General features: G+C 38.0%; 2 protein-coding genes across 4 annotated transcripts in view; one reads left to right on the top strand and one right to left on the bottom strand.

The window, feature by feature from the left end:
• Positions 1-23296: 23296 nt before the first annotated feature.
• On the top strand, positions 23297-133203 carry PDE7A (phosphodiesterase 7A). 3 transcript variants are annotated; one of them, XM_040626006.1, is made up of 13 exons: positions 23297-23487; positions 77040-77100; positions 80434-80517; positions 107452-107603; positions 109318-109381; positions 117436-117531; positions 119333-119433; positions 124830-124961; positions 125151-125242; positions 127229-127292; positions 128034-128130; positions 128809-128889; positions 131399-133203. In XM_040626006.1, exons 1-13 carry the CDS (start codon positions 23350-23352, stop codon positions 131605-131607), a joined length of 1371 nt encoding a protein of 456 aa, XP_040481940.1. In that variant the 5' UTR covers positions 23297-23349; the 3' UTR covers positions 131608-133203. The 3 variants fall into 3 exon arrangements, with proteins under 3 accessions (XP_040481940.1, XP_040481939.1, XP_040481941.1); XM_040626005.1 differs by having other exon boundaries at positions 127148-127292; XM_040626007.1 differs by lacking the exon at positions 23297-23487 and adding an exon at positions 69667-70528 and having other exon boundaries at positions 127148-127292.
• Positions 133204-141874: 8671 nt separating this feature from the next.
• Positions 141875-144179, bottom strand: part of MTFR1 (mitochondrial fission regulator 1) — a 41152-nt gene continuing 38847 nt past the window's right edge. Inside the window, 1 exon segment of the mRNA XM_008706735.2 lies at positions 141875-143356. Within this exon segment, the coding sequence (XP_008704957.2) occupies positions 143288-143356 (69 nt within the window). The 3' untranslated portion in view covers positions 141875-143287.

Raw genomic sequence — 144179 nt, 5'->3', positions numbered from 1 at the left:
TCTGTTTTTGTGCCAGTACCATGCTGTCTTTGTGATCACAGCTTTGTAGTACAGCTCGAAATCCGGCATTGTGATGCCCCCAGCTTTGTTTTTCCTTTTCAACAGTTCCTTGGAGATTCGGGGCCTTTTCTGGTTCCATACAAATTTAAGGACTATTTGTTCCAGTTCTTTGAAAAATGTCATTGGTATTTTGATCGGGATAGCATTGAAAGTGTAGATTGCTCTGGGTAGCATGGACATTTTAACTATGTTAATTCTTCCGATCCATGAGCATGGAATATTTTTCCATCTTTTTGTGTCTTCCTCAATGTCTTTCAAGAGTGATTTATAGTTTCTAGAATATAGGTCCTTTACGTCTCTGGTTAAGTTAATTCCAAGGTAACGTATGGTTTTTGGTGCTATTGTAAATGGGATGGATTCCCTAATTTCTCTTTCTTCAGTCTCATTATTCGTGTATAGAAATGCAACTGATTTCTGAGCATTGATTTTGTATCCCGCCACATTACTGAATTGCTCTATAACTTCTAATAGTTTGGGAGTGGATTCTTTTGGGTTTTCCATATAGAGTATCATGTCATCTGCGAAGAGAGACAGTTTGACTTCTTCTTTGCCGATTTGGATACCTTTTATCCCTTTTTGTTGTCTGATTGCTGTTGCAAGGACTTCTAGTACTATGTTGAATAATAGTGGCGAGAGTGGGCATCCTTGTCGTGTTCCTGATCTTAAGGGAAAGGCTTCCAGCTTTTCCCCATTGAGAATGATATTTGCTGTAGGCTTTTCATAGATGGTTTTTATGAGATTGAGGAATGTACCCTCTATCCCTACACTCTGAAGGGTTTTAATCAGGAAAGGATGCTGTATTTTGTCAAATGCTTTTTCTGCATCTATTGAGAGAATCATATGATTTTTGAATTTTTCCTTCTGGATAAAATCTAAGACACTGATCGATTTGCGAATGTTGAACCACCCTTGCATCCCAGGGATGAATCCCACTTGGTCATGATGGATAATCCTTTTAATGTACTGTTGGATTCTATTAGAGACCCTGGTTCATTTCTTTGGCTTTTCTCCTATATTAATGGAAAGGAAAGAACGAAGCAAAAATATTTCCAAAGAGGCCTCACAGTTATAAGAGACTTACAGGAGAATATGTACACTTGGTGTATATGATGAACTTGCAGGGATAACTTTTTAATAATCTCAGTGTGAATGATGTGCATAAATTTATGTAACTTTCAGAAGGAATTCTATACACAAAACAATTTAGGGTCATTATCAGAAACACCCCCAAAAATACTAAGTAAGGGATTTGGTATAATTTAAAAATCATGAATGTAAGCAATTTTATAGAAAATTCTCCTATTATTTCAAATTAACTTCCAATATTTGTCAACTTACAAAGTGCATTTGTTAGGTTATGTGTTTGCATGCTATTTAATATTATTTAGTACTTTTCATACCCTGTTACATTAAAACCCACTGGACTATCTTGAATTCTGAATAAATCATTTTACCATTTTATAAATCATGCACTAGTCATTTAGAAAATATTGGTTCATCTCGTATGCAGATTTTCCAAAGTTTGGCACATTTCATTACATAATATAAGAAAGGACATCCATTAATAGCACCACTGATATCATTAGAAACATCTTGAAGGATTAGCTTGTGGCGATGGATGAATTGTAATATTCACTTGAACATTTGAAATATGTCATTGACAGCAAGTACTGTCAGTTGTTTTCCTTAAAGTGATGGGGGGGGGCTCATTTACTTCATTTAAAGAAAATATCAAATACCCGAGTCACGATCAGCGTAGCTTGTCTATCAGTCACACTTTCAAGTAAAATGGTGTTTCACGAAAACCCCAGCTACTTTGGTTCGCAGTACAAACAGCGGCAGACCAGCAGCGTTCCGCAGCGTGTAGCACAGGATGGAGTACTCTGTGCACACGTCCCACTTCATCGCACAGACGATGAAGAAGAGGAGATCTCAGCGGTAGAGATAGCATCAAAATAATTTTTACATCGATGACATGCACAAGCTAAAATTGGCATTTTTTAAAGCGAGTGCATAGCAGTGAACAATGCAGTGACTAGTAGTGCAGTTTGCTCTGGGCTGAGGCACCGGCAGTTTTACTGACCATTTCTTTCACATCGTCATGGCAATTGTCAACCCAGCGAAAAAGGCTAATGTCATCGTTGTATTTGTACCAAAATAGTTTTGAGCTTTTAGATCTCCCCCAGGAGGGTCTCCGGGACACCCTGTGGCCTGCGGACCGCACTCTGAGGACCCCTGCACTACACTGTATTAATGATGACAGCATGGGTCTCATTGCTCCGATGTATGTGTTTGACATATGTGTCAGAAATCCTTCTCGTTCTTAAAGATGTACTTCTTGTTTCTTATTAATCAGTTTGCTCAACAAATATTTTGTGTGTGCTGGTTACAGGGTGAACCCAGGAAATGGCCTCTGCTCATAGATAACATAGAATCTTCTAGAAAGACAATATTTTAAAGAGGACATCAGAAATTTGATAAATCTGAAAATTGTAAAGGTGTTGTGGAGTGGTTTAAACTTAACTTGAAAATGAAGTAGGTATAAAAAGATAATTAGAAATGCTTTCAATAAGGAAAGGTGGGAAATGAAGTGAAGCACAGTATAGCTGAAGAAAAAGACTGATGGTTTTATTGCTAGCTATCTAGTGCATTCAATGGAAATGTGATGTGAGAAAAATTTACAAAGTAGAGTTGTTTAGACTCAGGAAATGATAACAAATAATAAAGATTTATGGTTAAGTGAGGAACTGTAGGTATATCTTTCAAGAACAGAATTTGAGTATTGTATTAGCTTTAAGTGCCTCCATAATTGTATTAAGAGCTACAGTGGAAAACAGCTGTAAGAAAGTAGTGAAAAGCAGGTGAAATAATGTGTGTAAGACGCTGTGGCTTCTTCACTTTAGAAAGGACACCATTCAAAGGGCACCTGGTTGGCTCAGTCAGTTAAGTGTCTGTCTTCCGCTCAGGCCATGATCCTGGAGTCCCAGGATGGAGTCCCACATTGGGCTCCCTGCTCAGCGGGAAGTCTGCTTCTCCTTCTGTCCCTCACCCCACTCTCATGCTCTCTGTCTCTCTCACTCTCTCTCTCTCTCAAATAAATAATTAAAGGGGCAACTAGGTGCAAGCAGGGAGAAATAAGGGACTGAACTTTGAGAGTGCCACAGGACTAAAGATTGGAATAGAGATTTTGGAGTCATGTTCACAGACTTACTCAAGTAAGAGATTGTGAAGCAGGGGGAAATGGTTCCAATGGAGGTGTGCGTGTGTCTCTGTGTGGATGTGGATGCAATGAGGACTGACAAGAGAAGAGCATCCAGCAGAGATCTTTGGAGAACCCCCTGTGTTTAGGAGTCCAGAGAGACAGTAAATATAGTACCTTGCAGAGAGGGGAGTGCCTTCGGAGAAGTGCAGATGGTCTTACAGGACTTTGTAAGAGAGGCGTTGCTTCAGCTGAGGAGTTCGGAAAAGGTTTCATTGAGGCTGGACATTTAAACTGGGTCATATGGTATGTGGGATTTCAACGTGGGGGGCCTGGGGACTGGGAGAGAAGAAGTGGGTGTTCAATTCAGAGGGAAAAGCATGAGCACATACATGGAGATGAAAGGACAAGACACTTGTGGGAATCGAAGTTTAAGACGCTAGAGTAAAAGCTTTGCTGATACGAGCAACTCCAGACTCCAGTGTTAACCCAAGTTGTGCAGAAGCCGGGGCTGTCCTCCTCTCTGCCATTTCTGGTCACTATTTCAACAATGGTTGGTATGTTTTTTCATTGATAACTTTTTTTTATATTTATTTATTTGAAGGGTGGAGGGGCAGAGGGAGAAGAAGAGAGAATCTCAAGCTGACTCCCAGCTGAGCAGAGAGCTGGACACGGGGCTCGGGGCTCGATCTCAGGACCCTGAGATCATGAGATCAAGAGTTGGACACTTAACCAACTGAGCCACCAAGGCACCTCTCTTCATTGTTAGCTTTTATTCATGCATGTGTAAACATTTTTATTTCTACTTCATTGTGAATTTCCATCATTGCTGCATTTGTTATAAATCTAATCGTCTTTGAGATCTCACTTAAACATGAAGCAGTAAGGGAGGAAGGTCGTCTAAGGATTATTTGGCAAATGAAACTCTCCACAGATTAAGAAAAACATTTCTCCCAGTTACCTCTTTCATGTGACTAAACGTTGACTACAGTAAAAGGAAATTGTTCCTTGTGGCTTTGTCCCAGAATTTTTTTAGACATTTGATTGACTTATTGGTTTGGGGGGCGTTTTGTTTTGTTTTGTTTTGTTTTGTTTTGTTTTGTTTTGTTTTGTAAAGCACTTCTTTGGTTTAAATGATGTATTAATATTTGTGTTTGCTTTACAACTTTTCTGTTTCCTTGTCTTCCCTGTGTGTACTGCGGTGTTACTTGTGGTGCTGACTGGCAGGCTGTGTGGCTTATCACAATTGCCGGCAGGTACATTGCACTTACAGTTATTTTGCCTGCTGTGCTTGGATAGATTGCAGCAACCAGGAAACAGATACAAGAGCTGAGCTGTCAAGGCATGTCGTTGCCACCAGAGTCTTGAGGCACTATTGACAACATGTGTGTCACCTATGGTAGGACCGAGCTGAATTTAAAAACTGACATATGGAAAGTATTAAGGAAAATCATGGTAAGTGTGCAAACTTCAACTCAGAGAAGGACTCAGTCTTTCTTGGTCAACTGTGAGAAGATTTGAAGTGAAAAGAGAAAGCAGGTGTCATAGAATACCTAACAAGTTTTTTCAACGCTTTCCAGAAAAACAGTGGGGGAATAGAAATACATAATAGGAACTCTAATGAGATATATCCCAGGCTCTAGCACGTGTAGTGAAAGGAGAGCACAGCCATGCTCTATCAAACCCCATTTCTGAGACTAGAACCACTCTGAACATGTCAGGGGTTCAGCCTTTGGAACAAGAGTGGTGTCTTGCCCACATAAGGAATTCGTTCTAGAGCTTAGAAACTGGTCGGCTAAGGCAATGAACCATCATAGCACAAGCTTTGTTCCTTTCTGTTGTGGTAAAATATGCCTAACATAAAACTTACCATTGTAACCATTTTTAAGTGTACCATTCAGTGGCATTAAGTGTAATCACAATGTTGGGCAACCACCACCACTATTTCTAGAACATTTTTATCATATCAGACAGGAACTCTGTACTCATCAAATAATAACTCCCCATTCCTCCCTTTCCCTAGACCCTAGTAGCCACTACCCTATTTTCTGTCTCTATGAATTTTACTATGGAAGATACTTCATGTAAGTGGAATCGTAAGAGTGTTTGTCCTTTTATGTCTGGTTTATTTCCCTTGACACAGTGTCTTCAAGGTTCATCCACATTACAGTGTGTATCAGAATTTCATTCCTTTTTAAAGCGGAATAATGTTCCATTGTGTATGCTTGCCACAGTTTGCCTATTCATTCATCCATCGGTGGACATTTAGGTTGTTTCCATTTTTCAGCTGTTGTGAAAAGTGCTGCTACAAAGATTGGTGTACAAACATCTGGCTGAGTTCATGCTCTGAGTTATTTTGAGTATATATCTTGGAGTGAAACTGCTGGGTCCCATAGTAATTCTATGTTTCATTTTTTGAGGAACCACCCAACCGTGTTCCAAAGTGGCTGCACCATTTACATTTCCGCTGACAGTGCACAATGGCTCCAACGGCTCCACATTCTCACCAACACTTGTTTTCCATGTGTTTGATACTAGCCGTCCTAATGGGTGTGCGGTGGTATATTGCTGTAGTTGTGATTTGCGTTACCTCCATCACTAATGATGTTGAGCGTCTTTTGATGTGCTTATTGGCCATGTATATCTTATTTGGAGAAATGTCTAGTCAAGTCTTTTGCCCATTTTTGAACTAAGCTGTTTGTCCTGGGAAAATTTTTTCAAGCTTTGACTTTTGATATCTAATCATTACATTTTCTAAAGTTAATGACCGCTATTACTATTGTATTCACTTGTTACCAAATGAACAAACTTCACTTTATTTTTTTTTTAGATTTTGTTTATGTATTTGACAGAGAGAGAGAGAGAGAACATTAGTAGACAGGACAGCAGGCTCTCCGCTGAGCAAGGAGCCCAACACAGGGCTTGATCCTAGGACCCCAGGATCATGACCTGAGCCAAAAGCAGATGCTTAACTGACTGAGCCACCTAGGTGCCCCCAAATTTCAATTTAAATTTCACTAAATTTTGGGCACTGACTCCTTCCACTCTAAGAATTGTGAACTTTTACTAATTCTTAGACAATTTTGAGATTCCTATATACTATAAGTAGAATTATTGTTTTAGTTGCATTTAAATAATTGATTTGATACTGCTAATATGTGTAACTTATTTTGCTATACCTTGTAAAATTCAATTATATTATATAAGTTGTTTATCTAAAAAAATTAATCCTGAGATCCTTCAAAAGTAATTTCATTTTTATCCCTTAACTTTAGAGTTATTTTAAGTTTTTGAGCTGTGAATAAGATGGTCAAACGGAAATTAACTGGTTTATTCAGAAACCCATTACTAGTTTCTAATTTAAAGTGGTTCAGGAGAGGGGTGCCTGGGTGGCTCAGTAGGTGAAGTGTCTGCCTTCGGCTCAGGTCATGATCTCCTGGGATGGAGCCCCTCGTCAGGCTCCCTGCTCAGTGGGGAGCCTGCTTCTCCCTCTCCTTCCCACTCATGCTCTCTGTCACTATTTCTGTCTCTCTCTCTCTCTTTCTCTCTCAAATAAATAAATGAATGAATAAAATCTTTAAAAAATAATAAAAGAAGGTGGTTCAGGAGATGTGGAAGAATCCCGTGAACCCATGATTTTGAACCTGAAAAGGAAATGACATTTATAGGCTTAGATGGCTATCTGCAAGTTTGTTCTGTAACAATTTGCATAATGCCACCTCCAAAGGCGCTCTAAGGCACCCCCATCTCCTGTCCAGGCTATTTGAAAGCTTTTAACTGATTTCTTTGCCTCCATTCTTCACCTAGAAAGCATTGTCCACAGAGAAACTGGAGAGATCTTTAAAACATTTAAATCAGATAATATCATTTCTCTGATTAAACAAAAGAAGCAACCAAACAAAAGAAAAACATTCCAGTGGCTTCCCCATCACACTTAGAATAAAATCCAAATCCTTAACGAGGCCCACAGGGGCCCACGTTGATCTGGTCTCGTCTCCTTTCCCTGTTTCCCAATCCATTACTTCCCTCTATGTTGACCGTACTCACACACTGAGCATTTGTACTGGTTCCCTGGATCAAGAAAGTTCTTCCCTACCCCTAATCCTTGCCTAGCTTCTTCCTTCCTTCCCTCACTCAGGTCTCTGCTCACATGTCATTCTTCTCAAAGAGGCCTTACTTGACCTCGGTATCCCACTTTCTAATACATGTCCCCATTTTATTTTTCTTCATAGCACCGAACACTAGCTTGTGTTGTATTGTGTTACAATATGTTACGTTACCTTACGTTACATTATGAATCTGTTTTTTGCTATTCTCCTCCATTAGAATTTTCACTTCCTTAAGTCAGGGACCTTTCTCTGCCTTACTTTATTTCCAGGGCCTACAAGAGTGCCGAATAGGTAGTAGTCACTCAACAAATATTTAGTGAATAAACAAATGAATGAAAAGATGGGAGTTGAAAAATCTTTAAAGGTATCATAATTTTGATAAAATCCCTGCATATTCATTTCCTAGGGATGCTGGACAAATTCCACAAACTGCGTGGTGAATGGTAAATTTCACATTGTGCTGTGTAAAGTGGGTGGTTTAAAACAAGAGAAACGTATTCTCTCACCGTTCTGGAGTCCAGAGTCTAATATTAAGGTGTCTGCAGCGGTGCTCTGGGGAGACAATCTGTTCAACGTCTCTTAGCTTCTGCTGACAGCCGACAATCCTTGGAGTTCCTTGGCTTGTAGATGCATCAATCCAATCTCTGCCTCCAGCTTCACAAGGCATTCTCCCTCCGCCTCTGCCTTCACATGGCTGTCTTCTTATAAGGACACCAGTCACGATGGATTAGGTGCTCATCCTAGTTCAGTATGACCTCATCTTAATTTAACTAATTATACCTGCAATGACTCTATTGCCAAATAAATTCACATTCCGAAAGTTACGATGTCAACATTATCTTTTTTTTGGTAGCGGGGGAACAGACACAATTCAACAACCTGTAACAAACTGCTTTAAGATCTTAATAGCTCATTACTTGAACTATTTTTTAAAGATCTTATTTATTTATTTATTTATTTATTTATTTATTTATTTATTTATTTATTTATCTGAGAGAGAGAGCACGCATGAGCAGAGGGGAGGGACAGAGGGAGAAGCAGACTCCCCGCTGAGCAGGACCCCAGGATCATGACCTTAGCAGAAGGCAGATGCTTAACCGACTGAGCCACCCATGTGCCCCCTCATTACCTGAACTATTTGAAAGAAGGTATTGGACCCCAAGGCAAGGCACTGGAATCAAAAGTATAGGAAATGTAAATAATGCAGTTTCTTTCTTTGTATCTGTTATTACTTCATATAACAATGCTAATTAACAAGTTCAGAGTACTTGTTAGTTGGAAAAAATGTTTAGTAATCAATTTTTAGGTACGTTGTAAAAGATTTTGCTTTTCGGAGTGATATTCATTCTGTTCAACATTTTATACTGTTACTATGTGAAGTATAAAGGAAAGGGGCCCTTGTTCTTGTAACTATTCTTCTTCAGAGATAGCAGGAAAGAACAGTATTTTTAAAAACAGAAAGTAAACCTCAGACAGGCATACACTTAAATATTTATAACCAGAGACCAAACTTGGTGTTTCACATTTGCCAATCCTCCCACACCCCTTAATTGAACAGATGGGTTTTATACTGTGCCCCAAAAAAACCCAGCTAACTTGATTAGTTTTTGTTGGTTTTTTTTTTTTTCAAACCTCAAGTGTGGAAATGAATTTAGAAGAATTGACCCTCTGTGAAACATCTCCTCCTCCAATTCAGATACAGAGAAATTGAGTAAAATGATCGTATTCGCTTCTTCGGGCTGCCATAACAAATTACTATAAACTGGGTGGCTTGAAAGAACAGAAGCTTATTCTTTCACAGTTCTGGAGGCTAGACGCTTAAAATCAAGTTGTTGGCAATGCTATGCTCCCTCTGAAGGCTCTGGGAGAGAATTTGTTTCATGCCTCTCTTCTAGCTTCTAGTGGTTGCTGGCAGTCCTTGGTGTTTTGGGCTTGTAGAATATCACTCCACTCTTGGTCTCTGCCTTCACATGGCTTTCTTCCCTGTGTGTATGGGTGCCTCCAAATCTCCCTCTTCTTATAAGGACACCAGTTGTAAGGGATAGGACCCACTGTAATCTCATATGACTATCTTAACTTGATTACACCTGCAAAGACCCTATTTTCAAATAAGGTCATAGGTACCAGGCATTAGGACTTAACCTATCTTTTGGATTCAATTCAATCCACTACAATGATTTTAAATTTTTTTTAAAGATTTTATTTATTTATTTATTTGACGGAGGGAGACACAGCCAGCGAGAGAGGGAACACAAGCAGGGGGAGTGGGAGAGGAAGAAGCAGGCTCCCAGCAGAGCAGGGAGCCCGATGGGGGGGGCTTGATCCCAGGACCCTGGGACCACATCCTGGGCCGAAGGCAGACGCTTAGCGACTGAGCCACCCAGGTGCCCCTGATTTTAATTTTTTAAATGAGAAACGTAATACATAGATATCATTTTTAGAGTTCAGTAGTCCTGCCATTGTTATAATAAATCTAGCAGCCTCTCATTCATCTCAATGCTTTACCAATTCCTGCTCTGCTGACACAAGAATGTTGGCTGTTTTTAGCTGTTTCTTATAATATTTCACTCTATATTATTAACTCACATCTCATTGTTTGCTATTACGTATTACTGTTTTACTGTGGAAGATGAAAAGTTAGCTTTCTAATACCACCCAAAGAAACACACGATTTTCTTCTTCTTCCACTTCTCAGATGGTCAGCCTTAGCACTATATTTTTGTCAAATCAATATTCAGTGCTTTTATTATTGTTACTATGTAACTATTATTTATAGAAGGGCCATATAGTGTATAATGATTAAATTTATTTCTTTTATAACTCTTTTATTCTTGGTGTTAGTAATTGAATCTCTTTTTTCCCCCTTAATGTTCTATGAAGTGGTAATAAATTTATTCCCAAACTCTGCCAGAATTTCTCACTCTATGTTCAGCCTCTTCAGGTCATCTGTTGGTTTCATTTCCATCACAGAGCCCCCATAATCCTGCTCCGTATGGCCAGGTTTCTAAGTATTCTCTGTGGCTGAGACCTGAGGACTATCATTCTGGAGATTTCTTTCCCTCTCTCCTGTGTTGAAGCTCCTGTCGGCTGGATCCCAATATTTCCCTTTCTGGGTTTCCTCCCTCTTCTTGCTAGAGCATATCCTGTAATAATCACTTCCTGAGAAAAGGTACAATAGGAGTGAAACACTTGAGTTCCTCAAGTCTGAAAAATATCTCTATTTTACTATTATACTAAATTGATAGTATGGCCAGGTATACAGATTCCTAGATGGGAAATCAAATTTCTTCACAATTCTGAAGGTCTTATATCATTGTGTCCTAGCTCCTAATTTATTGCTGAGATGGCCTTTACCATTCTGATCCACAGTCCTTTGTATGTGAGCTGTTTTTATTTTTACTCCCTGGAAGATTTTAAGTTCTTATTTTGTCCTTATTACACTGAAATTTCACAAAATGTCTTGGTGTAGGTCTTTTCTCTTTTCATTATTCTAGGTAGACTTTACTGTTTCCATCTGGAAATGTGTGCCCTTCAGTTCTGCTGAATTTTCTTGAACTATTTCTTCACTACAATTTTCTCAATTCTTTCTTTCTGAAACCATCCTTATTTGGATGTTAGACCCCCCCCTGGGCTGGGACTCCAATTTTAAAATCTTTTCTCACATTATCTATATCTTTAATTTTTCATTTTGCTTTTGGGAAGATATCTTCAACTATATTTTCTAACCCATCCAATAAATATTAATTTTTGATATCACAGTTTTTAATTTTAAAGAACTATCTCATTTTTCTTTTTATATCATCCTGTTCTTATATAATATAACTTTTCATCTCTCTAGGGATATTATTGCTCTTTGGAGGGGGGGTTCTCTGTATTTTTCTGTTTCCCCTTGTTTGTTCGTTTGCTTTTCTATTTGTTTCTATTGTCCCACATGCAGTGGGATTTATTCAAATTCTGGTAATGCTTGATTGTTCTGTCATATTTAAGAATGAGATATTGATAATGCTATTTTTAAACTCCATGTACATCAGTAAGACTTACCTTAGAATTATATGTGGACCCATTTCTTCAGTTGGAGGACTCTAAGCCAATAGCACATATAAAATTTTTCTAAAAGAAGAATCTTCTAGGCTCTTGCCTCCAGGATAAAAACTTGGCTGTCAACAAGTAGACGGATTCTCATTTATCCTGCCACCTTTCATATGATACTCTAACCCCATCCTCACCTCTGAGGGGTTAACCTGGTTTGATTGAATCCATCCAATCATTTGCTGAGGTAGAGGAAAGCAAGTTAGCTGTCTGGGGTTCTAATCACTGTTTTAAAGAACTTCAATTAATCCTTCTCTTTTTCAGCCCACTTGCATCCATGCCTTCCAAAACAGCTGGGGCCTCAAATTTCTGAGATCGTTCTGGGTCTTTGCAGCAGGAATTGTCCAGAGGTAGTCCTTCCCATTTGTAAGCTTTGGTTTTTAGCTTTCTGTTCTGCTAAGACATGTACAACTTGCCCATCTACCTTCAGTTTCTAAAAGATGGACTTGCCAGTTTTCATTTCCCCTCCTTTTCTCTTTGTCCTTTTGGGTTTAGGCCTTATTTCTTCTTTCAGTACCATTCAGTAGGGTTTGGGGAGGAAACATTTATGAATGCATATATGTAATCTGCTGTGTTTGGCCAGAAGTTCTCTGATTGATTATTCATTAGTGTATCATCATGAAAGGTGCTTGTCAATTAACATCAAGTTCCTAAATAGTCTAGAGCAACCAACCCTCAGGTGAACTTTTCCTTCACTGCCCTTTATTTTATCAAACATTCATCATTGCATTATAAAGATTTTATTTTTACTCAAAGTTTATATAATTAACAAATAATTTTATTATAAAACAACATATTTATCTTTGAAAATTTGGCCAATAGAATTGATCAATAAAACATTTTAAAAGAAAATGAAAAACCACAATCCCACCACTTCAAACATTTTGGGGATGTACCATGGGAACTATTTTGGGGGAATATATCAAGCTTATTTTATGAGCTTTATCAAGTAAAGAAATTGAAATAACAATTTATAATCTTCCACAAAGGAAAGAACAGGTCCAGGGATACCTGGGTGGCTCAGTTGGTTAAGCGTCTGCCTTTGGCTCAGGTCATGATCCTTGGGTCTTGGGATCAAGCAAAGCCCCGCATTGGGCTCCCTGCTCAGTGGGGAGCCTGCTTCTTCCTCAGACTGCCCTTCCTGATCTGCCTGCCGCTCCTCCTGCTTGTGTTCTCTCTCTGACAAATAAATAAAATCTGAAAGAAAGAAAGAAAGAAAGAAAGAAAGAAAGAAAGAAAAAAAAAAAAGTCCAGGTCCAGAGAATTTCACTGGTAAATCCTATCAGACATTCATGGAAGAAATAATACCACTTTTATGCAAACTCTTTCAGAAAATAGAAGAGTAAGGATTGTTTCCCAACTTATTTTATGAGACCAATATTGGCCTAACACCAAAGCCAAACAAAGAAAGTTAAAAAAAAAAAAAAAAGCTATAAGTCAGAAGGAGCAAAGCAGATTTTATTTTCAGCATTTTAACCTACCAACCTCAGGAGCTGCCTGAAGGACTGGTCTCTGTTTTGTCTAACTTGGATCTTAAACAGGAAGAACAAGTGGGCACTGCTCAGGAAAATTGTAAGGAGACTGGCCTGCAGAAACCTGGGGTAAGAGATAATAGGTGGAGGCCCTGAGGAGAGACACTCTAGGATATTAAGACATTTGAAAACAGCATGTACACAGAAAATTGAAAAACATATACATACAGGCCCAGGCAAGATGTGTGCTCAAACAATACCTAAGAAGACCTTAAGATTTCCCCTTGGGCTGATCACAAAGCTTAGAACCAAGACTCAGCTAATAAGTGAGAAAGTTCCCTAGCATAGAACCAATCCATAAAGACTGGGAAAGGTGGCTGTCTTTTCAAATGCCCAATGTTCAACAACAACAACAAAAAGCTCACAAGACATATAAAGAAACAGGAAAACATGATACATTCAAAGGAAGAAAATAAAGTGGCAAAAGCCAGCCCTGAAGAAACATAGACCTCACATATGCTAGACAAAGACTTTTTTTTTTTTTTAAGATTTTATTTATTTATTTGACGGAGATAGAGACAGCCAGCGAGAGAGGGAACACAAGCAGGGGGAGTGGGAGAGGAAGAAGCAGGCTCATAGCAGAAGAGCCTGATGTGGGGCTTGATCCCACAACGCCGGGATCACGCCCTGAGCCGAAGGCAGACGCTTAACTGCTGTGCCACCCAGGCGCCCCTAGACAAAGACTTTAAAACAACTGTCTTAAATATGCTCAAAGAGCTAAGGGACAACACTAATAAAGAACTAAAAGAAATCAGGAAAAACAATATATGAGCAAAATGAAAATATCAACAAAGAGGCAGAAATTATAAAAGGGAACCAAGTAGAAAGTCTAAAGCTGAAAAAGATAATGGAATTGAAAAAAAAAATCACTAAAGGGGTTTGATAGCAAAGTTGAGAAGGCAAAAGCAAGTCAGCAAACTTAGAGAAAGGATAGTTGAACTTATGGGATTCCATCAAGTGGACCAATGTATGCTTTATAGAAGTCCCAGAAGGAGAAGAAAGAGAGAGGCAGAGAAGTTACTCAAAGAAATAATGGCAGAAAAGTTTCCAGTTTTGTGGAAATTATGAATCTACAAATCCAAGATCAACAGACCCCAGTAGAATAAACCCAAAGAGACCAACACTGAGACACATTATAGTCAAACTGTTGAAAGACAAAGACAAAGAGAAAATTTTGAAAGCAACAAGAGAAAAATGACACCTCATATGTAAGAAATCCTCAATGAGACTATGGACTCTGAGAAACAAACTGAGGGCTTCAGAGGGGAGGGGGGTGGGGGAATGGGACAGACTGGTGATGGGTAGTAAGGAGGGCACGTATTGCATGGAGCACTGGGTGTTATACGCAACTAATGAATCATCGAACCTTGCATCAGAAAGCGGGGATGTACTGTATGGTGACTAACATAATATAATAAAAAAACATTAAAAAAAAAAAAAAGAAATCCTCAATGAGATAATCTGCCAGTTCCTCAGAAGAAACTTTGAAGTCCAGAAAGCCATGGGATGGAATATTTAAGGAACCAAAAGGAAAAAAAAAAAAAAAAAGGTCGATCAAGAATTCTGTATTTGCAAAATTGTCCTTCAAGAATGAAGGAGTAATGAAGACATTCCTAGATAAATGAAAGCTGAGGGAGTTCATTCTATTAGACTTGTCTTATAAGAAATGCTAAAAGCAGTCCTTCAAGTTGAAATGAAAGGATGTTAGACCATAACTCAAAGTCATATGAAGATATAAAGATTGCCAGTAAAGGTAAACACATGAATACGTATAAAAAATGGTATTAAGGGGCGCCTGGGTAGCGCAGTCGTTAGGCGTCTGCCTTCCGCTCAGGGCGTGATCCTGGCGTTCTGGGATCGAGTCCCACATCGGGCTCCTCGGCTGGGAGCCTGCTTCTTCCTCTCCCACTCCCCCTGCTTGTGTTCCCTCTCTCGCTGGCTGTCTCTCTGTCACATAAATAAATTAAAAAAAAATCTTTAAAAAAAATGGTATTATAACTTTTGTTTGTAACTCCACCTTTCATTTTCTACGAGATTTTAAAAGATAAATGCCTTAAAAAATAATTACTAATTTATGTTAATAGTTACAAAATACATAAAGATGTAATTTGTGACATCAATAGCACAAAGTGGAAGGAGAGCTATAAGAGAGTAGAATTTCTGTATGTGATTGTCATTAGCTTGGTATCAATTTAAGAAAGACTGTTACCATTTCAGGATATAATGTACTGAGCAACAATATGAAAGAACCAGACCTAACAGATATACATAGCATACAGAATACTCCAGCCAACAACAGTAGAATATACATTTTTCTCAAGGGCACATTAAACATTCTCAAGGATAGATCAAATGCTAGACCACTAAACAAATATTAATAAATGTAAAAAGATTGACATTATACAAAGAAATTTCTCCAACCTCCATGAAATGAAACTAGAAATTAACAGCAGAAGGAAAACTGGAAAATTTGCAAATATGTGGAAATAAACTGACACATTCTTAAATGATCAAAGGTCAAAGAACAAATCACAAAGGATATTAGAAAATATCTTGAGACAAATGAAAACAAAAACACAACATACCAAAATTTATGGGAAGCAGCAAAAACAGTGCTAAGAGGGAAATTTAAAGATATAACATATTTGACAAAAGAGATCTCAAATCAATGATGTAACTTTATACCTTAAGGAACTAAAGAAAGAACAATAAATTGAACTTGAAGTTACTAGAAAGAAGGAAATAATAAAGACAAGAGCAGAGATAAATCAAACAACCAACTAAACCAAAATCAACTAAACCAAAATTTGTTACTTTGAATACAAAATTACCAAAACATTAGCTAGAATGACAAAATAAAGAAGGCTTAGATTACTAAAATCAGAAATGAAAATGAACACATTAACACAGATTCTACAAAAATAAAGAGGATTATAAAAGCATATTGTGAACAACTGTACACCAAAAAATTGGATAATGTAGATGAAATGGAGAAATTTCTAGTGACAGAAAACCGACCAAGATTAAATCATAAAGAAATAGAAAATCTAAATAGACCTAAAACAAGTAAAGAGATTGAATCAATAATCAAAATCTCCTAACAAAGAAAAGTCCTAGAGCAGCTGGTTTCACTAGTGAATTATACCAAATATTTAAAACAGAAATAACATAAATTTTTCTCGCTTCCAAAAAAATTGAAGAGGAGGAAACACTTCCTAACTCATTCTATGAGGCCAGCATTACTCTGATACCAAAGCCAGATGAGAACATTTCAAGGACAGAAAACTGTAGAGCAATATTCCTTATGGATATCAATGCAATAATTCTCAATAAAATAATAGCAAACTGAATTCAGCAGCATATTAGGATTATATGCCATGACTAAATAGGATTATTCCTGGAATGCAAGGATGGTTGAACATCTAAAAATCAATCAATGTAATATACATTAACAGAATGAAGAAAAAAAACCCACACAATCATCTCAATTGATACAGAAAGAGGATTTGATAGAATTCAACATTCTTTCATGATAAAAACACCTAACAAACTAGGAATAGAAGGCAACTAGCTGAATATAATAAAGGCTATATATGAAAAACCAACAGCAAACATCATACTCAATGGTGAAAGACTAAGTGCTTTTCCTTTAAGACCAGGAACAAGACAAGGATATCCACTTTTGTCCCTTATATTTAAAATGGTATTAGAAGTTCTAGCCAGAGCAATTAAGCAAGAAAAAGAAATAGAAGGCATCCAAATTGGAAAGGAAGAAGTAAAATTATCTGTTTGCAGATGACATGATCTTATGTTTAGAAAACCATAAAGATTTCACACGCACACAAAAAAACCCTGATAGAATTAATAAATGAATTCAGCAAAGTTGCAGATACAAAATCAATTCATAAATATCAGTGGCTTTTCTGTGACTAATAATGAACAATTCAAAAAAGAAAATAAGAAAATTATCTTTTTGGGGCGCCTGGGTGGCGCAGTCGTTAGGCGTCTGCCTTCGGCTCAGGGAGTGATCCCGGCATTCTGGGATCGAGCCCCACATCAGGCTCCTCTGCTAAGAGCCTGCTTCTTCCTCTCCCACTCCCCCTGCTTGTGTTCCCTCTCTCGCTGGCTGTCTCTCTCTGTCAAATAAATAAATAAATAAAATCTTTTAAAAAAATTATTTTATTGATGATAGCACGAAAAAGAATAAAATACTTGGGAATTCACTTCATCAAGGAGATCAAAGACTTATACATTAAAAAGTATAAAACACTGGGGTGCCTAGGTGGCTCAGCGGGTTGAGTGTCCAACTCTTTGTAAAGTGTCAACTTTTGGCTTCCGCTCAGGTCATGATCTTGCAGTTGTGGAATCGAGCTCTGTGTTGGGATCTGCTCTCTGCACAGAGTCTGCTTCAGATTCTCTCTCCCTATCCCTTGGCCCCTCCCATCGCTCACATGTGTGTCAAATAAATAAATAAATAAATAAATAAATAAATAAATAAATAAGATATTTTTTTAAAAAGTATAGAACACTGCTGAAAAAAACTAAAAGAAAGTATAAATAAATGAAAAGACCTCAGATTCATTATTGAAAGATTTGGTATTGTTAAGATTTTAATACTACCCAAAGTGATCTACAGATTTACTACAATCCTTATCAGAATTCCAAAGACATTTCTTTCTTGCAAAACAGGAAAATCTATCCTAAAATTCTTGTGGAATCCCAAGAGACCCTGAATAGCCAAAACAATCTTGAAAAAGAAGAACAAGGTTGAAGGACTCACACTTCCTGATTCCAAAACTTATGCAAAGCTTAACATCACTAATCATTAGGGAAATGCAAATCAAGACCACAATAAGATACCATTTTACATCTATTAGGATGGCTATCATTGAAAAACAGAATACATGCGTTGGCTATGATGTGAAGAAGTTGAAACCTTTGTGCAGTCCTGACAGGAATATAAAATGGTGCAGCTGATGTGGTAAACAGTATGCCTGTTTCCCCAAAAATTAAATATAGAATTTCCATATGATTTAGCAATTGCACTTCTGGATATACATATAAAAGAATTGAAAGCAGGAACTCACACAGATATTTATACATCTATATAAAATTTATGGGCAGTGTCTGACTGGCTGCCTGGTCTGGACCTTGGAAGGAACATGACTGGAAAATTGATGACAACGATGTCTGGGGAAGATGTATATGTGGATACATTGAATGGGCAGAGTGTGAAGATATTTGTATCTCATGTCATCTGAAAGAGCAATCTCATTAGAGGATGATCATAATAATCAGGTGGATGAGTGATACATTCTGTGTGTGTCAGTCAGCCTTTCCTCTCATTTATCACTGGCCCTGCCTAACAGACTCATGAACAGGGGCGCCTGGGTGGCACAGCGGTTAAGCGTCTGCCTTCGGCTCAGGGCGTGATCCCGGTGTTGTGGGATCGAGCCCCACATCAGGCTCCTCCACTATGAGCCTGCTTCTTCCTCTCCCACTCCCCCTGCTGTGTTCCCTCTCTCTCTGGCTGTCTCTATCTCTGTCAAATAAATAAATAAAATCTTTAAAAACAAAAACAAAACAAAACAGACTCATGAACAAAGTGGCCATGATGCCGTGATGCAAGTTAGATGTGGGCTCAGCAGCATGGATTTCCACTTAACAAGGCCAATCTGAAGACAAGTATTGCTAAATGTCCAACTTGCTAACAGTGGAGTCTAAGACCCAGCTTCAGTTTCCTAGAGGTATCAGCCATCCACAAGGTGTATTGAATTGGGCTACTGTCATTATGAAAGGGGCAGACCTTTTTTCTCACTGAATAAATAGATACTGCTTTTGGAAATGAATTTCCTTCCCCACTTGCAATGCTTCTATCAAAACAACCATGTATGGACTTATGAAATATTTTAGTCACCATTGTGTTATTCTACACAGCACCACTTTTAACCAGGAAACTCATTTTATAACAAAAAAAGGCAGCAATGGATTCATGCTCGTATAATTCACCAGTCTTATTATGTTGCCTATTACCCTGAAGTTGTGGCTTAATAGAATGATTGGCCTTTTTCTTTTTTTCTTCTTGTGATAAAAATTTATTATTTTAACCATTCATAAGTGTACAATTCAATGGCATTAAGGACATTTACAATGTTGTGCACCCATCATCACTATCTAGTTCCAAAAGTTTTTCATCACCCCAAAAGGAAACCCATTCCCATTAAGCTGTCTCTCCTCATTCCTCCCTCTCCCCAGTCACTCGCGACTATTAATTGGCTTTCTGTCTCTATGGTTTGCCTTTTCTGGATAATTTATATAAACAAAATAATACAATATGTAGCGTTTTGCATCTGGCTTCTTCACTTAGAATATTTCCAAGGTTCATCCCTGTTGCAGCGTTGAAATAGCCTTTGGAAGACTCATTAATCCCTCCATCTGAGTTGCGATACCTTTTGTAGCTAGGATAATGTTCTCCAGGTTTTGGCATGTGTTCTAAATCTAAATACATATCCGCGGTTCAGGAATCAAGGGGTGGGAGTGGAAATGGATCCTCTCACTCTTATCCCTAGTGAATCCCACGCAAAATTTTGCTTCCAATTCCTGCAGCTCTGGATCCAGAGGGGATCCAGGGGTTCTAAATCTAAATACATATCCGCGGTTCAGGAATCAAGGGGTGGGAGTGGAAATGGATCCTCTCACTCTTATCCCTAGTGAATCCCACGCAAAATTTTGCTTCCAATTCCTGCACCTGTGGATTCAGAGGTCTTAGTTCCCAAAGAGTGCTTCCACCGGGGTACACAGCAAGAGCTCAATCTGTAAATTGAGATTGCCACTTGGTCATTTGGGGATCCTCATGATATTTAATCAACATGCAAAGAAGGGGGTTACTCTACTGCTTGGAGTGATTGATCCTAACTGTTAAGCTGATCTTTAGTTGCTATTACACGGGAATGTTCCTGGAATGCAGGAGATTCTTTGGAGGTGCTTCTTAGTATTCCCATACTCTGTAATATGAGTTAATGGAAAAGTACAACAACCCAATAGAAGTAGAACCTCTAATGGTCTAGATATTTCAGGAATAAAAATTTGAGTTGCCCCATCAGTGAAGGAACTATTATCAGCCGAGTCGCTTGCTAAAGGTAAAAGGGTATTAAAAAAGGTAATGGGAAAAAAAGAAAATAGTTATAAATAGTAATTATGATTATGTTGCCAGTTGCAGATACAAGGACTATAATAGTTGTGAGTTTCCCTCTCATTTTGATATGAATATATTTGTGTATATATTAATCAATTCTTTTCTTTTCTTTTTTTTTTTTTTTTGCCCTGTCTCATTCCCCTAGGATGTGTTAATAGTGGGTAACTTTATGTCTTAGTATTTAAGTTACAGGATATCAAAGGGGGTAATATGACTCATCAAGAAGAGGGATGAATACCATTCAAAGACTCTATCCTCTTTTGGGAAGGGAGGGAGCTGTTTTGGGTTGTATGAGAGATAGTTGCATCATATGGACATAAGCATGATTTTACTATGGTCTTTATTTGACAATTAAATATTAAAAGAAGTGCATATGGATGTCAAGTTGACAGGAGTTTGGACTGGATTAGTTTGCACTAGCTACTTGGCTAAGGTGGAACTACATTTCCCAGAATTCTCGTCTCTTTAGGGTTTTGGTTGGCCACAATAGAAATTTGCAAAAGATTTAAGAAGTGGAAGTGAAGCACCAGCCATTACACTTGGTAGGTCCATGCAGCGTCCCAAGTACCGCTGCAGTTTTGCACATGACCTGCTGACTCACCTTACTGACCAGGGGCAGCAGGGGGCCTGCAGCTCTTGGGCAAGGTACACGCATATATATATATATATATTGGTTCTGTTTCTGGAGAACCCTGACTGACACGCTCCCCAGTACACAAAGAACACTGAGAACAGTTGACATTCTGGTCTTGAGACGCTGCGTGGTGTGGTGGAAATGCATGGTTCTGAAATCACACAGAACAGAGTTCAGTGGTACAGATGACTTACGGTCTTGGAAACTGATTCCTCATCTGTAGAATTGGTATCAAATTTTACATTTGTGGCTATTGTGTGGGGTTAAGTTAAATGTTTTCATGGCTCACAGTGGGGGCATAGTAAATGCTAGCTCCCCTCTCTGAAGAGAGATGCGTTGTTTAGTTAGTGCCCTGCATTTTATCAAATGATTTAACAGAACTGAGTCTCTTAGATATTATTAAATGTGATAGTTATTTGAAGCATATACTATTTGATATAACACCAGTACCACCTTCTGGGTGCTTAAATACACAGAGAATTAAAACATTATTTGGTTAGTTCAGCCATTTATCTATGCAAGATCCAGGACAAGTTATGTTTCCCTAGGCCCAGTTTCAGTTTGGGTACTATTATCTCATGGGGTGTTTGTAAGAATAGGAGTGCTTAGCTCCATCCCAAGCGTAGAGCAGATGCTCAATACATCTACTAGATGTTGTGGGAGTAATTAGGGTTCCAAAGATAAGTGGGTCAGTTGTTGCATTAGAGAGCTTACCATCTAGTGAAGACAACATCCATGAAACCGCAGTGGAAGTTTTCTTTCTTTTAATAGTAGAGAGCGGACAAATAGACACATAACCATGGAAGAGGTAGAACTTTTAAGTGATGTAAAAGAAACAGATGCGGTGGAAAGATGATACAAGGTCTTGCAGACTTTGATTTATGGACTCATGAGTATTTCATACCTGATGTCATCAGTAATGGCTATGCAGTACTTTCAAAGATCTACCACCTTGCCAATGGCTAGTCATAGCAAAGAAGTGGAAGGGTGAGTGCTCTGAGAGCAGAGCCGAATCAACAATTTTGCCAGCAGGAAAGAGCTTGTTCAGGCTGAAGTCCTGGGGGCTGGAATGCATTTGAAACAATGGGTTGCAACTGAAGAGCTTTGATAGTTTGAGGAGAAATGTGACAAAATGAACCTGCAAATGACATATGCAGCTTACAAACCAGGTCAAGAGCTCTTTACTCCATCCGCTTTCTAAAAATCAAAGCCAACAAAGAAAAACACTTTTGGTAAAAGGTCATGCAGGCTCCTTTTTTCCTTTGTCTTCTCAGTATCATCCTTCCTTTCTCATTTTTTCCAGTGCATACTCTCACTTCTTCTTTCTCAGTCGCGGTGTTTCCCCTCCACCCTCTCACCCCCTCCTCACTCCCGCATTCTCGGCTCTCCTCTCCTCCTCTCTACCCGGGACAGCCCTGGGGCCCGCACCTGCCTGGGGAGAGCCCCAGCCGGGCCCCGCCAAGGGACTGGCAGTGACGTAGCGGGGGGACGGTGCCCGCGCGGCCCGCTGACGTCACTGCCGCAGCGGTCCCCAGCGAAGCCCAAGAATGGGAATTCAAGGAGGGAAGCACAGAGGTGACCCCGCGGTTAAGGCTGAGCGCTGCGAGTGCGCCGCGTGTTTTGGGTTTCTGGGGTCAGAAGGCCGGAATATCGCTTGTAGAGCAGGCTGAGCCCACTTCACACCCTCAACACGCTCGAAAGCAAGAGTTTAGCGATAAGGGGACTGTCCCCAAACGGCGGGGCCTCGTGCGCACGCGCCTAGGGTGGAGGGCAGACAGGGGAGAGCTAGGGGGAGCTGCGGGTTGATTTTGGTGGGGGAGGAGGGAGGGCGGCGTGTGGCGGGAGACGACAGTGACCGAGCTTAGTGTGCAGAACTGGAGGAAAGCGGTTTACCCCCTCCGCTGCTAGTCCGTCTCCCTGGGCGCTGCGGAGGCGCGGGGCCTGCGGCGCGGCGTCGTGACGTCACGGTGGCGGCGGCCGTGGTTGGCGCACGGTCCGCGGCTGCAAAGTGTGAATTACGCCGGGCTCGCGCCGGCGGCGGAGTGAAGTCAGGCTCCGGGGGAGGGGAGGGGCAGGACGGTGGCGGTGGCCCGAGCTGGTGGCTGGTCCCGAGACCCGCGCGCCCTGGGTCTCGCCGCTGGCTCCGGCAGTCTTTTCTTGCACCGCTTTCTTCTGTCCTTGCTCCGCTCCTGCTCTGCCCTCCCCAGACCCGCTCCTCCCGGCCGAGGAGCCCCGGGGCGGCAGGGTTCCCCCTCCGACTTTGCCTGTGCTGCCCCCGCTTGCACCTCGGAGCCGGGCGCGCGCTGGTCCTCGTAACTGTCTCTGCGGCCGCCGCAGCGTCTTCCCGCCGGCGGCCCGGGCGGAGTGTTGGGGTGGGGAAGGCGTGAGCGCGGCTTCCCGGCCCGGGGTCGGCGCCCGCCCACCCTGCCCCCGCCTCGGCCCGGCGCCCCCGAGCCGCGGCCCCTTCCCAGCGCAGGGGCCGGCTGCCGCGGCTGGGCGGGCGCCGCGCGGGGGCAGGGCGGGCGTATTCAATGGAAGTATGTTACCAGCTGCCGGTGCTGCCCCTGGACAGGCCGGTCCCCCAGCACGTCCTCAGCCGCCGAGGAGCCATCAGCTTCAGCTCCAGCTCCGCGCTCTTCGGCTGCCCCAATCCCCGGCAACTCTCACAGGTAATTACCGCCGCCGCCGCCGGGGACCCACACTTGGGGGCTTCTCTCTTTTGTTTCCCCCTTCCCACCCGGGTTCACCGGGTCACTCCGCGACACCCCCAGTCTCCTAGTCATTTACCTCATACCCTGCGTTGTCCATTGTTTGGGGATTTCTAGGCTGGCCCTCGATTCGAGAGCCTTTTCTTTTATCCTCGAGCTTTGCACACTCACTCAGTCCACCGGCCTTCTTTGATTCCCCCCTGCCCAACCTGGGTGGGCTTTGGGAGCCCTTCAGACCTTCTCCAGGCCCGCCCCCCTCGGTGCTCAGCGGTTTAAGCTTCGGGAATGACTGTTTTCCTCCCTTTCTCGACGTCTGGATCTTGAAGTCGGGCCTCTCTAACCTTAGTTGTGGCCTCGGGCACACCTGTCCCCTTCCCCCATACACACACCTGTGCCGCGTTTGCGCCTCGTCTCCCCCCTGCTCCCGCGCGCCCCGTGGCGTTCGGATGGTCCTGCGGTTCTTCGAACAATAGGCCAGTTCCTCGTCGCTGTTCCCCAGCCCCTTCTACTCTGTGGATGGACCTTAAGTGCTATCAAAGAAACAAGTGTCGGGAGTGCTTCCCCGTAGAGCTTCGGTTTCTGCAAAGTTGATAACCAGGAATCAGTTTTGTTTTTAATTTGATAAGGAGATTTTAGGAGAGGAACTACTAATGAGCACTCACAGGAAGACTTTGTTTTGAATGGTCCAATACCAGTTCCTCCTGAGAATTTCGGTGTTCTTCTGTGGTGATGCTGTTGGCCCAACTCCTTAGTTCTGGGTGATTTTGATTGTCAGGTTTAAAATAGGCTAAAACAATTTTGTTTACATTTGAACCAAGTGCCCTCCATTTCTGCTGCCAGAACGTTCATGATCCATTTTTAATTCAAATATTATTTTTCCCATTGGTTAGTATTAGTATCTTTTATGAAGCATATTTTCTGTCTTCAATTATATTGTAAATATCTTGAGCGGGTCTATGTGTATATATATTTTTAAACCAGTAGTGTGGATAGCACCTGGTAGAGATTTTGCTTATGATAGGTGTGTCCAGTAAATATTTGTCATTTGCTTCTTTGCCTAAATGGTGGCGAGAGCAAGAGACCATCTGGATTTCTCTGTGAATTGTTTTTATTTAAAATAAGACAGGACAAGATGGTATGCTAATGAGGTCAGAGCCAACTTTTATGGTTACTATAATAGTTTAAATAATACTACACTGTTGTTTTGAAAGTTAGATCCGTGCTCTGCCTTTATAGCACTTAAGCTTAAAGCATTTTCAGGTTGCAAAATTAATGTTGAAGAAATGTTAATGCATTGCTGGAAAGGTTTTTAATGGTAGTAATTAAAGGTTTTTAATGGTAGTAACTTTTTTCATTTCACAATATTATTTTACTTTCTCAGATCACGGGCACATAACTAATACCCATTTCCAGTTCAGTATTAATAATAAGGATGATCAGTAGTCTTTTATAAAATACAAATGAAGTTACTCCCTGAGGAGAAAATGAATGAGAAAGGAGATTCCAAGAGCATTTAAAAAAAGGCTGATAACCAGGGTTTTACCTGTTGTCTTAATTAATCCTCAGAGACCAATTTTAAGCCCTTCCCCTTCTTGACTCATTTCCTAGCCTTAGGTTTAAATGGGTAATGGAATTTTAAAAATATGATTGTGGCAAATAAAGCAAATATTGTAGAGTCACACCATATTTTGCTAACTCCCAAAGCTTAAAAAAAAATCCAAAGTGAAGTATATAGGAACTTACGAAAATTTGGACAGAAAGTTTCTTGAATTATAACTTTTTTCTAATCGTTGTTGCGCAATATGAAAATGATGATAAACTTACCATGGCTGAAAGGGTTTTTTTGTGTATTTATCATTACCAAGACTTAGACTATCATTTAATACTAAAACATAACGTTGCTAGTGATTTCTCTAGGGCTAGATGGGAATGTGTAATAGAAAAAAAGAGAGAATTTGGGAATCTTATTCAGAGCTCTATACAATAAATGTTTGGTTAAATTAAAACCCTTGAATTTTCAGTTCCTAAGTCTAAAGCTACAGAAATTTTAAAAGCTGAGGTGGTTTTGTAGTTTCATTTAATGCTTAAAAAAACCCCAAACCTGGTTTCCTTTTTTTAGGTGCTACGAAATTATTTTTCTGAATCTTTCTATTTTAGAATATGTTCACAACTAGCATTCTTTTCAGTTCTTCAGTTTCACCATAATATTGGAGACTGTCTCATAGTAGGTACTTAATACTTGTTGGACAAATGAATAAGTAATGAAGTTATCTCCGACTGGGCATCAGTTTTAAATATGAAAACAATGTAAAGACTTTTATCAAGGTATAGCAGTAACTCATTTATCCTGAACTTATTTTGGAACTTGTACCTGCAGACTTCAAAGAGATTCAGAAAATAAGCAGAAGCCCGAGCACCCAAAATATAGAGTTGACGATCCTCTCAAAGCCTGTGTGTTTTAGGCAAACTTCTGACAAACTTGTGTTGCCAGCAGCAGCAAATTTGCAGGAGTTGGCGGCTGCTAGACTCAGGTTCTCACCGATAGTCACAAAAGTTGACAGCGGACACACCAGAGCCAGAGATCGGAAGCAAAACTCTTCAAAGCCAGCAGCTTTTAAAAGGGAACTCTGGGGACATACTGTTTAGGAGTTTGAGTGTTGTACAACACGATCACTGTTAGTCAAAATACTTAATTGAATCTGTTTTTAAAAATTGAAAGATTCCCACTTAAAAAAAATCTCCATGGCAAACAATTTAAATGTTGGTGCTTAAATGGATAAGGGTGAGTTGTCTGAAAAATTCATTTCTGTGGAATACCAACTGTCCCAAGAATGCCAAGTAAATGAGGCATTAACTTTTTGTTTTAAACCAGGTCATGTACCACTTTCTCAAATGGTTAATATGAGTTCTTTGAAGTTTTTGAAAAATCAGAATAATAAGAGAAGCTTGTTCTTGCCATTTTAGGGTGTCTGCTGTTGATAGCTGAGATTAAAGATTTATCTTGCAGAATAAAGTTCTTATTTAGATAAAATATTGTGAGAGAAGAAATTGTCTTGTTTGGGGCGCCTGGGTGGCTCAGTCAGTTAAACATCTGCCTTCGACTCAGGTCATGATCTCAGGGTCCTGGGATCAAGTCCCACATTGGGCTCTCTGCTCACCAGGGAGTCTGCTTCTCCCTCCCACTCTCCCTCTCTCTCTCTCAAATAAATAAATAAAAACTAAAAAAAAAAAAAAAAAAAGAAAAGAAATTGTCTTGTTCACTACTGTGTCCATAGAGCTTTGCATGGGTGGGGTCTTAGTGTGGAAGTTGATTTAGTGTATTGATGACACGCTGAAGCACTGCACCTGCGATTATTTTAGATTTTTCTGCGTACTGGAGAGAAATATTTGGGTTAGAAATTTGTGATCTAACTTTTTAAATTTATCATAAGTCGATGGTATGTATTATTGAACAAACTATTGGGGTCTCTTTCTTGAAGACATTATCTTTTTAGAGCAGTTTGAAATTCACAGCACAATTGAGTGCAAGGTAAAGAGATCTCCCATATGCTTTCTGGCCTGGTACATGCATAGCCTCCCCCATTATCAGCATCCCTCACCGGAGTAGGACATTTGTTAAAATTGCTGAACCTACATTGCTTCATCATGACCACCGCGAGTCCATTGTTTACTTTAGGGTTCATTCTTGGTGTCTTTTCCTTTTTCTTTTTTTTTTTTAATACAGAAATTATTCCGCAAATATTTACTGAACACCTTCTGAGAATGAGACTCCTTGTGTTGGGTACTAAGAAAATGTAAAAAATTAGTAATTGAAAAAAAAACTCACCTGTGAGCCTGCCAACCTAACCAAATTTTTCTTTGATGCATTACGTTCCCTAAACATAAACATTTTTTTCTACTTGTAGTCATACTGTACATCTCTGTTGTCTTTAGCAGTGTTCTTAATATATGACAAATTTTCAAGGTCCTGTATGTTTCAGAACAATTCCAAGTCCCTTGGATAAAAGTTGGTTCTTAAAGAAGTTTACAGGATTATGTTGGGGACAATGGTATGAGTACACGTGACATAATTTTTGTATTGGAGTTATCATGGCATAATGAGACCACAGGAAGGTAAACCCAAATTTCCTGGATAAATCAGGGGAAGCCTCACATAGTAGTTGAGGCTTAGGCCAAAGCCTGAAGATTATGTAGATGTTTCTAGATAAATGGGTGCATGTAGGGGGAGGAAGATAGAGGATGGTCTAGAAAAGTATGTAGGTCAGCACTATCCAATAGAACTTTTTGTGATGATGGAAATTTTCTCTGCAGTACCCAGTGTGATAGTCACTATCCATATACATACCTAGGTAAGCACTTGAAATGTGACTAGTCTGACTGAGGAACTGAATTGTAAATTCAGTTTTATTTAAATAGCTGCATATGGCTAGTGGCTACTGTACTGTCGGAGAACAGTACAGTTTTATGTATAGATCATTAGTAGTGATGTCATGTTGATTTGTGAGTACCCCATTATCTGAATGTTGAATGTTAGAGCTATTTCAGGTCTTGATGTTGTACACAAAACCTTAACACCTTAATGCATGTTTGGTAAAGTCTTTAGAATGGTATCACTAGAACGGGTCAAGAGGTGAGAACATTTTTTGGCTTTCTAGAATGCTCTATCCTTTTACAATACTAAGATAAATGGTTATCACTCATCTCCAATCATATATTACTAGATTATAATATTATATAATAAACATTTTATAAATGTTCTACTATGTTAGTAGATGCGCTGTGGTACGCTGAGTTTGTTTCAACGTAGACTAAGCAAACATATACACTTTCTGAAGTGTTTCTGTGCATTTGCGTTTCCTCTTTTGTCAAATTTCATTTGCATATCTTGTGCTCATTTGTAAGGACTGTTATATATCTAATGTTAGTTTGTAATTGTGCATTATTCCAAATTACTGTTATCATAGTAGTTGCCTCTTCACAAATCTACATTCAGAAGCCAATACAGGGAATAATGTGAACAGTCGGTGGGATGTCCTGGGAGTGGTTCAGTTGCTGAGACCTTCCTCCCTATCTACTCCCAAAACACTTATTTTGTTGGGATCTGGGTTTCATTTTTCTATTTTCAGAAATCTTTCATACTTTGATTTAAATTTAGTAGTATGCTTTTGCTTTTACTTCTGAAGTAATATATATTTATGCCATAATTCAAATATATGTTCAAACATAATGTTAATGTAAATTTATAGTGTATTTGGAGTGTAGTTCTGATTGAGGAGTAGGGTGTTCAAATTGCTAGTTTATAAGTTGTCATCAGGAACACATTTATTAGTCTATGGGATGTGATTGGAAGAGGTTTAGACCTATGGCCGGATTTTGTTGCTTTGTTGCTATGCTTAGAGTTCCATCAGCTGTACATACTATCTATTTAAGAATGCTTTTTTAAACAAAAATGTCCTGCAAGAGGTAAAATATTAAGCATTTTCAGGGAGTTACGAAGAGTAGGGAACTCACTTTGGGTAGAAAGGAGAGGTACCATCCGTTCTCTTTGAGGCAATTTGATAAGACTTCTGCTCGTACTTTAGTGTAAGTTTCAACCATTCTCTCCTTCCTTCCTTTTTTTTTTTTCCTTGTTTTCCTTTTCTTTTCATGAAGGACCAGAGTAATTTTAGAGAATTAACTTTTTTCTAGTGATGGATATAAAAAGACAAGTTTGGGAAAAGAAGAGCTGAAGAAAGAGGAAGTTGATAAAGCTTAGCTTAATTCAGATTTTTGCCTAGGACTGTTAATACCCATTTAGTTGGACTAAAGACACTTAGGAAATTTAGGTGATAAAGAGCCCTCATTGCATGCAGATCTTACGGAATTTAATTTTCTGTACCAAAGACTGTGTGTTTGTGTTTATATAAAGTCTAATTTTGTTAGAAGTACCTTGGCTAAAGATCTTTAAGATCTGGGCATTCTTACATTCCCTTTGGCCATTCCAGAAAACTTCAACAATTAATTTTTAATCTTCTAATTTAGACGCAATTTAAAACTTTTTTATTCTACAGATTGCTCATATCTTATGATTAATTTGAATTGAGGGAAAATTGAGTGTTTATTCTCTCCCACATTTAAATAGCCTGTTCTTGCCTAAACACAACCATAGACTTTGTTGATTTTTTATATTGTTGTTAAATATGTCTTTCAAAGGTTACTCACAAACGATACTTCTCCATATTTGCGTTCAGGTATACTATATGAGGTAGTAGTATATGAGGAAAGGAACAAAAACTACGTTTGTAGATGAGCTTATGAAGCTTGCAGAGCTTCATTTTGGCTCTTGGCAGGTTCCCTTCCTAATGGACCTGTGCCAGTGATCTTGTGGTTGAAATCAGAAGTTTCTCCTGCTTGTTAATTTTGAGTAGGAATTTTGGATTACTGCTCCATGCCTCCACCTACTGGTAGGGAGGGCTCTTTGTTTTCTGAAGATGACAGCAAGAGGGAGAAGGAGAAGATGAAAGCCGGGCAGGGGGAGTTGGGGGAAGAAGATGAGTTGTTGGTTAACTAAGTTTCAGCAAAGCCTACTCTGTTATCTGTGTTTTGGGTAGACCACACTCGAGCTCAAGCCCATGTAAAGTACTTGATAAATGGTGCTTAATATTCAGTACTCTCGTTTCAGTGATAATTATTTGTTTCTATTTATTGAGTACTTCACATGCCAGATACTATAATTGATGTTTTTAATCTTTACAAAAACTCTATAAAGTGCTATTACTCCCATTTTTAGCTTTTTTCCCAAGGAGTAAACTGACCTTAGAGACAATGCATTACTTGCCCAAGGCATCCCAGGAACTTTGACAAAGGCCTGTCATGTTCTACACCCTTACTTTTAACCTAGCCTGCCCTCGGTGAAGGTGAGTAGAATATAGTTAGTCTTTTAGGTTTATGGATTATAGATTTTTGTTGGCTCATAGATGTGGGTAAGGAAAACACATTTGGTGATTTGAGGTGATTATGTGAGGTGATAACCTGTATTCTGGTCTTTTCAAATCATATCTGGATTTTGTTCTAGATGCCACTTTCTAGGAGGACATGACTAAGTTAAATCATACTCTGAAGATATTAGCAAGATGATGAAGTGATTTGAAAGCACATTTTTTGATATGTGAGTGAAGAAATTGGAGACATTTAGCTTGGAGAAGGGAAGCCTCAGGATTTGGGCCAACAAGATGGGGATGGAGGTAGAGAAGTGGTTGGTGAGAGGCGATAGAGCATTGCTGTCTTCCAGTAGGTGAAGGACTAGCATGTGAACGAGAAAAAGGAGGGGAGGATTAATTTAGATTTTGATTGGTTGTATGTTCTTGATTGCTCTACCCTGTTCCTACTTTGTGAGGGCAGTCGCTAATATGCAGGAGAAGATACAGGCCTAAAGTTGTCACTTGTCCAAGGTAACACAACTAGATAGTAGAAGTGGATTAAACTCTGGTTCATTCTGACCTGACCCTAAAGACTATGCATTCTCTTCTTCCTTTTATGACACTGGAAAAGGATATGACTGCAGAGAGTAGAATAGGACGAATGGGTAGAAACAATAGGGAAGTAGGGAGGTCTTGTGTTTAATCACACTAATAATTAAAGAAATGCAAACTAAAAGAATGATAAAATAAGTATATAACATGAAGATTACACAGTGCTAGTAGGATATAAATTGTAAATTTGCCGAAAAGTAATTTAGCAGTTGAATAAAAAAATTAATACTTTGCCTTACTTTACTTTTAGCACCTACTATCTACAGTTTGTCCCAATTTTGTTTAAAACTAAATCACAAAATATATACATATCTATACACCATGCATACTCACAAAAAGGAAAAATATACCCAGAAGTATCCCCAAATGCTAATTGAAGCCATCTCTGGATGTTAAATTATACCTAATTTTTAACTTTTTGTTTAGAATTTTGTGTAATTTTACCAATGTTGTTCTTTTAGCATAAATCTTCTTTTTAATCACAATAATCCTAGAAAAAGTGAAACAAGTTGTATTTGGGCCCAGATCTCTGACAGAGATGTCCAGAGAGAGATCAGGCTACTTCATGAGATTATAAATTGAGACAACAGCTTGAAAGTTACCTGGATAAGGATATGGTCAAAGGGATTGACTTTTCTGGTTCCTTCCAACTTCATGATTCTGTAATTTCTTTGGGTGGCTCTATTATATGCATTACGGTATTTTCGTATAGCTCTAACAATTATAAAGTAGTTTCACTCTCCATGGGAGATGTTGAGAAGTAAATTTAAGTATAATTATTGTTAGAAAAAAAAAAGCTGGAGGTATCACAATTCCAGATTTCAAGTTATGCTACAAAGCTGTAGTAATCAAAACAGTATGGTACTGGCACAAAAATAGACATAGGTCAATGGAACAGAAAAGAAATTCTAGAAATAAACTCTTGATTATATGGTCAATTAATCTATGACAAAAGAAGGCAAGAATATGGGGAAAAGACAGGCTCTTTGATAAATGGTGCTGGGAACACTGGACAGCTACATGTGAAAGAATAAAACTGGAGTACCTTTTAACACCATACATAAAAATAAACTCAAAATGGATTAAAGATCTAAACGTAGACCTGAAACCATAAAAATCCTAGAAGAGAGCACAGGCAGTAATCTCTTTGACATCAGTCATAGCAACGTTTTTCTAGCTATGTCTCCTTAAGGCAAGAGAAACAAAAACAAAAATAAACTGTTGGGACCACATTAAAATAAGCCTTTGCATAGTGAAGGAAATCATCAGTAAAGCAAAAAGGCATGGGAGAAGATATTTGCAAATAATATCTCTGATAAGTGATTAAAATCCAAGATATATAAAGAACTTATACAACTAAACACCCTCCCAAATCCAATTAAGAAATGGGCAGAAGACCTAAACAGACATTTTTCCAGAGAAGACCTATAGATGGCCAACAGACACATGGAAAGATGGTCAGCATCACTCATCGTCAGGGAAATGGAAATCAAAACCAATGAGAGATCACCATACACCTGTCAGAATGGCTAAAATCAAAATGACAAGTGTTGGCAAGGATGTGGAGAAAACGTAATTCTTGTGCGCTGTTGGTGGGAGTGTAAATTTATGCAGCCACTGTGGAAAAGTATGGAGGTTCCTCAAAAAATTAAAAACAGAAATACCATGCAATCCAGTAATTCCACTACTTGGTATTTACCCAAAGAAAACAAAAGCACTAATTTGAAAAGGTATATGTTTCTTGCAGCATTATTTACAATAACCAAGATATGGAAGCAGCCTAAGTGTCCATTGATCGACAAATGGATAAGGAAGATGTGTACACGCACACACACACGCACACGCACAATGAAATATTGCTAAGCCATAAAAAAGGATGAAATCATGCCATTTGAGACAACATGAATGAACCTAGAGGGTATAATGCTAAGTGAAATAAGTCAGAGAAAGACAATACCATATGATTTCACTCAGAAGTGGAATCTTTTTTTAAAAAAAGAATAAACAAAGTAGAATCAGACCTATAAATACAGAGAACAAATTGGTAGTTGCCAGAGGGGAGGGGAGTGAGGGGTTGGGCAAAATGGGAGTGGGAGTGGGATGAATAATTTACAGGGATAAAAAGCACAGCATAAAGAATGTAGTCACTGATATTGTAATAGGGATGTTTGGGAGCAGATGGTAGCTACACTTGTGGTGAGCCCAGCGTAATGTATAAACTTGTCAAATCACTATGTTGTGCACCTGAAACTAACATCATGTGTCAACTATACTAAAAGTATAGTTACGGTTTTGAAGAGCTATTTGATGACAGCTCATGAAGAGACCATAAACAATGACCATGGCACAAGGACTAGAGAGTTAGGAGTTAGGGCCTAGGGACTGATTTGATGTGGGAGTTAATAAAAAAAATTTCCTACTCTTTTAGTGTGGGAGACCAGGTAGATCATGAAACTAGTAACAAAAATACGGATAGGAAGAGGAGGCAGGTTTTGTTTTTCTCTGGGGGGGGGGCAGGGGGAAGAGATAATAAATATACTTTAAGTATGTGGAGTTCAAGTATCTGGGGAGCATCCAAGTGGGGATATCTAGTAGGCAATATTTTAGGAAGGTTAGGACAAATGATACGTTCTAACTTTCACTGTCAGGGTTTTTTGCTCATATACCCCTTCAAAGAACTGGAAAAACAAAAGACTCTATATATTTTCTCACACATTAAGAATTTTTTCTCTAGGGGTGCCTGGAGTGGCTTAGTTGAGCATCTGACTTGATCTCAGCTCGGTTCTTGATCTCAGGGTCATGGGTTCAAGCCCCACACTGGGTTCCATACTGGGTGTGGAGCCTACTTAAAAAAAAAAAAAACACGATTTTTCCTCTAAGTTTCAGTATTTGTAAATGTTATAATTTTTGGTGTATTACTTAAATCACAATTTAAAATACCTCCAGGGAATTTTTAACAACTTGATATTTTCCATCATCTGTTTAAAAAAATACGTGAACAATATCTTGATTTTAACAGTCAGAATTTTTATATTCCTTATTTTTCTCTTGAACTCACTTCTATTTTTCTGTCACTACATATTCTCTTTTATAATAATCACACTATCATCCTTCATACTTTTCTACAATGAAAGTAAGTAAATTCATGAATTTAGTGAATGGGAATAAAAAATGCTTTGTATTGTCACCCAGTTCTTCTGAGTTCTGTGCAAAAACAATTATAATTAAAAACATTTAAAATTTCCTATGTTTGGGGCACCTGGGTGGCTCAATCAGTTAAGCATCTGACTTTGACTAAAGTCGTGATCTTAGGATCCTGGTATTGAGTCCTGCATCGGGGACTCTGCTCCTTCCTCTCCCTTTGCCCCCCACCCCCCACCCCCGCTCATGCTCTCTCTCTCAAATAAATCTTTAAAAAATTTTTAAATTAAAAAAATTAAATGTTCTATGTTCATAAGGCTGTATCAAATTTATTTTGGTTTCAGTTAGCAGTACAGTTATAGCCAGTAGACAAAACAACATATGAATTGTAAAATTTAAAAAGTATTAAATAAGACAGTAAAATTTTATTGGAAATGGATTCTATTTTAAATTATTTCATAAATACTTATAGTTTATCCATTTATAAATACTATTAGAGAAGATGCTGTTTTGCATTGCCATTCTTCCTTTTACTTTAATAGTGAAAGTATTGAAAAATCTCATGAATAAAAAGTGCTTTATTTTAGCAGTATCACCCATTCTTCCAAGTTGACAATGAAGTGATTGATAATCAAAATAATTTTTAATACTTTGTCAGGTAGCAACTAGATTTGGTTTAACTTATACTCATGGAACTCAGAATTGGTGACCCCTTTACTTGGGGAAAAAAATTGGATACCCCAGTCTGTAGAGTCATTAACTTTCTCACCACGGGTATTTTGAACTCTCCTTCGGGCTCTTTGGATGTTGTGACACAACAGCTGTTAGACGACAGTAAGTATAGGGAAGTGTTGAGTGTTGCAGTTTCATTTGGAGGTGGTAGAAAGAGATGAAAGGGGAGAGGAAGTAAATGAAAACTGATACAGTGGATTAGCAGAATGGTTCTAGAAAATTGTACATATGGAAGTTGAGAGCTGAGAAATCAGTTTCTTTGAAACTCTCCATGTACTTCTAAGGCTCATACATGCATGCCCCAGTTTGTAGACCACTGGTTTACTATATTCCACCTTGTTATTATCCTGTTGCTGTATTTTACCATTTTCCATAGGTATATAAAATAATACTTCATACATCAACTTTTTTCCCTCTGGTATTTGATTCTCCTAATGCTAGGTCTTCATACTTAATCCTCTAGGACTTCTTTGGAAATGGAATCAGGATATTAATGCTTGAAAGGGGTCCTATAAGTCTTTTTAAAGATTTGATGGTTGAGATTCAGAAAGGTTAAGTGAGTTCTCCAAGATCCTACAGTTAGAAAGTGGAGAAGTTAGATTTTTAAAATTAGTTCTTCCCAACTTTGTTGCTTTTCTCACTATGTCCCCTACTTTCTTGTAAAAGGATTGATCTTTGAATTTCCTTAAATAGCAGTCTTTCTTTACTGAATATTATTCTTTGAGTAGCGAAGCATCTATGTATAGTCCAGTGATTATTTGAACAAGTTAGAGTACAAACCCATTCAGTTTAAAACATACCTGAGTTACTTCTTAAAACATAGTAAGAGATAAAGCAAAACCATTATTGAAAGTATAATGAGCCAGTTGGGAAGATACCATTTGATTTGTGAAATGAGATTTATATGCAAGAGGGATAACCTTTTATAAAGAAAGATGTATTTCACCTGTACTTTAAAAATTAAGAATAAAGCTTTTTTCACATTGAGGAATAAAATAATTAATATTCCTTATATACAAATTGCTCACTGTATAGACTTTTATGTATGAAATGGTAGGTGATGGAATTTTTTGGTAATTTTTTTTACTTCATTTTACTTTTTCCTTGAATTTTTTATAGTGAACATTTTAAGAAAATTTTAAGAAAAACAGTGAAGCTATTCCAAAAAGCAAACCTTTTTAAAAGACTTAATTTTTTTAGAGCAGTTTTAGGTTCATGGTAAATTTAAAAGGAATGTACAGAGATTTTTCCGTATGCCTCCAGCTCCAACACATGTATAGCCTCCCGCATTATCAACACCTTCCACCAGACAGGTACATCTCTTACAACTGATGAACCTACACTGATAAGACATAATTATGCAAAGTCCATACAATACATTAGAGTTCACTCTTGGTTGTACATTCTATGAGTTTGGACAAATATATACTATGTATCCATCATTAGTTGTATCATACAGAGTATTTTCATTGCCCTAAAATCCTCTGTGCTCTACCTAATTATCCCTCCTCCCCCAGCCCCTAGCAACTACTGATATTTTTATTGTCTCTAGTTTTGCCATCTTCAGAATGTCATATAGTTGGATTCATATAGTCCCCAGCCTTTTCAGATTGGCTTCTTTCTTTTACTTAATAATATGCATTGAAGGTTCTTCCCTGTTCTTTTATGGCCTGATAGCTCAGTTCTTTTTAGCACTGAGTAGTAGTTTGTTGTCTGGATGTACCACCATCTTTCCATTCACCTAGTGAAGGACATCTTGGTTGCTTCCAAGTTTTGGCACTTAGAAGTAAGACTGCTTCAGGGGCGCCTGGGTGGCACAGCGGTTGAGTGTCTGCCTTCGGCTCAGGGCGTGGTCCCGGCGTTATGGGATCGAGCCCCACATCAGGCTCCTCCGCTATGAGCCTGCTTCTTCCTCTCCCACTCCCCCTGCTTGTGTTCCCTCTCTCGCTGGCTGTCTCTGTCTCTGTCGAATAAATAAATAAAATCTTTAAAAAAAAAAAAAAAAAAAGAAGTAAGACTGCTTCAAACCTCTGTGTGCAGGGGCGCCTGGGTGGCTCAGTCGTTAAGCGTCTGCCTTCAGCTCAGGGCATGATCCCAGGGTCCTGGGATTGAGCCCCACATCAGGCTCCTTGCTCCGCTGGGAGCCTGCTTCTTCCTCTCCCACTCCCCCTGCTTGTGTTCCCTCTCTCATTGGCTGTCTCTCTCTCTGTCAAATAAATAAATAAAATCTTTAAAAAAAACCAAAAAACTTCCTTTTAAAAAACAAAAAAACAACAACAAAAAACCCCTCTGTGTGCAGATTTTTGTGTGGACCGAAGTTTACAACTCCTTTGGAAAGATACCAAAGGAATGTGATTGCAGGGTCATATGGGTAAAGTATGTTTAGTTTTTTAAGTAACCACCAAGGTGTCTTCCATAATGGCTGTACTGTTTTGCATTTCCGCCAATGAGTGACAGTTGTTATTACCCCACACTTTATCAGCATTTGGTGTTGTCAGTGTTTTAGACTAGCTATCCTCATAGGTGTATAGTGGTATCTCGTCGTTTTAATTCACATTTTCCTGATGATATATGATGTGGAGGGTTTTTTAATGTTTTTTTGCCATCTGTATATCTTTGGTGAGGTGTATGTTAAGGTCTTTGGCTCTTTTTTTGATTGAGTTGTTTTCATATTATTGAGTTTTAAGAGTTCTTCGTATATTTTATATAACAGTCCTTTATCAGATGTGTCTCTGGCAAATTTTTTCCCATTCCATGGCTTGTCTTCTCTTTCTCTTGACATTGATTTTGTAGAGCAGAAGTTTTAATTTTAACGAAGTCCGGCTTATCAATTTTTTTTTTTAATGCACTGTGCCTTTGGTATTGTATCTAAAAAAGTCATTGCCATACCCAAGGTCATCTAGGTTATTTTATGTTTTCTTCTAGGAGTTTTATAGTTTAGTATTTTACATTTAGGTCTGTAATCCATTTTGTTAATTTTTGTGAAGTGTGTAAGGTCTGTGTTTAGATTCATTTTTTCATGTGGATTTCGAGTTGTTCCAGGACCATTGGTTGAAGAGACTGTCTTTGCTTCAGACTACCTTTGTTGTGTGGTCAAAGATCAGTTAGGTATATTTCTGTGGGTTTGTTTCTTGGCTCTCTATTCTGTTTCATTGATCTATTTCTTCTTTCACCAGTACCACACTATCTTACTTACTGTAGCTTTATGGTAAGTTTGGAAGTCCAGTAGTGTTAGTCCTTCCAATTTTGCTTTTTCCTTTCAGTATTATTGGCTACTCTGGATCTTTTTGCCTTTTTCTTTAAACTTTAGAATTAGTTTGTTGATATCCGCAAGATAACGTACTGGAATTTTGATCGGAATTGCATTGAAACTAGATCAAGTTAGGAAGAACTGACATTTTGACAGTATTAAATCTTCCCGTCCATGAATATGTAATAACTCTCCATTTATTTAGTTGTTCTTTGATTTTATTCATCTGAATTTGGTCATTTTCTCGTATAGATCTTGTGCATATTTTATTAGCTTTATACCTAGGTATTTTATTTGAGGAATGATAATGTAAATGGTTATTGTGTTTTACATTTTATTTATTTTTTTAAAGATTTTATTTATTTATTTATTTGACAGAGAGATAGCACAAGTAGGCAGAGCAGCAGGCAGAGGGAGAGGGAGACTCAGGCTTCCCACTGAGCAGAGAGCCCGATGCAGGGTTCGATCCCAGGACCCTGGGATCATGACCTGAGCCGAAGGCAGATGCTTAACCGACTGAGCCACCCGAGTGCCCCGTGTTTAACGTTTTAAATTGCACTTGTTCGTTCTGGTATACAGGAAAGAGGTTGGTTTTGTATATTAACCTTGTATCCTTCAACCTTGCTATAAGCACTCATTAGTTCCAGGGTTTTTTGTTTTTTTTCCCTATTCTTTCGGATTTTCAATGTAGACAGTCATGTCACCTGTGAACAAAGATAGTTTTATGTCTTTTCCAGTCTAAACTGTGTTTCCCTTTTTTTTTGTTTTATTACATTAGCTAGGATTTCCAGTGTGACATTAAAAACGAATGGTGAGAAGAAACATCTTTGCCTTGTTCCTGAAGGATTCTTTTAACAAGGCAAGAGAAATAAGATCTATAGGGGAAAAGAAAAAGGAAGAGAAAAAAGACCTATAGGAAAAAATAAGACTACTTAGTAGAAAATTGGCAGAAGACTCAGCTCCAGGAAGAAATACAAATGTAGGAAAACATCTTTAGCTTAGCTAGTAATGAAGGAAATGGAAAAAAGAGAGAGCGAGAAGGAAAAAAAGTATTTTTGGTGGGGGGAATCTTATTTTCACACTGGCAAAGACTGATATGTGAGAAAATGGGTATTCGTACATCCAGAGCTGGGGGCATCATTTGACTCAGCATTTTGGGAGGGCAGTGGATCTTTGCAAACCCAAAGTATAAGTGTGGATACTACCCTTTTTGCAGTCATGGAATTTGTCTAAAGGGGCAGTTGCAAAAATTTGCTACAACAAATGTGCATAAATTATTTTGGTAACAATTTGCAACACTGGAACGATGGATATTTGGATTATTTCAGTGCTCATCAGTGTGGCGGTTGGTTAGAATATGTTGTTTTAATTCAGCATAAAACTCTGTCCTGTAAAATGATGCCATATATCCATATTCGTCTTGGAAAGGTATGCATAACAATTTGGGGAAAATACTAGTTGTAGAGTAGCATGCGTATTAGCCTGTTTATTTCTACATAACATCTGATTTTTGTAAATAAAAATACGAAGGATATTATATACACTAATGTATGCATACGTACAAGTCTGACGGGTTGGTCAGCAAAATGTTAACAGTGGCTGTCTTTGGGACTGGGACTTCTGGTGAATTTTTACTATCTTTGTACTCGTGAATTTTTTTAAAACAATAAAAATATATCACTTTTGTAATAAATCAGTAAAGCTATTACCATTAAGTGACATGTCTATTATGTAGAAATAATGAAGAAAGATCTAGTTAGCTAGTAATTTAATAAGTATAAATAGGTGGGTCAGAAGTGGGTTGTTCATTGGCACACAGTAGGTATTCAAAGTGGTTTCTTAAAATGGAAGTATAGTGCTTTGTTGTATGGAGGAATACACTGCATTTTTAATGGGAACAGAAAATTTTGCCCATTTCAGAACTGAGAAGGTAAGCTTTTTGCTATAATTTATTCACATATTTAAGGGTCTCTGTATTAGGATAACGTATTTATAAAATGTAAAAAGTCGTCAAGAAAATTTATGACCCAGAATCAAAATGTTAATGTTAAAAGAGACTATGAAAATCAGTTTCCTCAACATACAGATGAGTAAACAGAAACCACAGAGGTTTTAAAGGATACATATAGGCAATAGAGAAATCTCTTCTTTTGAACATCCATTTTGGCTACTCAGTTTTTGCTTGAACATTTTTGGAATGAGATTACCACTTTATAAGGCAATCCATTGTGGTGTTGAACGGCATAGTGGGTTGAATAGTGTCCACTAAAAATTCATGTCTACTCGGAACCTCAAAATGTGACCTTATTTGGAATAAGGATCTTTGCAGATATAATCAAGATGAGGTCATATGGGATTAGGACAGGCCCTAAATCCAATGACTGATGTCTTTCTAAGAGGAGAGGACACACAGACTCAGACACATGCACGGGAGGCCATGTGAAGACAGAACAGAGATTGGAGTGATGCGGTTTACAAGCCAGGGACGCAAAGGATTGCTGCGACACACCAGAAACTCCTAAGAGGCAAAGAGAGATTCTTCCCTGAAGCCTTCAGAGGGAACATGGCCCTGCCCTACCAACACTTGATTTTGGACTTCAAGCCTGCAGAACTGAGAGAAAATAAATTTCTGTTGTTTTAAGCCACAAAGATTGTGTTATTTCAGTAGCCCTTGGAAATGAATACAGATGGCTTTGATTATTTAAATGTATTTGTTCGTTCTTTCAATCAGCAGACATTTACTGAGCACATTTCTATGCCCGGTACTCTACTAGGTGTATCAAAGATAAATATATTTCCTGCCTTGGTTCATGGAGGTCAGTCTAGTAGGAAGGACAGCTATGTAAATATAAAATTGCAGTAACTTGATACATGTTCTCATTACGATAACATATGAAGTTTAGTAGTGGCGCAGTTGAGCTGGGAGAACCAGGAAGAGAAACCTTTGTGCTTGGTTTGAAAGATAGAGCTGAAATCAGCCTCCGTGGGAATTCTGCGCGATTCCGCCCCCACTAGTGCTATCAGTCCTGCCTAGTTCAAGGCATGTTTGGCCTGCTGTGATAGCATCCTGTCACTAGGATTCTCTCTGCACAGATCTGTCGAAGTAATTTTTTAAATGCAGTCAGCTCATGCCACTCGGCTGAAACATCAGTGGGTTCTTATCACAGTAAAAATAAAATCCAAACTCCTTTTCATGCTATGGCCCCATGTAATCTCACACCTGCTAACTTTTCAGTTCCCTCTTCCACAGTGGTCTTATTGCTGTGAACACACCAGGTTTGTTTCCATCTTTGACTTGGCTCTTATTCTCTTAGTCTCAAGATCTTGTCCTGGCTCCTTGTCCTTCTAGTCACAACCCACTCTGCAGAGTCTTCTCTGATCACCCTATTTAAAACAGCACCCACCCCCCAGCTGTTCTCTTACCTTGTTTTATTTGTGGCATATACCACTAACTCGATTCATCTGTCTGTCTCTGCCTTCCTCCCCCACCTTACTCCCCACCCCTGCTACCACAGAATGTGTGGTCAGGAAGCAGGGATCTTGTTTACCCTGTTCAGTGCTGTGTCCCTGGTGTGCAGCACACAGGAAGTGTTCAGTACAGAAGAATGAAGAAAAATTTACTCTTTTAGTCTCATGCTATCATGTCAGATCATATGTCACCATAACTCTGGGATGAATCCCAAATTATATTCCTGTAATTTCATTTTATAGTCCCACCTACTCCCTCCCCTTAAAATTCCACCTTCATCCTTATACCCTTTCTGAGCTGCCCACTGTGGTATGAAACTATCTTAATCTCTAAATTTATGTAATCTTATTTAAGAATTCTCTGAGGTTTAGAAAATTTGCCCAAAGTAACACAACTGTAAATGGTGCTTCTAGGATTTGAACTTAGATCTGTCTTTGACTAGAGCTCCTCTCTGCTGTACTATAGCGGGGGGCTGAATGCTTTTGGTGAGGGTGGGGGCCTGAAGGGTTAAAAAAATCAAGGGTTATAATAGGAGCCCTCTCTTAATTGGAATAGAAATAGCATATACTTATTTGTTTCTTTAAGAAGACCTGGATGATATTTGTTAAAAGGAATTCTAAAAAGAAACTTGAATTTTTGAGGATTAAAGTTAATAAGTACTTAGTATTTAAAAAACTGAATATATTAAAAAGAAAAAAAAGAGTAAACACCACCTGTAGCCCTACCACCCAGAGATAAACACTTAACATTTTAGAACATTTTCATCCAATCATATTCTGTGCAGAAATAAAATATTGTGATGTCATTTTCACGCACAAATCTTTCTCTAAATTTTGAAATCATTTCCTAATGTAATTACTAGATCAGAGCACACCGTCAGATTTCCTGAATCACCTGAAAGGTGATATCAGTTTATATTTCCATGAGCAGTATGTGAGTGCCTTTTCATACCTTTCTGATATTTTTAGTTTCCATTTCTTAGATTTTTATTGATATTAAACTTGAAATAGATGTTTTTTTTTTTTTTAAAGATTTTATTTATTTATGTGACAGAGAGACAGCCAGTGAGAGAGGGAACACAAGCAGGGGGAGTGGGAGAGGAAGAAGCAGGCTCACAGCGGAGGAGCCCGATGTGGGACTCGATCCCGGATCGCCAGGATCACGCCCTGAGCCGAAGGCAGACGCTTTAATGACTGTGCTACCCAGGCGCCCCTGAAATAGATGTTTATTATTAATTACCTTCTAGCTATTTTCTGTGACTTGTCTATATCCATTACCTATTTTTCTAGAAGTGAAATGTGAAATTGGAGGCAAAAAATTTTATGCTTGGAAAAGTACATTGAAAATGATTGACTTGAGATCTTCTGAATGTACTGTGGAAGCACTCTCACTGTTTAAACAATCAGCACACAATCTCTCCCTCAAGTGATATTTTAAATTTAGTGATACTACCTCAGATTTTTTTACTAGTAAGAAAAAATGGAACATAGAACTCATTTTACATAGCTTTTCAAAAATCTCAATTTTTAAAGATAATTTCTATCGTACATTTAAAAGGTCTTTTAGTGGCTTAAAATATTAACATAAAGGAGGACAAATTAAAGATAAAAGCAAAATATATATTACCTGACATGCGTAGAACCTACATTTTCATTTTTCCTTTGCTTCAGAGTGAAAATTCATTTTCAGAGAAAAAATTTTCTGTAAGTGACTTCAAGGATTTTTGTGGTTGGCCTTAGCTCATCTCCAGTTGAGGTGTAGTTCTAATAACTGTGGAGGTTTTCCACACGTACTTCCCCATCAGTGGTGTTTTAAAATTTCCTTTAGAGCAGGATTCATGTGGGCTATGCAAGGAAGTCACTGAAGATATAAAACTAAAATTTTAGAACTTTTTTTTTTTTAAAGATTTTATTTATTTATTCGACAGAGATAGAGACAACCAGCGAGAGAGGGAACACAAGCAGGGGGAGTGGGAGAGGAGGAAGCAGGCTCATAGTGGAGGAGCCTGATGTGGGGCTCGAGCCCGTAACGCCGGGATCACGCCCTGAGCCGAAGGCAGACGCTTAACCGCTGTGCCACCCAGGCGCCCCAAAATTTTAGAACTTTTATTTATATTTTTAGCCTTGTTTTAGATCCTAATTTTATTCATGTTGCATAGAGTACATAAAAGTAGACGTATACAGATCATAAATAAGTGCATTACAGGTTTGGAGACCATTACCTCAGAGCATCTGTTGATTGCTGTGAATTCTTTCTCTCTCTGTCTCTCTCTCTCTCTCTCTCTCACACACACACACACACACACACACACACACACACAGAGACACGCGTGCGCGCCCGCGTCCCATTTGTAACATTTCAAAGGGTTCTCAGAGTCCATCCATTGCGATACCTTACCGTAACCTTCCTTCCCTCCTGAATCCATTTAGCTTCAGCTTTTTGTCTACCGATTTGACTTTGTTAACCATCTCTGATTTCAGTCCTTAAGGTTGCAGCCAGGATTAACTGTCAAAACAGCCGGCCTTGTACACCGATCTGTCCTGACTTGAGTTTGATAAGATTATGAGCTCTTCAAGAGTGGACACTGTTTATTTAGCTGTGTTAAGCCCTGGGCTTCACACAGGGTAGATACTCAGCAAATGTAAAAAGTATGTCAGCCCCTTATGAGGTCCTATCTGTCACTCAGTCCCACGGAGTCCAGCTTTCTGCTTTACTCAGACTCCCTCCCATCCCCCTTCCCACAGTGCCGCCTCACACCCTGCTGTGCAAGCTAGTCATTTCTGTCTGAAATCCTCTTATGCCATCTCAAGGTGGGCACTTTTAACTCTTTGATGGCCGAAGGATTTCTGGAGAGTCTCTTGAAGTGGCATTGGTATTCACATTCCCTCCGAGAAAGCCGGTAAGTGACATGGTCAGAGTGAGGGATAGGTTTCTAGCCTGTAAAGACTTTATAAAAGGTCTCTGGATTTCTCTTGGGGCCTTGGTTGTGATAATAGGTTAGATCCCTGTTGTTGAGTAACCAGATGACTATAGGCAGCCCTTATCTTCAGTACCGTGTGGGACATAATCGTAGGTCAACATACCCTTTTTGTTTTTAGGATCAAAGTATGGAACTAGAGAGTACCAAACCAAAAGAAAATGGTTATAAAATTTCCTTGTTAGAAACTAGACTGGTTTCTCCAGGTAGAACACCAGAGATAGTAGAAATACAGCGTGGCCCCGTATGTAATTTGAAGTTTTCCTGGAGCCACACTTTAAACAATAAAATGAAACAGGTGAAATTAGTTTTAATATATTTTATTTAACCAGCTGTATCCAAAATATTAACATATAATTAGTATTAATAAGATATTAATGTTATATTTTTATCATTATATTTTTGGAGAGCATATCTCAATTCTGACAAGCACTATTTCAAGTACTCTGGAGCCACAAGTGGCTAGTGATTCATGTTTTGTGGTACATCTTGTGTAGTTATATTTTGTAGAGTTCTGTACATTTCCTTTGTTCAAGCCTTAAATTTAATTATTAGGGAGTTTGGAGCTATCGAAACTCTGTATAAATTAGCTGCAGTTTTAGACAGATTGTATAGTTTCAAATATGAGAGGACAACAAAGTTTTTAGAAGCTCTATTTTGCTTTCTTTGGGCTGGGCTGTTTCAGTTTCTTGGATTTTTGGGGGGGTAGCTTTAATCTTAAAAGCTGTGCTTTTCATAGTGGGGCCAGCTTTCATCCTTCTTCAGATATATTTTTAGGTTGATGGAAGCTGCTGGGTGAGAAAATGCATAAAGCTTTTTGTTGGGTCAGTTTCCAATATATCCCTTTGCATTGAAACTTTGTTTTCTCTTAAGAAATACAAATATAAAAGATGAAATGAAAAGCCTTTTTTTTTTTTTTTAAATAGAGAAAGTTTTCTAAGTTATACAGAGTCAGTCTTATTTGGCTAAGGTTTCTAGCTAGTAGTGCCCTTGAAGAACATGAGTAGATAATTTTTCATTTATTAAAGAAAGAACACAATGGCTGGATTGCAGACCAGGCATCTTGGATTTGAACATTGGCCAGGGGATCCATTTTTTATACAAATATGAACGTGTATAGTATAAAGATTCCTTAAATCTATTTTGAAATCATTTTTCTCTCAAAGTGAAAAATGATTTCAAAATATTTAATTAACCAATTAAACAATTTCAACTTTTGAAATTATCAAAATAATTTAAACAGCATTTTTGAAAGTTTGAAAAGGAATAATTAATAATCCCACTGTAACATTGTTATTTTTATGTATTTGCCATGTTTATATACATATTTTAAGATAGCTGTGATGAATTGGTACATTTAACTTTGTGGCTTTTGGAATGTATTTCTTTTAAAAGCATGAATTTGTAATGTCACTCAGTAACAGAACATTTTATTTTGTTGTGATATAATAGCCTGGCAATAGGTACAGGTTGATGAAGTGATTCCAGTCCATGAAGTAATACGGGGATCCATTTGTCGTGGTTGTCTGTGAGTTGCTACCAATCCAAACTTAGGCCTTCGGGAAGGGGAGAGACAAGAAGTTCAGGGCAGTTTACTGTGGAGGAGGTGAGGGAGGAAGTTGTGGTATCTCTTCCATTCTCATGGCCTTGGTGAGAGCTTAGTCACAGGGCTCCACCTAGCTGTAAGGGAGGCACCGAAGGAGAAATAATATTGTAGGAACATGCTTTACACAGCTTTCTCCATGATTTTGGGTTATTTCTTTAGGATGGTTTTATATAACTGGGATTACTGGTCCAAACAATATGAATATGTGAACAGGATTTTTATTTCTATCTAACTTTTCTGTGGCAGCCATTTTAATACTTTGAAGATTGACCAGAGGCCAATTGTATAAAACCTTCAAGTATTATGTTGTTGAACTTCAAGTAAGGGAAATGGGAATCTGTGGCATTCTAGCTTGGAACTACTCACTTTCCACCCTGCTCTGAGCCAGCTTGATTGGCATGGAGGTTCTGTCAGCAAGAAGCAGGGCAGAAAGACCTCAGCTTGAAGGGGGCTCAGATCTTCAGCGTGGTGGGTGGTGCCCAGTGGCATCATTTTCAGAAGTACAAGGGAGGGCCAGTGGCTCAGCTTGAATAGCAGGATGGCAGGACTATCTGAGGCAGATGTCCTTGGTTGAGGCTACACATAAGCACACGAAAGACCTGGGAAGGCCCAAGGTATTCACATACTTTTGACTGACTCTGAAGTTGCATTCATGCAACTTGGAGACTTGAGAGGGCCCTATGGAAAGATAAACCCAGGGCAAACTTGAAAAAAGACTGAACTTCAAATGAGCTCCCCTTGCCCACACACATATCCATTGGCAGGGGTGGGAGCCTTAGTGGCTCGAGGTTTTTGAGATAAACTCTGTCTAATCAGAAATTGACCCCTAAGTGATGCAAAAGGATAACCCCTAGGAAACCAGGCTTTCAAATAAAAGCAGCATATTTAAAACTGAGCAGAAATACCAGTGACTGCATACCTCAGGGAGAAAGATTTTACATATTTATTAGCCCAGTCATGATACTAAACAAAATGAAAGAGGTAAACAAGATAGCAACAGCACCTATAAGTGGGAAAAGAATCAGAATCCTGAGTTGCTACATTATATTATATAAAATCCTTAGGTTTAACAACAACAAAATTATAAGCCATGTAAGGAAGCAGTGAAGTGTGACTCATGCATGGGGAAAAAAAGCAGTATAAAAGAATCTTCTCTGAATGTCCCCAAATGTTGGGATTTAATAAAGACTTCAACTATTATAAATTTATTATAAGAACTAAAGGGAACCGTGTTTAAATAAAGGAAATTATAACATAAGTCAACAAATGGAGTTTCTAGATGAGGGTAGAGAAATAATAAAAACAATTAACAACCAAAAAAAAAAAAAAAACCCTATCCTTGATATGATGTCATGAGAGAGTACTTCACCTCTCTAGTAGTCTTCCCCAAGACTTACAGTCTGAGTCTGATGATGAGAAAAAACAGGCAAAGTGAAACTCGGAATCATTATTCTATAAGAACACTTGACCAGGACTCTTAAAATCTGTCGAGGTCATGAAAAACAAGGAAAAACGGAGAACTTATAATTACAAATCAGAGGAGACCAAGGAGACATGATGACTGAATGAAATGTGGTATCCTGCATTGGATCCTGGAACAGAAAAAGGAAAAATTAGTGGAAAAACCAATGATATCTGAATAAAGACTGTAGTTTTGAACCAATGTTAATTTCTTACTTTTGACAAATTTTACGATGCTTATGTAAGATATTAACATTAGGGAAGGCTGGATGAAGTGTATACAGGAACTCTCTGTACTATCTTTGCAACTTTTCTGTAAATCTAAATTATTCCAAAGTAAAAAGTTTAAAAAAAAATCAAATGGAAATTCTAGACTCGAAGAATACAATGCCTGAAATGAAAAATTCACTAGAGGGGTTCAACAGTAGTTTTGAGCTGCCAGTAAAAAGAACCAGTAAATTTAAAGACAGACCAATAGATATGATTCAATCTGAGAGACCGATGAAGAAAAAGGAACAGAGAGCCTCAGAGATCTGGGGAAAATACCAAGCATACAGCATATCTGTACTGGGAGCCCCAATGGAGAGAGAGAAAGGTGCAGAAAACAGCCTTTTGGAAAATTTCCCAAATATGACGAAAAACTATACATCCAGAAGTTCATTGAACTTCAGTTGAATAAATACAAAGGACCTGTTCCTAGAAACAGCATAGTCAATCTGTTAGAAGACAAAGACAAAATCTTGAAAATCAAGAGAAAAATAACTTGCTACATACAGGGGAGCGTCAGTGTGATTATTAATTATTGCCGTCTCATCAGAAACACTGGATGCGAGAATAGGATGACATATCCAAAGTGCTGAAAGAAAAAAAACCCAATAATTCTATATTTAACAAAACTGTCCTTCAAAAATAAAGGTGAAATAAATACATTGATATGCAAAGACTGAGACAATTTGTAGCAAGCAGACCTGCCTTACAAGAAATACTAAAAGAGGGAAGTGATACCAGATGGTACCTCTGATCCACAGGAAGAAAGGAAGACCCTGGAAATGTAAATATGTAGGTTAATATAAAAACTTGAAATACTTTTTTTTCCTCATTAACTTTAACAAAATACTTGAATTCCATCTAAAAACAAATTTAGTATCTGTAACATTTCATTACCCCCACCCCTGCATGTTATAGTTCATTCATCCCTGTTGTAAACAAATTGTTCACAGCTGTTTGCCTTTTGGTCTGTAGAATCTCAGAATTTTTCATTTCAGAACTCCTTTCCGTCCTAAAAAGTTACTGAAGAATCCAGGGGGTTTTTGCTTAAATGGGCTTTATGTATTGATATTTTTTTGTATTAGGAAATAAAACGGAGAAAAAATTCAAATGCTCTTTATTTGCAAATAACAATACCAGTTACATGTTAACATAAATAACGTGTTTTTTAATGAAGAAAGTGACTATTTCACAAGCAAAGAAGATAGGACAATATTGATTTTATACTTTTCAAATCTCATTAGTGTCTGGTTTAATAGCAAACTGCTGGGTTCTTGTATAGGCTTCTACATTGAACTTATTGAAGTATGTTGATTTGGCAGAAGTATATAAAGAAAATCAGGCCCCACTCAGATGTAGTTGGAAAAGGGAGGTGTATAGTAGTAGTCTTTAATTATCATTATGGATATTTTTCTTTGATATGATGCCAGAACTCAAGAAATGGTAGTTTTGTAAAGGTTAGTTGCAATGTGGAATCTGAAACATACCGGTGAATTTTTTTGATTCTTTGTTATATTAAGCAATGTACTTTGTTACATCAAAACTCATCCTTCCTATTTATCTCTAAAGGATAAGGGAATAAACAGAAGTTTTCTGTCTGAAATAATCTGGAAAAAAAACCTGTTAGGGTAATTGAGTGTTACATAAGAATGTCTTGAAATGGCTTTTATTAGTATTTGAGATTTCTAAATTTAATGCCTTCTGTAAGCTAGGGCTTAATTTAAACTACTGGAAGCTAGAATCACAGATTATTTTTACTATCTGCTTAATTTAAAACCTACTTATTTATAGCATCATCATCATCATCATTGTACAAGTTATACCTCCTTGTGGTAAAGCTAAATAATTTAGAAGGGTGTAGAATGTACTTAGAGTAAAACTCACCTTACCAATTCCCAAGAGATGAGTAGTGTTAATAGTTTCTTGAATGCTTTTTCTGAAAATATGTTCACATATAGGTATCTCGATATGAATTATATGTATATGTGTTACATATATACATATGAAAATTTTTTTTAAATTTTTATTTATTTGACAGAGAGAGACACAGTGAGAGAGGGAACACAAGCAGGGGGAGTGGGAGAGGAAGAAGCAGGCTTCCCACTGAGCAGGGAGCCTGATGTGGGGCTCGATCCCAGGACCCTGGGATCATGACCTGAGCTGAAGGCAGACGCTTAATGACTGAGCCACCCAGGCGCCCCCATGTGAAAATCTTTTTAAAGCAAATGGAATCATAATATACATATCGTTCTGTAAATACATAAATCTTGGCTATTTTTATATTAGTATATTATGTCATTCTTTTTTAATGACTGATTAATATATATTTTACTAGATTGGTTATTACAAGAAAAAATTTTAGTAATGAAAGTGCCACTTTTATAATTAGTTTCATTCAATTGTTGCTCCTTTGTTGCTCCTGATCCTTTGTTAACATTTTTATTGGTCAAAAATAATAAAATCACTTGCAAACTGAAATTAGATGTCTTGGAAAGTGTGCAGGTTTTTATGAAGTTCATGGATGTGATGTTAAAAAACTCAGAGCTACTGATAGACAATTGAAACAGAAAATTCTTAAGGATAACATATTAGATGCTTTTAAGGGAGCCTGATGTGATTACATTGACTTTTGATGTAGATGATTAAAGAGAAGGCTCCTAGGAAAAATGGATGAAGCCATGCAATATTTCTGAAAACAGTATCTTTGCGATCATCTCCAAAGAGAAAAATATGAAAGATGTGGAATATTGTGTTATCATACAATTTTGTTGAAAAGATTACACTAAAAGTAAAGTCAACACTTCATTCTTTTTTATTCTAAGAAATTTGTGCATAGTTGAAATTATGACTTAAATCTTGCCAAATGTAAGGTAACTTAAAACTTATTTTTTATTTTTCAAGTCAAAATCTTGAAAATCCTTTATCATTTTCAATATTTACAATTACATTTTGGTCCTTAGCTTAGATAATTCACTTAAATGATCTTTTCTCAAAATCATTCGTGTTTAGAAAAAATCAAAACTCATGAATTCCATTGTGTGGATGTACTTTATGTAATTTAATCAGGTCCCTTCCAGTCAAGGATATTTAGGCCAGCAGTGTGTGTGTGTGTGTGTGTGTGTGTGTGGTGTGTGTCTTAATGAACAGTGCTGTAGAGAATATCCTGTACCTATATCTTTACATTCCCATGTGAGTATGTCCATGGAATACATATCTAGAAGGGGAAGAACTTGGGTCAAAAGCTATGACCATTTACAATTTTGATATCTCTAAAAGGGTTACGTGAATTTACAGTCTCACTACAAAACTCTGTGTACATTTTCACAGTGTATTCCTTGTTGTCCAAACCTTTTCTTGAATTAGCACAGTGAGAATTTGTAGTGTGAGAGTTTGTACAGTGAGAGATGTGATGTTATCCAAATCTGTTTACTTTCTGAGATTTGAATAGCCAGAGTAGGGACAGTCCGGATAATAGGGGTTCATATGAACATTTATCCTAATCTGTTTAGCTCCTCAGTTGGATAGTGAGAGTTTGAATAACACAGGATACCTGTTGTCTCCTCACTGGTGCTGAGGTATTATGAGTCTTTGTAATCTTTGCCAGTGTGATAGGTTAAAATAAAAATGTCTCAGGTTTGTTTTGCTTCTCTTTAATTGTAAGTCACGCTATGCATATTTTAATTTTAATGGCATTTATATTTAAAATGTATCTTTCAATTACCTTATCGTATCACAAGAGTAATATTCCAGTATTATGGAAATAAAGCCTTAATACAGTATTACTAATATTTTATCTCATTTCTTTTAACCTTATAGTAAATTTTTATGTAGCAGTTTTATCGATTTAGTGAAATGTCTCATTTTTTTTCCCCTTATAAGGCTTCTGGTTCTATATTGTAGTTAGAATATTATCTCCTGTGCTTCAAGATAATAAAAATATTCTTTCTTGTATTCTTCTACAGTCTTTTACACTATTCTCTTCATAATTCTATTTCCACAGGTTGTTCCTTATGTTTTGATCTTTGCTCCATGTGGAATTTATTGTAATGTAAGGAATAAGGCAGAGATCTAGTGTTTTTTCCTCCACTCACTATCCAGTTTCTCCTAAATCATTTATTAAGTAATATATCTTTTCCCCCATTTATTTAAAGTGCCACCTCTACCATATAGGAAATTCTTGCATCTGTTTGGTCTATTTCTAGACTCTAATTCTGTTTCATTGATCAGTCTATTCATGTGCTAGCATTAAACTTTTAATTACTACAGTTTAATAATCTATTTTAATATTTAGTAGAACTGTTCTCTCCCCTCTTTTTTTTCCTACCTAATCTTGCATACATGTTTATTATTCTAGAAGAACTTATTGATGGCCAAAAACTCCCCTGTGCCCTCTCACTACCCATAAAATATCCTGTTGGTATTCTTACTGGGATTGTTTGAATTTGTAGTTTGGGCAAATTGACATTATGAGAATTAATCCAGATAAAGTGGTTAGAGCAGTGCCTGACATAGAGTAAATAGCCGAGACTTTCTGTTGTGCTAGATATTCTTTTTGCCTTTTCAAATATATTCTTCACTTTCTCCATCTTGCTCTGTGCCCTAGGAGGCTGACCTTTTTGGAATGGATCATCCAGGCTCTCTAGCCCTCTGGCTTCTTGTTGGATTTGGCCAATGGGAGGTCTTACAGGAGATGGGTGCGTGGGAGGAAAGAGGGTATATTTCCCAGCCTCTTACCCTATAGAGTTGTGTTTGTCTACCTAAGGCTGCACTTTCTGCCAGGGTCGTTTCCTCTCCCATACTGAGAGACCTTACTAGGGTCTAGTAGTAGCAGTGGTAGCAGCTCCCTGCTATTGCCAGCCCTGTGAGTGTGCCATCATTTTCCTGCTGGGAACCTGACTGATGAAACTGCTCTCATCCTCCCCTTCCTCCTCCTCCTCCTCCTCCTCCTCCTCCTCCTCCTCTCCCCCCCCCTCCTCCTCCTCCTCCATTACTACTGATACCGAATCTTCCTATTCCAGTCTTCTTTGAGATCCTTCAGTAGAGATTAAAATTTTCTTTATAAAGCCTTTATCATTATTATTTATACCCAAGTTTACTTTTATTCAGTTGCAGTTATAAATGGAATCTTTTCTCTCATTATGTTTTCTAACTAATTGGATATAAGTGAACTACTGATTTTTGTAGTTAATTTTATAATCAGCTGTATACTGAATTTTCTTATTGTTTCTAATAGTTTTTTAGTACCTTATTTCATAATCACCTGCAGACAATTTCAAATAATGATAATTTTGCGTCTTTTTCCTTCATTAGGACTATTTATTTGGGAATGGTTATATTATCCAAATACATTTTTGTACATCTATTGAGATTCTTAAAATTTTTCACCTGCAGTCTACTAATTTAGTAAATTATCTTAATAGGCTAATACTAACTTACCCTTATATTCCTGGAATAATTCTTACTTGGTTAAACTATATTATTCTTTTGTGGTTTCTACTTGCTAGTGTCTTGGTTAGGACCTTTGCAACAGTATTTCTTTCTGAAAAGGATCTATAGCTTTCTTTCCCCATCCAGTGTCATGTTGTGGTAGCAGTACTTTGTTTACATCATCCCGGTATTTTTAGAGGCAAGTTAAAAACAGTAAAGCAGCAAAGAAAAAAGAGATTATATACAAATACGCAAATATCTTTAAAGCAGTGAGGAAGTTAACTTGTTACCAGGGAAACTGGCATCATACCTTGCTGGTTATAAGGCTGTCTTTTTTTTTTTTTTTTAAGATTTTATTTATTAATTTGACATAGAGAGACAGCCAGCGAGAGAGGGAACACAAGCAGGGGGAGTGGGAGAGGAAGAAGCAGGCTCCTAGTGGAGGAGCCTGATGTGGGGCTCGATCCCAGAACGCTGGGATCACGCCCTGAACCAAAGGCAGACGCTTAAGGACTGCGCCCCCCGGGCGCCCCCCAAGGGTGTCTTTTGTATCAAAGTGGTACGAAGTCAATTGTTACAAGACTTCAGATGTGTATATAATGCTGTGGTAACATATAATACCATCTTTCGCTTGATCTTTCATCTGTGTTTCCTCATTCTATGAAGAGAAATGGGTGAATCTTCACCCCATTTAACAGATAAGAGGGCTTAGATTCAGAGAGACTGCTGCTTGCCAGAGGTCATATGGCTAATAAGGTTTATCTCCAGACCTAGAAAACAAATCTTGTGACACATGGTCAATGCTCCTTTGCTTCATTATCTTTAGAAATAGAGTCAATGAAATCAGATTACGTGCATATTTCAAAATAGGAGAGACCTTGGCTCAGATTTTATTTTCAAAGTGATTATATGTGAAGAATTTAGCACTCTTCTTATAATGCATATTATAATTCAATTTAAGCCTATAACGTCTTCTTGAGGTAGTTAGAGAACAGGTATATAACTTAATACTATAAATGTCAGAATCACCTAATTTAAAAACTACATGCAAGGTTTATATAGGCTCTTCCCAGACAAAAATGGAAGGAAAAATAGTGTCTTCATTTACTTATGAATAAAAAATACTGAACTTCTTCTTTTTAAAAGAATGAATTACATTTTTTTCTTTATTACTAAGTTAATACATATTCATGAAGGAAAATTTAGGGAAAAAGCAGGCAAAAATATCAGAATCCTCTGTAATCCTACCACCCAGTGTGAACATATTGGTGTTGAGCCCAACAATTCTAGTATCTATCTAAATGTATTCTTCTTCTCTGCCTCTTACTGTGCATAATGTTTTATAATCAGTTTTTTAAACTTATATAGTAATTTTTCATATTATGAAATATAGCAGTATTTCAGATACTAGAGACTTTTCTAAATAAAGTCTTATTAGAAACCCAAATTAATGCAGTGTTTTATTGGTAAGGTTTTTATATTGCTAATTTATAACTTTAGTATGGGAATAAAAATGTTGATTTGATGAACAAAAAAATTTGAAATAAGGTTGTATCCAGTGGTGTTCTGGTAAATGCTTGTTACCTACAACTTGGATGAACCTAGAAAATGTAATGCTAACTGAAATAAGCCAGACACTATAGATCACATAGTGTATGATTCCATTTATATGAACTATCCAGGAAATATATTTCTATAAGGACAAGATGCCTTTGGATCTCTGGAGGAGAAATTGGCCTGACCTGTGGTGCTTGCTGATTTCTGCAGGATACTTACTCTTAAGGTTGAGTGGTTCCAGATTTGGTTAATTTAGCAGCTCAGCAGCAGCATCACTGACCCATGTTCGTTCTTTCTGTTTTGCTATCTTCGGTGTGTTGGAGTTGTCATCACACCAGCTTTTATCATGGTTGCAAATGGCTTTAACAGTTCCACGTATCCAGGCTTGACAGTTTCCAGGGGAAGAGAGGGCTGTCTCTTTCCTTTTGTATCATTTTAAGTGCAAAAAAAACAAACCAAAACAAAACAAAACAAAAATATTCCATGGGGCTCCTTTAGCAGACTTTCCATCACACCTGATTGTATCACATTGCCATTTTCAAACTAGTCTCTGGCAAGCAAGATGGAACCATTATGATTGGTTTGGACCAGTCAGGGTCCACTCTTCTGGTCTGAGGCTGCAACCACACTCCCCTGGAGCATATGACTGCCTAGACATCTGAACAAAATGTTGCTCCTTTTAGGAAGGAGAGGAGGGTGGATATTGGTTGTATAACCAACAGTGTCTACTGCACGGGCTTTCGGGATGACACTTCCAGTTGTATTATCAGCTTTGATATTTATGTTTCTATTTTGATTGTGTGGTAAGTTTTTCATTTATTCAGAAAAGTTGCGGATGTTTACAGTATTCTTCCCACCTCATTCTGTGAGGCTAGTATTACTCTGATACCAAAACCCAACAAAAAAATCACAAGGAGACTACAGACCAATATCTATTACGAATATGGACACAAAAATCCTAAACAAAATACCAGCTGAAAATAGCAACATATAAAAAGAATTATATACCGTGACCAAGTGGGATTCATCTCAGGAATGCAAGGTTGGCTTAACATCCAGAAATTCTTGTAAATTATTGTAATGCCCCATGTCAATAGAATAATCAAAGCCAAATGATTATATAAATAGATGCAAAAAAAGCACTTGACAATCCAACATCCTTTCATAACAAAACACTCAAACCTAGGAGTAGAGATGAATTTCCTCAACCTGATCAAAAGGCATCTATGAAAAACCCATAGCTAACATCATACTTGATGATAAAAGACTAGTGCTTTCCCTCATAAGATCAGGAACAAGACAAGAATACCCACTCATGCTACTTCTGTTCAACATTGTGCTAGAGGTTCTAACCAGATCAATTAGGCAAGAAAAAGAAAGGCATCCGGATTGGAAAGGAAGAAGTAAAACTCTATTCACAGATGACATGATCTATATAGAAAATACTAAAGAATCTACTAAAGAATTATTAGAACTAATAAATGGGTTCAGCAGTGTTGCAGGCTACAAGGTCAATATACAAAACTCAGTTGTGTATGTTTTGGAGGGAAAAAATCCATTATTTTCTGTGCACTTGAGGTGAATAACCCAAAAGTGAACTTAGAACAATTCCATTTACAATAGCACTAAAAAGAATAAAATGCTTAGGAATAATTTTAACAAAAGAAGTACAAAACTTACTCTCTGAAAACCACAAAAGATTTTTTAAAGAAATCGAAGATCCACATAAATGAAAACATACCCCATGTTCATAGATTAAAAGACCGAATGTTGTTGCGGTGGCAATACTCCTCAACTTGGTCTTCAGATTCAGCACAGTCTCTTTCAGAATCTCAGCTGACTTCTCTGTAGAAGTTGACAAGCTAAGTTGAAAATTTATATGGGGGCACCTGGGTGGTTTGGTTAAGCATCTGCCTTTGGCTCAGGTAATGAACACAGGGTCCTGGGATCGAGCCCCACATCGGCCTCCCTGCTCAGTGGGAGTCTGTTTCTCCCTTGGTACCCCCCCCCCACTTGTGCACGTGCTCGCTCTCTCTCTCTCGTACAAAAATAAATAAAATCTTTAAAAAAAAAGAAAGAAAATTTATGTGGAATTGCAAGGGACCCAGAGTAGCAAAAAAAAAAAAAAAACAAAAAAAACAATCTTAAAGAACAAAGTAGGAGGACTCATACTTTCTGATTTCAAAACTTACTACAAAGCCACAGTGATCAAGACAGTATGATATTGGCACTTATAGTCCTTAACTTTAGTACTTACTTTGGAGACCTAGGGATCAGTGGAATAGAATTGAGTGTCAAGAAATAAACCCATGGTCAACTGGTTTTTGACAAGAGTACCAAGACCATTCAATGGGGGAAAGAATAGCCTTTTCAGTAATTGTGGTAGAACAACTGAATAGCCACAGGGAAAAGGATGAAGTTGATCTTATGACTTAAAATGGATCAGAGAACTAAGTGTAAGAACTAAAACGAATAAAACTTTTAGAAGAAGACATAGGGTAAATTTTTATGACCTTGGATTTGGCAGGGATTTTTAGATATGACATCAAAAGCATGAGCAACAAAAGAAAAAATAGATGCGTTAGACTTCCTTAAATTTCATTAAAATTAAAAACGTGCTCTAGAGGACACTATCAAAAAGGTAAAAAGGCTGCAAAATGGGAGAAAATAGTTGCAAACATATAACCACTAAGGGACTTACGTCTAGACTATACAAGGAACTCCTATGACTCAATAGTAAAAAAGACAACTCAATTTAAGAAATGGGCCAAGGATCTGAATAGGCATTTCTCCAAAGAAAGACATATAAATGACTGATAAGCACATGAAAAGATGCTTCCCACATCTTTTCCATCAGGGAAATGCAAATCAAAACCACAATGAGAGACAGCTAGAATAAAAAATAATAAGTGCTGGCAAGGGTGTGGAGAAATCAGAACCCTCGTGCACTGCTGTTTGGAACGTAAAATGGTGCAGCCACTTTGGAAAACAGTTTGGCAGTTCCTCAAAATGCTAAACATAGAGTTACCAAATGACACAGCAATTTCACTTCTAAGGGAAATGAAAACAGGTCCACGCAAAAACTTGTACTTGAGTGTTTATAGGAGTGTTTCTCAAATAGCCAAAAAGTAGAAACAACCTAAGTGTCCACCACATGATGAATAAACGAAATGTGGTACATCCATACAGTGGAATGTTAGTCAACCATAAAAAGGAATGAATATCTGATATTTGCTACCACTTGGATGAACCTAGAAAACTTTTTGCTAAGTGAAATAAACCAGACACAATAGGTGACAGTGTATGATTCCATTTATATGAAATATCCAGAAGATGTATTACCATAAGGACAAAAAGCAGATTGGTGTTTGCCAGGGACTGGGGGGAGGGGAGATTGGAGAATAACTGCTTATGAGTATGAGGTTTCCTTTGGGATGATGAAATATTCTAAAATTAACAGTGGTGATGGTTGCACCTATTTGTAAGTCTACTAAAAACCATTGTATTGTGTATTTAAATGGGTGAATTGTATGGTTTGTGCATTATATCTCAAGAAAGCTGTTTAAGGGGTGCCTGGGTGGCTCAGTCATTAAGCATCTGCCTTTGGCTCAGGGCATGATCCCAGGGTCCTGGGATCGAGCCCCGCATTGGGCTCCTCCACTGGGAGCCTGCTTCTTCCTCTCCCACTCCCCCTGCTTGTGTTCCCTCTCTCACTGGCTGTCTCTCTTTCTGTCAAATAAATAAATGAAATCTTAAAAAAAAAAAAAAAAAGAAAGCTGTTTAAAAAATATCAGTACTTAAAGCTTCTCTTATAGTTTCAGAATACTTATAAATTAGTGATCCAGAAGTTTGGAGGAAAAAGTCAGAAATTTTTGTTTCATTGTGGAGTAATAATTATCTAAAATTCTATCCATTTTATTTGTCATGAATATAAAAGTTAGAAAAGTATGCCACCATTGCAGTAAGCATTTAAAATTCTACAGCCCCAATGATTCTCTTGCATGTTCATCTGTTAGTATAAAACCGCTTTGTTTTAGTGAAATATGTGAACAGATGCATGTGAGCTTTGCCTTGCATATGTTTGAGGAGTTCAGTTGCTTTAGCAGAGCACAGTTTTACATGAGGAATCACGCACAGGCCTAAATGCAAAAAGAAGGTCCATTCAGAGCATGCACAGAGATGCCAATGGATGGCCTACTTTAATATTTGTGTAAGCAGGTATGTATGTATTTATAATGTATATACTTAATATAGTATATATATGATACTTAGGATTTTTAAAAGTTTGAGTATGTACATTTTTTGAGAAATAATTCACATACCTTTAAAATCCACTCTTAAAATGTGCAGTGGTTTTTATTCACAAAGTTGTGCAATATTGCACACCTTCCCTACTATCTAATTTTAGAACACTTTCATCACCTAAAAACTACCTATTAGCACTCATCACTCTCCCCTTCCCTAGCCCCTGACAACTAGGCATCCATTTCTGTCTCTACGTACTTACATACTGAAATTGTGCATTATTATTACTACAAATTGTAAACAGTTAAAAGTATCCAAGAGTTATAGGCAGTTTCAAAACAGTTTGAGTATGTATGTTTTACAGCAGTCACTTTAAATGGTTTAAATATTCCATATTTCTGTTTGTATAATTAGTCAACTAATCCATCCCTTGTTGTCAGATATTTAGAAAGTTTCAGATATTTATTATAAACAATGCTGTGGTGAAAATCTTTGTAGCTAAATCTTCATGCTTATGATAATTTCTTTAAGATTAATTCCTAGAAGAGGTATGGCTAGTTAAAATGTTAGGTTTAGTTTTAAATCTTGATATATATTGCCGGATAACTTTCCAGAAAGATTGTATCAATTTACATTCAAGCAGTAATGTAAGAAAGACTCAAAAAGTTGTAAATTGTAATAATTTTTTTATGTATAGGGTGATACCTGTCTCCCAATTAAATATTTACTTGACTAATTTTGAAATTGTTTTCTACTTGAAGTGTTACAAACTTTTCAGTCAACAAGAGTCATCATTTAAAAGTCAACCGTACTTGAAATATTTGCTCAAATTAGCAAAATTCCTATGGTACCAGTCTATATTCCAGGTTCTAAACAGAAGACTATTTAAATATATTTCATTCATTTGTTATAAGTTGCCTGTATTAAATTTAACTCTTCTTAATTGTCCATAGAATGAATTAAAACTTTCAACTGTATCAAATTATCTATTATAGTTTTTTTTTTTAGTTTTCCCCATAAATCTTGAAATAAGCCATTGTAATAGCCAAAAATGACTGGATTTTATTTTTGTCTTTATACAAAATATCTGTTGGAGGGGCTAATAGTGACGCGACTTTCCTAATAGGCAGGAAATTCAGTCTAGATTGAGGAAGTGAGTTGGGTACAAGTGTGGCGGCAGTAATGTCTAGACTGTGTTTAGGAAATCTTGAGTAATTGCTTGGAATTAAGATATGTAAAGGGGAAAATGAGATAAAAAGGTTAAATTTGTGCCATAATAAACAAATATTAAGTGGTTCTATCTTCTTGGTAATAAAACCTAGAAAGTGCTGTGTATGCAGTTTGATGAGAGGGTTAATTATTTCATGCGCTTTGGCGTGCCCCCTTTTTAACCTTGATCAGACAGGTTTATCAGCTAACTCCCACCCACCCCCCAGTCTTATAAGCTTTTTAAAAGAGAGATGATGGTGTACTGAATGGGGCATATCTCTTCCAGGAGTGTATGTCGGGTAGGGATATGAGGGGGAGGTTTGAGCATATACACATACCTTGCCTTATCATCCTCTGGCCAGTGGTTCCTAGATGATAATGGCAAATCCCAGATTCTCTTGGGAATTTGGCAAGGGATTCATGAATCCACATGTATTTGGAATAGTAAACTTAAATCCCAAACATATATGTACTAGTGTGTTTCAAATATAAGTTGTGATTAAATAAAATTAAACATAGCTACTGAACACACAATATCGTTTTATATTTTCTCAATCAGTGGATGTGTTTTGTATCCTTTGCTGATAGGTGAAGCCACAAGAGGAGACACAGGAAAGGCTCAGGGAAAAACAAAGTTTATAATACTCAGAGGTCCCAGAGACAGGAGACGGAGCACACCATGCAGGGCCACAGGGAAAGCACCAGGAGGTCAGCAAGCAGAAGACAGGAATGAGAGGAGAGCATTAGGGCCACAGTCTTTGTTGGGGGTTCCCAGGGAGAGGCAAGGCAGAGTGAATGGTTGGCAGATTTAAATAATTTCGGTGGGCTGGGGTGCCTGGGTGGCTCAGTCATTAAGCGTCTGCCTTCGGCTCAGGGCGTGATCCCAGGGTCCTGGGATTGAGCCCCACATCAGGCTCCTCTGCTGGGAGCCTGCTTCTTCCTCTCCCACTCCCCCTGCTTGTGTTCCCTCTCTCGCTGGCTATGTCTCTCTCTGTCAAATAAATAAATAAAAATCTTTAAAAAAATAAAATAAAATAAAAAACTTCGGTGGGCTTTGGGCTGTAGGAGTGGTTCCTGGTTCCCTAGTACCTGGCTCTGGGTGATTAAGGCCTTGGGGAAAAGGATCTGATGGAGAAGGTCTGGCTCTGGATTAGTTCGTTTGCACATCAAGGCATGCTCCTGGCTGGGCCCTTTGCTGTCTCCAAGAATTGACTATCTCTAGGACAGGCAGTCTCTTTCCAGCTAGAATGGTTTCTTAAGATGTCAGAACATCATAATATGCAGATTTTTAAAAAATGCAATACAGGGTATCAGAAGATTAACTTTTATCATGTGGGGGTATGCAAAGTATTTGATACTTAAGAAGATTAAACACCACCTATGCCAACCATGTCTCATTTCCTAAAAGAGTAAAATTGTGATCTAGACTATGCACCACTTTGGGCAAATTCCTGACTGGTTTAGTATTGTTAAATGCATGCCCGTTGTTGATGGAGGTGACTGTAAATGGACTATTCCCACTGGGTGGCTGCTGGCAAAAAATTGAAAAGGAGAGCATTATAGTCGGACTTCTTTTACTTAACAATAAGTTGTTTGTTTTGTTTTTTTAATATTCCTGACTGCCTTGTATTGTAACTGAGAGAAACTGGCAATGGTAAGAGCTGGGTTGAGGGGTGCCTGAGTGGCTCAATCAGTTGAGTGTCCAGCTTGTGATTTTGGCTCAGGTCATGATCTCAGAGTCCTGGGATTGAGCCCTGCTTAGGGCACCATGTTCAGTGGGGAGTCTGCTTGAATTTCTCTTCCTCTGCCCCCCCCCATTCATTTTCTCTCTTTCAAATAAATCTTTAAAAAATAATAAGAGCTGGATTGATAAACAGAGAGGAAAAGCCATTTTAAAGAATTTGAATCAAGTTTCGTATGCCTGATTATATTATCGAGCACTGCTTAAAGGGTGTTAGATGATCTTTAAAGGTTTGTAAATTTTAGTTAATAACTTCATTTAGTTAATAACTCTTGGTATGTCAGAGAACTGAATAAGAACGCCTTGGTGTCAAGTTGCTGGATTATCTTCATGCATACTATAGCTATCTGCTGTAATCTTTACAACAACTTTGTGTCCAGGTACTTTCCCATTTTCCAGGTGGAGGAAACTGAGGCTTTTAGAATGTAGCTTGTATTAAGAGTCTGTGGTTAGGAAGGGTAGACCACAGATTTGAAACCATGATCACATAACCCAAAGCCTCTGCTCTCCTAGTCCAATTTTTGGAAGATACTTATTTGCATGAATTTCAGACTTAAGAGAATTCCAAACTTTAAGGAAAATTAGATGGAAATACTTTTTTGTATATATTTTTTTTATTGTGCTAAAATGTACCTAACATAGAATTTGTCATCTTAGCCATTTTTGGATGCACAATTCAGTGGCATTAAGTATATTCACAGTGTTCTACAACCATCACCATTATCTATTTCCTGAACTTTTTCAAAATGCCACACAGAGACTGTGTACCCATGAAACAATAACTTGCTCCCCTCTTTCCCCAGCTGGTGGTAACCTCTATTCTACTTTATGTCTCTATGAAGAAAAGATTTTTTTAGTGAGAGTATTGTTGATGTTAGATGATATAAGTTAGGTTTTAAATTTCTTTGTAGAATGTTGATCATAAATGCATTTCTTTTGAATAAGTACTATGTACTTCAATGCAAATTAAAAGTTATTTTTGTCTTTTTAATTCTTTGTCTATTCTATTTTAAACAAAGCATTATAATTATATATGCTAAGTACAGAAGCCTTCGTGTTCTCTTCATTTTATTAAATGTAAACAATTGGTGTTAATTTAAGAGAAAGTAGCTCTTTTCTCTGAACCTTAGTAAGCTGCTTTTATACATTGTTCTAGTTAGAGCTCCTTGAGGTAGCATTAATTAATCTTAACTGACTTTGCAGTCAAGTTCATCAAAATTGTAGCAAATCCAAAATATAGGAATCTTTTTGCCAGCCTACTTAAATTTGTATTGTGTTCTAGCTGATGGTTGTCAAATTACGTATGATTTGATTCAAGCTATTTTTTTTAATGAACATAGAATGTAATTATTACCCATTGTGTATTCCATTAATAATAGTTACTAGGACATGCTCTATACTTTGGTCAGACCCTGGACTTTGTTCTTTTTTGTTCCATATACCCATGTGGTTGTGAAAAATCCAAAGCTCAGGTTCACCTCCTCTACCTTCCACTTTGACCTTGAAATGAAAGCCAGCTTCAGTACTCCTGCTTTTACATAGTTTTTGCCGGAGTATTCCTTATATCCTTAACAGGCTATGGATTTATTTCAGTAGATATTTTCCACATTTTCCACTATTTTCAGTTTTCAGTGGTAGGATCAGTTCTCTGAACTAGTCCACCACTGGAAATGAAATGGTGGACTAGTTGACAAGAGATTCATTCACTCCACCTAGTAAATAATATAGTAGGAACTTAGGTTTTGTCTTGGTTAGCCACTGTTTATCTCAATGACTTCTTCCAAATCAGTGTCAGTTACAGAACTGGATGGAAGAAGTTTTAATATTAGCTGCCATGTCTTGCTTTCATCTTCTAAAGAAACTAACGGAGCCTAGATTAGGGAGAGCTGAACCAAAAAAATCTTTCGCTAGCCTAGGTCTGTAAAAAACTCTAAGTCCTAAAAGGGAATTTGGTTTGAGATTTGTTGAGCAGTGGCTTTCTTGTCACTTGCTTTTTGTACTGTATTCAAAGCTGTTTCTTACTGGCTTTAAAATTACTGAGGTGTAAGAGGGAAAGGAGTGTTATTTGCATATATGTGGGAGGGAATCAGATTGGGAGGGCGGTGCTATTTGAATGTTACCATTTGTACATTTTGGCTTTTTGCCTTCCTGGTCAACTCCTGCTTGTGAGCTTTAAGATTTGGTTTTAACCATCTTCTCTTCTCTCATTTGGTAATTTTACTATATGGTCTTGATTAATAGACGATTACTCCCAGATCCCTCTCTCTAGCCCACTTCTCTCAAAGAAGTTCATTGAGCTTCTTTGACATCTGTATTGGTAATTCTTACCAAATTTGGAAGATGTTTAGGTAATTTCCACTGATCTCTTTTTCTGCAGTGTTTAGTCTGCTGTTAAGCTCAACTGAATTTTGCAATGTAGATAACTGTATTTATCAGCTATAAGTAATCCATTTTTTTAAACAAAGTTTTAATTTCTTTTTTCATTGTGTGTATGTTTTCCTTTAAATCTTTGGATATATTGTAATAAGATTTTAGTTCTTTTCTTCTAATTCCATCATCTTTATCATTTCTGGGTTTGTTTTTATTGACTGTTTATATCCCTTGGATCGGGTTACCTTTTCTCATTTATTCTCTTAATTTGTAATTTTATTTGTTATTCTTAAAAGAGTGTTGAGTTTTGATCTGAGAGGTAATTGAATCCTTTTTGGCGTTTATGAGCTTTGTTAGTGTGGGTCTAAAACAGTGTTGTTTAATAGATTTTTCTGCATTGATGGGCTAGTTTTGCCCTTCTCCTAAGGTATGGCATTTCTGGTGTCTCTGTGGAATGTCCCGGGTATTTTGTGAGCACTCTTTACCGTGGTTGGTTGGGGCTCATGTCTCCCAGCTCCCCTGTAGTAGTTCTTCCCCTGGTCATTCTCCTGGCCTCATGGAATCTCATACTACACATAACTAGCTTAATATTTAGCCAGAGACTCAAGGAGACCTACTTTCAGCCTTTTGGAGCCCATTTCCTTCACACTTTTCCTCTCTGGTACTCTGCCCTACAAACTTCAACTGCCTCAGCCTCCCTGAACTCCAGTCTCTGGTTCTATTATACTACTGTGGAATTTTGGAATTGGTAGAAGACTGGAAGGTGAGTTGTTCTAGCCCGTCTCGCAGCCTCCTTGACAGAGGTTTCTTTGAGGCAGCTCTTTTCAATTTACATGGCTCAAATTGTAGAAAGTTCTTAGATAGTAATACGAGTCAAATTCTATTTTCCACAAACTTATTGCCTGTTGGTCTTACTTCCACCTTCTGCAGTTTCACAGAATAAAGCTAAACCCCTTAGATTATTTTATTTTATCTCATAGCTGTTTAACTCCTGTTCTGTCCCTTTTTTTATTTCTTTGCACAAAGCATCTCAGTTCATAATACTGTTATCCCTTATGTATATTATTCTTACTGTATTTTCAAATGTCGTGTATGTATGCGTCTTCCAGTGTGATATTCAGAACTGAACGGAGTCTTACAAATGTGGTCCGTATTGGGACTAGTGGAACATCCTTGATCTGGATACTTATCTGACTGTCAGTGCCTTTAATTACTGTCTTTTATGAACTTAGAGATTAAACATCCTGACCTTTTTTAAGTTATTTGTAATTAGGCATGCTGGTTTATCCTTTGTATTTTATATGCAGATTTGATATGCATTTGTCTGATCTGCACCCCAGTAAATGAGCTGTGGAACAAGACAAGTTCAGATATAAAGTTCTATTAGTTACCTCTAGAATTCTTACACTTGTTTGGTATCAAGTACTTAATCTCTGGGTACGTTGGTTTAGTCAGCTAGGAGTCTGCCTAACCATAATGTGGGGCTCACATTGTTCTGTTTTGTTTAAGGTTACCACCAGAGACTCAGCGTGCAGCTCTGCTGAAGTTAAGGTGTCCCATCTTTGTGACATTCTCCTGGTCTAATAATATAATAGTAGCCTTACACTTGCAGTGTAAGCACACTGAATGCTCCTTTTTTAAGCACACAGTCTACGGATCTACACTACTGTTTTTTCCTTCTAAAAATTTTAACTACTTCCATAATTTTTAATATATTATGAACAGTGGTTCAATAAGCAAGTCTCTAAGTTCTTTCAATGTCATAAGATAGTTGTCTGTAACAGAAGACTTGAATGTTTGTGTCAAAGTGCTTTTACTGTTTCCTCCATACAAGCACAAATCACATGCCTGCTGTCATCAACTACTGAGATACCATATGACAAAAAACTTAATTCAGAGCTCTAAATCAGTATGCCACACAGGTGTTAATTGACCGGTAAAATTCCCATGTTACCATAGTTTTAAGGTATTTTTTGTTATTGAAGCTTATTTTTTTGGTCAGTTTCATATCTCTTGAAATTCATACTATTTGAAGAATAAGAAGCCCTGATATGTGGACTTTAGTGAAAGAAATGAACAAAAAAAACCTGCTTTGCTTTATTATTTGCTATTAAAATTGGCTGGAATTCAGAATGATCAAAGCACAATTAGAGGGTTTTGACTATAGTGTGCACATTTTTCTATTATAAATTTTGTTATGGTTTTCCACAGACACAACATTTGTATAAAGAACTCTGGGATAGGCTATTTTGGTCCATGAGAATCCAAAATTATAGACACTGATGTCAATGCAGATGAGGTTAGCCTAATTTGGTCAAGGGAAGGACATGCTGAGTCTCTATATGGATAGCTAAAGGCTATTGCCAAGATTGACAGGTGTCCTGTGGGTGGAAGAGAGCCCCAGGAATAAAATTTGCACTTGAATTACTTCTCTAAAACACAATGATCAAAGTCATGTCTTTTCCTTCTATTGATCACAATTTTCAAATAGTGAGGTCTGCTTCTAATACTTTCATTTTTCAGATATTAGGTTAATGAGCCCTAGAAAGGTAAAAAGTTTTATACTTTCTTCTTAAAGTATCAAATTCTGTTTTTGAAAGCTTAGTTGTATCTTGTGCACTGATTTTTCTAGTATAGTCTAATTTTTTTGTTACTCTGCCGTGTTTCACTAAGGGGGAGGTGAGAAAAGTTAATGTAAAAGGATACATTTGTTATTAGTGTAAAAGACACAGCTATTTCTTTAAGGAGTTATAAGTTACATGATTCAATCTGGAAAGATGAATTTTTAGGAAAATTTCCTATGAAGTAAACATAATGTAAAGGAGTATTCATGCTAATTTGATAACAGCTTTTGCTTTTATTTCATCTTACTGAAATGTTTTTATTATTAAAGGAAGTCGTTATAACTGATACACATAAATTAGTGGTAAATATTTCATATCTCAAAATAAAAAAATTTAAAGCTAATAGGTCAATGCCATTAAAGTTAAATAAATGTACTGTTTTAAGAAAAAAATTGCATTGCCTGGGATTTTTGTAAGATTTGAGTGATGTGCATGCAGCGTTAGCAATGATCTATGAGGTTTTTTAGGCATAAATTCAATAGCTGTTTCTGTTCAAATAGAGAATTTTCTAATCTGGGAGGATCGTGTCTTGATTCTCTCTGTATTTCACTGTCAGACACAGAGTACAAATTTAAGAAGATGCTGGGGAAACCTCTTAAGGGAGCCAACCTGTTCACTAGTGTGTAAAATGGAAGCCAAGACCCTCACTCTCCTATGGCTCAGAAAAGGTTTCTGAGGGCCCTAGGCAAGCACAACGCAGATTCCCTTCATGGACCATTGTGTTTTCAGTTAAGTCTGTTGCTGGGTTGAAACTGGAGTGATTTGGTCAGTATCATTCTTAAGTCTTAAATATTTAATTCTGATTTGGCTAAAATTTATTGCGAGCCTACTATGAGCAAGGTATTCTTGTATAGATGTTATCTAAGTCCTGTGAAGGCGAAGAAAATAAGGCCCAGCTTGTCCAGGGTCACTCAGCCCTTGGCAGTAAAGCTGGGAAATAAACCCAGGCTCTTGTCTCTAAACCCAGTAGTTTTAAGGTGGTGGAAGTGAACTCCACAGAAATTCACTTAAATGAGAGAACTTTCGGACTGCCTTTCTTACATGCTTTTTGCCCCCCTTTCTTAATTCTTTGTCTCAATTCTGATTCTTTCCTTTTTTTCCTGATCAATCTTTCTTTTTTAGACTACATGAAAGTGCAGTTGCTTGAGCTCACCTTTAATCAAAAAGACTTTCGTAAAAATATTTAAGTACCGTACCAAAAAGAGCAATCTTGTATTTGCTTCTCAAAATTTGACTCGTTAAGCAGCTGATGGGAAAGGAAGTGTGAAAATGGGAAGTACTCCCGGGCTGAGCATCATGGTAATGGGCTAATTCGGAGTGTGCAGCCCTGGCTAGAGCAGCAGATAGCGGCCTCCAGCCCGAGTTAGCCCCCAGCCCAGGCTGAACGGCCCTCACCCATGGCCGCCAGCGTTGCTCCTGAGACTCGGGCTAAGACGCATTCTGCTGCTCGGTCCTGTTCCTGGGCATCCTTTCAGTTTGGTTACTGGAGCCCTCTAGAACACAGAGAATAATGAAAGACCCTGACAATCTCCTGTCACACCTCATTTCCTGACAAAGAAGTCTTCTCGGTTTGTGCAAGGATTGCATTATAGCTTGTTGCTTCAGTAGCACGAAGAGCTATACATAATGTATAAGGTAGAGTGAGAAATTTATGACCATGTGTTATGAACGGTTTCAATTTAGGGAAATTTTGATTTAGATCTGCTAATTTAATTTATGCTTCTTTTTGACAGGTCTAGAATTAGCTTTTCTTTTAAATAAACTCTTTGTACTGAGGATTGGATCATGGAAATAGCATTACGTTAGTATTGGACCTGTTTGGGATGTTTCAAATACTTTCGAACCATCCTTTGTGGACCGTTGCCATGCAGATGCCTCTGTCTTGTCACGGACTGCAGTCTGTGACAGTCTCGTCACGTCCCGAGTATTTCTCCAGCCAGCCCCCCGCCTTCATCTCCAGCACCCAGCGCAGGCCCGTCGCCCCTGTCCCGGACCTCTGCAGTGGCCACCCAACTGCCCGTCCGGCCCCTCCCCCACAGCTGTCTTTGACCAAAACCCGCGCAAGTTCTTTAGGTTGGGATTAGCTTTCAGGATGAAGGTAAAACACCTTCGCACGGCCTCCACTGTGACTCGCCCTGCTTTCCAGCCTTCCCTGGTCGTCCTGTCTCCTTACCTTGCTTTGTTTCTAGCGCCTTGGCCGTCACGCATCGTTGTGTCTGCCCCGATCGTTCTTCCCGTCCTCTTCACGAGCCGGGGGAAGAAGTCCCTCTCCTCTGAAGGAGGAGGTCAGATCCAGACTGTGTTGGCCGTTCTTGTCCCCACCTCGCTGTACTTGTTTCAGCTGCAGTATTATATTCATATTTATGGTTGTAGACTTTGATTAGAGTGGACTCTGACTAAACTGTAAGCCTCACAAGTGCAGGAGCCTGTTCTTTTTCTACTGGAGGATTGTGCCCCTGGCGTCTAGCGCAGGGCCTGGGACATAGTAGAAGCTTAACAACTATTTGCAGAATACTTGAATGAAAGTTTCATGGAAGGCGTTCTCGGCAGTACTGGCTGCTGTGAGGTCACGGAGGTGGGTGAATGCAGGCACACTTTGCTGTTAGTCACCAGCCAAGAGAAGAAGGCGACGTGTACCAAAAATATTGTAATATAAGCTAGATGGCAGTTAGGACTTAGAAATAATATACTTTTAATTTTCTGAAAATGCACCGTTAGACTGGCCTTTGCCAGTAAATCTAAAATGAGTCAATTACAGTGTTAAATAGGGCAGACAGTATTTATAAATGACTCTAACGTTCAGAAAGTAACCCTAGTCCTAAAAGAAAAAGTTGAACAAATTCAGTGTTAAAAGTTGAAAAGATAGACTAAAATGCATTAATATTTTTAAGTGCCAGGACATTATACCTGTGAAGCTGGTCTCTGTGAAAGAAATGAGGAAATTTTGTGTATTGCTAAACATTTTTTGAAAGTCCCGTCCAAGCACTCTGTGAGTATTGAGACGTAGAAGTGTTTGGGGCTAGCCTGAGACTTGTCTTGGGTATATTTTGTGAGACTGTTAGGTCAGCCCTCGCTCAGGTTTGTTTCCTTTCCTCTTCCAACGTGACTTGTGCTGTTCTACCCCAGCCCTGGGGTTGTGGCATGAAGCACGCACTGAGGGGGAAGGCTGGCTGGCAGCGCGTTCTCAGAGTCAGGTGATCGTTGTTTGAAGGCAGCTGCTTGAGGTTCAAGGCAGTCAGTGTCCCCTCGCTTCTGCCTCGGGACAGCTGGTTATTATCAAACTCGTAACAAGTCTTCCTCGCTTATTGCCTGAGGGAGAGGAGGGAGATTATGCGGTGGGCTTTTGATTGATCCAATGGGAATTACATTGATCTGGTGTCTGGCTGTGGTTCTTCTCAAGTGGATCGCCTCTAAGGTAGGCCATCTTTATTTTTAGGATTGTGGCATTAATCATCAGTTTATGTATTTGGTTGGAATAGAAATGCTAGGAGTTTCTTCTTCGGCTTCAGTTTTTATTTCTCTGATTAAAAAAGCCATGAGTTTTACCTGTTGGCTGAAAAGCTTGATTGTAGTTAAGTGTGGACTTTTTATTCTTTTCCCCCCCTATTTCTCCTTTCAAGGGTTTTTTTTAGGGTATCATTCCTCGGTATCGAAGTAGCTTCCCTCAGTATCATTCCCTTAAAGAAGTTTTATGATTAAAGAAATACGCCTTTTAAGATTAAATAATTATTAATGTATACTTTTGGTGTACATATTTTAAATATTCTTTTTGGAGATAAAGAATTTACTAATACTTAAAGGTTAAATGTGTAGTTGTTGAGCATTTCTAAAGTTATGAACTTTTTAAAAACTAATACTACCCTCTATTATGTTCTCTGTTGAAGTTTTGCTGCTACGAAAATGTATACCTTACTTACAATATGTTGGAAAAAAATGTAAGATTATTATGTATCTGTTGTTTTGAACTTGAATTCTGAGTATCAGGCTTGAGAAATGCTGGCTAGAACGCTAGCCATTTGCCATCTGGACAAAAGTCTAAAACTAATGTAGGAAATATTTAAGATGATACTACCTGAAATTATTTTTTCTATACTTGTGTAAAAATTATTATATCTTTCTTTCATTATGCAGCTTTTTTTCTTCCTGTGTTAAGAAATTGAAGAATATTAACTTAAAATTTATAAGGCCATCAGTATTTGTTAAGTAACCTAAAGCTTCCATTAAGTTAAGTTTCTTTTTCAAGCAAGATTTTGATCCTTGGTATGTAAATTTTCACATAATGTTTTAAACATAATGGTCCCTTATTGAAGTAGTCTTGATTTCTTAGTGAATGTGATTAAAGAAATCTCTTAAAGAAAAACAATGTGCTCAAATTTTAAAATCATTGTGTTTTATAAGTTAAGAATTAATTTTGTTGCACTGACAGCTATTTACTCATTGTTTTTAAAGGATTAGCTCACCAGGTTATTGAATGAAGGTCAAGTTAATATTAATAATTCATTGAGTTGTGAATGTTTTCAGAGACTTTTTACTTTTTTTCTAACCCGCAAAAAAAAAAATCTTTTTTAAAGAGACAGAACAAGAGAGCAAGAGCGGAGAACAGGGGGGACACGGTGGTGGGTAGGGGCAGAGGGAGAGAGAGCATCTTAAACAGGCTGCACACCCAACACAGGGCCAGACACGGGGCTTGATCTCACAGCCCAGAGGTCATAACCTGAGCCAAAATAAAGAGTCGGATGCTTAACTGACTGAGCCACCCAAAATTAAGTTTTTAAACAAAAAGAATGTTAATATTTTAAGTTTGCAATATTTTTGAAAAATACATTGTTTGCACAGGCAAGAAGAATGGAAGGATACTGTTCAGTGGATCAATGCAATATTTTAGTAGACAAACATCAGCATGTTCTAGCATATGTAGGATGAATATACTCTGAAAAAACTCTTTTTAGTACCTCAGAGAAAACCGCTTTTAAAACTTTGGCTGCACTTCCATCTTTTGTAATCTGTTACCGTTGTTTGGTGATGTTGCCAAATTATTTATTTAGTACTGCTGTGGTTAAGCCCTTTAACCATCAGTTTAGTAATCCACCAAATGGGGCCAAAAAAACCTATCTTATGAAGGTCTTGTATGGGTTAATTGAGATTTTATATGAAAGCACCTGTAACATTTTCTGACACGAAGTAGGAGTTCAGCAAGTGTTAGTTAATATATTGTTACTTTTCCCGTGTAAGGGAAATAAACATGCTTTTGCCTAATAGATCATTTTAGTGGAAAACTTGAATAAGATAAAAACAACGACACTTAAAATATCTTTGCTCAGTTTTTAAAAATGTTTGTCTTTCAAAGTTTCGTGTTAACTAATATTGGGACAACTTCTACACCTTTTGTCGTTCACTTTGTAAGTAGATCTTTGTGGAAGAGTGATTCATCCTGACTGAAGGTGAGCGAGTGTCTTACTGGGGCACTCAGAAGTCCTGTTAGCGTGACTGTGGGTCCTTTGGAACCTTACAGTTTAACTTGTTTATGCTGCTGCTGTCGGTTTCTGATTAGCTCAGCCTCGCCCATGGTTTGACCTATACTAGTTTGCTTTACAAGCTGTTCCCAGGATGGCTAAATTAGAAGAGTCACGAGTAGAAGCGTCTCAGTTATTTCCATTCACTGGTGAGGTGAGGTGGGAATGTGGATGATAGCACAAAGTATTTTGTGACTGACTGTGACACAGGACTGATGTTAAATTTGTTTTACTATTTTATTAAAAATAGGATTTTACTAGTATATGGCTTTTAAAATGGTCATCTTTAAAAAGGATGTGTTAAGTCTATGCTGCAGTGTTGGTGTATAAAGCACATATAACTTCTGTTTAAAGTAAGTGATTCTAACATTTAAATCAAATTTTTATTGTTACAATTCATAATTTATAGCGTATTTTTCCAAGATAATTACTTTAGGTTATTCTACCTCAATTGTTTAGGGAGAGAATTTAATAATATTCATTTTAAACTTGGTCTGTGAGGAGATAAATGAATGAAGTATCACTCAGGATATATTCGTTGATGTGGTTCAGATCTATTTTAAAGTCCATCCTTTAAAAAAAATTGTCTCATTTGGATCTATTTTATAAGAGTTATGTCTTGTGGTTTGGTATAGCTTTTAAACTAAGTGTTTGTGGACCAGACTTACTTAAATTGGTAATGAATAGAATAACTTGAATAAGTTGTACTTCATTAAGTAATTTGTTAATATATTTAAAATTAAATTCTAGTCTTTTGCCACGTTTTTATTATGATTAACATAGACCCTATCATTTTTATATCTAAATTAATGCCTCTATAAATAAGTCTAGAGGGATTACCTTAAAATAAATTTAGTATGTCATAGTTATAATCTAGATTATGTTCACTAACAAGTTTTTGACATACTATTTTATTTAACAGAGAGCTGATACTAGTCTTTCTCAGTTGTTAATATGTGAGGCGACACATGAGATTTAACATTCCTAATTAGTGGCTGTTTTAGTAAATAACCATCCTACATTAAAAAGAATAGTCAAGTCAGTTACGCTCTTAAAGAGGGCTGTTAGAGATGGCGGGTCTCAGTTTGTTTTCACAGCCTGTTTGTCCAAGTTGTTATTGGATGAGCAGGTTGATCGTTACTGACCACGACAAGCTATTACACAGTGATGTCTTCAGTTTCATTAATATGTCTTGGCTGAGAGAAACATTTATTTCCACATATATGCTCTCCAGGCTCCTAGGTTTTCCTTTAATATGGTAATATTAAGGAGAGGCCTGTAATCTAATAAGCTAAATATCTTAGAGGGGATCAAACAGCAGGTGCGAGAGGTGCCTTTAAATACCAAGTGATTACAGTGGCTGTTTGCTCCAAAATAAATAGTTTACCCTGAAACTATTTTAGTTTACGCTGCAGTAGGCTTCCTTAGGATAGATACTCTGTTGGTAGAAGACACTTTAAGCGTGATGCTGCCAGGAATGTATCCTGTTTGATTTAGTCCCTTGGGATTTGAGATCATGCTTTTCTTCATAAATTTCTTTGTAGTAGATTCTTATTTTACTTTTTAATTTTAATTTGGTTTATTTTGTGAATAGATAATAACTACACATACTACAAAATTCAATGGATAAACACTGAAAAGTCTTCTTCCTACCTCTGTGTCCCTCAGGCTCCCTGGAGGCAACCAGTGTTGCAAATTAGAATTTTATTTTTGTTTGAAACTTCTGTTCCTTTTAGTTCCTGAACCATTGTTTTTTGTTTTTGTAAGGCTACATGAAATCATGTAAGCGTTTAATTGACATTTTTCTCTTACATGATAAGCATTAAGGAGATAATAACAATGATTTGGGGAGTTACTTTGCAAACTACATTCAAGTAAGGGTTTTAAATAAAGTAAATTTTTTTATAGTGATAGTGAAAAAAAAATTTTTTTTCCTTGCTATTTCTAGGTGTATGTTGAGGAATTGTAAATCCCATGCCAGAGTTTTGTGAGGGAAGATCATTGATCTGATGTGTAACAATATCTCATTGCTTTAATGTTTCTTTGGTTAATGAAGTCGAGTATCTTGCCTTGTGTTTATGGGCTTATTGTTTCTTTTCACGTGAATAGTATGTTTATGTCCTACCTGTTTTTCTACCCTATTATCATTTTCTAATTGATTTGTAAGGCAATTTTTGTTCCTTTCATTTTTAGGTAGAGTAGGGGGAAATTCGCCCGTTGTCATGTCTGTCAAACTCATTTTGATCCATCTTTCATAAGTTCTAGACATGTTTTATAGAACGGTTAGAAAGGCCTTTCTAATAGGAGGTTTGGTCACATTCATCTTACTGATTTTTTTTTTTAAGATGTTATTTACTTATTTGTCAGAGATAGAGACAGCCAGCGAGAGAGGGAACACAAGCAGGGGGAGTGGGAGAGGAAGAAGCAGGCTCATAGCGGAGGAGCCTGACGTGGGGCTCGAGCCCGTAACGCCGGGATCACGCCCTGAGCCGAAGGCAGACGCTTAACCGCTGTGCCACCCAGGCGCCCCTCATCTTGCTGATTTTTAACTGACTTTATATCGATTCTGTTTTTCATGAGTTTATTCATCAACTTAATAAGCTATTCACTAATATATTTGCAGTAAATCCGCTCAGTCACTCATTTACCAAATATTTATTTAGAATCTACTAAAAGCTACCGTTTCAGGGGCCAGGGCTACGGTGGTAAATAAGACGCACAGGCCCTCTCTCCTGGAGCTTCTATTTTAGAACGAGCAAACAAGATCATACCAGCTAAGCTCCATAACAGAATGGGACGGTAGGGCCGCGGGAGAGGGTGGCTCTCAGGTGACAGTAGATTCCGTAGGCTTGGAATGCCTCTCTGAAGAGATGACCTTTCATCTAGAACCGGAGAGATAAGAAGGGAACAGTGATGCAGTGATCCTGGACAGGGGAACAACAAGTGTAAAGGCTGCGCCTCCGGCCCAGCTGAGGACCAGCAAGGATGCCAGTGTGGTGAGGAGAGGCTGGGAGGACAGATCATGGAGGCCTCTGGAAATCAGAGCTTGGTGTGGAACCTTATTCCAAGCGTGTGGAAAGCCATTGGAGGACTTTGAGCGGTAGCCGAGTTGTTCCCTGTTGCTTCTATGTGAAGAGCGGACTGGGGGCCAAACGATGCATCAGGAAACCGTCAGCAGCGCACGGCAAGGGTCCAGGTTAGAGGTGCTGTTGCCCGAGGCAGAAGGAAGAAGCGGAGATGGAGAATGGGAGAGGAGTGGGAAGGTAGAACTCGTGAGGCTGTCCCAGCTCTTCAAATTTATTTTGTTTTAGGATGTATATTTTAAATTTGTAATCTTTGGTATTTTTATAATAGCTTTATTGAAATACAATTCACATACCATACAATGTACCCACTTAACGCGTACAATTCAGTAATTTTTAGTCGTGTTCACAGAGTTGTGCAGTCCCTGCCGCACAGAATTTGAGAACACTTTCGTCACCGTAAATAGCAATACGGCACCGTTAGCATCCACTCCCCATTTCTCGCCAGCTCTCCCAACTCTAGACAACCAGCAGTCTGCTTTCTGCCTCTGTGGACTTGCCTGTTTGGGACATTTCAGATCAAATGGAACCATACACTACGTGGTCCTTTGTGGCTGGCTCTGTTCGCTCCGCACGCTGTTCCTCGGTTCAGCCGCTTTGGAGCATGTGTCAGTACTTCATGCCTTCTTCTGCCGGGATAATGCTTCATTGTATGGACTGCCTGCATTTCTATTAATCCAGGCACGCGTTGCTGGATATGCAGGTTGTTTTTAGTTTGGGGCTATTATGAATAATGTGGCAAGATACATTTTTATTTTCTGTTTACTTTTAAACAAAATACATTTTAAAACTTCTCTTTCAATGGTACCCTGTTTTTTGTTTTATAGATTCAGTGTCTTATCAGAGTCTTGGAGTATACTAACTATATTTTTAAAAATTCTCTTATTTCTTGCTAGCCTCTGAGCCATTTGGTTTTTCATTTTGTTCCATTTATTTCTAGCCTGATGGGCTTCTTCAAATGATGATTCTTGTTTGCCTATTCATTCTTGTTTAAATTAAGGGAATGGTAAATAGTTGAGCCATATCTCTTCTTCAGTTCTTTCTGCCTCTGCAAAAGGTCCCTCCCCAAGTGATCTTGTCTGACTCCAACATTAACTTTCTACCTACTGCATGTTCCTTACTCTGTATCCACTTTTATGGTATTGCTTAATCATATTACAGTTGTCTTCTTCACAACTAGAGATTTTAAGAGCAGATGTCATATCTAATTTCATTTTGTATATCCAGCTTCTTTTGCACAATGCTTTACAAAGAATAAGTAGTAAATATTGGTTAAATTTTATATCCCATGTAATTGCCATGAATTAAAAATGTGTGTATTTTTTTCTAGAGGCGTGGAGCTATTTCCTATGACAGTTCTGACCAGACTGCGTTGTACATTCGTATGCTAGGTAAGCAGTATTTATTTTGTACCAATATCCGTTAATTTTGTTATCGTGTACTGTTCCTTGAGATTGAGATAGTTTTCATTCAGTTGCTTTTCGTCGTTGTTTGCAATAGAAATAATCCATTATTTGATGTTTAAAAGTCTTGAAACCAATATTGAATGTTATGTGAATAAAGAGAGGCATTTTGGAGTAATTGAGAAATCTCTGGTTTAATAACTGGGACTCTATCATTAGCACATGATTTTAAATTGAGCTCTGAGTATTCTTCATAGAGAAGGGCTTTGGACTTGCAGAGCTGCGAAACTACTAAAAAGATGTGCATGCTAACATGCGCAAAGACGAGGCTATAAAATACCCGACCACATAGTCCTGTTGTCATTGCACGTACTCTCTTCTCACTCGGCTGACGAGGAAGGCCGTTTGTCTTCTTCCAATCTCAGTTCTTCAATTTTTCGTGTATTCCTCAAGTCCATAAGGTAAAATGAATTTAGATTGTGTATATGTGTATCATTTTTTCCTCTTCTCCCTCTTTTTGCCACATTTCTCTCCACATCACGCACTCCTTGATCCCTTGTATTTTAATTCATGACTATTAAAAATGTACAATTAAGATTCCAGTAGGCAGGTTTACTTCTCTTTTCTTAAAGGAGTCTTCTGTGACTCCTCTCCTCATGCTCAGAATTCCTCCCTCAACATCTGAGATATTGAGCCATCCATATTCTTCACCTTTTTCTGGGTTTTTATTTGTTTTTGCCTGTTTGGCTAATTCTTTCTCATCCTCTTAAGCCTGAGTGTTCTCCAGTGCCCTGTCTTTGCTTTTCTTCCTTTTTCCCCTCTTCAATTTACCTTGTGTGTCTGCCTCAACTCCATTCTACTGTGGTGTGTATTTTTCCTCCCTAGTGTGTGGCCTTTTCCTCTTTATTGTCTCTGTCTCTCCCTGCAAACATGTTTGGGATTCTGCTCTCCTAGAAACAGAACTTTAGACTCATATTTTTTTTAACTCTGTAGAACATCTCCACGTGAGTGTATTGTGGGTACCTTACGTTTAATCGAGCAGAGGCACATAGGTAGAGGCAGGGAGGCTAGCTAGGCAGGGAGAGTGCAAGAACAAAACATTTCCAAGTCTGTTCATTTTCCGTCTTGTGCCATCTCAGAGCACATAGCTCCATTTTTCTGGTTGTCAGATCAGAAACCTTCATTTTTGACTCTTATTTCTTATCCACCTCATGTCTACTACATCAGGAAATTCTCAAAGGATAGCCAGAATTTCACTACCCTGATGCCGTTACCATCGTGATGTAAGCCGTAGTTATTTTTTTGATTAATTGTAGTTATATTGTACACTAGATCTGCAGAACTGACCCATGGTTCCCCTTGAACAACACCTCCCCATAGCCACCCCCACCAAGCCATAAATTGCTTCATTTCTTGCACTCGCTCCTTAGCCAGTCTCTCTGCCTCTACCTATGTGCCTCTGCTTGATTCTAGTCTGTGTGGCCACAGTGAACCTTTTGAGACCTAAGTTAAATCAGTCTCACTCCTCCATTCAGAATCTTCTAAAGGTTCTTAGACGAACAGCCAGAGCTATTATGATGGCCCATGAAGGTCCAGCATGAACTGGCCCTACTACCTCTCTGACCTTACTTCTCCCTCACCTCACTCCAGCCATGCTGGCCTCTTTGCTTGACCTCGAACATGGCAAGCATGCACCCCATCTCAGGGTGTTTTATTTGTTCGTTCTTTCCTTCCTTCCTTCCTTCCTTCCTTCCTTCCTTCCTTCCTTCCTTCCTTCCTTCCTTCCTTCCTTCCTTCCTTCCTTCCTTCCTTCCTTCCTTCCTTCCTTCCTTCTTTCTTTTCGTTTCTTTTCTTTTCTTTTCTTCCTTCTTTTCTTTTCTTTTCTTTTCTTTTCTTTCTTTTCTTTCTTTCTTTTCTTAGTTGTGATATCTGGAAACCTCTTCCTCCAGATAGCCCATGGCTCACTGCCTCACTTCTTTCAGGCCTGTGCTCAAATACCCTTTTTTCAATGAGGCCTTCTCTGACCACACTCGTGAGTTCATTCTCCCTTACTTCTTGCCCCCACCCCCACCATTCCTCTTTTCTTGCTTTAGGTTTTTCCAGGTTTCTTATTCCATCTTCCATAGAATGAAATTCTGACTTGTTATATTGTTTGTCTCCATGAAAGGATAAGCTTCATGAAGACAGGGACTTTATGTGTTTGGTTTACTGCTGTATTTGCAGTGCCTGATGTGTGGTGTGTTCAGTAAGAATTTGTTGCAGGGTGAAGGAATCCCCACATGAGAGAGTTGATTAATCATTGTGGGATGACATGAACCTTGAAGAAAATGATGGCCTTACTTAGAGAAACAACGATTGAGCAGCAAGGCCTTCTAGGCAAGCAGAGTTCAAGGGCACAGGGGCAGGGACTGAAGACCAAAGGTTATAAACTTGGAGGCTATGGAAGTCTAGTGGGGGAAGTGCTGTCTTTGGAGTCCACAGAGCTAGGTTTGAATCCTGACTCACCCTTTACTAGCTTTGTGGCATGGACAAGCTACTTAACTTCTCAAAGTCTTAGTTTCTTCATCTGTAAAATGAGGACTAAGATTCCCAGAGTTGCTTAGAGGATTAAATAAAATAGTACCTATAAGGCACAAAAGGAGTGTCTGGTACATGCTTGCAGTGGTTATTTTGCTGTTTGGAGAAGTAGATCTGATAGTCATATGAATACCTGTAGAAACAATGCTAAGCTTATTAAAGCCAAAGTTTAGGACCCAACTAAAGGCCTTGGGTATATGTCCCCTATCAAGGAGAAAAGAGAAGATTGATCAAATTAAACATTTAAGGCAAAATCTTTCAACATTTTATTTTTCTGTACATTCATAAAATAAAATTGTAAGGTGCTTGAGAATGGGTCATGTATTTTCTTTCATATCTCTTATAGTCTAGTATGGTGCTGGGCACGGGGTAGACACTTAATATTTTTCTCTCTGGATTTTTAGAGTTTTGTGCTGAGAATTTTTTTGAACTCCATGTGAATAATAAGATATTAGGTTCAATTGTTATATATTTGTCATGTTTCCAAACGCTAACTTTAAAATTCATATTGTAATTATTATTACTATCCTAGAGGTAGATTAAAAAAAATGGCCAGCTAGCCTTACAGTTCACTATTGAAATTTTGTAAATCCTTTAAATAGATCGGCTCTTAACTACTCACTCCATTTTATTATTAGTGGGCCAGTACTTATGAGTATGATACCACATAAACCTTTGTTGCATATGGGAGCTTCTTCCTAAAATGACAGCCTTCTAAGCTTACGTTTTCTTGATTTTGTCCAGGAGATGTACGTGTAAGGAGTCGAGCAGGATTTGAATCAGAAAGAAGAGGTTCTCATCCATATATTGATTTTCGTATTTTTCATGGTAAGTGTTGGCATATATAGTATTTCTCTTAGGCTTTCAGTAAACTTCAGATTTTCATAAAATTATGTAATTTTTCAAAGGAAACAAAAAAGCTTATGTTTGGAATATTTTAAAAACACTGGGTCATGATAAATGACACTTTATTTCTAGATAATTTTAGTAAATGCTTAGAGGCAATTAGAATTGTAAAGTATAAAATACGAAAGCTGATATAATTTTTCTTCTTTCCAATTTAAATGTGAAATTACTTTGGTACATTTTTTTTCTTCTAGAAATATATATACATATATAATATATGTGTATTTACTTATATATAAATTTATGTGTGTGTGTATGTATATATATATATATACATATATATATATAAAATGTTTAAAGTTCTTTTATTCCATGTTTTGTCTTCACTACTCTAGATAAAATGTTTTTGTGCAAATGACATTTTATAAGATATTTTCGTAGTTAACAAGGTGTATCCTGGTTTATTTGAAAATACACTGCCACCTTTAAAGATGTTTTGTAGAATGCATGTTTTGAAAACAAATGTTGTATGGATCTGGCCCATAATGGAAAAAATGGAAAAAATAGAACTTCTAAAGCCCTTAAAGAGTAAACACATTATCTGTTTTTGGAGGAGCTCCACTTTTGGTAATGTTGGATAAATTATTGAGATTAATACTCCAGTTTAAAAAACTAGAAAAACTGGATAAAAATATGGAAGACATGTATTTGAGTATATCAGAATGTTGTTAAGGCAGAGATGAACCTGGCGTTTGGGCTGCTTTCCCCCTTAGTAGCATCTGGCGATTCTGGGAAAGGTGGATGAGAAGCTGAGCAGAGTTTCTGATGGACACTCAAAGCTAAAAACAACAAAACCAGCTGTTGATATCCCACCAAGATTGGGGCATTGGTCCTGGTAAACCCTCTGTGCTCCAGTTGGAACCCCAGAATGCTATATCTTAGAAATAAATCCCAGCTGTGAGATGTCTCAATCAGTAATTAGATCAAGGTGATCTGTGACTTCAGTACCTCTAGCCGCCTGCTTGAAGTAAATGTTAATCCTCTCTGAAGGAAGGTAACATTACCGTAAGTCTCAAATTACCTCTAAATTTTTCATATGCAATATCAAACACTGAATTAAAAATAAAAAAGGCAAAAGGAGATAAGACAGTGTGACCAAAAATGAAAAGGAAACAACAGTAGAAACATCCACAGGAAATTCTAATGATGGAATTATTTTACATGAACTTCAAAATAACTAAACATAATTTGCTGATGGGGAAAAAAGACCAGATTGAGAATTTCAGTAGAGGACTGCAAATTGTGAAGGAAAAAAAAAAAAAAAAAAAAAAAATCAAATGGAAATTTAAGACTGAAAAATAACGTATTAAATAAGAACTCATTGGAGATGGTTTTAACAGCAAATAAGACCAAAATGCAGAGAATTAGTGGATTGGAATATTAGGTCAGAAGGAAATAATTTAGAATGGAACAGAAGCAAAAGGTAGAAAATACAGAAAAGACATATGGAATATGTTCTAGTTCTCTGATTGCTCAGTATCTGTCAGAATCATGAAGAATCTAAGATCTTAGCTTTTAAGTCAATAAGTAAGCTAGCCTGTTACTGCTTCCCGGATGCTGGCGAAGACATGAGACTCCTAGGTCAGAGACAAAGGACTTTATTCTTCATGGCACAGCAAGCAACATGAACATTATATCATGTCAGCTCTTCTAGCCCCAGCATATCCTGCAGTGGCAACATGGAGGGTTTTATGTGGACACTGTGCACACAGTGAATTTGCATTACCTCCGTGAGCTTGGGGAATATTCCCCTTTTACAGTAATACTGCTTTTTGTCCCAGAAAAAGATGTTACTTAGCCCTCAAGTTTATTAGCTGCAAACACAAGAAATGGCCTGGGTAGGGATCTGGTCAGGGCTTGGGATTCTTGGCATATCCAGCAAGAATGTGCAGAGACACTCAGGAGTGTCCTCTATGGAGGTTACTGCTCCCAATAGTAACAAATGACTCCAAAACTTACTGGCATAGAACAACAGCTTTTTTTTTTTTTTTTTTATGTTCATGATTCTGAGGGTCAGGAATTCAGTCAGCATATCAGGTTCGATGTGTCTGTGTTCCACAGTGTTTTGATCTTCCACTGGGATAGTTCAAACAGCTAGAGATGGCTGGGATGGGTCCACTAGGTCATTATGTCCAGGGCCTTGCTTTTTCTCCACATGTCCTCTCCTGGGGCTGAAACATCTAAGATGATTTCTGCACTTTTACATCTAGTGTCAGGGTAGGGTGGCTGGAATTTCTAGGGCTGGCCAGCGCTTCTTTCTTTCCATAAATGGCAGTCTCAGGGGAGTTGGACCTCTTCCATGGCAGCTGCTGCCTTCCCCCAGAGCAAGCATTCCGAGAGAGAGGAAGTATGGGAACACCTGGTCCCTGGCGATGTGGGCATGGACACTGGCACAACGTCACATTTTCATATTCTATTGATCAGCTGTGTCCCACAGCTTGCCCAGATTCCTGCACAGGGAACATAGATCCCACTTGTCAAAGGGAGTAAGGTAAAAAAAAATGTTCATCTTCTATCCTTAACGTGGCATAAAATGTGCTGAAAAGGTCATTAGGGTCCCAGGAAAGGAGTGGGAAATTAGAGTGGAAGTGGTCTTTGAAAAGATGATGATCAAGATATCTCTAAAGCTTGATAAAGCACATTAAGGTACAGATTCAAAAAGCATTATGAATCTTAAGTACAGTAACATTAAAAGAAAATCACAGCATATTAGCATAGTATAACTGAAAACCAAAATCAAAGAGAAGTGCTTTCACTCATCTGTGGAATTTAAGAAACAAAACGAACAAGCAAAAGGAAAAAAAAAGAAGGAGCAAACCAAGAAACAGACTCTTAACTATAGAGAACAAACTGATGGTTACCAGCGGGGAGGTGGGGTGGGAGAATGGGCGAAGTAGAAGATGGGGATTAAGGAGTGCGCTTGTTGTGATGAGCACTGGGTGTTGTATGGAAGCATTGAATCACCATATTGTACACCTGACACGGATATTACACTGTATATTAACTAACGAATTTAAATAAAAACTTTAAAATATATATTTGGGGCATTTTAAACCTGAGAATAAACTCTTTTCCAAAATGGAAAAGTAAAATAAATAAATAAATATAAAAAATAAAAAGTATTGAGAAGGAAAAAAAAGTAGTGAGAGAGAAAGAAAATTATTACCTTCAAAGGAACAGCTATGAGATTGCCAGAAACAGATTCTGTTTCGTTTTCAACAGAAACTAAGAAGCGAGAAGACAAAGGAACGATAGCTTCAAAGTGATGGAAAAAAATAAATGTCAAACTAAAATTTCACCCACAAACAACTCTTCTAGAGAACAAGAGGAAAAGAACGCACTTCATAACTTATGTAAAGCCAACATAATCTTGATACTAAAACCTGACAAGGATATGAGAAGACTAGAAAATTATAGCCACTATCACTCACGAATATAAATGAGACATTCTAAGTAACATACTATCAAATCAAATCTGCAGTTTATAGGAAAAAATGTATTTTGACCCAATTTCTATTTTCCCAGAAATACAAGGTTGGCTTAACATTCAAAAACCAGTCAAGTGTAATTCACCATATACTTAGTAGAATAAAGGAGAAAAGTCATAGAAAGACCAGTATATAAAGATATCATTTAGCACCGTTTCTATTCAATATTGCTTTGGAGTTTCTAGCCCAGTACAATAATTCAAGGAAAAGAAATAGAAGATATAAGGATTAGGAAAGAAGAAGTATAAGTGTCATTATTTATGAACGACATGATTTTGTACTTAGAAGACTGTTGGGAGTAATAAATGAATTTAGCAAGTTTGCTTGGTACAAAGTCAGTACGTAGTTGTATTCCTATAAAACAGCATTGACAAAAATGGAAATAACAGAATTTAAATTTATATCAACAAAGGATCAAATATGTAAGGATCAGTCTAACAACAGTGTATGACTGCATAGAAAACTGCATAGAGAAAAGATACTACAGAGAAAAAGAAGGCCTAAATAAATGGAAATATATACTATTGTTTGTGGATTGGAAGATTCAATATTTTGAAGATGTTAGTTTTTCTTGAATTGACCTATAGGTTTAGTGAAACCACAGTAAAAATCCCAGTAGGTTTTTTCCCCTTTGGTCGAATTGACATGCTGATTGTTAAACCTGTATAAAAATTGAGAAAAGCCTAGGGGTGCCTGGCAGGCTCCGTCAGTAGATCACGTGACCCTTGATCTCAGGGTTGTGAGTTTGAGCCCTGTGTTGGGTGTAGAGATAACTTAGAAAAAACTAATATCTTTAAAAAAAAAAAAAAAAAAGGAAAGAAAGAAAAAGTCCAAATTAGTCAAGACAATAAGAAAAATAAAAATCATGTTATAGAAGTCACTCCTCCCAGGAGTGCCCAGGTGGCTCAGTCAGTTAAGTGTCGAACTCTTGATAGCTCAGGTCTTTTTTTTTTTTTTTTTTTTTTTTTAATGAACATATAATGTATTATTTGTTTCAGGGGTATAGGTCTGTGATTCATCAGTCTTACACAATACACAGCACTCACCACAACACATACCCTACCCAGTGTCCATCACCCAGTTACCCCATCCCCTCACCCCCCTCCATTCCAGCAACCCTCCGTTTGTTTTCTGAGATTAAGAGTCTCTTATGATTTGTCTCCCTCTCAAAGCTTCATACTGTTTCATTTTTTTCCTCTTTTCCCCTATGATCCTCTGCCTTGTTTCTCAAATTCCACATATCAGTGAGATCATATACTGATTGTCTTTCTCTGATTGACTTATTTCACTTAACATAATACCCTCTAGTTCTATCCACGTTGTTGTAAATGGCAAGATTTCTTTTTTTGATGGCTGCATAATAGTCCATTGTATATATATTTACCACATCATCTTTATCCACTCATCTATCAATGGACATCTGCACTCTTTCCATAGTTTGTCAGCTCAGGTCTTAATCTCAGGGTCATGAGTTCAAGTTGCACACTGAACATGGAGTCTACTTAAAAAAAAGTTACTCCTCCCAGATATAAAGACTTATTATAAACTATAGTTATAATTTTAAACTAGGGTGATATTGGTTCTAAGCCTGACAAATAGGATAATAAAACACTGTAAAGTTCAGAAAGATTCACACGTGTTGTGAGTGTTTGATTTGTGATAAATATGGTAATGCAGCATGGAAAAGACTATCTTTTAAATGAATGGTGCTGAATCAGTCGGCTACCCATGTGGTAAAAAAATGAATCTTGACCGATTATTCACATCATATACAAAAAAATCAAATTTGGGTGTATTTAGTTTTCCAGATTATACCGATAAGTCAGATAAGGTAAGGAATAAGAATTGATTTAGTGATGTGGAGGTGGTGGTAGGGGAAACCTGATGATTAGATGCTTTTAAGAGAACCAGAAGATAGATGTAGCCAGTACAGACAACTGCTTTAGAGATTTTCGCTGCAAAAAAAAAAAAAAGGAAAGAGAGAGAGGCAGCTGACAGGGGAAGTAGGATCACTAAAGCTGGAAATTAATAGCTGAGGCTAGAAAACAAAAAGACCAGGCCACCTGGACATTTTTAAGTTCTGAAATAAATACTTCTTGTGTCAAAGAGGAGATGGAAACTGACTTTGCAGACTTTTAAAAACTGATAGTTAAAGAATACATATAAAAATCTGTAAAAATTCAGGTGAAATTCAGTTAAAGCAGTGCTTACGGGAAAATTCATAGCATTAAAAATACTTACATTAATGAGAAAGCGAAATAAGTGAATTAAATAGTCAAGTTCAAGAAGTTAGAAAAAGAATAAGAAAGTACACCTAAGAAAAGATGAAGATAGCAATTAGTAAAGATAAAACCCAGAAATTAATGAGCTAAAAGTAAAATAAAAATAAACTAAGAACTGGTTCTTTACAACAAAATAGATAAACTGCTGGCTGACTTAATTAATGGATTAAATTTAGCTAATATGAATACTTAAAAACTAAGCGGAGGTGGGAGAGAGGGGGATCCTCACAGATACAAGGGAAATTAAAGAATAAAAATAGACTACTTTGCTTATTCTTATTAATTTTTTGTTTAGGAAAATACTTTTTTAAGTAAAGATGTTATTTATGTTAACATGGATTTATTATATTTTTTTATGTTTTTTAGAGCATTTTTAGGTTGAGAGCAAAATTGAGAGGAAGTACAGAGATTTCCCACATATCCCCACACCACAAATGCATAGCCTCCTCTATTAGCAACATCACCAAACAGTGTGATATGTTTGTTATAATTGATGAACCTACATTGACAGATCATAATCACCCAAAGTCCATAGTTTACATTAGGGTTCATTCCAGGTGTTGTATGTTCTATGGATTTGAACAAATATATAATGACATGTATCCATTGTTATTGTATACAGAGTATTTTCACTGCCCTAAAAATCCTTTGTGCTCCATGTATTCATCCCCCATTTTCCCAGTCATTGGCAACTACTGATCCTTTTATTTTATCCATAGCTTTGCCTTTTCCAGAATGTCATATAATTGGAATCATACTGTCGGTGACCTTTTCAGATTGGCTTCTTTTACATGGATAATATGCATTTTAGGTTACTCCTTATCTTTTCATGACTTGACAGCTTATTTCTTTTTAGCACTGGATAACATTTCATTGTCTGGATGGACCACAGCTTATTTATCCTTTCACCTGCTGAAGGACATCTTGGTTGCTTCCAGGTTTTGTCACTTATGAATAAAGCTGCTACAAACATTCATGTGCAGGTTTTTGTGTGGATGTGACTTCTTTGGGTAAATACCAAGGAGTGTGACTGCTGGAATATATGGCATAAAGTATGTTTAGTTTTGTAAGAAACCGCCGAACTGTCTTCCAAAGTGGTTGTACCATTTTGTATTCCTACCAGTAATGAATGGGAATTTCTATTGCTCCATATTCACATCAGCATCTAGTGTTGAGTGTTCTGGATTTTAGCCATTCTAATAAGTATGTACTGGCATCTCATTTTAATTTGGAATTCCCTGTGGATCATCTTTTCATATGCTTGTTTGCCATCTGTGCATCTTCTTTGATGAGGTGTCTGTTCAGGTTTTGGCCCATTTTTTAATCAAATTGTTTGTTTTCTTGTAGAATTTTGGGTTCTTTGTGCACTTTGGATAATAGTCCTTTATCAGATGTGACTTTTGCAGATTTCTTCTTCTATACTGTGGCTTGTCTTCTCATTCTCTTGACACTGTCTGTTTCAGAGCAGAAGTTTTTAATTTAAATGAAGTCCATGTAAAACCAGTTTCTTTCATGGATCATGCATATCTTTGCTGTTGTTTCTAAAAAGGCATTTCCATACCCAAGGTTGTCTAGATTTTCTCCTGTGTTTTCTTCTAGGAGTTCGTTAGTTTTGTATTTTATATTTAGGTCTATGATCCATTTTTAATTAGTTTTTGTGAAGGGTGTAAGGTCTGTGTTTAGATTCATTTTTTTGCATGTGGATGTCCAGTTGTTCCAGCACCTTTTGTTGAAGAAACTATGTTTGCCTAGCGTATTGCCTTTACTCCTTTGTCAGAGATCAGTTGGCTATATTTATGTGGGTTTATTTCTGGGCTCTCTACTTTTTTCTACTGATCTGTTTGTTCTTTTGCCAATACCACGGTGTCTTGATTTTTGTAACTTTATAGTAAGCCTGGAAGTTGGGTCATGTCAGTCTTCCAACTTAGTTTTTCTTCTTCAGTAATGAGTTCGCTAGTCTGGGTCTTTTGCCTCTCAGTATAAACTTTGGAATTAATTTGTTGATATCCACAAGATAACTTACTGGGTTTTTTATTGGGATTGTATTGAAATTGTGGATCAAGTTGGAAGAACTAACATCTTGACAGTATTGAATCTTCCTGTCTGTGAAAGTGGAATATCTCTCCATTTGTTTAGTTCTTTTTTGATTTCTTTCATCCCAGTTTTGTAGTTTTCCTCATGTAGGTCTTATGCATATTTTATTTGATTTATATCTAAGTATTTCATTTTGGGGGGTGCTAATGGAAATGGTGTTGTGTTTTGAATTTCAAATGCCGTTTGTTTATTACTGGTATATAGGAAAGCAATGAACTTTATTAACTTGTATCCTACAGTCTTACTATAATAATTGTTTATTAGTTTCAGGAAGTTTTTTTGTTAATTCTTTCACATTTTCTGTATAGACAGTCATGTCATCTGTGAGCAAAGAAAGTTTTGTTTCTTCCTTCCCAATCCGTGTATGTTTTATTTTCTTTCTTACTGCACTAGCTAGGACTTCTAATATGACATTAAAAAGAATGGTGAGAAGGGAATATCCTTTCCTTCTAACTAATCTTATGTGGGAAACTTTCAAGTTTCTCACCATTAAGTATTTTCATTGTGGGGTTTTTGTAGATATTCTTTATCAAGTTGAGAACATTCCCTATATTCCTTGTTTACCAAGAGTTTTTATCATGAACAGGTGTTAGATTTTGTCAAGTGCTTTTTCTGCATTTATTGGTATGATCATGATTTTGGTTTTGGTGTTTTTTTCTTTTTTTTTTTTTTTAGTCTCTTGACTTGTTGGATTGCATTAATTGATTTTTTAATGTTGAACCAGCCCTGCATACCTGGGATAAATTCCACATGGTTATAGTATATAGTTCTTTTAATACTTTTTTGGATTTGATTTGCTAATATTTTGTTGAGGATTTTTGCGTCTATACACGTAAGAGATATGGATCCGTAGTTTTCTTTTTCTTAGAATGCCTGAGCCTGGTTTTAGTATTAGAGTAATGCTGGCCTCATAGAGTGAGTTAGAAGTATTCCTTCTCTCTGTTTCAGTCTTCTGAAAAGGATTGTGGAGAATTGGTGTAATTTCTTCCTTAAGGGTTCACCAGAATTCACCAATGAACCCATCTGGGCCTGATGTTTTCTGTTTTGGAAGGTTATTAATTATTGATTCCATTTCTTCAATATAGACCTGTTTGGATTGTCTATTTATTCTTGTATGAGTTTTGGCAGACATTTCCTGTGGGAATCTAGTCAGACCACCTAACATAAATCTCACAAAATGTTGGGCCTCCCCATGACTGGGTTTCAGAGTTAGCCACACTGAGCTTTCAGAAATTCATCAGCTATAGTTCAGATTTCCCTGCCCTGGCACTGGTTTCCAGGGAGATTTCTGTCTGTGCTCTAGTAAATTGTTGTTCTCTCTAATGATCTGTTGGTCTCTCCAGTCTTGAGGGCAGTGGTTTGCCCTGTGTCCTCACCTCTCTTACGGATCCTAGAAGAGTTGTTGATTTTTCAGTCTGTTCAGCTTTTTACTATTGTTGCGACAGAGCGACAGCTTCCAAGCTTCTTTTATATGGATACAGGAACAGAAAGTCCTATTATGTTATTTTAAAGTGAAATGACAAGTATTTACAAATTTTGTTTTCATTTCTGTCATGGTAAATAGCAATAGCTGTAACTCAAGCTAAAGCTTGGTGCAGTCAGTAATTTTAAAAGAGTCTAAAGGAGTTGTGAAAAGCAACATGTTTGAGAAAGTTGCACAAGAGTTACCTCTCTAAAATCGTGAGGTCTAGAGATTTTACAGGCAAATTCTTCTGAGATCTTTAAAAGACTGATGATTGTTTTTAAGAAGCAAGTATATTCTTGCTGTAAATGTCTGTTAAAAAATGTTCAAAAAATATTAGCAAAAGGATTCCAACAGCATAAAAGAACAATAGTCCAGCCTTAGTGGGTTTGTTTTAGGGAGGATTGCAAGCATGATTTAATATCTAGGTTTTGTGGGGGGGGGGTTGTAGGAATACATTGATAACATTCGTTGCTTCTAGGAGGAAATGGGTGGCTTGAGAAAATGAAAGGAAAAGAAATATTTTGTTGTAGACCCTTTTGAATCTTGATTCATGCGAATGTATTATCATTGAAAAGCTTAAATAAAATTACTTATAAATATTGTAATATCCAAAGATGAGCTATGAGTAGGGATATCAGTAAAAAGGTTAAGTCTAAATATTGACATTATTATAAAGAAAGGTACAGTTATATTGGGAGTCTCTAGTATAACCCCTTGTCTTTCACTGAATTTAGTGAAATAGAGGATTTGAAAAATATAATTGTTATGAAGTGTCAGTTTAAATGAGAGGCATAATGATAATGGGACATTTTGTTGGGAGAGGAAAGTTGGAAATGATCAAATTGTTGGACGTAATTTCTATTGGAATTAAAATAGGATAGATACTTTCTAAATCATAACAAAACCAGATGCAAATAATATAACATCTGAAGGACAAAATGAGAGCAGACTGAAGATACTGATGGTAGTAATAAGGGTAAAGGGATGAGCTTTTCCTTCTAAGAGATGAAGATGCTCAGATTAGGAAAAAATGAAAACCTAATGACATAGAACGGTTGAAAACAGTATCAAGCAGTACCAGGTTTGAAAGTGTTAAATTGGAATTGGGCGACTTACACTCAGATCCTGATCTGGTGATTTAGACCCATTGTAGGAACCCTGTGGTATGGCGTCTTACAACTCTTGACCTCATTATACTGATTGTTTACAAAAAGTGACAAATGTCTGAGACTCTAGGTTGTAGTTGGAAAAGTGACTCACTGTGGAATTGGTCCTATAGTTACTGCAAATTATCTCTAAGCCAAAATGATAATAAAATTTGGAGGGTTTTTTTTTTAATAGAAAAAAATGAATCATTTTTTCCTACTGATAGTGTGGGTACTGTTTATCACAGAGCTCAGAATTCTTAAAGGAAAAAAATCTTAATCTAGTACGTTTTGTGAAATGTGATCTAATCAGAGTGAGCACATGCTCCTGCTATGACTAAAACCTCCCCTGAGCCATCTCCAGGAGCCTCGTCTTCTTCAGATTTGGCGAAGGCACCTACCTACCCTTAGGCAGCTTTCCAGGATCAGTTTAAACCTTCAGAGGGACTGAAGCATTTGAAACACTTTAGTATTGTGTCTTCTCCCATATATATAATTAAAAATAACATTTTATTTTTTCACAGTGGCACAAAACATTACAAGCTGAAGTTACAATAGTTTCTGGATGTTTGGATTGCAAACTTCTAGATATGTGTATTAAATTGATAGACGTTAGAATTCTCTCTCTATACAACTCCTTAATACCTCTTCTGTGCATCTCTGTGTTTGAAACTTAAAGTCACTCTTAATTTCCCTATTGTAAAATTCCTATCTCTTTCTGCTCTTCCATTGCTTAAATCCAGTCTGTATTAAATTCCATGTATTCTGTAACCGAAAACAGCTGCCGTACTTCTTTCCTCTCTGTCCTAATTTATCTCTTATCCTGTTTGATTCAGACCTTTATCACCACTGTCTGGGATTATTCTGGTATTATCTTAACCATTGTCCTTCCTTTTAAGATTTCTCTCCTGCAGTCTATCCTATAACCTGTACTCAAAGTTGAATCTTTCTAAAGAGAGGGAAAGCTTAAAATATAGGGGGAAATGCATCACAGTAGGTAAAGAGATGGAGTATGCTGTTAGCATCTTAATTAAAACTATTTTTTGTCAGTTATTTTGTGTTCTATGTGCTGTATTTGTGAGGTGCTGATATTTAAGTGCTGAAATAGTTTTAACTAATTTCTGATTTATGATTTTCTCCATGTTGACATAATACCTTTACTAATTTACCCAGAAATTAGACATCTACACTGTAATATTGAGCTTTTCTATTTGTAATACAGTTTATAATAAACAGTGTTTAGTTTTACAATATCAAGGTGAGTTCTCCTCAAGAACCTGTCCAGTTAGGGGACAGTTCCAGGCTCCAAAGATAGTAAGTAGGACTTCAGCAGTAATTTTAATCTGTAAATATTACAGGTTTTTCTGCCTTGAGTTTTTGTCCTTTGTGTTGTCTTTTGTCAGAAATCCTTATTCTCTTAAGGCCTATAAACTTATCTTCACAATATAATTTGTCATAGGCCTTATCATATAGAAAGTTTGACTTTTAAGTCTTTCCGAAAGGATATAAAGAAACAACAGAAGAAAATTAATTCAACACAGAAATACCTTAAATGCAGAAACAATGCTCAGCCTTACTAAACAGACAAATTCCTGTCAAACTGAGGAGGTTAACCAGTCAGGTCCGGTGCTGGCGATAGACAGGAACATTGTGACAGGCTCTAGGGGCAGTTCCTCAGTACGCATCAAGAGTTTTAAGCATCTTTTTCCTTTGATTTCACCACTAGAAGTGTATGGAAAGGAAATAATCGTATGTAAATGTTAATTAATGTCCAAAGATGTTCACTTTGGCTTTGTTTATAATAGAAAATGTATTAAATTGTGGTATTACTGACTGAAGTATTTAGGAGTGAAAGAGCAGAATGTTTATAACCTACTCTCAGATGTTCAGAAGGAGAATCGTACACACACACACACACACACACAAACACACACACAGTGCAAATGTTAAAGCAATGAAATAAAATGTTAATGACAAATCTGAGTAAAGGGTATTCCTTGTACTATTTTTAGTTTAGTTTGCAACTTTTTATATTTTATATGTGTATTTTGAAATGATTTCCAAACAAAGTTTGGTAATCATGTGCTTATTAAAAAGGATGGGTTTTTATTCAGATTACATATTTGTTAATTAACTGGTATTAGGCCAGTTCTGTGGTTGTTTATACAGAGCTGAGAGAGTTCAAACTTTGGGAAGCTGATTTGAAACTTGTAGTCTTTGTTACAGAGGATGGAGGGGTTTCGATGATCATGAATCCTCTTTGCCAAGAAGTGTTTCCCAAAGATCTGGTATAAATCTGTAGTCAGGGTTAGTCTGACATCGTTGTTGCAGTGATTCTGCTTTAATCACGAAATTCTATATTTTTAAGTTAAATTTTTCCTGAAATGGATGTGTTGTACAGAAGCCTTTATTCTTATTTTATTAACTAGATTTTTCTTCTTCTCATTTGTCTCTGATGCTTTAGTGGGCTGCTCATGCTAACTTCTTTCCGAATTTATCAGGTACTATTGTGGTTCTCTGAGACAATAAATCAAAATTTTTTCCAAAGTATCATCTCTCACTAAAGGGATTTTAGGAAGCATTCTTATACCTTTGTTTTTGCTCTTATTAACTTTTATGTTACAGAAGAAAAGGTAGAATGTATCATATTATGAAAATGTTGGTGTTAACATTTTCTTGAGACCTACTGAGAAACTTAAGCTTTCATCCCATTTTAAAAAGATCCCTGGGAACGCCTGGGTGGTTCAGTCGGTTAAGCGTCTGCTTCAGCTCAGGTCATGGTCCCAGCGTCCTGGGATGGAGCCCCCTGGCTCCTTGCTCAGTAGGGAGTCTGCCTCTCCCTCTGCCTGCCACTCCCCCTGCTTGCCTGCTCTCTCTCTCTCTCTCTCTTTCAAATAAGTAAATAAATCTTAAAAAATAAATAAGAAGATCTCTAACCGTCAGACCTGCTGTGTCTGGGCATTAGTCTCACTAAGGTACAGATTTCTGGTCCTCCAGCTTTTAAAAACTGATTCTGGATGTCCTTCGTTTAGCTAAGTTTAACTTATCTAATCTCCTGATTTTATGTTGTGAAAATTCTAAGTTTGAGGCATGCAGTGACAGTGAGTGATATATATATAGCACTGACACGTTGGGGTGAGAAGAAGGACGGGGAGAGAAATATTGCTTGATTGGAGAGAGTGCGGGGCTGACGGAGGCATGAGCCCAGCAGGAGAGCGGTTTCCAGGGCAACGTGCCCCAGGGTGGTGTCTCCCTCACCTGGGCTCCTGCGCTCTTGAACAGCAGCCCTTAATGGGACGGCCTCTCCGCACCGCACCGCACCGCACCGCTGTCTCAAGTTTCTGCTTCACTCAAGGCGAGAGACCACCAGCAGACTCCTCGTTTCACTTTCCTCCTTTTGAGTAAGGTGGCTTCCTTTCGGTAGGCTGGATTAAAAGCCCCAAATATTCCTACAAATATTTTTCTATACCTGGTCTGTTGAAATACAGTATTTTGGGTCTTCAATTTATTGGACCTGATGAAATGAATTCTCTGTTGACATTTTGTCAGAATTTGTCTCTTGTTTGCTTCTAAAATTGTATGTCCCTAAATTTAATGAATCATTCTTTTAGTTACACATGATTTTAGCATATATAATAACAAATACTAATATCTTTAAAATGCAAAAGAACTGCCAGAGCTCTGCGTGTGCACTTAGAAAATCTGATCAGGTTTGTTTTTGTTTTTTTAAAGATTCTGACATCATTATTAAATAGTAACAGAAGCGGCCAGCTTGACAGTTACTTCTTTTCATGGAATTCACTAGAGCTTACTGATGTCATGCAGACTGGAAGGCGTGGTCTCTGCCAGTATCAGACAAGATGTAGTACAAGGAATGTGTTCTTTTTACAGTTTCTTTTTTCATCTCCATGTAAATGCAGTTCTTTCCATTTTCTTTTACTTCTGGCACCTGGTAATGTTCCAGTCTGTGTAAATGTGTTCTACCCATTATCGAGAGCTTTGTATTCATTTTAGCACTTTACTGCACCCCATACTAGGGGAGCAAGGGAACTTGTCAGGATATTTGTATTGTAGCCTAAAAGCTTTTAACTTTTCTAGGCTTTTAGTCTTACTCATCTTTTTGTTCCTGGCCTCTGGCAGCCTCTGGCTCCGTTGCATCAGGTTGACTAAAACTGTATCTTCCAGCAGTGAGATTTTGTAGGGTCCCACTTGTAGTTCTCTAAGTATAAACTGAAACTATTAACCTAATTCAGGCTGGTTCCTGCCCTTCTGCTGAACCAAATGTCTCATGCTGTCTTTATTGTAACGACCCGCGATGAAAACATACACACCCCTTACACGTTTCCTTAGATCCTCGTGTGTGTTTGATTGGGGTTGTTTTCTGTCTTTCTGGCACGGCTGTGTTAGACTTCGGGACTTGTTTTATACTGTTATATGATCAGAAAGAACATCTGTTTCTCTGTGTATTTTGAGTTTAAAAGCTCATGTTGTACTGATTTTATTGTCTCAGATTATCTCAGTCTTTAATATATAGGAACTCCCACACAAGGGTAGATCCTATTATATTGGGTAGCTTTTCCTGCTGCTTCCCTTGAAGCATGAAAGTTGTTGCTTGGTGTTTCCCTCAGCTATGACCTTTTCTTTGTTACAGTCTTTTTCCTGTTATCTTTCCTACGGTATCCCCTGGCCAGTACTTTACTATCTACAGGCATATTTTCTTCGGCCATTATTTGTTTGATCTGCTAACGTAGCTGTTCATCGCTTGTAATTTAGTCTCATTACAAATGTAAGCATTCCAGCCTCTACTTACATCTGTGGGAGTGTAGACTAAGGTCATGTTTTGTCTGGGGTTTCTATTAAAGTTTGGTTTGTTCCCAATCATTCATTCGTCTTGAAAGCATATCTATAATATGTAATGTAAACAGCCTATCTATAATAGTGCACGGAGATATCACAGGAAACAATAATCTTATGTCTTTTTTCCCTGCCTTTTTATCATGAATGTTCCTACTTCCTGTAACACTCCCCTTGCGAAGCAGTGCACGTAGAGAGTGCTGTGTTGAATTGAATTAGGAAACAGAGCGTTCTGCCCCACATGTGCGTATTTTTTTAAATTTACCTCGGTTCCAGGTGATTGGGAAATGTCTGCATTTGAAAACCACTGATTTTTGTTGCTTCTTTGTCCCAAATTGATAGAATAGTCTGTCCCCTAGATAGCTTCTTGAACTTCATAGCACAAATTAGGGAGCTAATATGGACTGGACCTTAATCTTACTACAGTTTAATGGTAGGTTAATTCTAATTGTGCTTGGGAGACCCGGGGGAATAGGAGATTTAACTTTAGGCTTTACTTTGCATGTTACACATTAAGTCTTTGTGTACGTTCTTTTCTTTCTTTCTCAGTCCACTAAGAAGTAATTAAAAATGTAATCAATAAGGAGCTATGTTCAAGTCCTGAGTTTGAACGTAAGAGAGATCCAACATATCACATATCCTAATATGGAAATGCCTAATCCAGAGTAATAAGAATCACCTTTAAAAGAGTTTTATATCAATTATTGTATCAAATCCTGTCAAAGTGAACACTGAATTCCATAAACTAGTTTATAAGACTTGCTTAAGGGAAAGAATATTGATTGTACAGCTTATTCTCATGTTAATATTGATCTGATTTTAGATTATGAGTAGCACGTTTATTTCTTTGACTTGTATTGAAGCTTGGACTACTTACATACTCATTTTGAAGTAATCAAATTGGGGCGCTTGGGTGGCTCAGTCAGTTGAGCATCTGACTTGATCTTGGCTCAGGTCTTGATCTCATCATGGTCATGAGTTCGAGCCCCATGTTGGGCTCTGCTGGGCAGGGAGCCTACTTAAATATATACATACATAGACACATACTTACGTACACAAATCATAAAGTAACGAAATGTATGCATATTGAAATCTTTTACATGTGTGCATTTATTTCTGTAGTCTATAAAAGTATGCAGTGGTCTTCAGGATGAAGTTATGCTGTCACGAAGAATAAATTCGTTTTTGTTACAATAAGTAGTGTGAAGTCATGTGTTTAAAAATATTTGAACTTGAAACTAATGTTACAGGTCAGTTTTATCTCAACCAAAAAAATATTTGATATCTATGATAATTATAGCCATTCATGTTGAAGTGNNNNCTCTTTCCCAGAAAGGACATGTTGCATATATGATCTCATTTAATTTTCACAACAGAATTATGAGGCCTATTTTACAGTGAGGAAACTGTAAAGACCTTAAATAATAACTTTCCTAATGTCACAAAACTAATGAAAGTGGCAGAACTGGGATTCAGACTCAGGTGTGTGACTCCAAAGCCCACGTGTTTTATCTGCTCCGTTGTCCCACTTCCCTGTATCAGCGCATACTGCTTACTCTGCTAGAGACTTCACCGTGGCTTTACGCACGCAGCTCTTTTCTTCCCCATGTAGCCACACGTGCTAAATAGAAATATTCTTCCAAGAAAAATTTTCCCATAGATGTTCTTAAATGTGATTATTCAATTCATATTGTATTGAATATGGCTTTCAGATATGGCTATAGTGTGTTTGTGTGTGTGTGTGTGTGAGAGAGAGAGAGAGAAAGAGAGAGAGAGAGGGCAAGAGAGAGCAAGAGAGAGAGTGTGTGTTCAGGAAAATTAAAGAGAGGTTAGAATATAAATGTCTTCAGGGTTTTTTATTCCATTGCCATTCCACATGACATTGCCCTAGACTTGAGTTGAAACTGAAATTTAAAAAACATTTTAAAAATCTCCAAGGATAATTCATGATTACATGCATCTAAGTTGATTTTTATGGTTTTTAAGGTGGCAGATGTAGTGACTACAGGGCTCCCTCTTGTGGACCATTAAAGCAAGTAGTGATCAAGTCTCGAGATCCCAAGACTTCTCTGTTCAAAACCTCTTTTGTCTCATAATTAAGTATCAGTGGCATCCTTTGTATGCAACTGGGATGATAGAGAAGAGTCTGGGACTGTCGGGAGTAATACTGCTCAACATTGTGTGATTCTCCAGCCCTTTCGTTTCCGTAATCTATTGCTTATATTTCCTGTCTACTTTCTAATATTAGGGGGAAACATTGCTTCTAAATGTGCCTGCTCTCTCACATTTCATTTTTCTGGCCCAGAGAATCCAAGAATGGATGGCTGGAAGTAACTCCCATGAACATTAAGTAACAACACTCATTTAGTTTTTTGCAGGCTGATTAGTTTGTTCATGGTCACATAGTGAGGTAATTTGATATTTTAGAAGAGAACCAGCAGAGCTAACAGCTCTTTAATAGTAACTTGATTAATTCAGTGAGCCCTGTTGGCTTTCTAAGCTGGGTTGGAATGTAGGTAACCATGTAAACTAGAACAAGCCTGGGACTTAAAATAAATAGTCCTAGCCTGGTGGAAGCTGGGCTTTAATAAAGACAGTTTTAATCTATTGTGTATTATGCTGTGAAATAATGGCGTGCCTCAAGTTACAGAACGAGCTCATGACGATATTGGTAGTAGGGTCAGATTTTATGTAATATGGTCGGGGGTTGGGGTTTCGTAATTGTCTGGACAAAGGGTACTAATCAAATTCTCACAGTCACTCATTCCTATTTCTAGTTCCCCATGTAACCTTTTTTATATGTCCCTAAATGATAACTACTTATTCAACTTGATATCCTTCTTTTTTCTCTGTAGTGCTCTTTTCATGTTTGAGTATAAGAATTTTATTTCCAATCATTATAGGGAATCCATTTGTGTATGTGTGTATGTGCAAGGGGGAAGAATGGGAGGGGAGCAAACCTGACGAAACTAAAAATTTCCATCTTAAAATGACATCATCATGCTTCATCCTTGATTTATAGTCACTGATCCCTTTTCTTAGATCATATTTTGGAAGCTATCCTAGGACAGTTCTGGAAGCCTCTCTAATTTTCTTTTAGAAAACTTATTTTCCAGTTTGGCAGTGTGTTTTAGAAGCCACTGAAATATGCTCCTATGTGCTTATTTACTTCTGAGGGTTTTTTCCAACTAGGATGTGTGAGAAGATTTAGTTATAAGAATGTTTATTACAGAATTGTAAGAAAAGTAAAAGTTAGAAACAGCCTAAAGCAAAAAGATTAATTTCATATTTTAGAATAATACATAGCTAGTAAAAATGATGGTACTTGTGTTATTTATTGACTTGAAAAGATGTTCATGAATTTGTAAGTTAAAAAAAATTACTATGAATTGTCTTGGAGAAAAGAAAAACTATATATACACATGCATATAGAAAATGATTCACAGAAAAATATCTGGAGTGCCAGACTGTTAACATTCATTGTTTCTATACAGATAAGTCCTCCCATGCAAATTCTCCCCATTTTCAAACTTTGGTTGAACAGAAAGGCTTAGGGCAGCTACCCCCAGAAAGGGGCAGATGTCACTCAGAATGACAGTGTAGGTAGATTGAGGGGTTTATCTCTCTACCAAAACAACCACTGAACTAGAGAAAAAGACCAGAGTCTACTATTTCAGGTTTCTGGTTCCTGATTGGACACTTATAACAGCCTTGGGAGTACTTGATGAAGGGAGAGGCTGCTGTTTGGCCGTTCATGTACAAACCAGTGATCATTCCCTATTCCTCAGCCCCTTAGCCTGTGGGGACAGTGGCCTATGTTCCTGGAGGGGCTTGCTGAAGCCAGGCTAGACACTGGGGACTTTGCTCCAAAACTTCGGAGTTGCATTTTTAAGTCAGTCTGTCAGATACCTGAGTGCTAGGCACAGACATTTGCCCTCATTTCAGCCTTTCAGCTGCAGAGATTTCACCCAGCAGTGTCTCCTGGAAGATTTAAAGAATCTATTCCTGCCCCCTTCCCCCGTTTTGGAACCACGCATTTAAGGATATCTGTGTTAGGTCACTGTATTGGCTGACTGCAGAGATAATGGATCAGGAACTTCAGTGACCACACACAACAAGGAACACACAAAGGCAAATAGATATGCAAAGGCGAAAATAGTTTGGAAAGGTCAAAACAGATGGCTTCAGCCCACAGCAAGCAAAAGTAAGCAGTACTGGAGGAGTGAGGACTACATTTCCAGGTACCCCAGTATAATAGTCAGAATGTCCACTTCTCAAAAAAAAACACAAAACTATAAAACATACAAAGAAACCAGAAAGTATGGCCCATACATACAGCAAGGGAATTTCACAGAAGCCATCCCTGAGGAAACCCAGACTTTGGAATTGCTAGTGAAGGACATTAAATCAAGTGTCTTAAATGCTTAGAGCAAACCATGGACAAAGACCTAAAGGAAATCGGGAAAGCATTGTATGAACAAAACCAAAATCTCAATAGATAGAAATTATAAAAAGGAACCAAATAAATTCTGGGGCTAAAAAGTATAATAATGGAAATGAAAAATTCACTAGAGGGATTCAAAAACAGATTTGAGTAGACAGAAGGATCAGTGAACTTGAAGATAAGACCATTGAAATGATTCAGACTGAGAAGCAGAAAGAAAAAAGAATGAAGAAAAATGAACAGAGTCCAGTAAACTGGTGGGAGATCATCATATGTACCAATGTATGAATCAAAGGAGTCCCGGTAGCAGGAAGAGAAAGAAAGGAGCAGAAAAGGTATTTGAAGATATAAAGGTGGAAAACTTCCCAAATCTGATGAAGATATGAAATACACATCTAAGCTCAGTGAACCCCAAGCAGGATAAACTCAGAGATCCACACTGAGACATAATATAGGCAAATTGTTGAAACCCAAAGACCGAATTTTGAAAGCAGCAAAAGGGGAGCAATTTGTCCTAACAAGGGATCCTCAATGAAATTAACAACTGATGTCTCATCATAGAAACCTTGGAAGAGGGGTGAGATGATGTATTTAGAATCCTGAAAGGGGGGGAGGGCTATACACCAAGAATTCTATATCTTGCAAAACTATCCTTCATGAACGAAGACGAGATAAATACATTTCCAGACAAAAGTTGAGGGCGTTCATGTGCAGTAGACCTGTGCTATGGGAAATACTATAGGCAGTCTTTCAGGATGAAATGAAAGGACATTAGAGAATAACCTGAAACCAATAAGAAAAAATAACACTGGCGAGGGTAACTATATAGGTAAACATAAAAACAGTAGTGTATTTCTGGTTTGTTACTCTTTGATAAATCTGTGTGTGCATACACAGTGTGTAAAGATGCAGTCTGTGACAATAACAAGATAAAAGGGAAAGTTGGAGAGTATAGGAGTGGAGTGTTTGTACAATAAGTTGGTACTTGCAGACTAGGTTGTTATAAGTTGAAGACATTAATTGTAAATGCCCAAGATAACTATGGAACGAAAAAATATACAGAGAAGGAAATAAGAGGGAGTCAAAATGGTACACTACAAAAAAATTAGCTAAATGAAAAAAAGAGGCAATAATTGATGAATTAAGGAACAAAAAACATAAAAATACCCCAAATAATAGCAAAATGACAGAAGTAAATCCTTCTTTATCAGTGATCACCTTAACTGTAAATAGATTAAATTCTTCTACTTAAAAGCAGAGATTGGCAGACAGAATTTTAAAAAACCCATAGAGTCTATCTATATGCTGTGTAGAAGGAGCTAACTTTGGGTATAAAGAAACAGAGGTTGAAAGTTAAAGGATGGGAGTGGTACTCCATATAGATAGTAACCGATAGTATAACTGATGAATTTATAATTTATATATTCTTATATATTTATCAATGTACGATGTCCTTTATCTCTCTCTTTTTTTTAATTTCACGTCTATTTGTGTGACAATAATAAAGCCACCCAGCTCTCTTTTGGTTACTATTTACATGGAGTATCACTCCCATCCTTCTACTTTCAACCTCTTTGTTTCTATACCTAAAGTTAGACTAGATAATAAATAAGGCAAAACAACAAAAGTAGTTGAAACCTGGGGCACCTGGGTGGCGCAGTCGTTAAGTGTCTGCCTTCGGCTCAAGGCGTGATCCCAGCGTTATGGGATCGAGCCCCACATCAGGCTCCTCCGCTATGAGCCTGCTTCTTCTTCTCCCACTCCTCCTGCTTGTGTTCCCTCCTTCGCTGGCTGTCTATCTCTGTCAAATAAATAAATAAAATCTTTAAAAAAAAAAGTAGTTAAAACCTGTACATTCAGAATCAAGAAATAGTAGAAGCAAATGTTCAGGGGTGCCTGAGTGGCTCAGTCTGTTAAGCGTCTGCCTTCGGCTCAGGTCCTGATCCCCGGGTCCTGGGATGGAGTCCCTATCGGGCTCAGCAGGGAGCCTGCTTCTCCCTCACTGCCCTGCAAGTACTCTCTCTCACTATCTCTGTTGCTGTCTCTCTCTCAAATAAATAAATAAAGTCTTTAAAAAAAAAAAAAAAAAGCAAATGTTCAAACAGATCACAGAAATGAAGGCACTTGGTGGGAGCACGAGGTGCAGAATATGGACTACCCAGGGTAACAGGCACAGTGGGTAGAAATGAGAACAGCAGCCTGCGGCCATCCCACCCTGAATGTGCCCAGTCTTGTCTGATCGCAGAAGCTAGGCAGGGTTGGGCCTGGTTAGCACTTGGATGGGAAAAATGAGAAAGCAAACAAAACAAATAAAAAATTTGAGAAGAACTGGAGAGGAATTGAGATATAGATGACAGGTGTAAAGGCATTTTGACATAACAGTTTAGTCTCGGAATAATAAAGCTGCAATAGTGGCACACAATAAATACTTAGAGATACAATTCAAGAAAACTCTTCAGAAGTAACAGAAGAGTTAAATTTACATATTGAAGGAGGACCCTTTGTATCTGGGGGGAAATGACCCAGAATGGTTAGCAGTGGGGTATATCCTAGCAAAATCATGGGACTTCAAGAGAGATTGTGTGGGTGGCCATGCCAAAAAAACCAAGTCACTTATAAGGGGGGAAATAAAAGGTTTGCCTCAGACTTTGCAAATCTCAACGCCAGAAAGTAATGAATTAATACCTTCATTTTCCTACCTTCACTCAAAAAAGGAAAATGAGAGCCAAGATTTTATAGTCAAGTTGTCTGTGAGATACAAAGACTACTGAAAGAAGTTTCGAACGTTCAAGGTTATGTCGTTTGTGAGCTATGTTGTTTTCATGAGCCCTGAGGAAACTGCTAAAGGACGAACCTAAGCAAACAAAAGATAAAAGTGAGTATGAGAATGAAAGAAAAAGTCTGTACCCTGCTAACTAACAGCCATTGGGAAAGGAAAAGGGAGAGAAAGTAGGATACAGAGTGGTTTCGCCATGTGTGATGAAATATTAAAGGACGATGTCCGAAGCTGACAAATCAAGAAGTGAAAATATAAGCATATCGCACAAAATGAAGGTATTTTAGCAAATTTTTAAATTGTAGCAATGCTCTCCAGTGAAGGACTGGTTCAGTAGATAACGGTTCATCCGCATCTGGAATACTTGCAACTGCATGAAAGAATGAGGAAGGTCTCTATGTACTGGTAGGGGAGGGGCTCCAAGAAAAACCAAAAAGCAAGGTGCAGAACATGTAATGGAATATGCTACCATTTATGTAAAAGAAGTAGAGAAATAGTATATAATGATTTCATATGTTTGGCCAAGAAACTCAGGAAGGATACACAGGAAACTTTGAGAAAAAAAGACTATCATTTGGCGGGGGGGTGGCGCTTACGAAGTAACTGGATGGATGACTGGGTAGGGGCTAGGTTCTTCGCTGTTTTTTTCTCCCTTTCACCTCCCTCCCTCATTCCCTCCCTCCTTCTCCCCTCCTCCTTGCATTCTTTCCCTGCTTCTCTTCTTCCCATCTTGCTTCCTTTTCATTTGTGAGACATGTGAACGCATGACATATTCAATAACTAGCCTAATAGAAAAATCAGATATTCTCTTCCTCCCTCCCCCAAATTCTGGGCCTTTATGAAGCCTTAGGCAAAACTTTGAGAGTGGTTTGAGCTGCTGTCTCTTCAGGGTCTTATCGGATTTTCAGTGTTCCATAATACAATCATCTTAGCTAATCTTCCCCAGGCCTTTTAGGTGAAGAAAACACTTCTCTGTGGTTGATTTGCTGTTTCATCTGGGCAGGTTCTCTGCCCTTTCTTAGGCTGTCTGTGAAATAATCAGTACTTGTTAAGGTTAATTGAAGCTCTGTTTCTGATCTTTTGTGTAGGTTATTTATGGGATTAGTCTTGCTGAATGGCGCTGGGCTCCTGTAAGTTAGCATTTCCCCTTGAGTCAGTGTCTGATATTCATTCTCAACTTAATATGGTCAAACCAGAACTCTGGATAATGCGTACTAACTTCAGGACTCTGTGAAATAGGGAGACAGGAATTATGTTTAGTGTTTTGTTTTGTTTTGTTTTGTTTTGTTTCAGTTAAGGAAAATGAGACACTAAGAGGTTGTGACTTGTCAGAAATTACCTAGAAAATAGAAGTAAAGCAGGCGGGTACAGCTGTGATCTTGTGAATGGAGCTCTGGCTACCGGACTGCCAGATGTCCTAACCATTGACAGTGTGAATCCTGCTGTGTTGATAGGAGGACAGCATAGTGGTTGAGTTATCAGGGTTTTCCCCTCAAATGAGGCTTATTTATTTTTTGGTCCTTGTGCAATTATCTTCCCAAAGGGATTCTCACATTCATTTCTGGGGTGCATGAGTTTGGATATGTAATTTGAAAGTAGCAGTGCTACTGTCATTAGTGTATACAAACGTGCACACACGTGCACACAGTGGTGCAGTGTAATTGCCAGTGATAAAATTGTTACCTTTTGTGTGTGATTTAAGATAAATTGAAGGGAGTGCTCATGAAGTCATGCTCATGACCTTGAACTCTTTTAGGTTCCTTTTCCATAATGGATAGACTACATGTATTTTGCAACATTTTCTAGAATTTTCTAAATGCTTTGGCTCTCACAGATTAATTGTATTGCATTTCTACTTTGGTTTCTGAGGTTATATTTATAAATTGGGGGTGATAATCTTGTCATCTTCATATTATTATTCTGATTAGTGAATGCACTTTTGTAAAACTCTAGGGTGCCTTATGAAAACAGAGATGGTGGGGCTAGTATCGTATCATTAGATCTCATCTGCTCCCCATATATTCGTACCATTCACCTCTGTCCCTTCCAGATTCACGCTTTTCTAAGAACAGGACTAGAAGTTTCATATTAGACATAAATTCTTACACATTAGCTTTTCCCCCCCTGTTTCTTTTTCTGCATGCTTTCATCTAATTAAAGACAATTTTGAATAATTTTATACACAAAATTTTTATAATTAATCAATAAACAATACTGTAGAGTTATAATAAAAACTTAGTCATAGTGTGGACACAGGCTTTGGAAGCAAACAGTTCTGTGTTTTAAAATCCAGTTGCTTCCTATATTGGCTGTGTGACCTTGGACAAGTTACTTAATCTCTTGTAGATTCAGTGTTTTCATGTGTAAAGTTTAGGATAATATTTACCTTTTGAGATTGTTAAGGACTAAATGAGGTACTTTTTGCAAAGCACTTGGGAACATTGTTTTCACAGAACTTAGTCTCCCCTCATTTCCTCAAACTTGCTAATTCTAGTTCAGACATTATCATTTGATAGTAGTAAGTTTTACCATTTTGGTTCCAGTCCTTTTCACGTAAGTTACGTTGATAAAGATTGGAAATTTGACTCCACAATTGTAGATACTTTCTGTTTTAGATTCACTGGAATGAAAAATGAGTACCTTATGAAAAATGTACATAACAGCATACATTATTTTATTTCTGGCTTATGTGAGTATATGGGAGTCTGAAAACTCATCAGGTATTTCAAAAATAGGATGCATTTATGCGGTATATTTTTCACATATCTACCTGGTGCTGTTATTAGGCTTTGGCATAAAGAGATGGGAAAAAAGGTATTTCTTGCCTACATTGGAGGTCATCATTTATTAACGGAGACAGGTAAATAAGCAGTTATAATCCAATATCAGAAGTAGTCTGATGGAGGTCTGCACAGGGAGCTTTAAGAACCCAGGGGAGGGGGGGCGCCTGGCTAGCGCAGTCGTTAAGCGTCTGCCTTCGGCTCAGGGCGTGATCCCGGCGTTTCGGGATGAGTCCCACATCGGGCTCCTCCGCTGGGAGCCTGCTTCTTCCTCTCCCACTCCCCCTGCTTGTGTTCCCTCTCTCGCTGGCTGTCTCTCTGTCACATAAATAATAAATGAAATCTTTAAAAAAAAAAAAAAAAAGAACCCAGGGGAGGTACCTCCCGTTTCTCCGACACAGGAGTGTGTGTGCAGGTGTGCCTCCCACAGAAGGTGACGCCTGAGCCAAATTTGGAGGGAGCTAGAACCTGGAGCAGGAAGCCTTTTCTTCCAGACTAAGGAGATGCAGTTTCTTTTAAGATGATGAGGAGTGAGTGGATACTTGGATTTAGAGCAACACGAATAGATTGGGAACTTAGGATAGTTACCTAGAAGCACACTTTCAGGCAGTGGCTTCAACATCAATTTTATCACATTTCCATTGCAACCATATACTTAAAACATATTATGTATCCAACTCCCATATACAGTATCTCATTTAATTCAGCACCCTTTGAATTAGATGTTCTTGCCATTATTTTATAGATAGGCCAATAGAGGAGTTAGTGACTGGACGCACAAGGAGAATATAATATGTTTGATTACCTGTCATTCTACATGGTGATTTTAAGCTACTGGAAGTTAAGATGACAAGTGATGAGTTGTTGATCCTTAGTCTCCATTTTCATGTGTTTTATATTATGAGCATTTCGCTGAATTTAGTTTGATTCTAGAGTTTAAAGATGATGTTTGTTCCCTGGGAGATGGCTTTTAACCTAAGTCTGTTACTTCATCTGGTACTTCAGGAAACTGGTTTGTTCTAAAACCAGAGGAAAAAAGGGATGTGTTAGCTTTTCTGTCTTACAGAATTTTTGTCCCTATCCTTTAGAACTTCTCTGGCCCATCTCCTTTTCCTTTAAATAAAATTATCTTAATATTTGAAATGATACCTCATTAAGATTGAACTTGGGACCTGGCTTGTCACTGTGAAGGGTAGTTTGAAACTGGGTTTTGTCTTTCTGCTCCATCATGTTTATATAGTATATTCAGGCAATAGAATGAGAGGTGACAATATTTCAGAGTTAAAGTAAAAAAAACCCGATTATTAATCCAGCCATACTCCTCATTAGCTTTCTAAGTATTGTTAAAATTGATCATTTACCCCCTCATTGCTAGTTCTTTAGTTGAAAATACAAATAAGGTATTTCTTCTCTCCTAGAAATGTGGTATAACGATTTATTTTTGTGTATAACCAGAAAGAGGTAATACAAAGATAGTGTTTGCACAATTTTGACTTGCTATACTCACCTTTTACTTGTTTTATTTCAGCTCAATCTGAAATTGAAGTTTCTGTGTCTGCAAGGAATATCAGAAGGTTACTAAGTTTCCAGCGGTATCTTAGATCTTCACGCTTTTTTCGTGGTACTACTGTTTCGAATTCTCTAAACATTTTAGATGATGATTATAATGGACAGGCCAAGGTGTGTATTGCTTTTTCAAGGAAACATTAATTTTTGATGAGTTTAATGAAGCCTTTTCCCCCACGTGGTATTGAATCGTTAGACCCTTTCTTCGTATGCAGAAATCAATTAAGCCCGTTCCTCAGTTTCTTCCTGTAGAGTACATGTTCATTTTACCAGTAGGTGTTGCAGAGCGAGGGAAATTTCTGAAGTAACTAAAATAATGAAAATGGTTTCATTTACTATAACCTCAAGTAACAGGTAGATCAGTAGAACATTAAACTGTAAGATCACACAGAATCTTAACTCAGGGAAGAATATTATAGCTGCTCTGGTCTAATCTCTGTGTTCTGTAGGTAAGGAATCTGTGGCCTGACGAACATCAGAGACTTGTTGGTTAGAGGTGCGCCCAGCACAGGACGTGAGGCCTCATGACTTTCAGTCAAATGATTTTTCATTGTCTCTTGTTTCACTGAGATATTTTGAGGATTTATATGTTTTCTAATTAAACTCAGTGATTGTGAACATTATTTTCTATTTATATAGTTTAAAAGAAATGTTTTAAGGAAGGTGGAGCTGAGATGAACTTGTTTTTGACCAAAATCTTATGTTTCTAGCATTTTTTAAATTATTTTTTGACTTGATATTTATGGGCCAGATTTTATAAGTCTGTGTACACAGGGCTGGGACACCCTCCGTATGTTTACATTAAAGTGAAAAAAAAGTTGCTTTCCGGTTTGATGAAAGAAATTAAAGGTGTTCATGCTTTCTTTAAATTTTAAAAAGTTTACATGTTCTGCTTTTTAAAATGAGAATATTGATCCTGTGTATGATTGGTTGTACTATCGTATATAGTCTCTACTAGTAATATATTATTATTGTTTATGTCAATTTATTGATAAATGTATACAACAGTGAACTTTACACAAAAGTTTCAGGTTACAAATATATGGTTTAAAAATACAATCAATTTCATTTTGGGGTTGTTGTGGGATTTATTTGCTCAACTGAAATACACATCGATTTAAAAATAAATGTAATAAATGCTATTAATTATTGTATAAGGATATTTAAAGAATATAAATAAATGCCTGCAAGTTGGGAGTGTTTTTTAGGAAAATGAATAACAAATAATTTAAGCATAGTGTAGTATAGATGTTAGGTGCCTAGTTTCCAGAGTCAGACCACCTGATTTTAGATCCCAGCTCTGTTACTTTCTACGTGCTCGAGTTAGTTACTTTTAGCCTGTTTCCCCATCTGTAAACTAGGTTTGAAAACAATGCCTGCTTCATAGTTTTGATATGAATAGTAAGAATGAACTGGCACTTTTAACAGTATGGAGTATAGTAAGTACTCAGCTGTTACAACTTATTTTTACCAGACTTTTAAAATCTAGGTGCTCGACCCTGCAGTGTATGAACCACGCTTCCATGGTGTTGAATTATATTAGAATTCTTAAAAAGTTGATGGGAGTGTAGCAATGAGTTGAAAGAAACATTAACCTTACCTGTACATTCATTAAGTGGAAAACAAAATAATATTTGGTTTTCCAAATGGAGCTTACATTTTGGACACTTTTTTGGAGCCAGTTGGAAAGGTCATGATTAAAAAGAGAATGATACTTCGCATTTCTTAGATCTCTTTCCATTTTCACTAACTTCTCTATGGACTATGTACAAAAGACAGACTGTTACTGAAATTAAATTACAGTAGGAATGTTTGGTTTTCATTTCAGTGTATGCTGGAAAAAGTCGGAAATTGGAATTTTGATATCTTTCTGTTTGATAGACTAACAAACGGTAAGTGAAGAGTTTGACCTACTCAGATTCCTGTGTACTCTAGACGGCTGTATTGATGGTACAGCCACTGGTGGGTTGTCGCTTTCATTTCCTTAGGTTATGAGCCCTCTGCTGGCAGCACAACACCGTTTTGTCCCTGCTTTAGTGACTGATCTATAAGCCCAGAGAGTCACTCTCATAATTTTATTTTTTCATTACTCTTAGCAGTAATCAAAAGTTATAATCATCACCCTAGTTATAATGCTACTATTGTGGATAACCCGACAAGAAATTGTTGTTTTCTGTTTTGGTTTCTGTTTTGGATTGTGGCTATTCACAATGACGTCTTCTGATCCTGTATTCCAGCTTTGATAGCCACAGGTATGTGGTACATTGATGATATGTTGAGAGATAGCCTTTCTTCTGACTTTGTGGTTCTTAGGCTTTCCTTTCTCTGAACACTTGAGCGAGATGACATATTCTAATCAGCAGCAGTGGTTCCCTCTGCCCCTGCTTCTCCAAGGTTGGATGGGGATGAGCTTGTAGCTTCTTTAGGAGTCCTGTCAGAATCTGTGGAATCTGACTGGTTTGAAAACACAAGGTGACTCTAATCCGTTTACCCCCTCCTATGTTCTGCTTTGTTTTAGGGGTAGGGGTCATGTTTCCTTATTCTCTTTGGGAATAGGAAAAGGATTCCCTTTGGGGATCATTTTTATTTAGGATAAAATTTTTGGCGTAGAAAATGGTACCTGTAGTTCAACTAGACTTTGTCCTTGTCTAAATTTCTTTTTAATAAGTGAAGCGGATTGGAAAGTACACTGAGAGGAAGTCACTTCTGAGTGTTTAGAATGAAGTAACAACTGTGTAGTTCGCTGCTATATACTTTGAAATCACCGTTCGTTTGTTTTTTCTTATTTTACTTTGGAATGAAGCTCATTTCATAAGGAAGCCAAATATGGAAAATGGAGAAGCAGATACAACTTTATTCATCTTGAGAATCAGTGTGGATCTAGCTTTTCACTATCTTAAAAATAAATGTGATAAATTGTTCCCTATAATCTGTGTGGTAATGTAAGGTGAAAATAGCTTTGTAATCACCTTCTGTTTGTTCGTACGCTGTTGACAGAAAATAAATTTGATTCTAGGCGAAATCATAAAGACCATGAACTCTGTCGTATCAGCTTACCTGTCTCCTGCTTCCCTGCCTTTTGTTTTTGTTTTTGTTTTTGTTTTTGTTTCCTTTTCTATTTCTCTTCCACCTCTCCTTTGCCCTTTGGTGACTGTTCTGTTCCTCTCCCCGCCCCCACTTTGGCATGTCCACACAGAAAATTCTCTAGTATCATTTACACAGTTGTCCTTCCCTTCAGCCTTCTCGTTTTAAAAAAAATATAGATAGTAAAGTATCAGTTGACTCATCTTCTTCTAAGATCTGGGAAATTCCTTTTTTTCCTCACTTAATATGAATATTACTTCAGTTGTTATCTCAAAATAAATGTAAATAAAACAATGTCACCCTTAGCACCTTCAAAGTTTAGCTTTATGTAAACTGTAATAGCTCATAGCCTATTATTAGTCTACTGGGACACTTGTCACTCATTGAAATAAGTGATTGTTCTCTAAATTTTATTTCTAAAAAGTGCATACCCTGCTAGTCAGGGATCTTGGGGATGAAAGTAGAGTGAGGTTGACAGTGTACGGGAAGGGCAGAAGAGCCACTAGCTCATTCGTTAATTTAACACTTTGCTTTCACTGGAATCTCCTCGTTAGTTTCTGTGGAGTTGGCTAAATCGTTTCTTCCTAAGGTTGATTGTTAGGAGTTAGCTGCCCACCTATAATTTTACAGATGGTTTTACACATGTTCAGTTAAATATAGCCACTGTAAAGTAACAGGAATTCTATCCATGAAGAGAGATTATTGAGAAGCAAATGGGCAGAAGAAAACTTTTTTTTAATTTTCATAATTTAATTTAAAGTGCTTTTCTTTTAAAACTGCTTAGGCTGAAATGAGTTCTGGATGATTATATATATATGTATATATATATATAGTATCCAAGTATATAGTTTTCCTTTCTTGTTTATTGATCCAGTGTTTTCTGTACTTCTTATTCTGGGCAGTTCACCAGAGGACATTTTGGGAAGGGCAGGGAAGAGGCAAAATTCAGTGATTCCCACCAAGACAAATGGTCCCCAGCTTGCCCATGACAAGGAAGAAAGTACTTGCCACCTGGTAGAGTACATTCCTTTTATAGCAATGAGAGGTTATGTGTGAAATACCAAGATATGGTTCGTCACCCATGAAATGTATCTGGCATGTGAGGGACTCTTGGTGCCAGGCCTGTGTTATGGCCTTATTCCTTCACAATCTAGATGCCTTTATTTCTTTTTCTTGTCTGATTGCTGTGGTCCATACTTCCAGTACAGTGTTGAATTAAAGTGGCAAGAGTGGGCATCCTTGTTTTGTTCCTAATCTTAGAAGGAAAGCTTTCAGCTTTTCACCTTTGAGTATGTTATTTATGGTTTTATCGTAATTGGCCTTTTTTATATTGAGGTATGTTCCCTCTATTCCCACTTTGTTGAGAGTTTTCATCATATAATGAATGTTGAATTTTGTCTAATGGTTTCCCTGCATCTATTGAGATGATCATATGATTTTTATCCATTATTTTGTTAATGTGATGTATCATGTTGATTCATTTGCAGATGTGGAATCATCCTTATATTTTGGAGTAAAACCCACTTCATCGTGGTGTATGATCCTTTTAATATATTGTTGAGTTTGTTTGGTAATATTTGGTTGAGTATTTTGCATATATGTTCATCAAGAATATTAAACTGTCATTTTCTTTTTTTGTAGTGTCTGGTTTTTGTGTCAGGGTGATGCTGGCCTTGTAGAATGAATACAGAAACATTCCTTCCTCTTAAATTTTTTGAAATAGTTTGAGAAGGATAGGTACTTCCTCTTTTTTTCTCTAAATGTTTGATAGAACTCACATGTGAAACCATCTGGTCCTGGACTTTGGGGTTTTTTTGATTACTGATTCATTTCATTGCTAATAATTGGACTGTTCAGATATCCTGTTTCTTTGTAATTCAGGCTTAGAAGATTATATGTGTCTAGGAATTTATTTCTTCTAGGTTGTCCAGTTTGTTGGCATGTGCTTGTTTTATTAGTCTCCTAAAATCTGTATTGCTGTGGTGTCTATTGTATCTTCTCCTCTTTGATTTCTGATCGTATTTATTTGAGTCCTGTTTTTTTGTTTTTGTTTTTGTTTTGATGAATCTGGCTAAAGGTTTATCAACTTTATCATTTCAAAGAATCAGCTCTCAGGTTTATTGATTTTTTTCTATTATTGTCTAAGTCCCATTTCATTTATTTCCACTCTGATCTTTATTATGTCCTTCCTTCTACTAACTTTGGGCTTTGTTTTTAACTCTTTTTCTTGTTCCTTTACATGTAAGCTTTGATTATTTCTTGATATTTTTCTTAGTGCTTTGGGTAGGCTTTATCGCTATAAACTTCCCTCTTAGTGCTGCTTTTGCTGTGTCTCTTCTATTTTGGAACATTATATTTTTGCTTTCATTTGACTCAAGTTGTGTTTGAATTCCTCTTTGATTTTTGTTGTTGACGCCTTGGCTCTTCGTTAGCATATTGTTTAGCCTCCACATGTTTGTGTTTTTTCCGGTCTTTTTTTCCTTGTAATCTAGTTTCATACTGTTGTGGTTGGAAAAGATACTTGACATGATTTCAGTGTTCCTAAATTTATTGAGACTTGTTTTGTGGCCTGACATATGATCTGTCCTGGAGAATACAGTGTTCCGTGTTCACCCTCAGAAGAGGTGTATTCTGCTGTTTTTAGATGGAATGTTCTGTATATATACGTTAAGTCCATCTGGTCTAAGGTGTAATTTAAGACCACCGTTTCCTTATTGATTTTCTGCCTGGATGACCATCTACTGATACTAAGTGGGGGGTATTAAAGTCCCCTACTAATATTGTATTACTGTTAATTTCTCCCTTTATGTCTGTTAGTATTTGCTTTATATATTTAGGTGCTTCTGTGTTGGGTGCATGGATATTTACCATTTCTTTGTATCCTCTTGTTGGATTGGTTCCTTCATTATGCAATTCCTTTCTTGTTACAGTTTTTCTTTTAAAGCCTGTTTTGTCTGATACAAGTATTGCTACCCAAGCTTTTTTTCATTTTTATTCTCATGGAATATTTTTTCCATCCCTTAATTTCCAGTCTGTATATGTTTTTAGGTCTGAAATGAGCCTCTTGTAGGCCATAGAGATGGGTCTTGATTTCTTAATCCATTCAGTGACCCTGTATTATTTGATTGGAACATTTGGTCCATTCACATTTGAAGTAATTGTTAATAGTATGTATTTATTTCCATTTTGTTGTTATCTGGTTGTTTTATAGTTCTCAGTTTTCTTCTGTTGCTGTCTTCCCTTTGATTTGATTACTTTGTTTAGTGTTGTATTTTTATTCCTTTCTATTTTCTGTGTATCTCTTAGAGGCTCATGGTTACCGTGAGGTTCATATATAACCACCTATGTATATAGCAGCCTGTTTTAAGGTGACAGTCACTTAAGTTTGAACACATTCTAAAAGGACTACATTTCTACTCCCCCCCCGCAGTATTTTGTTTTTTATGTCATATTGTATATATTTCCTAAGTAAATATTGTAGATATAGTTGATGTTACTACTTTTGATTTTTAACCTTAATGTAAGCTTTATAAGTGGCAGGTCCACTACCTTTATACTATGTTTGCTTTTACTAGTAAGACTTTTTTCCTTCATAATTTTCTTCTATTTCTGACCTTTTCTTTCTGCGCAAAGAAATCCTTTAACATTTCTTCTAAGGCCTGTTTAGTGGTGATGAACTTCTTTAACTTTTGTTTGGGAAGCTCTTTATCTCTCCCTCAATTCTGAATGACAGCCTTCTGGGTAGAGTATTCTTGCTTGTAGGTTTTTTCCTTTCAGTACTTTCAATATATCATGCCATTCTCTTCTGGCCTGCAAAATTTCTGCTGAAAAATCAGTTGGTAGTCTTACGGGATTTCCTTTGTTCATAACTAGTTGCTGTTCTCTTGCTGTTTTTAAGATTCTCTCTTCATCTTTAATTTTTGACATTTTAATTATTTGTTTTGGTGTCGACCTTGGGCTCATCTTGTTTGGGACTCTCTGTGCTTCGTGGACCTGATGTCCGTTTCCCTTCCCCAAGTTAGGGAAGTTTTCAGCTATTATTTCTTCAAATAAGTTTTCTGCCCTTTTCCTTTCTGTTTTCTCCTTCGAGGGCCCCTATTGTGAATATTACTGTGCTTGATGTTGTCCCAGAGGTCCCTGAAACCTTTCTCATTTTTAATTTTTTTTGTTATTACTGTTCAGTTTAGGTGGTTTCTACTACCCTAAATTCCACATCACTGATCTGTTCTTTTGCATCAGTGCAATAACCTGCTGTTGATTTTAGCGCCCAAGTGCCCCGTCCATACAGTATTATTAATTATAGTCACCAGGCTGTACATAACATCCCCCAGACTTACTTTATAACGGGAGATTTGTACCTTTTGAACCCCTTCACTCATTTTCTCGACATTGCCAACCCTTGCCTCTGACAACCACCAGTTTATTGTCTGTATCTGTGAGCTTGGTTTTTTGTTTAAGATTCCACATATAAGTTAGATCTGTGGCATTTGTCTGTCTCTGTCTGTCTTATTTCACTTAGCATAACGCCCTTAAAATTAAGCCATGTTGTTGCAAATGGCAAAATTTCCTTCATTTTCATGGCTCAGTAGTATTCCTTTGTATATGTATACCACATCTTCTTTATCCGTTCATCTGTCTACGACACTTAGGTTGCTTCCATCACTTGGTTATTGTAAGTAATGCTGCACTGAACATAGGGTGCATATGTTTTTGAATTAGTGTTTCCTTTTCTTTGGATAAATACCTGGAAGTGGAAACTCTGGATAATATGTTAGTTCTCTTTTTAATTCTTTGAGGATCCTCCTACTGTTCTCCAGAGTGCCTGCACCAATTTACCTTCCCGCCAACAGTGGGCGTTTTCCTTTTCTCCACATCCTCACCAACACTTGTTATTTCTTGTCTTTTTGATAACTGTCCTGACAGGTGTAAGTAAGGTGATATCTCATTACGGTTTTGAGTTGCATTTCTTTGATGGTTAGTGATATGGAGCATCTTTCCATCCAGCTCTTGGCCATCTGTGGGTCTTCTTTGGAAAAATGTCTGTTCATATCCTCTATTTTTTAACTGGATTGTTTGCTTGAACATACATTGTGAAATATCTATGTATATACCCAAGCAAAGTTGGTTGTTACAGCAGTAATAACTGAAATATAGCTCACTTCTTCACAAATGATTCCAAACCACATGGGCTCCTGTTTATATCAATAGAGTGTTACCAGGATTTGGATGCGTTTTAACATTTAGTTTCTTAAAAATAAAAGATTTGAAAAGGTTTTTTAAAAAGAATATCTTTTGGTCTGCTGCATCTTTTCCAGGGTTTCTCATTCGAATATTTTTCAGTTAATTTATATTTTTTCCTCAGCCATGGGCTTCTGTTGACAATTGTTTAGTCAGTTTGGGGTAATGAGATTAAACCAATGGTCCTTTTAAATTCTTCATAAATGTTATTACTATACATACGCAATGTGGGAATAGTTAAGTGTTTTATAGATTTTTGTAAGAATCATGGATTTCTTTAGAGAGTACTAAAATCATGGTTATGGTTGTTGTCTAAATGCTGGCAATAACTTATAACTCTTTAAAACTTACATTTTTAAAAATTAAGACGATATATGTGTCCTATAGAGGAAATCTACAAAACTTTGAGAAATATAATAGAAGGTTTAAAAAATGGAGAGTCACATCTTGGAAGAGAAACTAACCATTATTTATAACAATGGTAGTTTTTCCAAATTTAATTTCTGTACTAGTGTTGACTCCGTTGTCAGTGACAAAGGAGTGGAAGTTGAGGGTGAGGTAGTCCCTACTGCATGTGGCAGCTCTTTCAGAAAATTTAGCTATGTAGGGGAATAGAGAGGGTGACACTGGAGAGAGCCCAGACTCAGATACTCTTTGTTGTTTGAAAGACAAGAAAATCTAGAGCATGTCCCTGTGCTCATGCTTATTGGAACAAATAGGGAGCGACTGAGGAGGGATATTTGGATTCTCTGGGATGGAGGAGGCATGTGGAGTGTGTTGGTAGGATATCGAAGCAAGGTTTCTGAGAAACTCTGGAGGGATTGGCTTTGAAAAGGAAAGGAAACTTGAGGGCTTATGTATTTTCTGTGAAGTCTGAGCCTGTTGAGAATGAGGGGGTGAACGGGAAGTATGTCAAAAGTTTGAGAAGAGTAGAAAAGGCTTGAAAATAGGCATTGGAGGAGGTAAATTAATCATTTCACTAGAAAAACGTAGAAAGACTGCTGTGTAGTGATAGAATAGAATTCTGCTTAGTTTTGTGACCGCTACCCACCCCCCTTCCAGCTACTCAGATTTCTTGCTACAAGCGTGGGGGAGTCAAGTGGTCAAGTTCCAAGTTTTGATCTTGAAGTCATCGATCCTGCTCTTAGCTCTGTACCTTGGGAATAAGCAGTACCTGCCGCTAACACAGTGGAGCTAAGGCAGTGGACTTTGGACATCCTCGCTCAGTGAAAGCACCGTGGTAGAGGGATGTGCAACTGAAGGTAGTGCAGCCAGGTTTTCAGTGCTTTGGGAAGTTGCGTTCAGCCTAGTGTGGGACAATTTTCAAAGTTTTCTATTCATTGTAATTATTTTGGTGTCTTTCAAAAAATTGATCTATTTGAAAATGCTTGTCTTACTTGGTTGTAGAAAAACGAAACAAAGCCAATTTTTTCCTTAGAATGGAAAAAAAGAGATGTGAGATTTAAAGTTCATAGCTGGTAAAATAGAAGGATGTAAATTTTAGATAGGCAAAAGGTAGGAAGTTGTACTCTCCATGTTTTATATTCAAAACCCGTATTTGGAAGCACAGCGCAATTATGCGAGCCTATATTTCTTACTAACATCTCTTCTTCTTTCATTTTAGGAAACAGTCTAGTCAGTTTAACCTTTCATTTATTTAGTCTTCATGGATTAATTGAGTACTTCCATTTAGATATGATGAAACTTCGTAGATTTTTAGGTAAGTGATTCTAACCCATTTAACAGTAATAAGATTTAAACAAGAACCTGTTTAAATTTTCATCAGTTATATCAGTTAGCTATTGCTCTAAAACAAACTACTCCAAATTTAGTGGCTTGAATTGACACGCATCTGTTTAGCTCCTGAGTCCGTGGGGCCGTGGAATCTGCTTGTGGTCTGGCTGAGCTCATTTATGGTCTGCAGTTGACAGCAGGCGAGCTGCTCTCTGGGCCTTGCCTGGGACCTCAGCTGGGGCACTGGGTTTCGTGTGGCTCAGCTCTCCATGGTCTCCCATTCAATTAGAAGGAGGCAGAGGAGTTTGGCACCTTAATAAATTCACATTAAAAACAAAAAAGAAGGAAATATTTATTTTACAACAAGCTGAGCTTGTTCAAGGAGCGGTGGGCAGTCTCCAAGAGAAGCTGGTGTCCCCAGACCCCCGGAGCCCAGTCTCGGCACTGGATCTCCATCACTTCCACAGCATCCTCTTGGCCAAAGCAAATCACGTGGGGGTGAGCACCACCTCTCGGCCAGGAAGCGTTGAAGGTTCAAAGCCTTGGATGGAGAGCAGGGTGAAGCTGCTGTCGGTCTGTTCCATTGACCACAGCTCTGTTACAAAGATGACACGGTTTCTGTCCTTTTGAAAAAGTTTGAAAGCTCAAACTTTAAAAAATCAGCTACATTGTACTTAGGTGTTCTCTTTTTCTGATCCCAGGAATCTCTTTACAGTAAACTTTAAAGATTATTTTTAACATGTTTAAACATGCAGGGTGAGATTTGCTTAGGACTGCTTTGCTAGGAAAAAAGTTGAAGTTTTTCACCAAATAAATATGCTAAACTTAGTATGAAGGATTATCTCTTACTTTTTTAAAGAAGGAGAGAATATTTTCTTTCCTCTTAAATACCAAACTAAGATAAATTTATTACCAAGGCCTTTGAGAAACTTTTCATGTATATTTATTTATAATTTATATGCCTGTAATCCTATACTTATATATGGTATAAATTGTAAAACACATACAAAAATAGATACTAACAAGAGTAATGAAAAGGTTGTTTGAAAGGATGAAGTAAGGTAAATATAGAATTCCAGTGCTCCTTCCTTCTCACCAGTGAGTCCTAGTTTACGGCTGTGGAATTGGCTCACTTTACTTAGTGACCAGTAGATTTGAGTGTTAGTTTATTGGGGCCGTACGGCAGGCTTGATGGCAGTGGGGATAGCTGCACCCTAATCGTAGTCTGCTTTTTCATGAGAGCATAACAGACACCGAGCAGAGAGTACGATTAGCAGAAGGCCCAGTCCTACCACCGAAAAACCAATTCCAGATCCAAAACTTACCTCACTGCTGCACCCGTAGGATCATGGTCCTATACCCCCAATAACTGTAATATTTTAGCTTCATATAGATTGTTGTTCACTGATAAATGTCTAGAATCTAAAACAGTACTTGGTGCAATAAGTATGTGTTGGATGAATTTTAGTGTTTTTTAAACAAATTGAGAAACTTTTAAAATTACATTTAAAAGGGGAGTTTGGCACAATGATAGATTCACATTTTAAAGGAGAAAAATATTTATTGTGTTGGCAGGAATACCTTCTGAAAATTTCAAACCACATAGCAGTCAAGTGGTGATTCTTTGGTATCCACGTGGTTTATGAGGTGATTGTCTCTCTGAATCTGACGGTTAGCTGAGAGCCACGTGAAAATTTGAAGCGGAAAGCTCGTAATCGTCATAAGTTTTGTACTTGTGCATGCTTCTCACCTACAGTGAAATCTGGGGTCTTTTTTCTCTGATGCAGTTATGATTCAAGAAGATTACCACAGTCAGAACCCTTACCACAATGCAGTCCACGCTGCAGATGTTACTCAGGCCATGCACTGTTACTTAAAAGAACCTAAGGTAAGGTGCCGACACTTCCGGTGGGTGAGAATCCTAAGAAAATGCCTTGGACTTCCTTTCAAATACTTTTCCTTAAATTAGTGATCTGACTCAGAATGAGAGCCTTCCTTTACAAGAGCGAGACCAGGCTGGATCCAGTTTCCCATTGTGGTTATATTTGTAAGTGCAGCCGCTGGAGAACTGGGTGTTTGTTGAGAGCGAGGCTGGAGAAGTCCAGGCAAGGTCCAGATCCTAGGACCCCCCTCCTCCCCAGAGCTGTGTTAAGACACTGGCATTTACACCAGGCTCCTTGTGAGCTCCAGGCGGGCTGGACGGCATTAGTCCAGTTCAGTGAATGAATGGGGAGCTACAGAAGGGAAACAGGAGACTTTAGGAAACTACGCTGACTGTGGTGTAAAAATAACTCCGACAAGCCCAGGAAAATGGACACTCTGTCAGGAGCTGTTTTATTTCGATGCAGCACGAGGGAGCCTGGCGGCCCAAGCTGGGACAAGTAGCCTTGGGGAAGGAGAGAGGTGGGTGGTCTGTAAGGTCTCTTGAGAGTTAGAGTGCCTAGGTTATGGTGTCTGCATGCATTTGGGGGAATGAAATAGGGAGAAGAGTCGATGAAGACTGCATGGGGCAGCTGAGTAGAAGGTGGAATTCTGGGAGAGAAAGAATGTAGAAAAGGGAGCAAGTTTGGGGGGTAAGCCTGGCAGAGATGATGAGTTCCATTTTGGATATGTGGAATCAAACATATTCATGTGATATCCAAATGGAGATGATAACTAGAGAGTTGGATCAAAGAGTCTGGAGCACAGGAGAGAATCTGGTGGGAGATACAGGTGTGGGAATCATCAACAGAGATGATAACAGAAAGTCACATTTGCCTGTGGACCATTCCTACCCCTGAGGGTTCTGAAATTACATTTGCTTGCTCTTAGCCCTGCTTCTAAACTCTTCTCCCCTGGGATCTGAATTCTGGCTAGATGTTAGAAAGAAAGCAGCCTGACTAAACCAGTTTGTGCTAGTTGATGCCAACTTTAAGAATTTAGCCACATGGTCGCCAGTCTTCTGATTTTTTTTAAGAGATTGTGGAATATGTGAAAATACCCCAATTTTTAAAGTATATACATCATGATTTTTTTTTTAATTTATTTTAGAGTGAGTGAGCACGCGTGTGCGTGGGGGGGCTAGGGCAGAGGGGGAGGGACAAGGAGAGAGAATCCCAAGTAGACTCCCTAGTAAGCCTGATGCAGGCCTCGGTCCCACAACCCTGAGGTTTTGACCTGAGCTGAAATCAAAGAGTCGGGCACTTAACTGACCGAGCCCCCCAGGCACCCTGCATCACTTTTTTTTTAAAAAAAGCAATTTCAGGGGCACCTGGGTGGCTCAGTCGTTGAGCGTCTGCCTTCAGCTCAGGGCATGATCCTGGCGTTCTGGGATCGAGCCCTGCATGAGGCTCCTCCCTGGGAGCCTGCTTCTTCCTCTCCCACTCCCCCTGCTTGTGTTCCCTCTCTCGCTGTCTGTCTCTTTCTCTGTCAAAGAAATAAAATCTTAAAAAAAATAAAAATAAAAAAAATAAAAAGCAATTTTATGCTTTTTAAATGTCATATGCAATAATGTATACATTTCATGGGTATCAGTTTTTTTTTTTAAGATTTTATTTATTTATTTGTCAGAGTACAAGCATGGGGAGCGGCAGAGAGGGAGAAGCAGGCTCCATGTTGAGCAAGGAGCCCCATGGTGGGACTCGACCCCAGGACCCTGAGATCATAACCTGAGCTGAAGGCAGACGCTTAACCAGCTAAACCACCTAGGCGTTCCCCCCCCCCTTTTTTAAGATTTTATTTATTTGTCAGAGATCGTGGGTACAGTTTTGACAAATGTGTACTCCCAAGTGCCCCAGTTTTTTAATTGAACTTTAGAAAACTCTGGGCCAAGCCTGAAGGCTCTGTTTGAGAGTTTTTTGGGAGAAATCAGTAAGTAATCACAGGAATGATGATGGTTAAGTTTCCTGTTCCGTGAGACACAGGAAGTTAATAAACCTAGTGAGCATGTCTGTGAGGGCTTCTCCCCTCCCGTCGTCCACTGGCCACCCCCAGCCAGAATCCAGGGGCTCGGAAGTTAGGGTTGATGCCAGGCAGTGGTGGGGCCGGAGGGGCAGAGAACATGCAGGATGGGGACCTTGTGGATACAAATGAATAAGAACAGTCTTACCTGTCCAGCTCTGGCAATACTAATTTTTAAACTTTTTTTTTTTTTTTTTTTTTTTTTGCCTGTGTAGCTCTGATAATTCTTCCTTTAAATACTTTGATCACTAATAGACTCAGTGAACTTAGTTGAAGCTTCACTGAAAGAGATAAAATCACTGAGCCCTCAGATGCAAAAATTCCCTTCTCCTTTATTGTAGTTTACATTTTAAAACAGAATCACTCAAAGTTCTAAAAATAAAAAGCCTTAAGATTGTATCTTTTTTACTTCCCAGGCTTTCATGTGGCATCATGCTTTCACGTGCTTTCGTTCATTAATTGAGTACATTTTCCAGTGCTACGAATCCAGTGGTAAACAGGACAGGAAAGGTCCCAGTGGAAGAAGCAGTCATTAAACAAATAAATAAATGTTGACATATGGGGCGCCTGGGTGGCTCAGTCATTAAGCGTCTGCCTTCGGCTCAGGGCGTGATCCCAGGGTCCTGGGATCAAGTTCCGCCTCGGGCTCCCTGCTCAGCGGCAGCCTGCTTCTCCAACCCTGCCTGCTGCTCCCCCTGCTTGTGCGCTCTCTCTGCTCTCTCTCTCTGACAAATAAATATCTTTAGAATGTTGACGTGTATTGTAGTAATTACTGCTTTGGAGAACCAGAAATAGAGGAATGTGCTGGAGAGTGCCAGTGGATGGCAAGCATTTACGGCTTCAGGTGGAGTGGTCAGAAAACACCAAAACCGAAAGGGGAAACTTGAGGGGTGAGTCAGCCGTAGAAAGATGCAGCGCAGAGGGAATCGTAAATAGAAAGGCTTAGGTACAGTATTTAGTGAGAAACCTGCCTTCAGTTATGTACGATTCCTGTGTAAGAGCTAATTCCCGGACTCTAAGTGCAAAAAGAAATATTCTTTTTATAGCCCCCCAAATTACTAGAAAGTTAGGGAAAGTTCCTTCTCTCTGTACTTGCATCAGCTCTAACTTTAGGGCTTGCTCTTTATGTTTTCATAGCTGAACTTATGCAGATTATCATGGTTTTAGTTGAGCCTATTAGCACTTAAACGCAACAACAAAAACGGTGAGGTTTTTTACCGAGCACAGGAAACCTCACCATCACTATTGAGAAAGGGCCCATGATAGCTTTGCAGATGCAGGTGACGTCTGGCTCTTGGACGTCACATGACTCGGTGCTGTCGGTGTTACCAGATAGACTCACGGGAACGGAAATAACATTTGCCTTTGGCTTTAATGCACTTAAAAAAATTGTATTCATGTCATTGATTTCTTTGTCTTTGTTATAAAGCTCATAAAGTTTTCTTTCTGATGAAAATTTTTTTACAAGCAGAAATGCTTTTTATTTAAAAAATTTTTTTCATGTGAATTTATTTTCAACTTACAACTTACTTTCCCTTCGCAGGACTTTAAAAAATTCAGTTGCTCCTTCTCATGTTTCTCTTTTTAATGGTCAACTCTTAAATCTTCCTGAGATTGTTTGATGTCCTGTGTAATGATACATTAATTCTTTTATTAAGTCTCATTCTGGATTACTGTATTCTCCCAGGAGAGTGCGTGTCTGTTCTTCTGCCGCTTCCCCTGTGTTTTCATTCTCATGAGAATATGATTCCTGTGCATATCGCTTAATAAATTACATGTTCGTAAGACGCCCATAGCCATGCCCGCACGTCTCTGTCGGGGAGGGGAGCTGCCCCCATAGTACGCCTCCTTTGTATCTCGATTAGTAAGCAGCGCTTTAAACATCTTTATTTTTTAAATGCTTTTGCATATCCTAAAGAAGAAATCATTTTCTTCACCATCCTCTCCATCCATTGAGCCTTTCCACATAGCAATTATAGATAATACAAAATAATGCAGATTTTCTGCCTTCAAACAGCATACAGTTTTCCAGGGGATTCAAGCCTTCAGATGATTTTTTTTTTTTCAGTCTGAGATGAACTTGACATAGGGGTTGGAAAAAAGTCCATTCTGGTATAGGAAGAAAAATGTTAGAATTTTTATCTAAATTTATTTTTTATCTCATAATTTAAAGATTTTCAACTTTCACCTCTGTTTTATCATATGCAATATATATTAATCCAGTATTATAATCAGTAAGTATAACTGTGTTGATAGTATATGGTCAAAATATTTTACTGTAGGACGCAGGGTCCCATGAGTGTAGAGAGCGTTGCCCTAATGTTAACCAAGATAAAAGTATGCCCTGCAGAGTGTCACTATGGCAGGACATCGAGGTGTTGTAGGAACGCAAATCAGTCATTTGCTTGCTTAGGGGCTGGAGGCAGAGAGCAAGGTGGGGATCTGGTCAGTGGAGTCAGGCCTTAAAAGATGAGTAGAAGTTGGCCAAAAAATGAGAGGTGACTGATGAAAAGCAGGTGATGTATGCACGTGATCATTTCTTACCATTTGACAGTTTCAGTTATTTATTTTATCACTGACAATTTCAGCCAGGTAAGAAACTTACTTCTTGTGATTATTTTATTGTATCAGCTAAGATTAGCAATGAATATTGAGAGTAACATCGTAATTGCTAGTTTACAAGATTGCCCTTTCTGAGGTGCATACATTGTGAACACTGTTCTGAATGTATCCATCCGTTGGGAGAGGACTTTATTACACACTGGACATAGACTTCTCCATGATTACTCAGTAGCTTCCTTAAATATTAGGACCACAGAAATAACCTTACGTTTTGGATTCTTAATTGAAGTCTGGTAACCAATTTGTTGATAAGTAAGCACCCTCAGTCATAGGTCTTGTACTGTATTGTACACTTAAAAATCTGGTAATGGGGTAGATCTCAGGGTAAGTGTTCTTACAACAATAAAAAAAATGTGAAGACCTCATAGGTCTGCTACAGTAACAACAGTAGACAAACCTGTGTTTGTTTTAAACCCGTTTCGCAAAACGATGGTGTTATGTTTTAGCTGTCATTTTAAGTAAGCTTGTTTAAAATGAAACGGTATAAGGACGAGGTCCATGAACTCCACGTGGGCAAGGATACACACCATTATTATGGCCGTGCCCACCAGCGTCATGACGAAGGCGTCACCTGGCAGGTGCTTGGTGGTCTAAATGAACCGTCTAAAAACCACGAAGGAGGAGGAGACTCAACACTGCTATTTGGGGCTAATTCAAAACTACATTAATGGTACCGAGTTGATTTCAAACACGTCTGTAATTAATTCTCCCGTCACGCTTCAGCTTGCCGGTTCTGTAACCCCTTGGGATGTCTTGCTGAGCTTAATTGCGGCTGCCACCCACGATCTGGACCATCCAGGTGTTAATCAACCTTTCCTCATTAAAACCAACCATTACTTGGCAACTTTATACAAGGTTAGTACAATTCTGCCATGCAATTTAATATTCTTGCATTCTGGAAAGTGTTTTAATGGAGTCAAAGTAGTAAACAGACACTTTCAATGAAGGTTAGAATTTTAACCAGATTAATATTACCGACAAATAATTTTTTATGTTCAGGAAGAGACTTACCATTAAATAACTCAGATATGCCCTTTTTCGTAGAATACCTCAGTACTGGAAAATCACCACTGGAGATCTGCAGTGGGATTATTGAGAGAATCTGGTTTATTTTCACATATGCCATCAGAAAGCCGGTAGGTTGGATTAAGACACATCTAATTTCTTACGAACTATGGAAATTAAGCTGGCAGAACAATTTTATAACGTTTTAAAAGTTATTCAGGTGTTCCACAGTTTTCAGTTTTTGTTAAATTTAATAGCTAAGTTATTTTACAAATTTATATCAAATTTCTAGTAATTTAAACCTATTCTACAGTATAGACTAATTTTTTTTAGTGAATTTTTATGGCTCATTCCATAGATTTGAATATTATAAAATTCACTCCAAATACACAGTGACTCAGTCACAGTTTACTACTTATTTATGTAAATAGTATTACATATTGCCATTTTATACTCATTTGAATAAAACCATACATTCTAGGTGTAAAGAAATTAATTATTCTGTATAATAAATACACTCATTCAAGTAAATTTCAGGAGCTTTTGGAAACTGATAAGAAGTAAAAAGAATGCTTTGTAGTTCAGTAGCAGAGTCCTGGAGTCGCTTCTGGAGCTACAGGATAAATTAATGATGGAAAGAACAGAAAATACTAATTTTTAAAGAAAAGACCATGTAATGTTAAGCAGGCCATTTGAAAACCTAATAAAAAGCATCAGTGCAAATGAGCCCAGTATATTAGTGGTTAACAAAATCTCTTATCTTTGATCCACAAACAAAAGCTTTTACTAATGCCTCACTGAGAGACAGTGCTCTTAAGAAAACCACGTAAATGGGTATAAACCATCTAATTCTAGGAAACAAAGTGAGGCATAAAAATATGTTTGGGTACTAAAATTGAAGTTACTATCATAGTTCTTTCCTTTTTCCCTTTCATATTTTAAAACAACTTTATTTTAAAAACTTAAGTATTTTGTGTAATGACCATGAGAAAAAAGCTGGCCTTTATTTTTTATTTTTTTAAATCTTTATTCACGGATACCATTTGGAGTTATGACAATACTTCTGGTAAGTAAAATTGTTTCTTGCCGTAGTACAAATATAAAAATAGCTTAAACCATAGTTTTTATATATATATAAATTATCTTTTTCTTGATTAGGGCAGATTAAAATATTTGCTTTATTCCCTTTTTTGGCATGTTTTACGTTTGAGAATTAACTCGGTTGATAAAAACTGAAAATAAGGAGCGCTGTGTAATAGCATTCTTTCATGTTTCCTTTATTTAGGGTTTTACTTAATATCCAATACTTGAGCCTTTTAATCTGCTGACAGCTCTTTACTGATCTTTATACGTGGATCATGTTTGCTGTGGCCCACTGAGGGGAAGAAAGGCAGGGATTTTTTTTAAGTTTATTTCTCTTGTTATTTGACTTGAGACAGTTTTAAAAATGATGTAATGTATTTGTATTAACACGTTACCTTTTCCTTTCCAGAAAAGTTGGATATGCATTCAGATAATTTTGATTCTTGAATTTGACCCTGAAAATACAATTTTATCTAAACTTTATCAGATTGGTGGGATTTTATCAGTGTATAATCGAGCATCTCAGTCAGAATAATTGCAGGAATTAGTTGTTGAATGGGCTGTTCTTTCTCCGTTCGAACCAACCTTCTGCCTTTCAGATCTCAGACACCAAAAAATAAACCAGAGTTGTTTACCCTCAGCACATCCCAGCAAAGAATTTTCTAAAATAACATACCAATCTCATATAGACTTTTTTAAGGCAAATAATTCTTCCTTGGCCGAAAAAATAAAAGCACTCTTTTTGGAATGTACACATATTGCTATTTTCCTACAAGCCCCTTTGGTTTTAGTTTTGATTGTTTTAGTAGGTTTTTTTAATGAATTCTTTAATTCAGTTTTTTGATAGGTCTAAAGTTGAATGGCAGTTAGAGTATTAAGTTTAAGAAGAAAAATCAAGAGTAACTATTTAATTGAAAGTCTTGTATTTTCTCTTTATATTTCTCTAATTCCAGGCAACAGATGGAGACTCAGATAGGTGCTTTGATACTAGCCACAGACATCAGTCGCCAAAATGAGTATCTGTCATTGTTTAGGTCCCATTTGGACAGAGGTGACTTAAGCCTAGAAGACGCCAGGCATAGGCATTTGGTTTTACAGGTAAAATGGGGCTGGGAAAGATTCTCTTTCTAGGATAAATCACATAACCACTAGAATAAAACAGAAATCTTCTGGGGTCACTTTCAAAGTGGTCAGATCTTGAGGGAAAGCTGTGGAATCTCCTTCCGTTAGTGAAACACTTTCCAGAAGGTTAATCTCCTCCTTAGGAAAGCACCATTGATGGGACCGCCTGGGTGGCTCCGTCGGTTAAGCATCTGCCTTCAGCTCAGGTCATGATCTCAGGGTTCTGGAATCGAGTTCCGCGTCAGGCTCCTTGCTCAGCAGGAAGCCTGCTTCTCCCCCTGCTTGCGCGGGCTCGCTCTCTCTCAAATAAATAAGTAAAATCGTAAAAAATAAATAAATAAAAAAGGAAAGCACCATTGCTTTTGTAGTTTTCATACTCAAGATTTCTAACGAAAACAATTTTTGGCGAGATTAGGGTGCTGACCAACAAACAACATTTCAATCAGTTCTTGCATCTTAAAAATGAGAGAGCATCAGATCGTTTATTTGTAGCTTTATGTTTAGTCCAGTCCTCTGGCATGGCTCTTGGGTATTAGTAAGCATGTGTATAGCCCTAACAGTGTCTTGAAATTAGTACAGAAGACAGTGAATTTTCTGTTGCAGTATTTTCTTTTTCTTTATTAAGATGTTGTTTTTCCCATGATTAGAATATGTTGAAGCTTAGTACAATTGATTTTTACTTTTTTCTTAAAAGACTTTTAATATTTTGCGTGCTAGATGGCTTTGAAATGTGCCGATATTTGTAACCCGTGTCGGACCTGGGAATTAAGCAAGCAATGGAGTGAGAAAGTCACAGAGGAATTCTTCCATCAAGGCGAGTTGCAGTTCTGAGTGGTCGGTAGTCTGTTCAGTTCCCTTCTTAGCATCACGTGGATCAACTCACCCAGACATTTGCAGGAGTCCAGCAGGAGGCGCTTGGTATTTCTAGCGACAATTCATAGTAGGTGTACATACAACAAATCACGTACAAATTAAGCATCTGTTTTGGAAATTAGTTCGCTTTTGAAATGATCGGATGCGAATGTATGTACGCATTTATAAACAGACATAGATCAGGCTGGAAGTTTCGCTCTATAGAAAGATTCCCCTGACCTTGTTCCGTCTTTGTTCCACGTGGAAGGTGTGGCCGTCTGAACGTGCGGGAAGTTTTTAGTGACTTAAAGCCAGGAACCATGGATCTTCATTTCATGCACCTTCCTTTTAGAAATCTCAAGTTTTAAATTAAAATGCTGACAGGATTACAGTCTTGGGGTAACACATAGTGAAATTTTTCATCTTCTCCATTTAAAATAGGATATCAGCTTGGCAACCTTTTCTATCTGTGAATAACTTAAAAATTTTAAAAAGAACTAATTTAGAAGCTAGCCTCTCATGAGGATTAAGTGTGTCATGTTTTTCCCAAGGAATTTATAGGTAAGATGAAGATTCTAGTTATACATTTAAGCAATAGGTATGTTCCACATTAATAATTCTATTTTTTTTTTTATTTTAGGAGATCTAGAAAAGAAGTATCATTTGGGTGTGAGTCCACTTTGTGACCGTCAGACTGAATCTATTGCCAACATCCAGATCGGTAACTATGCGTACTTGAGACATAGCTGGTTAGAAAAATGCCACTGACTTTAATTTTGTCAAGAAGAGAGATACATTTGAAATATATAATATTAAAATTGTGCTCGTTTCTATTTTTTAGTTGAAGAAATTTTGCCAGTTTTACCCCTTTTGGCTCTTATAATTTGCTCTAATTTGATCTTAGGTCCTAAAAACCATGATTTTTGCAAAGTAGGCAGCAGTAACTTTGTGTCTGTTCTGACACTGAAAGAATACATGGTTTGCCCACGTGGAAGCTTCTTTTGCATGACTCGGGGGTTGCCGTTCTGAAGTGAGAAAGGGGACCACTGAGTAAGTGGGAAGATAGTGTGAAGAGCAGCTCCGCTACTGCTTCCTCGTGTCTCTTAGCTCCGCTCTTGGTTCATTCTTCAGCCTCCCGCACGAGCCTCTGGTAATCTTCCCTCGAGCTGTCTCTTGAGGCTGCTCCCCAGCAGCTGCCCCTCACATCCCCTCAGCAGCTTGCGACTCGGTCCCTTCCCCAAATCCGTGACGCCCCTTCACTCTTTCTGCCTTGCCGTCCTTCCCACCTGCCTGCTTGACTCGTTTTTCTGGAAGAGCCACCTCGTCCACCCTCCACTCTCCGCAGGCAGAGTCGGCCCTTTTCCAGGCCTCCGGAGCACCAGATGCATGTGTCTCCTGGCTCCCAGGCGCTGCCCCTGGAGGCAGGGGGCACCGGAGAACCGTTAGCTACACGAGCGTAGCGGTAACGGGAAACACGGATGTGCTGTGACTGCAGCTGTGCGAGAGCAGAGGCGTGGGCGGTGGGGTTTTGAGTGTAAAGTGGGAGGACATGTGCCAGGTCAGCAAGGTGTTGGGGGACGCGCATGATTTCGGTAGTTGGTGTTGAGTAGGGCCTTGGAGCATTAGTGAACGTAAAGAAATGTGTACCCAGACTTCAGAAAGATAAAGTTTCTAGAAATTCAGAAGGTAACGTGCTTCCGTGGCATAATACTTTTTGACATCAAATCACAAGTAAAATAGGGTTTGGAAGGATTCTGTTTCTAGGGTGAATCATGGGACCACAGAATAAATGCTGTGATTACTCAGAGCCGGCGTAGGGTCAGTAAGGAGAAGTCATGCTTAATTAACCCAGTTTCCTCCTTTGATAGGAATAATAGTTTTGTTAAACAAGAAAAGATCATGTCCTGGGTAAGTAAGGCATTTGACATGGTGCCTGTAGTGTCTGTGGAGGCGAGAGAGGCCCGTGGGCTGGCACAGTAAGTGGATTCTCAAAAGCCCGTGATGAAAGCTCCCCGCCCTCCGGCACCCCCGTCCGTTCATTGCTACCAGGTACTTCAGAGCTAAAAGAATGAGGTTAACCTAGAGCCAGAACTAATACTTCTGGATTGTTGGATGTTGCAGGCAAGATTCAGAAGCTCTCAACCAGTTGGAATAATGGGTGAATCAAATAAGATGAAACTCACGTAAAACCCTGGTAATAAGGTTCTGCACTTGGGTATAAAACACCAGCTGCTCACGACTTCACTCTGGCACCTGGAAAAACAGGGCTTTGGGTGACGGTTCAGCCTGACGCTGTGGTGTGAGGACAGCTCCCAAAAAGCTGCTGCTTTCTTTGACGGCAGTGGTGACATTTTTCTCCGTTTGTTACCTCTTTCTCTTCACCAGAGCACAACTCCTTGAGGGCACACCCTGTCTGTCTATTCACGGCTGCCTTCCTGGCCTCCCTAGAGCAGTGCCTGGCCGATAGTCAGTTCTTGGTTAATATGTATGGAGGGAATGGAAGAAATGGAAGACAGCCTTATTTCCAATATTAACTACTAGTTCATACACCACGATTTGTGGCACTTTTCTAATTAAAAGTAGTAGGTGCTAATTGCTTTCATTCCAGATTGTTTTGTTGCCTAAATGTAACCTATGTGGTCTGTGGTCCGTGTGGTCTTTTGCTGAGAAGTAGTAGTTTTGGAGGTGAAGAAAATTTAAAAACCGTTACATAGCAGTGACAGAACTTGAATTTTGTCATGAGTTTGGCTCTGTAAACTCTGACTTAAATCAAGTGGCCAGTTGTAAGCATGACCAGGTGTGAAGATCGCCATCCCTGAGGGACTAAAGCAGAGCGGCCACCACCCGTGCCACTTCAGTTCCCGCCTCGTCCCCGCAGGCCTGGAAGACCCCTCTCGGCCTCCAGCTGGCTCACTGGAACAGTCTGTCCTGCTTTCCGCGGAGTTGAGAGGGCCCCTGAGTGTTTGCTCTAATAGGATGTGGTTGTGCAGCTGAGAGGAATCGCCAGAACAGATTTGATGCGTTTGTAGTTCACCTTTACCTAAAGTCCCACTGAGTTCCTGAATAGGTTCTTCAGAGAAGTTGGGTAAATTTACACGCGCACACGCGCACACACACTGAAAACGTACGTGATATTGGATTAGGACTGACGAGAATACACACTGCGTAGATGTTTTGAAGATCAAGTGTCAGCATATATGTTAATGCCCTTTTTCTCTTATTTTCTCAAGGTTTCATGACTTACCTAGTGGAGCCTTTATTCACAGAATGGGCCAGGTTTTCCGATACCAGGCTCTCCCAGACCATGCTCGGACATATGGGGCTGAACAAAGCCAGTTGGAAGGGGCTGCAGAGAGAACAGTCCACCAGTGAGGACACGGACGCTGCGTTCGAGGAGTTGAACTCACAGTTATTACCTCAGGAAAATCGGTTATCATAGCCCCCAGCAGCAGCGGGACAGACTGCCTCCTGCAGGTTTTTAGAAATGTGAAACGGGGTCTCGAGGCGAGAGGACGTTCTCTTGGCTGCCAAGGTTTCCGAAGGAACAAGGCCAGCGTTATTTATTCCCAAGGTGGCCCCTCTCGGATCACGTGACCCCACTTTTTAATTATAAGACCCGAACATCCAGCAATATGCATTTGGCTTTCGTGTGAAACCTTGAATATGCAAAGCCCAGCAGGAGCGAACCGGAAAGGAGTAACAGAGGAAGTTTTGCGGTGTGCCACGAGTTGTTCGAAGCATTTGTTCCTCGAACCACGAAACTTGAACTGTACCTTCCGGCAGAAATCTCTTGGAATTGAACCAGTCTGATGCAACATCGTGTATCTGTACCTTCCACTGAGTTCTCTCGGAGAAGATGGACATGTGAAGTGCCCGGCCTCCGCCGCCTCCTGCAAGACTCGATGTTTACAGATCAGCTCTGAACTCCTGGTTCTACGTTGCCTTGGAGCATGACTGTGAAGGAACCACTGAATTTTAAAGCTCAGACTGAACCCGCAGCTCTTTTCCCCGGGTTTGCCTTTTTTCTTCTCTGGATGCCACCAAAGCCTCCCATTTGCTAGAGTTTTATTTTGCGCACTGGAACCTGAGCATTTATCATAGAGTACCGCCACGCTTTCACTCCAGTGCTGTTTGGCAATGCAATTTTTTTTAACGATTCGTTTTTAATTTGGGGCGGGAGGGGAAGAACACCAGTGTCCTAGCTGTATTATGATTCTGCAGTGAAGACATTGCATGTTGTTTTCACTACTGTACACTTGACCTGCACATGCAAGGAAAAGGTGGAATGTTTAAAACACCATAATCAGCTCAGGGTATTTGCCAATCTGAAATAAAGTGGGATGGGGAAGTGTGTCCTTCAGAGCAAGGGTACTACAGTCCCTTTCGCTGCAGTGAGTGAGAGGTATGTTGTGTGTGAATGTGTGGATGTTTGCGTGCATGTCTGTGCATGTGTGACTGTGCATGTGTTATATTTATCCATGCGGGAAAGATTTGCAATGTAAGCTTCTATTTATTATTTTAGAATGTGCCACAGTGCGCAGCCACACTGGGGGAGGGAGGTGGTGAGCTGTGACAGGCTGCTCCAGTTGCCTTAAACTATGCAGACAGCTAAGTGACCAAACTTCTTGTTTTGATTTGAAAAAAGTGCATTGTTTTCTTGTCCCCCCCTTTGATGAAACGTCACCCTTTGATGGGCCTTTTGATGTGAACAGATGTTTTCTAGGACAAAATCTAAGGACTAATTTTAAAACTTCAAACATTCCACTTTTGTAATTTGTTTTAAATTGTTTTATGTATAGTAAGCACAACTGTAATCTAGTTTTAAGAGAAACCGGTGCTTTCTTTTAGTTCAATTGTATTTCCCTTGTTACTGTAAAAGACTGTTTATCGATTATGTTTACAGTTTGTCGCAACAGCCATTTTCTTGGGAGAAAGCTTGAGTGTGAAGCCATTTGTAAAAGGCTTTGCCATACTCATTTTAATATGTGCCTGTTGCTGTTAACTTTTGATGAATAAAAACCTATCTTTTCACATATTTATCTTTGATATTTACCTTACAACTCCATCTTTTGGAAATCATAATGCTAAATTACTAGGAAATCGAAGATTTAGCTTCTTGGTTCTAGCATTCACTCATCAGGTATCGGTGTAGGCAGAGCTCGGTGCAGGCACAGTCCTTTCGGGTGACGTACCGTTATCTGCACCTCACGAGGGAGCGAGCGAGGGGCCCCAGTTAGGTAGTTGGCTCAGAGTTCTGACTAATACAAGGTAGAAGGCAGCTTTGAGCCCAGGCCTCTCGACTCCACAGCCGTATGGTTCCCGCAGTTGGGAATTGCACAAGACATCAGCGCCTGTTGTAAGGACTAAAATACTAGTGCTATTGGCCGTTTTAAAGTAAAGTAATAAGGAATGGCCACTTCATTCTGCTTGATTGATATCAATGTCAGACAGGCACCACTGGGCCTCTCCTGAGTCTTCCCAAGTCCAATTCATTAGAAAGGAGATAGTGCAAACTTTAAAGTCAAACATACTGTCATTATTTGCGTAGAAGAGTGATGTCCAATAGAAATATAATGTGAGCCATGTAAGTGAAGTATCTGTTTTCGACTAGCCACATTTTAAAAAGGAAAAAGAAACACATGCAATTATTTTATTAACACTTATCCCAATATATCCCAAATATTCTATCATTTCAATATGTAGTCATTATCTTAGAAAAAACAATTGTTGAGATGTTTTACATTCTTTTTGGGGTACAGAGTCCTTGAAATCTGGTGTGTATTTTACACTTACAGCACATCTCAGTTCAGACTAGCCCCATGTCAAGTGCTCAATATCCACGTGTGCCTGGTGGCTGCCATATTGGACAGCGCAGGTACAGAAGCCTGATGGTAGTCGAGTGGACTGTATCTGGGGACGGTCAGTGGCCACTTAAGGTGGCACCATCTGGGCAAACCTGATGCATCTGGAGTCTGATGAGATCTTTACAGGCTCTGATAAGATCTTTACAGACCTAGTATGTCAGCACATGGAAAGTGGACCTCATAGGAAACTCACATTAACCAAGCTCACAGTAACTGATATTTTTTTTGTAAATGTATTTTTTTATATTTACAATGGAAATATAATTATCAATCATTCTCTCCCTTTAGGCAAATCTTCTTGGGAAGTCAGATTATGATCAGCGGTTACTTGGTGAGCATGGATTCTGGGCCAGGGAAGCAAGTTGCCTCATGCAGCCATCTCCCTGCGGGGATAAACTTGCTGATGCTCCTGTCCGTGGACCAGGGGGCGCTCTTCCCCTGGATGATGCCGGAGAGTCGCTGCACCAGGGGGCGCTCTTCCCCTGGATGATGCCGGAGAGTCGCTGCACCAGGGGGCGCTCTTCCCCTGGATGATGCCGGAGAGTCGCTGCACCAGGGGGCGCTCTTCCCCTGGATGATGCTGGAGAGTCGCTGCTGGTAGTTGCTTCTCCACATCAGCCTCTGATCGGCACATGCCGTAGATCTGCCAGACCTTCAGCTTGGTCTCAGTTGAGCCTGCCTGGGCCCCCTCCGCCGGCGTGTGATTGCTTCTGCTCTGATCCATTGTGTGTTTCTTATTGTTTGATAGTCAAAGGATTATCTTATTTCCATTTTTGGGAGAGACACCTCAGTGTTGCTCCCATTTCCTGCCTACACATATAATAAACCCACTGGAAAATTTTGTTTTGTTACATATACTTGGAGGTCCCTGTCTACAGCCCTGCTTCTGAAATATAACCTATATTCCTTGAACATTGATTTTCTAGAAAAAACTTGAGGAAACAGTTGAATAATTTAGAAGATTACACTTAAGTAAATGTTATGGAACAGAATTAAAATTCATATGAATTTTTAAAACGGGGGAGACTTCAAAGAATTGTTGAGCATGTGGCAGACTTTTCGGGCTCTAGGCCCAACACTTCAGTCGTGGGGGGGCATCTCCTCTGCTCTGGGGGTAAAAGTCCACAGAAAATTTTGGCACAAGCCTTAGCTTAATGAAAAAAAATCTGGTATGTGGTCAATATTTGTATTCTGTAAATGTGATGGTTTATAATGATCCTCTTTGTATAAAAGCAGCAAATATTTTATGTCCTTTGCAAACCTGGGAAATCTATTTGTACCTGAGGTACAGGTTAGAGGTGCTAGTAATTCTTTGAAGATTCCTATAATGGTTTCTTTGTCCAAAATGCTTTCCTGGCTCTTTAAGCTTTGTTTTCTTACAACTCTCAAACTTTTGCGTCAGAGGTTTACAGTGTTTTCATGTGAACTTTTTTAATGTGTAAATATTAAATCCTCTCCCAATCAGTACCTTCTGCTTTAGAAAATACAATGATAGACAGCTAAATACACATTCACTAATGTTTTTAAATAAATGTGCAAGAGTTCGTCTGGGCCATTCGTTGCTTGCTAAGGATCTGCAGACACGTGTCTTTCGGAGGGCCCCCAAGGGTCCATGGTCTGTAGGTGGAATGACCACTACTTGGAGGTGAGCCGACAGGGAGCACCCAGCAGGTCTCATCCGCCTTCTAGTCTCTTGTGCTTTAGCACAGGGCTAGCACAAATGGCCATCAATGAATGTTTGTGGAACAAACTAATTGGTACCAATGTGTTTCCTCTTTAGCCATCAGTCTAACACTGAGCAATTACATCAAAAGTTGTCTGTGCTGAATCATGTGGTCAGCAGCATCTGGGTTCCTGCTACGTGCAGACAGCCCTGCACTGGATGTAATAAAGGTATTGAAAATTACAAAACCCTGGTCTCTGTTCTGAAAATGTTTGGGTGACAAAATGATGTGCAAAAAGCATTCTATAATATGGCAGTTTCTGTTTTACACGAAACGAGTGCAAAATATTGGGGTGTGTTTTAGGAGAATGGTTTAGTTTGGTTAATGATGAAAATGACACCCATTTCTAGTAACTTAAATTTTTTTAACATCCGTGACTGATAAAATTATTTAGCCTTCAAATCTGATTCTAATACACATTCTCCACATCTTCACCAACACATGTTCGGTTTCCTTTCTGATAAGAGTCAGTCTAACACGTGTGCAGTGATCCTCTGCTTTCGGTTTGATTGACGGCGGTGAGCGTCAGTTCATGTACCTCTTCCGTCTGTATGTCTTCTGTGGAAAAATATACAAGTCCTCTGCCCATTTTTTTAATGGGAATATTTGGTTTTTTTGATACAAGTTATGTAAATTCTTTATATATTTTGGGTATTAACCCCTTATCAGATGTATGATTTGCAAGTATCATCTCCCACTAAGTGGGTTGCCTTTTTGTTTTGTTGATGGGTTTCCTTGGCAGTGCAGAAATTTTTCGTTTGATATGATCCTGCTTGTGATTTTAATAAGCCTTCATTGCCCTTGCCTGAGGAGACTGGTCCAAAAACATATTTCTAAGATCAATGTCAAAGACCTTACTGCATATGGTTTCTTCTAGGAGGTTATGGTTTTAGGTCTCCTATTCAAGTCTTTAATCCATTTGAATTTATTTTTTTATATGGTATAAGATAGTGGCCCAGTATTTCCAACACCATTTACTGAGATATTGTACATCCTTGGCTCCTTTGTCATAGATCAATTGACCAGATATGCCTGGATTTATTCCTGGGCTCTTTATTCTGTCCCATTAATCTATAGGTCTATTTTTATGCCAATATCATACTGTTTTAATTACTAGAGTTATATAATAGAATAGGTTTTTAAATCAGCACAGTGCCTCCAGCTTTCTTGTTCTTTCTCAAGATTGCTTTGGCTATTGGAGGGTCTTTTGTGATTCCATACAAATTTTAGGATTATTCTAGTTCTGTAAAAAAAAAAAATATATATATATATATATATATATTGGTGTTTTGATAGAGATTGCATTGAATCTGTAGATTGCTTTGGGTGGTATGAGCATTTTAACAATATCAGTTCTTCCACTCCACGAGCATGCTATGTGTCATCTTCAATTTCTTTCATCAGTGTCTTACGGTTTTCATAGTATAGGTTTCACTTCCTTAAATTTATTCCCAGGTATTTTCTTCTTTTTGATGCAATTATAGATGGGATTATTTTCTCAAATTTTTTTCTAATAGCTTAGAACTACAACTGATTTCTGTATGTTAATTTTGTATACTGTTTTTTTAAAAGATTTACTTATTTTAGGGGGGGAGGACAATGGGAGAAGGAGAGAATCTCAAGCAGACTCCCACTGAGTGTGGAGCCGGATGCGGGGCTCAGTCCCACAAACCTGAGATCATGATCTGAGCCGAAATCAAGGGTAGAATGCTTAACGAACTGAGCCACCCAGGCCCCCGTTTACCGCTTAACGGAATTAGTTTATAGTTATGATAGTACTTTGGTGGAGCCTTTGGGGTTTTTTATGGGGTATGTCAACTGCAAATAGTGAGTTTTAATACTTTTCCTATCTGGATACCTTTTCTTTTTCTTTCCTGATTGCTGTAGCTAGACTTCCCTATACTATGTTGAGTATTTTGCATCTATGGGCATTGGGGATATTGACCTGTAATTTTCTTTTCGTATGGTTTGTCTTGTGGTATCAGGGCAATGCTAGCCTCTGTAGTCTTTATTATTTCCTTCCTTCTAACTTTAGATATAAAGTTAGGTTTATTTGGGATTTTTGTTTCTTGAGGTAGGCTTATTTTGCCGTGAACTTCCCTCTGAGAACTGCTTTTTACTGCATTCTATGGCTTTCGTAGAGTTGTTTCAGTTTTCATTTGTCTCCAAGTGTTTTTTTATTTTCTCTTTGATTTCTTCATTGACTTTCTGTTTAATAACATGTTTTTTAGTCTCCATGTGTTTGTGTTTTTACCAGTTTTCTTCTTGTAATTGATTTCTAGTTTCATACTGTTGTGATCAGAAAAGATGCCTGGTATTTCAATCTTCTTGAATTTATTGAAACTTGTTTTGTGGCCTAACATAATCTCTCCTGGAGAACGTTCTTGTACACTTGAAAAGAATCTGTATTCTATAGTTGGAGGAATGGAATGTTTTGTATGTATCTATTAAGTCCATCTGGTCTAAAGTGTCATTTATTAAGGCCAGTGTTTCCTTACTGATTTTCTCTGTGGATGATCTATCCATTGATGTAAGTGGGGTATTAATGGCTCTTACTATTAAAGTATTACTGGCACTTTCTCTCTTTTATGTCTATTAATATTCTGCTTTATATGTTTACATGCTCCTATATTGGCTGCATAGATATTTACAAATGTTAGATCCTCTTCTTGGATCAACCCCTTTATCATTATGTAATGCCCTTGTCATTTGATACAGTCTTTGTTTTTTTTAAAAGATTTTATTTATTTGAGAGAGAGCAAGTGCAAATGGGGGGATGAGCAGAGGGATAGGGACAAGCCGACTCGGTGCTGAGTGTGGAGCCCAAGGCAGGGCTCGATCCTCAGGACCCCGAGGTCATGACCTGAGCCAAAATCAAGAGTCAGACACTGAAACTGAGCCACCCACGTGCCCCCAGTCTTTGTCTATTTTGTGTGATATGTGTATTGTCACACCAGCTGTCTTACTGTTTCTATTTGCATGGAATAACTTTTTTCATCCCTCCACTTCCAACAGATGTGTCGTTAGATCTGAAGTGAGTCTCTTGTAGGCAGCATATAGACGGTCTTTTTAAAACCCATTCAGCCACCCCCTATGTCTTTTGAATGAAGCACTGAGTTCATTTTTTTTTCCAAATCAAATGCAACATTTAATAATATAAAATATTAGCTACATTTTTTGCTAACAGTCAATGGGTCAAATGAACAAACTGATCACAAGTGAACCCCATTTTAGTCAAAAATCTAATGCACTCCCAGTGGGGGCTGACATTGTTTTGGAAAATACCACGTGTTTGAAGGTAGAACATCTCCATGTTTTTCATCTTTAAAACCACCTCCTAACAGAATTTAAGAGATTCTGGGATGCAGCTTCCAGGCGCCAAAGAAATTAGCCTTCTCACTAACTGTCTTAGGTTTCAAGTTCGTTGACATTTAACATAATTATTGATGAACATGTACTTACCGCCATTTTGTTGTTTCTGGTTTTGTAGTTCTGCTCCTTTCTTCTTTTGGTCTCTTCCCTTTTGGTCTGACCATTTTCTGTTATGTTTGGGTTCCTTTCTCTTTATTATTTTTTGTATCTGTTGTAGGTTCTTGGTTTGTAGTCACCATGAGGCTCATGTATCTTGACCTGTATACGTACTAGTCTATTTTAAGATGATAACTGCTTAAGTTCAGGCACATCTGAAAAGCACTAATTTTTACTCCCTGCCCCCACATTTTATGTTTTGGACATCTGACATTTTTGTGTATCCCTTAAATTACTATTTATTGTAGTTACACAGTTGATTTTACTGGTTTTGTTTTTAACTTTCATACTATTTAAGTATCTGCTCTACTGCCTTTACTATATTATTTCCTTTACCAGTGACCTTTTTTCCTTTCATATATTTTTTTTATTTCCAGTTATGGACTTTTCCGCTTAAAGATGACCCTTTAACATTTCTTGTAAGGCTGGTTTGGTGGTGATGAACCTCAGCTCTTACCTGTCTGGGAAACTGTCTTTCCTTTAACTCTGAATGTGACCCTTGTAGGCTAAAGTATTCATAGTTGTAAGCTTTTCCCTTTCAGCATTTCACATATATCCAGCCACTCTTTTCTGGCCAGAATTTCTGCTGCAAAATCAACAGAGAGTCCTATGGGGGCTTCCCTTGTACATGACTTTTTCTCTGGCTGCCTTAAAGATTTTCTCTTTACCTTTTGCCATTTTAATTGTAAAACATCTTGGTGTGGCTCTCCTTGCAGATTGTTTTCCTGGCTGTTTCCCTTACCCAAAGTTTTCAGCTATTAGTTCTTCAAATAGATTTGCTTCCCTTCTCTCTTCTCCTTCTGGGGCCCCTATAATGTGCATGTGAGTTCACTCTATGTCCTCTCAGTGGTTCCTTGACCGAGCCTCACTTCATTCTCCCCCGCCCCGCCCCGTCTGGCTTGGATTCTTTACTCTTCCAGACTGCTGAGCCTTTCTCTTGCATCCTCTAGTCATCTGTTAATCCTGCCTAGTGTATTTTTCATTTGTTCGTCTCTAATTGGTTCTTTTTATTTTCTCTGTTGAAGTTCTCCCTGAGTTTACCCACTCTTCTCTCAAGTCTACTGAATGTATTTATGGTCATTACTTTGAACTCTTTACAGGTAGCATGCTTCTCTCCATTTTGAGGTTTTGTCCTTTCCTTTTGTTTGGAACATATTCTTCATTTTGTTTGCCTTTGTTTCTATAAATTAGGCAGAACAGCCACCTCTCCCAGTCTTGAAGGAGTGGCCCTGGTAGGAATGCCCCCGTGCAGACTGCTGGTGCCTGACAGCTCTGGATGGTAAGCTGAACTGGGAGCAGACACAGGCCAGGGGTATGCTATGCACACTATGCTAGGGCACCTTTGGGGGGAATGGCTCGAGCTGGTGGGGGCCTGAGGCTCACTGGGGTGGTCCCAGCAGGCTAGCTAGAGTGCCTGGACTCTGCTCCAGTCTACACTATCAAGATGGAGGGGAACATAAACAATGGTAATCAGCAGTGCTTTCCACCAGAGTCCCAGCAGTTTCTCCACCATTCGTCTGACACTCTGCGGTTAGGAAATGGATCTCCTTCACTCATAGGCTAATTGCCCTTCAACCACTGTTGGGGTTTTTTTGTTTTTTTTTTTTGTTTTGCTGTGCCCCAGGGCGGACAAGCCTGCACACAGCCTCCTCCAGGATAGCCCTCCTTATGTAGTTTGCTGCACTGGGGGTGGGGTTCCTGTCATTACTGTGTTGGTCTCTAGCCTACGTTTCTCTGTGTGGTTCCTCTCGTTGTACAGAAGCTGTTGTCTGTCAGCCCTCAGTTCTTCAAGAACAATTGCTTTATATGTAGATTTAAGCAGCTCCCTACACCACTATCTTGGACTACCTCCCAAAAATTTAAACTTCTATCTGCCTGATTCTATCCCCCAGAGAAAACTTCTAATTTTGAAGTAGTTGTTTGTTAGAAGGATGGTTTTTCCAAAGTATTTGTTTCTGGTAGTTGTTACCTCGTGTTGTTTTTTTCACTCAGGAATTTAATGTACCAAGAAAACAGGATACGTGTACTGAAGGGCCTATGACTGACTTTTCCTGCTCCACCCCAAGCTTGTGCAAGTAGTATACAGGACGGCACCTAGCAGAAATCAGTCTACTGGAAACTACAGTGACCTAATATAAAATCATGTAAGTAGTAATTATTTCGCTCTCTACCACTCACAGAATGCATTCAAACTCATTTCATTTAATCCTCAACAATTTTTTGAGCTGAGCATTATTCCCATTTTGAAAACAGTATGACTTGTTTAACTCCATGTCCAGTGCTCTCTGACCCCAAGTCAGTCAGGATGTACATATAGTGAGCCTCTGGACTAGTCAGACCATAGGAGACAAAACATACTAGTTACTTAACTAACTTTCTGGGCTTCAGCTATAAAATGTAAAGTTTAACTATTTTTATCATCATTCACTTCAGGCATTGTGTTGAGTGGGAGAGACTGAATGAGACTGGTGAATATGTGGCAACAGATTTCCACCTTAAAAATGCAGAAAGCAAATTCTAAAAAATCTGCATGTACGATATAAGAGAATCTTTCTTATCCATTAAGAAAATAATATATAGGCCCTTATGGTCCAAGGAAAACATAAGTTTGCTTTATTTCACAACAGTAATTGGAGTAGTGGCCAAAATTCAATACTGATACAAATATAAATTCTTAGGTGGTCAAAATATGTAATTCAGGCAAATTTTCTGAATTTTTTTAAAGGCAGAATTTTTAAGTCATATGAAACAATCAACAAATGTAAAATAAGTCACAGTTCAAATTTAAGCTGGAGAACATTGCACATATTTTCAATAACTTAAAAGTAAATGCCTACTCTTCCTATCTCCACTTCTTATTAGATTTAAATAAATCCAAATATTTACTCATGGTAGGAGATTCTGGCATTAACTATAGCTGAGTTTAACGGAAATACAGAAAACCATAAAGATTTATCAAGCATTCACAAATGATCACTTAAATAGCAATCCCTCAGAAGCCCCCAACAAGAAACGCTGTTCTCCACTTTCTAATAGCACCTAAGGTTTGCTGCATAATGTAATTCAACAGAACAGCACTGTGAACAATGATATACAACTTATAGGAAATTGTTTCGCCCATTCAAGGTTTCATTATAAAGCTATATTTGACCAATATTAAAAATCTTAAAATTCCATTATACTGCCATTTCCACTATGTATTAACTTAGCAACAAGTCTTCTTTGTGATGCCATTTATTCAACTGGGGAAAAAAAGATGATGGTACATTCTGGTTTTTACTTGTTATAGATTTAATTCAATAATCTGATTTCTCACTATATGAAAACTAAATTTTCTTCCTCAGCGCTGGACAGCACTAAAGTGAAAACAGCTTCCATAGTCTTTGACTTCCCCTTAAACGAAAGCATTATAGAATTTTCAGCAGTGAACATTATCTGGTTCCTACTTGAACCCCATCTCCAAGGAAATGAGAGAATCTAAGGTAAAAGTCCTGTTCAAGGCAAAAAGGTTCCAATCCGAAACACTTCACTCCGACAACCTGTGCTCCACCGTTGAGGAGTAAATGATCAATGACAACTAGCGACGGTAACACACCCTCACTGACACTATTAAATCTCATGTATACTATTATTTTATATCCAAATATATGCATATGAAATATTTGCAAAGATAAATTAGTGTTAAGAATTAAAAACATCTACAAATGTTTCTTCTGAAATCTGTATAATTGTTTTCGAGACTAGAAATCTAAACACGCTGCCTATACATTAAAAACACATGTTATGTCTGAATACACGTTACGGAAAACTTCAGAACTAATCTTCTCATAAAAAACCAAACCCACAAACTTAGAGTGCTTTTGTTATTGCTGAATCTAATTAGACTTAAAGGAAACCACTGAATACTAAATCCAGGTATTTACTAAATAGTGTGGATTTCTACTTGCCAAACAGCCCTAACAAACCAACAGCTGAAACAAGGATTGTTTTTCTCTGCTGTCTCTTAGGAAGTTGAGACATTTTCAATTAAAGCCTTCATTTTTCCTGTAGACTTCAACATGTGTGGCCCAAACTAGAAAAGAAACAAAAAGTAGAAATAAAGATACTGGTTCAGGTAACAGTAATGACCCATTCCCCTCCTAATCATGAATCAAAGGTCTGGGTAGGTTCTGCATGAAAAACCAAGAGGCTAGAGAATATTAAAACCTTCATGAACTGAACATGACACATTAACAGAATGAAAGGTAAAGAGGTAACCAGATTACTTCCTAGAAAACTACTATCATCTCAGAAGACTATCAACTTTAGTCCTATTTTACTTCTCTGAGTAGAAGAATGAAGTACAAGGTTTCCTTTTTTCAATGTCTGAAGAGTTTCAAAGATGCTAGAATTTCTAAGATACCGGCCTCTCTGGGGTGGGTAAGCACATATTCCACATGACAGTAAAGGGAATGTATAAATTAATATCTGAGTTTCCGTGAAATCTGCTCCATCTCCACCTATGACATGAAACACATCCTGCAAGGCCCAGGTCAAATCTCACCCTCTTCAGGCAACTTCCACAGGACACCCTAAGGGAAAATGATCTTCCTGCACTTTGAATTCTCTATCGCGACATACATACTGTCCTAAGATATAAATCTTATTATAATGAATTTCGCTTCATTATGCTTACATATAAATAAAGCACAGCATGGAAAATTTAATACTGGAGATGCTAAGTAGGGAAACCAGGAGTTGTTTTTTACTTCCTTTTTATGTTCTATAAATAATCTACTTGCAGGTAGGGGCTCAGTTCCCGAGCACATCCTTCTGAATCTTGCCGAGACCCCAGCTGAATGTCACAAAATACAAGGGCTCAGCAACGGAGTAAACTGCCATGCTGTACAAGGAAG

Source organism: Ursus maritimus, unplaced genomic scaffold, assembly GCF_017311325.1.
Source record: "Ursus maritimus isolate PB19 unplaced genomic scaffold, ASM1731132v1 scaffold_9, whole genome shotgun sequence".
Classification (NCBI taxonomy): Eukaryota; Metazoa; Chordata; class Mammalia; order Carnivora; family Ursidae; genus Ursus; species Ursus maritimus.
This window is presented reverse-complemented; position numbering and strand designations above follow the sequence as displayed.

Coding starts and splice junctions, on each gene's coding strand:
- PDE7A (XM_040626005.1), top strand. CDS start 23,350: ATGGAAGTATGTTACCAGCTGCCGGTGCTGCCCCTGGACAGGCCGGTC. Junction 77,101..80,433: donor GTTGTACATTCGTATGCTAG/GTAAGCAGTATT, acceptor GATTTTGTCCAG/GAGATGTACGTGTAAGGAGT. Junction 117,532..119,332: donor GAAACTTCGTAGATTTTTAG/GTAAGTGATTCT, acceptor TCTCTGATGCAG/TTATGATTCAAGAAGATTAC.